The sequence below is a fragment of the Argopecten irradians genome, chromosome 5 (genome assembly GCF_041381155.1).
Source record: "Argopecten irradians isolate NY chromosome 5, Ai_NY, whole genome shotgun sequence".
Classification (NCBI taxonomy): Eukaryota; Metazoa; Mollusca; class Bivalvia; order Pectinida; family Pectinidae; genus Argopecten; species Argopecten irradians.
In genome coordinates, this window is record NC_091138.1 from 38,569,808 (window position 1) to 38,713,986 (window position 144,179).

The 144,179-nt window shown below is 35.4% G+C and overlaps 9 protein-coding genes across 15 annotated transcripts in view; 4 read left to right on the plus strand and 5 right to left on the minus strand.

Annotated features, from left to right (window-relative positions):
* The first annotated feature begins 9,315 nt into the window (after window positions 1-9,315).
* LOC138323782 (uncharacterized) lies at window positions 9,316-23,533 on the plus strand. The gene is made up of 6 exons (XM_069268625.1): window positions 9,316-9,558; window positions 17,166-17,206; window positions 17,331-17,932; window positions 18,801-18,825; window positions 19,695-19,728; window positions 20,911-23,533. The coding sequence occupies exons 1-6, from the start codon at window positions 9,556-9,558 to the stop codon at window positions 21,358-21,360; spliced, it is 1,155 nt and encodes a 384-aa protein (XP_069124726.1). The 5' UTR covers window positions 9,316-9,555; the 3' UTR covers window positions 21,361-23,533.
* Window positions 23,534-23,791: 258 nt separating this feature from the next.
* LOC138323783 (ribosome biogenesis regulatory protein homolog) lies at window positions 23,792-31,737 on the minus strand. Its single transcript, XM_069268626.1, has 10 exons — window positions 31,568-31,737; window positions 30,361-30,433; window positions 29,798-29,836; window positions 29,516-29,554; window positions 29,133-29,234; window positions 26,865-26,943; window positions 26,526-26,633; window positions 26,118-26,272; window positions 25,452-25,588; window positions 23,792-24,014 (listed from the first exon to the last, which is right to left on the minus strand). Exons 1-10 carry the CDS (start codon window positions 31,717-31,719, stop codon window positions 23,831-23,833), a joined length of 1,068 nt encoding a protein of 355 aa, XP_069124727.1. The 5' UTR covers window positions 31,720-31,737; the 3' UTR covers window positions 23,792-23,830.
* Window positions 31,738-31,793: 56 nt separating this feature from the next.
* LOC138323781 (rho GTPase-activating protein 44-like) lies at window positions 31,794-77,363 on the plus strand. 6 transcript variants are annotated; one of them, XM_069268620.1, is made up of 19 exons: window positions 31,794-32,015; window positions 49,886-50,030; window positions 50,777-50,853; window positions 51,466-51,577; window positions 52,121-52,197; window positions 52,508-52,628; window positions 53,132-53,200; window positions 53,624-53,705; window positions 54,032-54,159; window positions 54,447-54,494; window positions 54,823-54,886; window positions 57,173-57,257; window positions 57,536-57,610; window positions 57,982-58,098; window positions 58,710-58,789; window positions 61,001-61,708; window positions 66,860-67,100; window positions 67,857-68,323; window positions 73,559-77,363. In XM_069268620.1, the coding sequence occupies exons 1-19, from the start codon at window positions 31,945-31,947 to the stop codon at window positions 73,585-73,587; spliced, it is 2,796 nt and encodes a 931-aa protein (XP_069124721.1). In that variant the 5' UTR covers window positions 31,794-31,944; the 3' UTR covers window positions 73,588-77,363. The 6 variants fall into 6 exon arrangements, with proteins under 6 accessions (XP_069124721.1, XP_069124722.1, XP_069124724.1 ...); XM_069268621.1 differs by having other exon boundaries at window positions 67,857-68,278; XM_069268623.1 differs by lacking the exon at window positions 67,857-68,323.
* A 6,264-nt stretch (window positions 77,364-83,627) lies between these two features.
* LOC138323784 (exosome complex component RRP46-like) lies at window positions 83,628-85,422 on the minus strand. Of its 2 annotated transcripts, none has more exons than XM_069268628.1 (2): window positions 85,289-85,422; window positions 83,628-84,315 (listed from the first exon to the last, which is right to left on the minus strand). In XM_069268628.1, exon 2 carries the CDS (start codon window positions 84,306-84,308, stop codon window positions 83,649-83,651), a length of 660 nt encoding a protein of 219 aa, XP_069124729.1. In that variant the 5' UTR covers window positions 84,309-84,315; window positions 85,289-85,422; the 3' UTR covers window positions 83,628-83,648. The 2 variants fall into 2 exon arrangements, with proteins under 2 accessions (XP_069124729.1, XP_069124730.1); XM_069268629.1 differs by having other exon boundaries at window positions 85,278-85,352.
* A 5,106-nt stretch (window positions 85,423-90,528) lies between these two features.
* On the plus strand, window positions 90,529-100,549 carry LOC138323785 (uncharacterized). The gene is made up of 13 exons (XM_069268630.1): window positions 90,529-90,726; window positions 91,457-91,718; window positions 91,997-92,093; window positions 92,497-92,630; window positions 92,859-92,924; window positions 93,078-93,219; window positions 93,410-93,570; window positions 93,704-93,876; window positions 95,848-95,958; window positions 96,105-96,166; window positions 96,910-96,969; window positions 98,852-99,085; window positions 99,325-100,549. Exons 1-13 carry the CDS (start codon window positions 90,662-90,664, stop codon window positions 99,870-99,872), a joined length of 2,115 nt encoding a protein of 704 aa, XP_069124731.1. The 5' UTR covers window positions 90,529-90,661; the 3' UTR covers window positions 99,873-100,549.
* Window positions 100,550-106,072: 5,523 nt separating this feature from the next.
* On the minus strand, window positions 106,073-112,354 carry LOC138323786 (uncharacterized). Its single transcript, XM_069268631.1, has 4 exons — window positions 112,198-112,354; window positions 111,169-111,302; window positions 109,796-109,939; window positions 106,073-108,395 (listed from the first exon to the last, which is right to left on the minus strand). The coding sequence occupies exons 2-4, from the start codon at window positions 111,293-111,295 to the stop codon at window positions 108,331-108,333; spliced, it is 336 nt and encodes a 111-aa protein (XP_069124732.1). The 5' UTR covers window positions 111,296-111,302; window positions 112,198-112,354; the 3' UTR covers window positions 106,073-108,330.
* Window positions 112,355-116,015: 3,661 nt separating this feature from the next.
* On the minus strand, window positions 116,016-123,066 carry LOC138323787 (tRNA methyltransferase 10 homolog A-like). The gene is made up of 6 exons (XM_069268632.1): window positions 122,607-123,066; window positions 122,086-122,248; window positions 121,483-121,626; window positions 119,144-119,290; window positions 117,177-117,282; window positions 116,016-116,915 (listed from the first exon to the last, which is right to left on the minus strand). Exons 1-6 carry the CDS (start codon window positions 122,825-122,827, stop codon window positions 116,578-116,580), a joined length of 1,119 nt encoding a protein of 372 aa, XP_069124733.1. The 5' UTR covers window positions 122,828-123,066; the 3' UTR covers window positions 116,016-116,577.
* A 161-nt stretch (window positions 123,067-123,227) lies between these two features.
* Window positions 123,228-141,386, plus strand: LOC138323788 (microsomal triglyceride transfer protein large subunit-like). The gene is given in 20 exon segments (XM_069268633.1): window positions 123,228-123,630; window positions 125,405-125,589; window positions 126,109-126,324; window positions 126,662-126,778; window positions 126,983-127,122; window positions 127,582-127,670; window positions 127,901-127,986; window positions 128,242-128,402; window positions 129,299-129,467; window positions 129,960-130,074; window positions 130,322-130,430; window positions 130,432-130,531; window positions 130,860-131,077; window positions 131,328-131,425; window positions 131,838-131,959; window positions 132,406-132,600; window positions 132,813-132,967; window positions 134,067-134,237; window positions 136,664-136,812; window positions 141,221-141,386. Coding segments are annotated over 19 exon segments (2,658 nt in total). The 5' UTR covers window positions 123,228-123,563; the 3' UTR covers window positions 136,809-136,812; window positions 141,221-141,386.
* Window positions 141,387-143,190: 1,804 nt separating this feature from the next.
* LOC138324413 (zinc finger CCHC domain-containing protein 24-like) overlaps window positions 143,191-144,179 on the minus strand; it is a 22,621-nt gene continuing 21,632 nt past the window's right edge. Inside the window, exon 3 of the mRNA XM_069269478.1 lies at window positions 143,191-144,179. This exon is cut by the window's right edge and continues 3,685 nt beyond it. The gene's annotated coding sequence lies outside the window, so the exon portion shown is untranslated.

Genomic DNA, 144,179 nt, shown 5'->3' on the forward strand with positions numbered 1-144,179 from the left:
ACAATAATTGGTGTATATATCTAATTAACACAAAAAAATATAAAATAATCTTTTTTGCCTTTGGTGCATGCGCAATCAGTACTTCATTTCATATAGGATATAGTGCCACGGATTATTTTCGGGATGCAATTTCATCATTTTTTTTTTATATTTTTAACTAAAAGTAAAATAAGAAGCTCAAACTTCTCAATGGTGGTAATGGTGTAAAGTAAGTAACTTTTGTAACTGAGGAAAAATATTAAATCGTATGCTCCTGTTTTTGATAGTGAAAAAATACCTTTTGTCAGCGGTGGAGCATCTTTAAACAGTGCTTACTAAAAGGAAAACTAGTGCCAAACTAATAGGAGAACTAGATCTTAATATATACCTATGGTTAGGTCGTTTTGTTTTGTATACATAAATGAGCATCCACCATTTTTGTTTGTTTGATAAATAAACGTCCAATTAATAGTCAAAGTCATGTAAGGAGCATCCACCAACAGCCGTAAGTCTACCATCATACATTTTACAATCAAAGAACCACCATTTCCCGCCGTGACCCCAGCTCTGCCTGGTACAAATAATGACTATTACAATACCTAATTAGTATGTAAATGATGCAAGACTATGTGTATAACATCAGGAGATGAGAAGCAATGATGGGAACACATTTGGTGACGCCTCCTTTGACTGTCTTACTAGAATCTTCCTTATCTAAACGCCAAGTATTATACAACGATGTGGTTTGGGTGGTATTTAATAAACTTATCATGATTGATGGGCAAACCGGATTTAGTCATGCGAAGTTAATTCAAGAGATACACCTATATACAAAATATAGCTATATTTGAAGCTACTCGGACTGTACTTAGCGTTGGATATAAAGGCGAGTGTCTGTTCCATTTCTGAAACAATTACTATATTTTAACGTATTTTCAAAAGTATATGTCATATTTTAGGACGGTCTCACATGTGTGTGACAAGTGTTTGGTGAATGCGTTTCTGATGACATAGTATAGTGTAACGTTTTATAGTGCAATCTTACTGAAAACGGCTTGCTGGTTGACTATTGTTTTCATTTCAGTATAATATCACCCGCGTGGTTTTTTTCAGGAGGATTCAATTGATCATGTTGTGTTCCTTGTAATAGCGGAACCCTTGACTTTTTCAGAGTATTTTTTTATTGAAGCACACTGTGAAAGAGGCCAAACAGTGCATCTCTCCTTCAACGAGCAAAGATATCGTTTATCACCGTTATGTTGAACATTATAAAATGGTATATTCTTCGGGACACAGCCCAGAACCTTTCTTACAGGGACGAATGCCAAAACAAAGGCAGTGTAACGGGTGAAGATAGAGATAATCATGTAAGGAGAAGAGAAAATATCAAATTCTATTTAGTTGACAGTAGGAACACCTCAACGGGTCTCTTTACACGTATGGTGTAAAATTGTGTTCGATGATGTATTTTCCTGGATAGACGACACAACCATAAACCTCTTGGGGCAGCAGGTACCATTCTAATTTCTTTCATACTTCACAGGGATATCCCGTGTTTGCTAGGGAAAAGATATCTCTATCTTACACAGGGGGGTGTAAGACAGCTCACACGCGCCAGACAATACCGTGACGTCATCAATACATGCGGTGGAACTGCGGCGCGCATTGTAGATGACGCGATCAATTTTGACACATAACGACGTTCCTGCGATCATGGCGCGATGAAAAAGCTGGAAACCAAGTGGAATTTCATCATTTTTTCTACTAAGTATGGAAGAAAAAGAATCTTACATGGGTCTGTGAAGTGGACATTGATATCTCAACCCTCGTGAAAGATTTTGGCCGTCAACCCTCGGCAAGCCTCGGGTTGACCGGCCAAAATCTTTCACTCGGGTTGAGATATCCCTGTCCACTTCACAGAACCATGTAAGATTCTATTAGTCTTACATGCAGGGGCTCAGGCCGGGTACGTTTGACAGCAGGCTTCAGTGAGATAGCACTATAAAAGGACAAGAATACATCATGATCAATTCACATGTTTGACCTCCTTTATTTTTGTGTTTGTCCATTGCTAATACCGTATACCATCCATCCATATTTCAGTTCGAAACAACCGACCCATCATCTTGGTACAAAACAACACACGTCACCGACAGGCTGGGCCAACAGGAACGTATCTGTAGGTAGACAATAATTCTATTTTAATATCAAGATGAGGCCATTGATGAACACTCAACACTCATTTGAGTTTTTTGTCCCATTACGTTTGTTTTGTCTAAGGAATATGGACATACTCATTCAGGCCCCATTGTTGCATTAGAAAACTTTTCAAAGGTAGGGAGGATGTTGAAGGCGACAATTACAAAAGTAAATTTCATAAATCCTTTCAGACTTCATTGTTGGGTCGATTGCGTTATCGGTAAGGGATAATGGTTACATTTTAGGTACAGTTTACCAACCCAAGTGATTGCGGAGGGAGAGGTTTTTTCTGTGTAAACTTCGAAAACAATAAACGTACTTGATATAGCAGGGCTGAAAAGGAAAATAATAAGTTAATTTTTTTTTAATTTAGTTCAATTTTCACATGCCGGAATCCACAAGCGATAATGACTTCTGAATATAAGCAAAGTAACAATATACACTTGTGTAACCACAACAGCCAATTTGCATCACTGAGGTGCCGTACCTGGATTTTTCCATTTTACAGAAGGATATATTTATCTTGGGGCGAACCGTAGAATGGGCATCTATATTTTTTCAGAATTATGCATTATGTTTATGTTTTTCGTTATTGCCTTTGTTTCTTATACATTTGTTTGGAATATGCTACAGTTTCCCAAAACACATACGCCACATACTCGTGACGCCGTTCTCAAATGACCCTTGGTGTGAAGGAAGACATTAATTTATTGAAAACATTTTATCACGCCATGTCCTTGGTGTGAAGGAAGACATTAATTTATTGAAAACATCTTATCACGCCATGTCGAGCAACACCCACTGAGGGAGAGGAACCCAGGATATCCTCGTCCAAGCTTTATGACAAATTATACCAGAATATGAGAGCGAGCTACACATTGCGGAGATTTCAATTGTTGTGCTCAACATCGGGCGGTATTTTTTGTTCTTCTGCGACGAGTTGTATAACCCCTCTCTATAGTGCAACGATCGCTTATCTAGTTAACATTAGACGCAGATGACATGGCCTTGACAGGGTTCTTCACAAGAGTCGTAAGAAGGGCAAAGCAAGGAAACACCTTCTGAATCTTTCCAGTGTCTTGTGGCTATTGTTACAGACCATAGCTTACGTAATCGATGACCATTATGCAGAAATACTTAGACCAAGTGTGTTTGTTTTTTTCACTAGTGTTGAATTTTGAGGTTTTCCAACACTCATTTGAATCTATGACATTGGTATGTCTTTGTAGGGGACAGAATCAAACGCCCCCCACTCTAGAGCAAATTCTGAGTGCCACTTTATTACTCCCACTCTAGACGCTCTGCAACTTTGGAGTGGCACAATAATTGCTTAAGCTAGCTAGGTAGCGCAACAAATGGTCAAACAAAAAAACCAAACAGTGTTCTACCATTTTATTTCACATATTTACATTGATTATAAATGTTTTTTTGTCAAAACAAACACACGGCATAAAGCATGAACTACTGAAAGTACATAAATTATATGTTGCAGATACTTATAATGTATCATACATGTTTGCCTGTGCATTTGAATAATATTTTCAGCTTAATTCACCAAAACTTTGTGATTTTCAATAGACTACTAAAGGAAAAATAACATATCAAATTTTCGCCAGATTATGACACATATAACTTGAACTAAAGTTTCCAGAAACAGAAAAGCAAAATAAAGACAAATGTGCAGTATATGTACAGAAAAGCATACCTAGCAAAATGGAAGGTAATTTAATTTTTAACATTAAATACATTAGTTATGCACCAAATTCATAGACGAACATTAAAAGTGCATGTAATATGGAAATTTTAAAACAATTTTGGTGTCTTGTCACAAAGACATAATGAACACATATGCCATTGTCTGATACTAACAAAAATTAAAACTGTCATTACAGTAATATCTTATAAATCATGTGGTGCATTTTTATTATAATTTAATTAAATAGAAGATTTTTCTTCGCAAATAGTCAAGCTTTGCAAATTTAAAGTAATATCACTTCATCAATTTGAATGTAAATCACATTTTATCATGAATTTAGTTAATTCATTTATGTAGTCTTATGAGGCTAGATGTAAACGGTGGTAGATGACAATAAATATTGTCAGTGATGCTATAGTGATGTCAATCTAATCCAAATGAAGCTGTATTTTAAACTGGCTTAAGTGTTACTGAGGTGGGTCAGCTAACTATTTGTTTAACTTTAACGTTATAGCTAACAAAGGTAAGTCTTGCCTTGTCTATTCGTTCGTTTGTATGATTTTTAGACGACTGTTATTAGGTGATCTAAAATTCCACACATTTTTATAATGATGATGGAGATCATATGTCCCTTTCCTATCCTGTGTCATATAATCCAATTACATACTTACCCCGTTGACAGTTTTATATATTAAACATGCACGTACAATAATTTTATATTATTCCGTAACGTTAAATACCAGCTTAATGGTTGACGCCGAATGTGTATGGTATAACTTGTGTTTAATTAACCTCGTCTGCATATAATTTACATATTAATAAGCTAACGTACAATAGCGTATAAACACAGAATCCATTACGTTATCCCGGAAACATAAAAAATTCAATAATCTACAGCATTTATTGGCAAACATAGGCACAAAGTACGTAATAACATCATGGCTGGCTGGTAACTTTGATTTACAGATCAGCGTGGTACGTAATCTAACTTTAAACTGTTTCGAATTAAACATTCATTAATCAAATGATATCAGTGGATCATTAATCAACGTTAATGACACCACTTATACTGACATGTGGGTCTTCAAATACCAGGTGATTTTTTATTTTAATTTAATATATATACATCCTATCGATAACGATAAACGGGAGTGAAAGACAATCGTTCCCGACAGGTTGTTATTGAAAACGGTTAAAATCATTGTATATATTAATTGTAATATTTCGGCTAATGAGAATCTATTTCGCGAAAAGTTTGTGTTCGACCCTTAGCTTCCCGCACTTTGTTTCTTCGGCTTCGTCTGGGATGTGTTGTTGGTATCTTTGGCACATGCTACAGCTTTAGTGATTTAAGTTTGGGATCTTGCTAACTTGACACAGCCTCACTTTTGACCTTGAGTTGAGCGCTCGCGCCTTTGTGGAAGCAAAGACTTTGTTATGTCCCCCTGTAGAAAACGCACGTTAGTGCTTAAAATTTGATAGTGGAATTCCTGCTTAACGCTCAGCATAACTGGAGTGGGATAACTGATTCATCCGTTGTCGGTACACTGTGATCGGCTGGGGTGTGGTATTCGGTGTCTCCGGAAGCATGCTTCAATAAGATAGCACTATAAAACGAGAAGATACCGCAGCTGTCCCAAATCTGTGTTAAGAAAAGAGAATTGACATAGTAGTAGAGGTTATAACTTAAAAATATAAACTATAAATACCCATCAATCAAAATCAGCGAATATACCGCAGTCTGAAGAGAAAAATCTCGCCATCTGCATTTATCGCCCATCCACAGTCAATACACAGATGTAGTCTACCTAAGTAATAGTACAACTGCACCTGGGACCGAGGATGATGTTGGTTGGTTTATTTGTGTCATTTAAGGACGGTCTCATATTATGTAATGTGCTGTGTGGTTTTATATACATTGGGAGGCTCTAGTATGTTCGTGTTGTCTCTTTACATTAATGGAAACTCTTACCCAGTTTGTAGTGCTATATCACTGAAGCATTCCGCTAGACACTGGACAACACATCCCACCCGGTCACATCATACTGACAACGTGCAAACCAGTCGCCACACTTCGTATATGCTGAACGCTTAACAGGGACAGAAATTACCACTTGTATAGACATAACCTAGAGCCTTCTTCACAAAGGCGAGCACCATGTCAAGTTCGGACCAAAAGTGAGTCGATGTCGAGGAAAGCGTTAGGCTGAAGAAAGTAAGAAAAAAGAAGAAAAAAAATCTTAAATTTAGTCGCCTTTTACGATCAACGTTATAGACAGAGGCATGAGACAGTTATCACGTCCTAGCTACAGGAAGACTTTAATTACAAATGTTTATCAAACTGTCCTAGAAGAAACAGTTGTAATAAAGCGACAACATTTAGCATGGTGGAACATTTGGAACATTTTTGAAACATTCGGTATCGTACTGGGGAAAAAACCATTCAAAACACATCAGATACAAAACGGAAATATCAGTTACAACTGGAACTGTGGTGTAAATGTATTACTAAATGTTCATTACAAATGTGTACAAAGGGAAGTTACTCTTATCAACGAAATAACATCTAAATAACATCTTTGATTCAATAAACTATATCATCCGCCTGCAGGACGTCATTTGTACCTGCTGCCCCTATTGCATGATCGTAAAAGGCAACTAAATTTTGGATCTTATCTTTTCTCTTCCTCCTAACCTACTTTCTTCTTACTAATGTCTCCATTTACGCCACCTCGCTTTTTGCCTTCGGTTGAGCGCTCGCACCTGAAGAAGGCTTTGTCCCGTAGCCGAGATAAACCATAGTCTATAAAAAAGGTTTCTGCTTCTGCTGGGCGCTCAGTATAAAAGGAGGGAGACGACTGGTTTGCCCGTTGCTAGTATAATGTGACCAGGTGAGGTGTACTTTTGTTGTCTTCGGCGTCATGCTTCTGTGATCAAACACTATGAAAAGGAAAAGAGTTTCAGTATACAGGAATACACAACACGAATCTACCTTAAATAACCCTGGCTGTTAACAGGACATAAATATATTAATATAATAATGTGTTCCGAAAATGAAATCAGAAAAAGAGACATTGAACATGGTCTGAAGCTTTTCAGAAAACATTACTGGCGATCTATAGTGAAACCTGGGCCGTTTTCGTTTATTCGTTTTGTTTGTTTGATTGTTTGATTGATTAATTAACGTCCTATTAACAACTATGGTCATGTAAGGACGGCCTCCCATGTATGCAGTGTGTTGCCTGTATGTTGTGCGAGGTGAGTGTTTTAGGAGACTACGGTTTATTCATGTTGTCTTCACCATCAGGGCCCAGTTTCATGATCATTCCTTAACTTAAAGTTCCGTATCGAAAAACATTACAAAATTTAAGGAAAAAGTTAAGGGAATCCTTAAATTTAAGGAATATTCGTGATATTGGGCCCAGATAACATGTAAAAAAATATGTCTATATAATGTTAAATACCAGTTTTAAACAAGATCATTTTGTTAGTTTGTTTGTTTAATTATTTAAACGTCCTATTAACAGACAGGGTAATGTAAGGACGAACTCCCATGTATGCAGTGTGTATCGTGTGTGAAGTGCGAGGTGCGTGTTTTGGGAGACTGCGGTATGTTTGTGTCTTCTTGTATAGTGGAACTGTTGCCCTTTTTATAGTGCTATATCACTGAAGCATGCCGCCGAACAAACCAAGCAACACACCCCACCCGGTCACATTATACTGACAACGGGCGAACCAGTCATCCCACTCCCTGTATGCTGAGCGCTAAGCGGGAGCAGAAACTACCACTTTTAAAGACTTTGGTGTGTCTCGGCCAGGGGACAGAACCCAGAGCCTTCCTCACAGGGGCGAACGCTCAACTTAAGGCCAAAAGTGAGGCGGTGCCAAGGGAGGCATTAGGAAAGATAAAGTCAGTTAAGAAGAATAGAAAAAATAAGGTCCTAAATTAAGTCGCCTTTTACGATCATGCAATATGGGCAGCAGTTACAAATTAACGCCCTGCCTGCATGGTCATCGTTTATTCGGAACAACTGGTTCTACCGTTGCTCTAAGTCATTATTTCAAGTATACATTATGACGGACCTGCAGTTTTTGATACTATTAGGTCCAACCAGTCAAACCGTATAATCGAAAACGGCCCATGTCGATACTGGTTTAAAGCTTCGATGTTGGTAGTTTTGAAATAGACCCATGAGATGAACGTGACGAACAAGAATGCTGTGGTGAATGAAAGTCGAATAAAGTACTCGGCAAATTGAAATGGAAATGGTTTATCGTCTTTAGTCGACAATAATTGTTCAGAAGTGTCCAACACAAGCAATCAGAGAAATAAATTAAAGATAAAACTTTCCGGTGCGACACTTGAACTCGATTTCAATGAAAACCAATTAACAACGAGATAGCTCAAGCAGAACGGCACATTTAAACAGTTATCGCAGGAGATTAAAGGTTGTCACCTCGTAGATACATTACATAATGCATATAAATTACTAGGGGAGAAAATATTAGAGTAAGTTACTTGAAACAAAGCAGCATTTAAGGATATTATCTTTTCTCCTTTTCTTTACTAAATTTCTTCCCTTGTTAATTGGTAGTTTCTGCTCCTGCTTAGCGCTCATCATACAGGGAGTGGTAGGACTGGTTCACCTGTTGTCAGTATAATGTGACCGGGTGGGGTGTTGCTCTGTGTCTTTGGTCGCATGCTCCAGTGATAAAGCACTATTAAAAGGGCAAGATTTCCACTATACAAGATAAAGTATAGATACAACACGAATATATCGCAGTCTCCCAAACCACGCATCACGCACTTCATACCCACTACACACCACATACATGAGAGGCCGTCCTTACAAATTTAATCAAGTACATGGGAGATAATCCCTAAATGACCCTGGCTGTTAATGGGACGTTAATCCAAATCAAACCAAACTTCGGTGTCTTGCTTCACTGAGATAGCACTGTAAAGTGGACAAGAGCTCCATGTTCACAAGGAGACACAACATCAATTTACCGCAGCCTCCCAAAACATAGATATTCACACACCACAATATAATGCACGTATTGGAGGCCGTCCTTAAATGACCTTGGCTGTTCATAGGACATTGATCTAAACCATTCCAAACTGTTATTATTTAGTGATAAGTAAGATTTGTTTAGCTAATTATTTAATTAACGTTATGTTCATTCTCAAGGCCAACCATATCATTTTACTCATAACTAACCCCTTTCACTACACACATGGCTGATGAATAATTTGTTTGACGCATCTTTGACCAGCATGTAGTTCCTTTAAGTGGCGAACACTATATATGAATGTACCACTGGGGTCCATGTCACGCAGGTTTATAGGCACAGAGCCTGTAAACATCTGTACGAACTGTGATCAACAACAATACAATGGGGAATTCCTGTGTGAAACTTATTTGTATATTAAAGCTGATGGTTTGTTGTTAATCTCTCTCCATTGGACGGTGACTGTGTGTGTATAGACAGTCGTGGTTGCCGAAGTGAAGCAATACGGGTATTGGAGGGTACAGCGCAGTGGACGGCTACCCGAGCAGGTGTTTACAGGGACCTGTATCGATTGATCCCCAGGGTAAAGGTTGCCCGTGTGTATCGATTCCTCGACCCCCGGGCTATCCTAGCCCATTAAAGTGAGAAATACGCCATGTTACGCTAATATGGTAAGTAAAATGTGTGTGCATGTAGCATTACGTTATGTCATGGTTGGGGGATGAATGCAGCTGGCAGTGATAGCCGGAATTCTTATTGCGAAATCGTTAATATAACGATAAATCAGTGAAATAACATGTTCCGGAAAATAATATCAATTAAGCCAGTGCCCATATGTATATCTTTACCTGTTGGATTTTTAACACATACATACTTAGTAAAATATACTATCCTATACATACATTGTGTGAGACGACCTGTTAACACAAAAGCTATATATACGGATACAACGATACCCATTCATGACGAGTACGTAAGTGTGTCGGAGGAACTCGTTAGACCAGTTTTATGTCCCCGATCTTCCAAAACAATATATTACATACAGGGTCTACAGGTGAAACACCGCAATATATCGCTCCATTTATCATGTCTATTGTAAATGAGAAACCTAAATTCACTTTAATACATTGCCAACGAAGTTTTTTCCAAGCGATTTGGATTAATTTATGGAGAAATGCATCCCAAAAGAGTTAGCTATATAATCCTACACTATGATATAAGGGACTGTATACTATAGAATAACGTAAGTATCTTCTAAACTTACTGTGCTGGGAATTACGGTACTTGTTAGTATAATGTGACCGGGTGAAGTGTTTTACTTGATGTCTCCGCCGGCATGCTTCAGTGATATAGCACTATAAAAAGGGTTCCACTCAACAAGAGGACACAATACCGCAGCATACAAGCATATGGGAGGTCGTCCTTACATAACCCTTGCTGTTAATAGGACGTTAGATAATGAAAGAAAGAAACAAAACGTACAATATAAAATAATGTAATTATCTTCTAAACTTACCGTCACGTATGGGAATTACGGTATGATACAGATTACCATAGGGAAATTACGGTACGACACAGATCATCATAGGGAATTACGGTACAATACATATCATCATAGGGAATTACGGTACAATACAGATTACCATAGGGAAATTCCGATATAATACAGATACAGATTACCATAGGGAATTACGGTACAATACAGGTTACCATAGGGAAATTACGGTACGACACAGATCACCATAGGGAATTACGGTACAATACAGATTACCACAGGGAAATTACGGTACAATACAGATTACCATAGGGAAATTACTGTACGATACAGATTACCATAGGGAAATTACGGTACGACACAGATCATCATAGGGAATTACGGTACAATACATATCATCATAGTTAATTACGGTACAATACAGATAACCATAGGGAAATTACGGTACGATACAGATTAGATTACCTTAGGGAAATTACGATATAATACAGATAACCATAGGGAAATTACGGTACGATACAGATTATTATAAGTATCTGTTGAAGGCACTGTGACAAAGGGGAAATACGGTACAATACAGATTACCATCAGTGTCTTTAAAAAGGACAGCATGACATGGGGAAATTACAGCACGGTAAAAACTTCTATGACCGCTTTTTACTTTATCACGGAAACTGGAAATTACGGTACAGAATACTTATGGTAATCTAAATGTAACAGAAATATACAAAACTAGAGAATAATTGCACATAACATATTTATTGTATCAGGAAAATAAGACGAGAGGACGGAATGTACCCATCATTATTATCATTTTAATCAAAGTGCAATGGAGAGACGAGTTATTTACACTTGAGAATGGAAATGGCGGTATAAAGGGATATTGTAGGATCGTTTTAAGAGGTCATAGTGACATAGGGGATTTACGGTACACTAGGGGTAAATAACAACATAAGGTACAACATGACATATGGGGAACAGTATAATGGGATACCGTCAAGACCCGTGTACAGGACACTGGCATAGGGGGCACATGGCATAGAGGAATTACGGTACAATAGGATATTGTAGCTGTTTTTAATGATACATTACTGTACAACGGCCGAGATACAGTTTCTTTTTACATCATCATAAGATTAAGTCATTACGATCAGTATACCAAAATTCTCCCACAATTCTCCTTTAAAATTCTGTGTGCCATAATTTTCATACTCACGAATCAAGATGAGCTTTTGATGTGTTATTTACAAACCAAAAGTTACCAGAATTTTGATAATTACAATACTTACAGTGTACAGGTTTTAATATTACATGTACAAATAAAAGCTCAAAATGAATTTTAGCAGTACTGTCAAATAAAGCATATGTTACGCCTATGGTGCGATAACATGAGTGCGTACACTCAAACAATGAGGTCAAGTTGTGGTTAACAATTTCATTTAACATTTTTGCAGTGTTATCAGTAATTGTAAATTGTGTTTCCATTTAAACATGCATAAGGCATGATACCATAACCATATTACAGTGCACATAATACACCATACATGTTTGTCTGTCCATCTGAATGATTTCCACTGCAATTCATCAAAACTTATTATTTTTAATAGATTACCGAAGAAAACATAACATTTCCCCCAGATATGGCACATATAACTTAGACACCTATGAATTGCGACAAGAAATGCTCCAAAAGGGTACTAGCACTTTCCTGTAAAGGACTTAATGATATTATTTGGAACCTGAAATAACATAAATGACTCTGATAAGGGAATTACGTTACACCATGATGTCATCGAGTACCACCAAAGCTGTCTTTTAGGTTAAACCAGTAATCTTTAGACACGAGCCAAGAAGAACAAATACATGTACATTGGGACGAGATATCGAATGTAGTATCGAAACAACTAATTCCGATATTAGTCAGCTCCTAGTGCATTCAGAAAAAAGACTGGGGGACACTGTCATTAGATTGAATTGTAAGATAGAAACGTAGTTTGTTTGTTTGTTTGATTAATTAACGTCCTATATATAGAATAACTAGCAATATTCAATAATTCCTGATTACGAATAGTTCGGGTACATGTATTAACGAAATATGAGTTCTAATGCAGATACATATGGCACGGTTCCAGTGCATCGTGATATGGGATAGTCCTTGGTCAGTTATGGGTTCGGTCGTTGTCAGTATAATGCGACCTGTTGGGGTTTGTTGCTTGGTGTCTTCGGCTGCATGCTTCAGTCATAGCACTATAAAAAAGGAAAGAGATCCACTATACAAAATACACAACACGAATATATGGCAGTCTTCCAAAACACGCACCACACATCGCATACATGGGAGGCTGTCCTTAGATGACCCTGGCTGTTAATTGGACGTAAATATTAATAAACCAAGCCAAACCATATCATGTAATGCAACAACGTGTTGGACAGTTTGACACACAAGATAAAGCAACATACAACTTCAATAAAGGAACACGAGACAGTTCCACTACAACTAGATTTGGGAGTTCCAATTACGGTAAAATACATTTATAGCAAACACACTAGCTACGAACTCATGGTTACAACCTTATTTCGGACGAAATTTGGTTTAGTTTTAGTACAGTAGATTGGAAAATTTCAGTACAATGACATTTTGCATATATTCCAGTACAACTAGATTTGGGACAAATTCAGTGCATAACGAGATTTGGTATTGTTCTAATACGACGATATTTGGGTCATTCATAGTATAACGAAATAGCGAGATTTTTAAGCGACATTTTCTGTTGTACGACAATTCTAGTGCAGAGTGATTTGGAACATATCTGGTATACAGAACAATGAATATGGTGTACATTTATATCTTAAAGGAAAATAAAGAGCATCAATGATGGAGCTTTGTTGTAAGCCTACACGATGATAAACGACGGGTAAAAAATAATCATTGACATTAACGGTTCATATTCGTGAAAAAAATGAACATAGACAATGACATGAATATTCAGACAATATAAATATTCAAACATTATCATGAATATGCAGCGGAAATTAGTATGTCGTGGGCATACCGACAATTGATATATCCTGTTAGCTATAAAAATCACAAGCGAGTTGTCCTGTCGAATTTGCTTCTGCTTGACTGCATTAACGAAAAGTAATGTATCAAATTAGATCGAATGTCTACACGTAGATACTCTATCAGTGTAACGTGACTACGTGCAAGACCTGTTTGTCAACTCAGACATACGATCGCTAGATAGGTTTAAATGCACAGAGGTGTCCTGTCACCTATACAGTCCTAATATAATATTCAAAATATTTTAAGTGTCTGGTTTATTGACAAATATCTACAGTGCATATTGAATTGATCTAAAATGCTATATCTATTGTTCAACAACCAAATCAATAATAGAGAATACACAATGGTCCTTCATACACTACATGGTTACTGCACGTGTATGTGCGTATAGTGTTGAAATAATTAAAGCAGAATTGCTCTTCCATTTCTCAGAAGGTATATATTTGGAAATAAACCCGTAAATTAAAGGATTTTAAATGTGACACGCTTCTTGAACACATTTTATCCGTGTAAAAGAAATTATGACTAAGTGATACCCGGTCTAAAATGTCACAATACACCTATGGCATTGAAATCAGACGTCACCAGGTCAACGGACGTATAGTATATGTTATTTCATTTTGTATAATTTCGATTTGATGTCTCTTTTGAGTCTTTTCCTTCATAACGTTCTTTATTGCATCTCTCTTCACTTCGCCTCACGTTTGGCTTTAAGTTGAGCGTTCGTTTTAACTAATTGGTATTTTCAAAAACTTTGGTTGGTTGAATAGATTAACTCTTTACTTCGCCTCACGTTTTTGGCTTTAAGTTGAGCGTTCGTCCAATATGATTAAAATACAGATCCTTATAACCACTCCGTTAAATAGAGGATCTGACATCCCATTACGGGTCATGTTCGGATGAACTTTATAGATAATACCACGTGTACTTCAGATCAAATGTATTCTCTACACCTTGCTACATCAATTGAAAACGGTATTTCGTTCCAGTATACATATACAATTAGCTTGCACTGCTTTGGGAAAGATGACTACGTAGACAAAAAATAATTATGACAGATTTTTTCAAACTTAATTCACAGTCAAGATTCTGCAGGCAGCGATTCGATTGGCCATTTCCTAAGGTCACCTGAACATGACCTCTAATGAGATTTTACTCAGATCCTCTTATAAAACGTAGTGTTTATAAGGATCTGTGTTTTACAATCAGATTGAGCGTTCGTCCGTGATTGTTTTTCTGTGTTATATCAAGTTGGTAGTTTCAAACTCAACTTTGGTTGGTTGAACTATGCATGTTTCACAATGAAAAACCATGTGATAAATTCCATAGTAGTTGGTTATCGTTTATGTTTACACACACTCCAGTGTGTAAACACCTACGGCGCTTCTGAATAGTCAACAACCGATTGGCTCTCAACTTCGGGCTACTTTTCACAGCGCATTTTCCTTTAAATATCATAGTATTTGCTGTTTAACAGGTAGTTACTTATTCAAACTATTAAATAATAGAATATTGACTCTCTATTTATGCACTATATTTTATGGCGGGAAGTTATCACTATACACATTGTACAGTGGTAAGTTTCCCGGAATGAAAACGAGAAAATGGTCACCACGGTATAAATACGTTCCCCAACGCGTGACTGTTGTTTATCATGTTTATCTAGACTCTCGTTAGTAAATTTTCATTTTTTTTTTCAAAAGACACTCGCTAAAGCACGTGACTTTTGAAAATTTGATAATTAACTAACTCAAGTTTGAGAAACAGGATAAACAACAGTCACTTGTTGAAAAACCTCTATATAGAGAATACACGGTTAGTATCTTACAATACAAGGTTATTTTGGTGCGAGACTTAGGAAAGCCGAGATGACGAGGCTTTGCCGAGCTTTGCCGAGTCATCTCGGCTTTCCGTGTCGAGCACCAAAATAAAACTTTGTATTGTAAGATACTAACCGTGTATTCTGTTTATCCTGCAACCATTATGGCATTCAAAACGAAAGCATATTGACAGTTCCTTACTTTGTTTCGCTCGAAGCGAGAAGCTTCTTTGATGCGGAGGTAAAGATTCATTCACTTAACCAAATGAGAGTGCACTCCTTTTTACTGCCGTGGGAAATAAATAAGCGCATTCACTAACAGTCACCGTAATTCTATTCAGTGTGATATATCACTGAAAGGAAATGAAAATATTCAAATAACAATAAATACCCATTGAATATTTACTAAAACAATACATAACCTTTGTCATGAGCCAAGAAAAAGACGGCACCGCCATACGAGATTTTCGATATCGTAAAAATGACGTCATTTCGGTGAATGTGACGTCACGTTTTAGCGGGACTGAATGACGTTTCATACACCGGAAGGTTCAAGTTCTGGGTCAAGTTAGAAAAAGTGCCGTCAGATATGGAACAAATTCACGTGATCGTATTGACAGATAAAGCATATCGTATTGACGGATAAAGCAAAAGTTTATCCGGCATTACATTTGTAGTTATCGGTCAGTATGTGGGACAGTTGCAGGATAAATAGTTTTATAACAACCAGAGTCATTGAAGGAAGAGGTCATGAAGACAAAATTCAGTAAGCAAAGAGTTGAGAAGACGAGAAAAGATAAAATTCCAAATTTAGTCGCCTTTTACGATCATATAATGGGGGCAGCAAGTGCATTTTGATGCAATGCCCAACCGACAGGACAGCGTACACAGGCAAAATGGCATATGTTAAAAAATTCTTTTTTAAATAATTCGTATGAAAATTGTTTCTGTCCTACAGGGAGCAAATATCAAATCAAAGTAAAGCATATGACCTATATTAGACCAAACATTGACTTGAAATATTCATGTGAAATTCGACATCATTGTCATTGTCAAGCTGTCCGACGACCATTGATGACACTTTTTCCGTTGTAAAGGAATTAAGATGACTAGGTTGTCCCGGGCGTTAGAATTGTACCTGCTGTCCCTATTGCATGGTCGTAAAAGGCGACTGAATTTAGGGTCTTACCTTATCTTTTCGTCTTCTTCTTAACTGACTTCATGTTTCCTAATGCCTCCCTTGGCACCGCCTCACTTTTGACCTTGAATTGAGCGTTCGCCCATGTGAGGAAGGCTCTAGGTTCTGTCGGCCGAGACACACCAATGTTTATAATAGGGATAGTTTCCGCTCCTGCTTAGCGCTCAGCAAACAGGAAGTGGGACGACTGGTTCGCCCGTTGTCATTTAATGTGACCGGGTGGTGTGTGTTGCTTGGCATGCTTCAGTGATATAGCACTATAAAAATGGCAACAGTTCCACTATGCAAGAAGACACAACACAAACATACCGCAGTCTCCCAAAACACGCACCTCCCACTTCACACATGCTACACACTGCATACATGAGAGGCCGTCCTTACATGACCCCGGCTGTTAAAAGTCGTTTAGATAATCAAACAAACAAACAAACAAAATTATCTTGATGATAACTAGTATTTAACATTATATAGACATAAAGTTTTTATGTTTCACATGTTATCTGGGCCCAATTTCAAGAACATTACTTAAATTTACAGCTTCCCTTAACTTAAAATTCGCCATAGGAAGCATTGCAGATTTTAAGTAAGGCTCCTTAACTTAATATTTTTCCTTAAATTTTGTAATGTTTTTCGATAGGGAACTTTAATTTAAGGAATGATCATGACACTGGGCCCTGATGGTGCGTTTCTTACCTTTTACAGGAAACGAAAATGGCATCAAAGAAGAGCTTACGTGTCCACTGGTAAGTTATTTGTCATAATATATCATGCTGATCTTTTGAAAAAAGTTGCATAATTTCGCTTTAATTGTGTGTTTGTTTGTTATAACATAACATATATGAAGTAATACATTGTTTATTTGTACAGGAGGGGCGAGGACGACAAGACAGAAACCAACGGCCCAGGACAACAGGGGTTAAATGGCATCCTCAAAAACAGCACCGTCAATGTTAAAAACGAGATTATTCCAGAAAAGCAGCCACCTCTTCAAAACCAACAGAATAACAAGCGTGTACAGAACTTTATAGACCCCAATGATCCTAAACGACAGAGACAAGAATTCCAAAATGTTCCACAGATACGACAGAAGCAAAGAGCACCTCTACCGCCAAATATACGGACATACGGTCCAGCCCCCGTACCAATGACCGCAAACAGGAAGATAGTTGGTGGCCCACCACCACAGCAGTTTGTTTACCTACAACAGCCCGGTGGTAGTACCCGAAGAATCCCCCCGGGGTATCGTTCTTCCCGTCCCCAGTCGGCGCACCACCAGATGCACTCTTCGAGGACTCTGCCCCCGTATAGGATCGCGCCTCCTCAACTCGATTTGTTGGACGACAATTCACCGCAAATACGTCTGGGCCGATACCGACCGAAAGTCATACAGGAGCACTTCAGTCCGAACAACGTACGAGACACTGAATTCCTCAACAAACGACGGGAAAAATCAGCGCCTCCTGAAAAACGTAAGAAAGATGGAACATAACTATTATATTAGAGTAAAGTAAAGACGAGGAAAGTTATACAAAAACTCCGATTATATTCCCAATTTTCGAATTTGCAGTGATTCTCCAATCGATAACATTAAGGCCTACTCCTTTACTTGGTTCTAAACTTATGGGAAACATGCATTGTCTGTTGAAATTGTTCATGTTGTATCATGTAAGCATAAAGTGCTGTGTTCGTTATTGTCCGCGGTCCATAGTCGTGAGCTTGGATAGCTGAACTTAGCTACAGTTCACCTACTCTAAATGTTACCCTTGAATTGTTCTCACCAATCTATTCACTGGCGAAATCATTGAGTATAACATATGATTAAGGGAGAACAGCATACTGAATGGCGGGCATGGTGACGAATGGTGACCGCTTCGTATCATTATTACAAAAATCAGGTTTTCTTTACAGTTTCATCGGTGCCCGCTTCAAATTCCTCAACAGGTCTAGACTTTAACAATCGATAGTTTCCCACATTTTCTACTAACTTGTCGAACTGACCGCCCGTGCACATTTTGTTTTTTTTTTAAACCAATACTGATTAACGTTTCAATAATTGTTTCGTAATAAACTTTCACATATGTCCGAGTATCATAGATTCAAAGTAGTGTTTTTAACTTCACTAATGTCGCAATTATGTTTCTATTAATTTCTGCTACCATAAGCGGCCGCCGTTCACGATCGTTGATACCAATCATGATTGTATATGGTTTGACCAATCAGGTATTATATAGTGTGAACAACCGTGTAAGCTTATATCAGAAACATATATACATATATGTATATATGTTTCTGCTTATATACATGTGTGAATAAAAATATTTTACTTTTCCATTGTAGGTAAATCGGTACAGACACACACCTGGTAAGTACTAGAGGGGAAAGGTGAACACGTACATCGCCGGTCTGTCAGAAAAAGTATACTAGAATATAAAAATGTACTTACAAGAACAGTAAAAAATAGATTTAGCAGTACTGCCAAAAATCGTCATATTTACGTCTACAATGCAGTGAAATGAGTGCAGTCAAACGAAGAAGCAAAGTCGTGGTCTACCATTTTACACTTGTACAGAGATATCAGTAATTATGAAGTGATGAAGATAAATGTATGTTATCATCTAAACATACATAAAGCAAGAACAACTTCAGAGCACGAATTCCGCGTCGTTACAAATGCATATCAACCATCATGCATGTTTATCCGTGTCTTTGAATGATTTCACAGCTTACTTCATCAACACTTACAGTTTTTCAATGTATTACTGGATTAAGAAAGAGTAGCATGGTAGAATTTTCGCCCAGTTATGGCACATAGAGCTTTAAAGCGTTCAATAAAACGGAGGTAAATGTATCGTGCCCTCGAGGGCCAATTTGTCAACAATGCAGCCACTGCCAAATTGCAGTGTTGTCCAATTCTACACGAAGTCGGTGACATTTCTCCAGTTAGTCAGTATGTTGTCCTCCTCAAAAACTTAGTATCTCCTCCGAAGGTGCGAAGGGATGGAGTGCAAAAAAGGATAAATCTTAAAACTAGTACATGTACATTGTATTTACATACATACACCATACGTAAGAATAAAATGATAGTGCTTGTCCGGACGCGAAGAGGAAGAGAAACCAGGAGAAATTATCAGAAGATTTTAATGGGAAACCTGGTTTGTTATATAAGATTTGATATTGTTCTTGAAATGTTTTGTTCGTTTTGCAATAAATTTTATAACATATCTGTTACAGGGAGAGACAGAAGTCGCCAGAGGTCAAAGTAAATGTACGTATTGAATTCCTTTAATCAGGGATGTTTTAAAGAAATAATTAAATTTCAAGAAAGAAAAGCATCAATATAGCTGAGTATTAGAAACGTCTGCAAACTCTTAACTTTGGATATGATGAAATGAATGCCACTGTGATTTTGAAATCAGTTTCAGTCTGCATATATTTGGGCCTATTGCATTAGCATCTGTAGAACATTTCAATGTGTTCAGGATGATTATTACTGATTCTATGGCCACGCCATGAGGAAGAATGTGGAGTCGAGAGTTAAACATGTCCGTGCCGTTGCTCCCCGTTCCAGTGCCATATTCGAACAACATCCCGAAAACGCCTGGAAAGTTGATGTTCAATAGATATAGACACCATATTTATAGCAATAGTGTTTTCTATATCGTATTAATTATGGCCCCGCATCTCAGGTTGTCCGTTTGTCTGTCCATTTTTCTTGTTACCACTATTTCTCGTAAAGTATTTAAAGGATCTGTCTCAAATTTCATATGCAGGTTCCCTATGACCCTAGTTGTGCATAATGCATTTTGGGACTGATCGGTCAACAAGATGGCCTACAGGCAGACATCTTGAATTTTAATAGTTGAAGTTTGTAACTTCTATTTCTCAGTGAGTACTGAAGGGATCCATCTCAAATTTGATAGGTAACTTTTTCTAGAGCCGTAGTTGTGCATATTGCATTGTGGGACCGATTGGTCGACAGGCAGCTATCTTGGATTTTGATAGATAAATTTTGTTACCGCTATTTCTCACAAAGTAATAAAGGGATCTTTCTCAAATTTCATACAATGTATGTAGGTTCCCCTAGGACCCTAGTTGTGCATATGGCATTTTCGGACAGATCCACCATCAAGATGGTCAACCGGCAGCCATCTTGGATTTTAATATTTAAAGTTTTAAAGCTAGAGAAAAGATCCCTCTTTCCATTGTCAATTATAGATCATTCTTTAGTAGGTGCCAAGATCCGTCTGGGATCTCTTGTACTATACTATCATCAGTCATTTTAAAGTTATGCCTTCAAGTTCAATTGTACATCTTCAACTTCATTGTCAAGATATTACTTTTCTAATTGTAAGGCAGGTTGAGCGGGGCCCTTTCTGGCGTGTCAGTGTTCTAGTTTAATCCTATAATAATGTAAACTTTACTTACCAGTCTTTTTTTTGTATTTTAGGTTACTCGACAGGATACAGACCCGAAGAAACTGAGGACCAAGACCATTGTACGTCTAAAGGCTTCCCCAATCCAACCCCATAATCCGCAATGGGAACAACAAAATTCCAAACTGGTATCCACCGTCACCATCCCATCCAAATCTTCATCAACGAAAGATGACAAAAATGGTAATTTTGTGATCGTCGACTATGTGGTGGACAACCTGGGTCCTCAAATGTTACAAATGAAACTGACTGAAAATGGAGACTCTAACGGGCAGACGACAGGTTCCACTGATAACCAGGTGAACAGAAATGGTCCCGCCTCCATACATCCCCATATAAACTCTAACCACACGACAGTGGGTACTGAGGGTGTGGAAAACGGGGTGGAAATGATAGAAATACAGAAACAGATCCTTCAAAAGAGACAGTCAGAGGCATCGTTAGCACAGCTGCCAATCAAATAAACGGTAGTGTATATCTGCTGACTTGTCTGGAAATACTTTGTGGCATGTGTAACAACGGAGTATCTCATAAAAACACCTATTACAATATGGTACTTTTTGGCTAAATGTAGAAGCATAGTATTACCTTTGGAATGTACCATCTACAACAATACGTGTTTAAAAAGTGTAACTTGTACATAATTCAGTGTTCAGTGTCTCTAATACAGTATCATATGTACGTGTTGAGTGTAATTACACCTACTCCAATATGTGTTGCCAGTGTACCTGTTTAAACATGTATTAAGTGTACCTGATACTACATGTGTTTATTGTACCTTTTACAACATGTGTAAAATGTACCTGGTACAATATCATCTGTTTATTGTACCAAGTACAACATATGTTGGGTGTACCTGGTACGACATGTGATGGTGTACATGGTACAACATGTTAGGGGTACCTGGTACAACATGAGTTGAGTGTACCTGGTACAACATGTGTTAGGTGTACCTGGTACAACATGAGTTGAGTGTACCTGGTACAACATGAGTTGAGTGTACCTGGTACAACATGTGTTGGGTGTACCTTGTACAACATGTGTTGGTGTACCTGGTACGACATGTGTTGGTGTACCTCGTACAACATGTGTTGGTGTACCTGGTACGACATATGTTGGTGTACCTGGTACGACATGTGTTAAGTGTACCTGGTACGACATGTGTTGGTGTATCTGGTACAACATGTGTTGGTGTACCTCGTCTGGTACAACATGTGTTGGGTGTACCTGGTACAACATATGTTGGTGTACCAGGTACAACATGTGTTGGTGTACCTGGCACAACAGATGTTAAGTGTACCTGGTACAACAGGTGTTAAGTGTACCTTGTACATCTGTTATAACATCTATGAATTCATTGTATCGTACACCTTTACAACATTTTATTTAGAATAACAAGTGTGTCTTACCTGGTTCCTCTCTCTAAGGTGGAACCTGATCCAACTATCTGAGGGTGTATTATGTACCTTGTATCGTATCATACTTTGTTGTGTAGTGTATACCAGAACAAACCCTTTGTGAAGAATGTAATTAGTATAATTTCGTATTTTTTCTATGAACCTGTTACAACTTCCTCTGTAGGGGTTACAGTATAGGTACTTGGTTGTATTTCATGTACACAATATACCTAATTATGTGGGACTTTTCTGTACATCTTTCTGTGTACATGTTACATGCAATAGCATTCTTCACCAGCATATATGTTACGGATATGTGATATATCAGCAGTCCTCTACTACGATATTGTTTTGTCCATATGCTCCTACATAGAGAGATAAGGTGTTCATACATAATATCACAATACATAAAACATATACATATTTTGATGTGATTGTAAATATAATGACATTATTCTACTTGGTCTCTAAGTGTTGAGAAAATTACACCTATCATAGGTTGTGATGATTTAAGTGCTTTATCTATTTCAAACAAGGGCAAACTTGATTACAGGTATTACAATATTTGTTTTATATATTAATGCAATATGATACGGTTATCACCAGTTATAATATAGCATAGATTATATGTAAATAGCAATACATGCTATACTTGGTAAAGGATTCACTCTAATTGAACGTCTTAAGCAGGGAAATGCTGAGGCTGTTCTATAATATACAAGATATCGGACATACCTCGATATGGGACTTTTATCTCCTCAGTTATAAATACAAAATTTTAAAAAAGAATGGTTATGTACACAACAAATTAATATTGAATTAAGCAAAATGGATTTGACTACACTTTAAATATATTTTAAGTCAATGCAATTCTTTTTCTATTGGTGTATACATTATGTATGTATATGGAATACACTGAAGTCCAGACATATTAGGGGTAACTGGTTACTGTTCACTCTCCTGTGGGTACTTTATTCTATATTTTACATGTTAGAGTAATCTGCTCTTGTAGGTAGAAATTGATTGTTACATCATGTGTTTGTGAGTAATTTTTGTTCACAAGTCTACTGAACAATCAATACCTACACTCAAGAGGAGATAACTCAGTAATATAAAAAGACAGAATTTTTAAAGTATTAGAGGGCCAAGACGACTTTTTTTGTACATGCAACATGACTGAAGGTGGCTGCCACTTTCCTTGTTAATTAATGTAAATGGATTAAACTTGTATTAAACATGAGTATTTGTTCTGAGTTATCTGTACTTCCTGCCATATATATATATATATATACATACTGTACATTAGCTGTGATGATGCAGTTCAAAATAACGATTAGACAATTGAAAGTGCTTATTAATCAAAATAACCACAAAGTTTATAATTTTGATTGAAATAGAAAAACAATTTGAAATTTCTGCATACAAAGATAGCTAAGCTTGTCGCCAAATAGAAACACTTAAGAACAAATACAAAACTACTTTCAATTTTTTTCTCATTTTTTATTTATCATAATACATTAACCTTTAACAATAATTATTATTTTCGTTTTCCTCCACCACCCTTTCCTCCCTTAAATGAGCCCTTCCCTCCTTTAAATGATCCCTTTCCTCCCTTAAATGACCCTTTTCCACCCTTAAACGAGCCCTTTCCTCCTCCTCCTTTTCCCTTCTTTCCTCCTCGAGATCCTTTAGATTTTCCTTTGAAAGGTTTCTTCGCAGGACTACAACAATGAGAAAACCATTCAAATTACCATGCGTTGATACAATACATACAAGAACTTTACATTCAGAATTTTGAATTTGTTTTTTATATTGCAAGGTCATTTGTTTCTGTAAGACAGTTAACAAATCTTCATATTCATAACAACATTTATGAATTTTTGAAGTGGTTAAGATAAGCAATTATCATAGTATTACACCACTGTCCTTTAGGCTTCTTGGTATTGAACTGAAGGGAAAAAAAATTCTGACATGTTCCTAAAATCTTCTCTTAGATCACAGAAACCTAACAAAGTTCCATAAAGCTTTACGGCGATTTTGTGACGTTAATTGTTTTATGTTTCTATTCATTTGGACTAGTAAACCCCACAATTTTACTAGTCTGGCTATTTAATCACTTGTCAAAATTAAATATTTAACAGTTTTGTTTCGGCACTTCAGTTATGATCAGTTTTAATTTTTGACCCATATTACAGTCTGGATGCAAATTCTCACAAAATGATGGATCCAGACAGAAATTATTGCAAAAAAAAAAAAAAATAACAAGAGCTGTTGGAGAACAGCAAAGCTCGCCTATTCAGAAGAAGTTGATATTCAAGTATTTACTATTTAAACATGGAAATATGAAAAATTAACAGACTCAAAAAACCCCTAAAGGGCCCCCAATTGGTTGTATTATCACGTTCAGCATCCATACACATTAGGAAAATAAAATCATAAACATTAATGATGACTTATGCTTCAACAATTGACAAAATATAAACTTGCTCAAAAACTTTAACATGGAAATATGACAAATTAACAGACTCAAAAACCCCCTAAAGGGCCCCAAATTGGTTGTATTATCACGTTCAGCATCCATACACATTAGGAAAATAAAATCATAAACATTTATGATGACTTAAGCTTAAACAATAGACAAAATATAAACTTGCTCAAAAACTTTAACATGGAAATATGACAAATTAACAGACTCAAAAAAAACCTAAAGGGCCCCAAATTGGTTGTATTATCACGTTCAGCATCCATACACATTAGGAAAATAAAATCATAAACATTTATGATAACTTAAGCTTAAACAATTGACGAAACAGAAACTTGCTCAAAAACTTTAACATGAAATGGGACGCCGACGCCGGGGTGACAACATTAGCTCCCCCTATTCTTCGAATAGCCGAGCTAAAAATTTATATTTACCAACGCTAATTGGGGGGGGGGGGAGCCATTAGTCCAATTGGACTAGTTCATTATAATTGGCACTAGTCCAGCGATAAAATTACTAGTCGTGGACATCAGACTAACTATCTCATGAGTCCCATGAATACACAGAAACCCTTCAAGTAAACCCACTCATTATTAAAACCTCAGTCAGACCTATAACCCTTTAATATAATATTCTATCTTACCCTATGCCTTCACAGTATTAAAGTAAATATTACCTTTCACTATTTTCTTCCATCATCTGTGTGTTGACAGCTCTCGTCACATCTATAACAGGTTCCTTGTTTTTAAGTTTCTGCAGAATGTCCAGCTGTTTTGTTGTCTCATTTTTCACATTTCCATAATTTTCCTCAAACTGAAAAGATCCAATCAACTTTAGGTTAATATTTTCTAATTTCAACAATAATGATATTGGGTTTTTTTTCAACTTCCATTCCAATGAATTTAAATAGCCTACATTTTCTCAGATATGTTGCTTTCTATTTGATTTTTACACAGAGTACACAGGCCAATATTATTTGCTTCTACAAAAGTGATGTGCTATTCCCTGACTATTATTTTGCCTAACCTAAATATTAGCTTTCTAATTAATGAGTTTGACTGTACAAGCACTCTGTGTGGATAAAAGGAAGCTAGGACAGGGTCCTGTATATGATTGGGTCAAAATTTCAGCTATTTTGACTTAAACACGAAAATTAAATTTTAATACATTGATATCCCTTTGTATGGTTATAAGAGTACATAATTATGATTTATATATCATCCAGCAAAAATTGCCTGCTATATGAAACTTATTTTTTATGCTGCAATGTACTAATGAACAACCATAACTATTTCCTTCCAGTTACAAAAGGATAACATACATGTAAACACAGAGGGCTTACCTTGCGTTTCTTGCCTGTGTATTTTGAGGGTTTCTCCTTAGGAAGAGATTCTGTAAATTTTCCTATAGATGCTGTTGACCTCTTGGCTACAGCTAGAGCCTTACTAACGTGGTCCTTGGAGGGAGCCTCCGTAGGGGTCAACCCAACACCAGGAACTGTACAAACATGGAATAAACCGTTAACACTAGGGGAAACTGCAAGGTCACTTTAATATATTATGTCTATACTAATAAATAAATTATGCAAATATAAATGAAAAGAAAAAAAATTGTGCCACTAAGCCTAAGAAGCCCTGTTGTACTCTCCATTCCCTTCGCTATCTCTGGTTTGGCTGTATTAATAACCTGATGAAGGGAGGTAATCCTGTGAAAAATGAGGTGAACCTGATATTTGATCTAGTGAACATACCTTTAGTTTTCTGTGATCTTGCTATGTTTCTCAGCCTCTGTAGCTCGTTCTTGGCTGTCCTTTCTGATTTGGCTTTTAGTCTCTTCTCAAATTGGTCTTCATATGGATCTATGAAAAACAACAATGGTAACTTAAAAAGAATTCATTTACGATCAGGAATCTTTTTTTAATATTGGATGTTGGATTTGACTTGCATTTTATAATTTATCACTAAAGAACTTAAAAGTTGTTTATTTCTTTAGAGTTTATTATTACTCTCCACAGCCAGTATTATTGTCATGCTACTCTTTAGTGGAGGAGGAAATCAGGCCTTAATGACTTGATCGTACTACACCCTACCAGCATTATCTGGAACCTCGATGCACCAGTCTTTAGTGTCGTCACCAGCTCTGTTGTAGCCCCATCTTGGTTTCCATTCCTGTTATACAAACAGAGGCAGTGTTATAGGAAAATAGTCTTCAAGTCAGTAAATATTAGGACTAGTAAATAGTATGAAACGGTGTTGGGATAGTGTTATAGGAAACTAGTCTTCAAGTCAGTAAATATTAAGACTAGTAAATAGTATGAAACAGTGTTGGGACAGTGTTATAGGAAAATAGTCTTCAAGTCAGTAAATAATAGGACTAGTAAATAGTATGAAACAGTGTTGGGACAGTGTTATAGGAAACTAGTCTTCAAGTCGGTAAATATTAGGACTAGTAAATACCATGAATCAGTGTTGAGAATAACTTGAAAAAATTGAGATTATTCATCCTTCCCAGGTGACGTGAATTTAATTTATCTAATGATTCAAAACTTGACATTACAAAATGAACCAAAAATTATATAAAAAGATTTTAGCGAAAGATTGACCAGGATAATTATTTTGATATGCCTGAATTTTTTTTCTCAGTAAATTTTAGAAATGACAGCAATTGGATTGCCTTTTTAACTCTTCAAGTACTAGGAGGATAATTAGGATATGTAGTTAGGTAGGAAACATCTATCATTCTGGTGTGTTTACTTGGCTTACATTCACTAGAAATAGTAATAGCTGTATTATTATCACATCCAATATTACAATCCTCTGAGCGTGGTGATACGCCACTATATCGGCATAGATCTTGGAAGGAGAATGAGCGCAGGTCTAGGAAGAACGTGAAAAAGGCTTCGTGGTTTCGACCAGCTGACACCGTAATTTTCGTACCATCAACTCCTGGTGCAGAACTTGCCAGACGTGTACGAGGGGTGACAGCGGTACAGGGGCCCAGACTTGACGTGAATATCAGGGTGGTTGAAACTGGTGATGGGCAGACGATCAAGCAGCAACTTGTTCGTACCAACACTAAATTTGGTGATGAGTGTCAACGAGAGGAGAGTGTGTGTTGTGTCAGAGCAACCCTGGTTCTGGTGGTGGGTCATTACATTTCCGTCCGGTGCGCTGTACAAAGCCACATGCAAAATCTGTGCCAAGCACAACACAGTGGCCGAGTACATTGGTGAAACCGGCCGAAATGCCTATACCCGGTTCCAGGAACACAGGCGCCAAGTAGAGAGTGTGTAATCTCTCTAATGCTCTGGCTAAGCACTTGCTCAAAGAACACCCAGGAGACGAAGGTGACATTAGAAACTTCAACTCAAGTGTGAAGTCCTCAAGACCTTCTCCAAAAGCCACTCGATACGACAAGTTTCAGAGGCGGTCGCTAATACACGGATCAAGTTGCTGACAAGCTCCTCTAATTCTAAGTCAGAATGGGAGCAACTTGCCGTAGAGAGATTGGTGGTCAACAAGGGAACCACGACTGTGAATAGCAATCTGTGATAGGAAATCTGATTAAAATACAGATCTTTATGACCACTCCAGCTCGTGATTAGAGGATCTGACAAGCGTCCCAGGGGGGGTCACATGTCATGTTCAGGTGACCTGTATACCATCAGTTGTACTCACGACCAACGTGTAGGTTCTGCACCTTGCTGCATCAAGTATAAACAACATTTCGTCCCAAGTATACATATACAGTAAACCCTATGTTGTTCTCTTGGGGCCGAGAGTCCTTAGGTGTGAAAGTTTTTGGGGGCAGCAATATTGGAATGGTCTTTATCAAGGATCACGTGGGACGATGGCCCATAGTGGGATACTTTTCATCTGATCCTTTTTATCAAACGTAAATGATAATGGGAATCTATGTTTTATTTTATTATATTTTGATATAATAGGCACTATGTCTACAGAATAGTGTGAGGTACGAGCTTGTCTCAAAACAATAAACATACCGCTTAGTCGATTGTCAAAAACTTTTCTTTCGATTGCCACCTCGAAAAGCTGGTATGGTCTGACGTTTTCAACCGTGCATGTGATTGCATATAATATCCCCTTTTCGTACGTCCAGTGTTTATGTTTTATGGCTACACAAGTCTATCTGATAAAGTATCTTGCGGTTATAACCATCGTTTAAAACACCGTTTTTCCTCATTATGACTCTGATTTGGAAGTTGGAGTATTGTAAAGAGAGGCTAATTTCCAACACTGAAATCCACTGTGTGCTAATTTTATTATAACAGCAAACCCCATGTGGTCACATATTACACTGATAAAGAGCAAACCAGTCTACACTGTGGTATACTGACCTTAGACTGCTCATCCCACACCATCTTGCTTCTTTTCCTGTTCTGTATACCCTTCATCCGGGCATATTCCTCCCATTTTGTTGTAGCCTTGGCCTTTGGAACCTACAAAATAGAAGTGTCTAGTCGGCTGACAAAGTACAAACTTGATAAACATCATAAACTACATTTATAAACTACATTTACATTCTAAATTAGAAGTACCCGATGCCATAAATTTTAACGCTTAGTTTTTCAATATTTTAACTTTTGGCAAACTATTTTCACAACCAATATAAAAGTAAAACAAATGTAAAATATGAATGAATTGGCAAAGTCATGTAATTTCTAGATCTTTATGTAAGACTATTTATGAGAAGGTTAAGAAGGCAGATTGAACCACTTACTGGCTTTCCTCTTGGAATCAGAACCTTAGGATCTGGTAACTGCAAGAATAAATATGTACACATCACTATTACAAGATTCACATCAAAAGAATATACCGAACATATTGATATAGAGTCACAGGCGCCGGGTTTGAAAATTTGAGTTTCCATTCACTTATATTTTCCATAATAATGTAAAAGGTACCCTCAGTAACACATCTAGTAAATATATAAGTACTCTTGTTTCAGACAATCACAGACATCAACAGGTTTTAACTTCAAAAACAAAATTACAGTTCTCACCTTTACTACTACCACTCCATCTTCTTTTTCTGTTGGCAACTAAAACAATATCAAAATAAAAATTTCAATTATTCTGCAAGTAAAACAATCAATAAAATTCAATTAATTTAAAGAATGTTTTATGTATTAGTTCACATTATATTGGACAAATATATTCATGTAACCCTGATGAGTACTAGCTCTAGTATAGACATCTCTTCTCTTTAGCTTGGTTGAGCATTAAGCTAGGAAGCCATAGGTGCCGAGTTCAATCTTGGTGGAGGCAGTGATTAAATTTACAGCATTTAAAACCATGCATTCTTTTACATACATGTATTGTATATGTAATATTTATTTCTACATGAGCATGATCCTTCAGCTCCTACATGCAGTGTTTCTACTAGCACCAAAATACATTATAACAAATAAATAAAGTGACAGCAAATAAGATAGCCAGATAACATTTATTTCAATACAGGTGCAATGTATCAAACCTAATACATCTGGACAGCTCGCTTCTAGTTCTACAGTGAAACCAGTCGTTTACATTTTTTTGCTGTATTGACACATAATATAAAACTTACCTGAAATATTCTGTTAATTAGCAGCTGGGCATTATCTCTTGCTAACGCTTTCAAATATTCATCTTTCTTTGACCTGAAATTCAGAAACAATAATTCCAATGCTAATTTGGTACAAAAATGCTATGTTATATAGTTACATGTATTTGCCATCACTTTTGTACAGCAATATCTTATGTGGTTATGTTGTTAAAAAAAATGCCACAATATGAATCAATGATTGGACACTGTTTTCATGGTTACACTTTATACCCAATGCAGTATCATGAGGCCTTTATGTATAACATACTGTCAATTCAGTGAACATCTTAACCACTTAGCCTCTATCACAATCAACCAGCATTCATGAGGTAAGAAATAAAGTGAACATACTATATCAGCTAAACAATAGTGAAATAATTTATCTCTCAACCAGTTCTAAAGCAAACTGTAGGCACATGTACACCATATAGGACTATCTTGTAATTTGCTAATGTATAAATTGTGTAACAAAATTGTTATATTTCATTGATTTGTCATAAAATCATCCCAAAGTTAATGGCAATTTTTTGTGCTATCCTTGTTATAACAGTTTCTGGGATGTTGACATCCTCAATACTCCAGGGGTTCCGATCACCTAGTAGGCTACGATGTCTGTACCCCTGGACTAATAAAAATATCTCATAGTAAAACTGGAGGCAACAGGAGAGAACACATAATTTAGTCCTTTGATGTACATCAAAACCAAAACAGCCGTTATCGTATAACCGTACACTGTGGTTGACTATTAGGCTTTGAAGTTGGGTGTTGCTCCCACTGTAGTCTTCAACGGAAGGCTTGCAGGCTTGTGATTGGTTCAGATTTTTTCCTCTGAGTTGTCTTCAGTTTTACTATGAGATAGTCCAGGGGTGTAGAGATCGTAGGTGATCGGAACCCCTGAAGTATCGAGGATGGCCTGTCGATTACTGATAATGTTATGATTGTAAATTATTTCATACAACTTAAAATATTATTAAATAAATGCTTATTTAAATTAAAATGGTTTTTCAATCGAGCTCAACTGGTGTATTGTTTATGGATACTGAAATAATTCATCATATTAAATACGACGGACGGGACTTCTAGCTAGATATTTCTAGTTAGGAATTCCCTTTGCCATCCTATGCTGATAGTGTTATTCGTCGATGATCACGTGTGGTAAATAGAATATTTGCCGAAAACCAAATCTCACTTGTATCGTCTTGTGTCGAACGGATTTGTATCAACAGCAAGCAAATTTCCTTCATCGATTTCAAGGTCGATATCTTTCGTAACTTCGATTGTTTTATAACTTGCTTGTTTTTCTATCTCTTTCTGTAACACTTGCTCCACGAGGTCTGCCATGTTCCAATAATCCACTTCCTACAACACAAGAGAAACGTTATTTGATTGGATGATAATTTTACAACGAACCAATGAAAACCGCTTTGTCAATCGTCGAAAGAACATGTCTGTCGCCTGTGGTCTAAAGTGAAAATGACACTCAAACAGAAATTGCAGATGAAATACTGAAACCCATGGTTTTAAGTTAACTTTATTCGTTGGAGGTGGACAGGATAAAACAACACAATGTTGAAGCGGGAGAATCTGAGGAAGAATTTCCTCCGTGTGAAGCAAATGGCGGATCAGAATCTGGGAAGGTGGGGCATTTCAGAGAGTAATAATTCTGCTGTCAAAATGCTGTCTGATTACGTATATAACACAAGCATATATAAATCCACTTATACTTAATAGCATGGTCTCCACTTCAGTCTTTTATTGAACCAATGATATTTTTTGAACCCCTGATTGCTATCAATTGATGGAATAGCATCATACATATTAGCATGGCATGTTTATTTTAATACTGTAATTTCATGAAGCTTGCCAAATTTTACATGACAACTTAGTATAATCAATACTATAACACTGAATTGCATTTACAATGTTATCTATGAATGCTTTCTGACAATCCGACATCATAATGTTCATCCATTTATATATAATTATAAAACTCTACACTAGTTAGAGGCAAATGATGATCCAATTCCTGCAACACAAATGACAGATGTTAACCAGCAAACAGGTGTATCTGTCTCTCCACCAAGTCTATAGACTAGTTAAAAAACCTCTTTTAGCTTTGTTGCACTATCTAGAACCAATTTCCCTATTTTCCCATATAATGTGTAGAACCAATACATTTTAGAATATGTTTAAAAAGTTGTTTATTTTTACCGAATGATGACACATGTAAATCATGCAATTGTATATGTACTTGACTTATGAACTTCCTAGGCCTGCAGCTATTGTGTGATCAGCTGTAGAGTGAGGATCAGGTTCTTGCTGTCTGTATGCAAGATGGTCATACATATTTCTTATACACAGTGGTGGTCAAAATGTGAAGCATTGATCATGATTGATCAACCTAAAACTGTGTAAAAAATATCATTTTCCTGTGTCAATATTATCTTCATTAAGTCTAGATCTGGGGTTAATGGATGACCTTATTGTTTTATGACATCCCTATCTCTTCCACACATCCCTCACCATCCATTTCTTTTTTCACCATTCATGACAATTTCAATCTCCTGCCATATCCCAGCTTAAGCTTCCTCCCATCATCTAATCAAGTTCCAACATTTCCTCTCTCCCCTCCATCTTACCATATGTTACCATTGCTATGTACCCCTTCAAAGTTCCATCCACACATGACCATCTGATCCCCAACATCCCATCATGATGATAATCTATATTAGGATCCCTATCCCTATTCCCTCTCACAAATCCATCCTTGGCCTTTCCCATCATCCCCTCATCTTCAACCTCACCACTTAACCACCTCCTACAATGTTATTCTGTACCATTAAACCTTAAACCACAACTCACGGCCGTCTTCGCTCTTTGCCATCACACATCTGATGTCATTCTTATACTTTTTTTCAATTTCACAATCCATCACCACCCCAACCTCATTCAATGCTACTCCAACTTCTTTTATTATTCACTGCTATCGCCATTCTCTTCCGACCAATTTCTGATTCTTATCATCATCCCTTTCCTATCTTGCTTGCTACACTATCCCCAGTTCCCACCTCCATCAGTCACCCATATTTCCATCATCACCCGACAAACCTGCTCCTATGGCCATGGTGTCAAAGTGGAAAAGATGTCCCAATTTCAACTGTTTTACCACAAGCTCTCCACCTCTGGGTCACAAATTTGAATCCTATGTGTAGCAGTTGCCAGGAACTGACTGTTGATTGATGGTTTTTATCTGGATACTCCTGCTTTCTTCCACCCCCTATACCTGTAACTTCCTCAAATGACACTGTCAAATGTTAATAGGATGTTAAAACAAACAAACAAAAATCTATATTATTATTTCATATATATCTTAAAGTTGCTTTACCCATCATCATATCCATGATATCTATTCAAACCTCATCTTTGACCATATCTCTGCCTACCTTTCTAGTGATTTTACCTCGCACTTTCTCTAGCAATCTTTCAACTTATCACCAACTCCACTATTTTCACTATTAAATAAGCTATTTTTCTATTTATTGTGTTTCAATTTATAAATATTTGTATAGTTTATACCTGTCAATGAATTACATGATCCTTACGTGCAGTTATCCTTGTTTATATTTGAAATATAATTTTGTATAAAATTATACATTTTGTATTTATAAAGCTTTAATTTCAAGATAAAATCTAGAGGAAAATGCCTTCTATCTGAATATACTTTCATGATTTTCTATCACAATTTTCTATTGATAAAATAATTTGAAAGTTGAAATTTAATGGTGAATGTCATAAACTGAACTAACATTTACTGTCAGTAAAATGTTCAACCTAGTGATGAATGAATGATTTCCAGTTCAATATTATCTTTGTATTATGTATTTGGTGCATAATTTACCCAGGTATTTCAGAGTTGTTTCCATATGCAAATTTTGTTCCAAATACAGTCTATAGGCCTAATTTTGGATTAATTCACTGTTCCTATATGTATCTGATATCTTCACTTTCTCCCTTTGCTAATGTAGCTAAGCGTCATAAGCTACGTATACCTGGTAGTTTTTAATGAAAAAATGCCAAACATTCCATACATTAATTATTTGTCTCACAGTTTTATTTTGGGCAAAGGAGTGACTGACTTTTTCCATCTCTATAGGTAAGATACAAAGTAAAGAATATACAAACAACAGTAATCTATGCACCGTACATGATATACATTTACATGTATTTCCTGCCTTCGGTAAAGCTGATAAAATGCCAATATTTAATCCAAGGACATGTAGTTCTATCTGAATGAGTTATTTGTTTATAATCTACTGTTTTGATATGTGGTGTATACAAACCATTTTGTACCTCGCCAGTTTAATGTTTTTATACATTATGTTCAGTTTGAAAGCAATTAAATTCAAGCATATCTCTGTGTATTTAAAAATTCACAATTTACCGTTCATGATATTTTAATGAGTTTTTTCTTCCAACTGTATTATTATGTTTGTTATGGCAGCATACTAGTTTTCCAAGGAAACATGTTTTCACAAAGTCTTTTAACTAATTAGTATTTTAATAATTTAAGGCAAAATATAAAAATCTATTTGTTCTTTTATTCTCACAATGAAAATGTATTGTAGAAGTTAGAATGCATCTGCTCTTCATAGAATATTGATAACTAATTCTTTGGTATTTGAATTATGAGATATTTGCCTATGAGTTTAAAAACTTATTTTCAGCATATATATTTGATAAGATCATGAGGTACTTCTGGCATTAAACATCTATCTTCCTGAGTGTTATACAACATGCATGCATATGAGATGTTATTGTTTTATAAATCAGTAATTGTCTTTATGTACAGTTCCGGTATTTGTATTGCAAAATATGGTAGAATAAGAATGAATACTGATTAACTATATACAGAGATCAATTGCATGATATTATCAAATTGCATATGTTTCATCAATCTATAATTAGACCTTCTATGTCACTCCCCACATTTCTACGAGTGGGCGGTCTACGGGGAGCTCGAGTGACAGAGAAGGTCTAATTTTCATTAGATTGCATCTTTTATATAGTCTGCACTTATACTAATCATATATTATAATAAATTCTTGATGTGCTGATGATAGAATATTAGTCTATGAGAATGTATCAAAAATGCCTCTAATGTTACATACAGTAATATATAGTTATTTACTGCAGAATAGATTATGCAATATTGCAATCTTACAATTCTTATTATAAAACCAGACCTACAGAATGTATATAAAATGCAGATACGACTCAACTCATCGCCCTATGGTGTTGTTATTGTTGGATCGTTAGAGAGCAGGTTTCATGATTATAAAGCAATGTGTATTGGATGAGGTTGTTCATGGGCTTGATATAATTTCCATCATGCTAATGTATATTGCTGGAGTTATAGCCCTTGACACAAACATTTCTTTACAATAACAACCATGTCAACAGTACTAAGCATGGATCCTGCACAGTGCTACGTATACCGGTAGTGTTTCATTATAACCTGCTGGGTATTCACTTGGTACAGCATTTGTCTACATACACTTTGTATGTAGTGTACTTTGTATGTAGTGTTTCGGGTTTGAACCCTGGTCTCGCTGCTGCTATTTTTCCTCTCCTGTTATAGGATCAGCCTCCAGCTAAACACCAATAAAGGTGATATGGTATTTAAGGGTTTATAACATTTAGTCTTTGTGAAAGTTGGAGTGTAGCAGGACTGGACTGGGCCGACCATCAGTGACATGGTAGCTAATTGATGATATGCTTTCAGCTAGTGCTCTGAGCCAAAGATACTGGTTTTGATCCCTAACCTTACCTCTACATCAATATTGCAAAGAATTTTATTTTTAAGTTAGATCACTACTGCTTTCTTTTTTCTGTTGTTGAAACTTAGCATGTGTGATAGCTAGTCTGATCACTCAGCTGATGGAGCAGGTTCAGAAGATATACAACTTAGCATGTGTGATAGTTAGTCTGATCACTCAGCTGATGGAGCAGGTTCAGAAGATATACAACTTAGCATGTATGATAGCTAGTCTGCTCACCCAGCTGATGGAGCAGGTTCAGAAGATACATGCATGTATATATACCGAGTATATACCTATATACCTGTATTAGAGCTGGATCAGCACCCTAGTGCCACAGTTTCAGTTATGATAGGACATCTTTGACTCAGCAGGACTGCATTTAATGTTTTCCCTTAACTTCTATTTATACATATATATTTACTAGGTATCTTCAAAGTCTACACACAAAATGATGATGTTATAATAACAGTTAACACAACATATGGTAGCTCCATGAAGGATGGTTTATTTTCAGACGTAACTGGTTATAGGAATGTGTAGCAACATTGCCAATGAAAACAATACAGACCCAGGAAATGGCTGTATATAATTTGGGTAATAATTAGGAAGATAGCCGGACAAACCGTGTCCAGGTGGGTAGGGTGTGATGGATGTGTGTATCACAAACTGTATTGTGGTCCAACCATGAGTCAGTGTTGGTGACTCAGGCTCATGCTGGTGGCCTTCAATCAGGACATTCACGAGTGTGTACTACAATACATTCGGTAAAATAAACAATTTCAGAATATAAAAAAGTTTTAAAAATTCAAAGTCCAAATTTTGAAAATGCTGACATGTTCATAATGAGGAAGTTTTAACTTTGAGACATTAATAACAGTCCTAAACCTGTTCAATTGTGATGTCAATATATCAATTGTCAATCATTAGGAGAAAAACAAAAAAGGAAATGAAATGTCTGACTATTAAATGTCTTGTGATACAGGAAATTATTTTTTCACCAACATCATATCCTGCCTTTTAAAACAATGGCAAATTTCCCCGTGTCAAGCTACAGTTTCCTTATGATTAGAGATCTATGTGAACACTATCTCTGTGTGTATCCTTGTCGATGTCCTTGTAATCTTACAAGATGAAGCCAGCTGGATTGTACCAGAAGTATTGTATAGGGTTATATGTATAGTGAATAAGTCTATAGTTGAATCCTCTGTCAAGTGTTGTTGATGGGCCATCAGCCTGAATGACTGTGTACAAGATGTATGAACTCTCATGGTAGTGTACAAGGAAGTTAATATATATGTCTAGGTTACCCACATTCCATATATATATATTGTTTACATTCTCTTTGAGTTCAAGGTTCACGTGAACTGTGGAAAAAAATGCTGAAATGTTTTCTTTTTAGTCTGGAAAATGGCAAAAGCTATCACATTTAGAATTTTAGAGACCATTTGCTAATGTTTAATAGTTCCCAGGTGTCCTTGGATTAGTATGACTTAATTGTTACATAAAAAGAACCTCTTAAAATACAATTAATTCTAACAACAGATTATTAAACTGAAGGAAACACGTATGTTTAAATTATTTTGTTTTCTAAGAGATCTTTTTTCACTTATATTGCTTCACTATAAGCATCAACCTGTTAACCCTATAGGTACTATGTAATTTTAGGTCAAAAATAAATGTTATGCCCTCAAAGAAAAAAAAACCTGAGGGTAGTGATGATGGGGCCCTATCCCAAATAATGATTTGATATTAAGTTGTAGCTTTGCCTCTTTACTACTGTGTCAGGTTATTTTAATTATATTAACTGTTTGCATTTAGAGCTAAAAACACCTAATTTTAAAGTCACTTAAACATGCTGGTATATATATATAGGTACACACTTTTTGTCATTTGAATGCATGTACTCTAAAAATTTTCAGTAGTTTTCGTTGACATTCAAGAAATAATTTATACTGACGTCTACCCAATCTATAAGATGGTGTTAGGCCCCTAGTTGGTGAAATGTCAGATGTATTATATATGAGTATATATACATGTATTATATAGTATACTGGTGTTAGATTTTACAGGATCTGGCAGTTATGGCTGAGAGAGTGTTGGTACCAGGTGTGATCACAGCCATATTGGAGTCTGGCCATTATAACTCCCTCATAGCTTACATTACTTACATCAGAGACCTATTGTGTAAGATAATTACTAGGTCAGCGGCCATGTATTTGGCATCAAATCGGTGGTTACATACACCCACACACACATTTCCTGATGAACAATTGGTAGGATGTAGTTTATAAACAGTTTTGTAGAGCAGATCTTTGTCATGTTTGTGGATAATATGGATGATCATTAGCTGTAGTTGTGTAGTGTATAATTGGACTCTTTAATGGGGGCTGATTGTGTCCCATTCCCAGTTTCAAATTATTTCAAATTTCATCTAATTACAGAAATGCATTTTTAGCCCACCATCATCAGATGGTGGGCTATTCAAATCGCCTTTCGTCCGTGGTCCGTCGTCCGTCCGTCCTTCCGTCCGTCCGTCCGTCCGTCCTTCCGTCCGTCCGTCCGTCCGTCCGTTAACAATTCTTGTTACCGCTATTTCTCAGAAAGTACAGAAGGGAGCTTTCTCAAATTTCACATGTAGGTTCCCCTAGGGCCCTAGTTGTGCATATTGCATTTTGGGACCAATCGGTCAACAAGATGGCCGACTGGCAGCCATCTTGGATTTTGATAGTTAAAGTTTGTTACCGCTATTTCTCAGAAAGTTTTGAAGGGATCTTTCTCAAATTTCACATGTAGGTTCCCCTAGGGCCCTAGTTGTGCATATTGCATTTTGGGACCAATCGGTCAACAAGATGGCCGACTGGCGGCCATCTTGGATTTTGATAGTTAAAGTTTGTTAACGCTATTTCTCAGAAAGTACTGAAGGGATCTGTCTCAAATTTCACATGTAGGTTCCCCTAGGGCCCTAGTTGTGCATATTGCATTTTGGGACCAATCGGTCAACAAGATGGCCGACTGGCGGCCATCTTGGATTTTGATAGTTAAAGTTTTGTTACCGCTATTTCTCAGAAAGTTTTGAAGGGATCTTTCTCAAATTTCATATGTTGGTTCTCCTAGGGCCCTAGTTGTGCATATTGCATTTTGGGACCAATCGGTCAACAAGATGGCCGACTGGCGGCCATCTTGGATTTTGATAGTTAAAGTTTGTTACCGCTATTTCTCAGAAAGTTTTGAAGGGATCTTTCTCAAATTTCATATGTTGGTTCTCCTAGGGCCCTAGTTGTGCATATTGCATTTTGGGACCAATCGGTCAACAAAATGGTCGACTGGCGGCCATCTTGGATTTTGATAGTTAAAGTTTGTTACCGCTATTTCTCAGAAAGTTTTGAAGGGATCTTTCTCAAATTTCATATGTTGGTTCTCCTAGGGCCCTAGTTGTGCATATTGCATTTTGGGACAGATCGGTCAACAAGATGGCCGACTGGCGGCCATCTTGGATTTTGATAGTGAAAGTTTGTTACCGCTATTTCTCAGAAAGTACTTAAGGGATCTTTCTCAAATATCATATGTTGGTTCTCCTAGGGCCCTAGTTGTGCATATTGCATTTTGGGACCAATCGGTCAACAATGATGGCCGACCGGCGGCCATCTTGGATTTTGATAGTTAAAGTTTGTTACCGCTATTTCCCAGAAAGTACTGAAGGGATCTTTCTCAAATTTCATATATAGGTTCCCCTAGGGCCCTAGTTGTGCATATTGCATTTTGGGACCAATCAGTCAACAAGATGGCCGACCGACTGACGGCCATCTTGGATTTTGATAGTTAAAGTTTGTTACCGCTATTTCTCAGAAAGTACTGAAGGGATCTCTCTCAAATTTCATATGCATGTTCCCCTTGAACCCTAGTTGTGCATATTGCATTTTGGGAGTGATCGGTCAACAAGATAGCCGACTGGCGGCCATCTTGGATTTTGATAGTTAAAGTTTGTTAACACTATTTCCCAGAAAGTACTGAAGGAATCTTTCTCAAATTTTATATGTAGGTTCCCCTACGACCCTAGTTGTGCATATTGCATTTTGGGACAGATCGGTCAGCAAGATGATCGACAGGTAGCCATCTTGAATTTTGATAATTGAAGTTTGTTACTGCTACATATCTCAGAAAGTACTGAAAAGATCTTTCTCAAGGTTCATATATAGTATGTAGTAAAAGTTTGAAAAGCAGGGAAAAGATCCCTCTTTCTGTTGTCAGACATAGATCATTCTTTGGTGGGCGCCAAGATCCCTCTGGGATCTCTTGTACTTTTAAAAATTTGTTTTCATTATCTCTGAATCCCCTCCCACTCCCCACTATGAGGTCAAAATACTAATTCCCAAATAAGCAAGAAAAAAACAAGGGACTAGAATAGATAAATTATTTGGGTTAGGTAACATATAGACTGTCCTTATCCAAAAATATCTGATAAGGGTGTGTATGTAATTCCAGTGGATCTTCTAGGCTTATTCCCTGATTTCTGGAATATCCCAATTGATATGATATAGACAGATACCTTGGCGTACTAATGGGGATAAATTGGTGGGTATATAATACACTGTATGGCAGGGTGGTAGCTACCTATGTGTATGTACCAGTACTAGCTTTCGTTTTCTCTATCAACTAAAGAACTCTAATCTGCTAGATAGGGTTCATGTGGTACTAGCTTTTACTTATACTTGATTGAAAATTCTCCAACCTTGCAGCTCCAAAAAGTATGTAGATGATTACTTGTAGGAAAGTGGTTTGTACCGATAAAATCTTTTTTTTGAAGAAAAACAACAGCTGATAGTGTTAACCTGTTACAAGGAACTTTAACCTGGAGGTCCGTGGTTTGGTCTGGGAAATCTTTCTCTCATGTACTGTTCAGTAAGACAGCTACCAATTCAGGAGGGAATATACACCTGTATCATTTCTGGTTATACATCAGGATGCTGTATAATTCTGAAAATAGCACCACTTATATAGAATGTACAGATGGTGGTCAAAAGAAACCATACCGATAATTTAATCACTACACTTTAAGTTACGATGCCACGAACTGATAGCAAAATTTTTGTCAAGCAACTGACACCAATAACTAGGTTAGCATTCAGCTATGTGGCACAAATAACTTTGTTAGCTTTAATCTTTGTATCACCAATAACTAGATTAGCTGTAATTTGTGTGGCACCAAAAACTAGTTTAATTGTAATCTATGTGGCATTTCAATAACTTGATTAGCTGTAATTTGTGTGGCACCAAAAACTAGTTTAATTGTAATCTATGTGGCATTTCAATAACTTGATTAGCTGTAATTTGTGTGGCACCAAAAACTTTGTTAGCTTTAATCTTTGTAGCACCAATAACTTTGTTTATGTGCTACCAATAACTAGGTTAGCAGTCAGCTATGTGGCACCAATAACTAGTTTAGTTGTAATTTATGTGGTTCCAACAACTTGGTCATCGATCACATATAATCTTTGTTGTACCAATAACTTGGTTAGCTGTAATCTATGTTGCACCAATAACTTGCATTGGTTAGCTGTAATCTATATGGCACCAATAACTTGGTTAGCTGTAATCTATGTGGCACCAATAACTTGGTTAGCTGTAATCTTTGTGGCACCAATAACTTGGTTAGCTGTAATCTTTGTGGCACCAATAACTTTGTTAGCTGCACTGTAATCTATGTGGCACCAATAACTTGGTTAGCTGTAATCTATGTGGCACCAATAACTTGGTTAGCTGTAATCTTTGTGGCACCAATAACTTGGTTAGCTGTAATCTTTGTGGCACCAATAACTTGGTTAGCTGTAATCTATGTGGCACCAATAACTTGGTTAGCTGTAATCTTTGTGGCACCAATAACTTGGTTAGCTGTAATCTATGTGGCACCAATAACTTGGTAAGCTATAATCTTTGTGGCACCAATTACTAGGTTAGCTGTAATCTTTTTATGGCACCAATAACTTTGTTAGCTGTACTGTAATCTATGTGGCATCAATAACTTGGTTAGCTGTAATCTATGTGGCACCAATAATTTTGTTAGTTGTAATCTTTGTGGCACCAATAACTTTGTTAGCTGTAATCTTTGTGGCACCAATAACTTGGTAAGCTGTAATCTATGTGTCATCAATAACTTGGTTAGCTGTAATCTTTGTGGCACCAATAACTTGGTTAGCTGTAATCTATGTGGCACCAATAACTTGGTTAGCTGTAATCTTTGTGGCACCAATAACTTTGTTAGCTGTTATCAATGTGGCACCAATAATTTGGTTAGCTGTAATCTTTGTGGCACCAATAACTTGGTTAGCTGTAATCTTTGTGGCACCAATAACTTGGTTAGCTGTAATCTTTGTGGCACCAATAACTTGGTTAGCTGTAATCTTTGTGGCACCAATAACTTTGTTAGCTGTAATCTTTGTGGCACCAATAACTTGGTTAGCTGTAATCTTTGTGGCACCAATAACTTGGTTAGCTGTAATCTATGTGGCATCAATAACTTGGTTAGCTGTAATCTTTGTGGCACCAATAACTTGGTTAGCTGTAATCTTTGTGGCACCAATAACTTGGTTAGCTGTAATCTTTTATGGCACCAATTACTAGGTTAGCTGTAATCTATGTGGCACCAATAACTTGGTTAGCTGTAATCTTTGTGGCACCAATAACTTTGTTAGCTGTTATCAATGTGGCATCAATAACTTGGTAAGCTGTAATCTTTGTGGCACCAATAACTTGGTTAGCTGTAATCTTTGTGGCACCAATAACTTGGTTAGCTGTAATCTTTGTGGCACCAATAACTTGGTTAGCTGTAATCTTTGTGGCATCAATAACTTGGTTAGCTGTAATCTTTGTGGCACCAATAACTTGGTTAGCTGTAATCTTTGTGGCAAATACTGGTTAGCTGTAATCTTTGTGGCACCAATAACTTGGTTAGCTGTAATCTTTGTGGCACCAATAACTTGGTTAGCTGTAATCTTTGTGGCACCAATAACTTGGTTAGCTGTAATCTTTTATGGCACCAATTACTAGGTTAGCTGTAATCTTTGTGGCACCAATAACTTGGTTAGCTGTAATCTATGTGGCACCAATAACTTGGTTAGCTGTAATCTTTGTGGTACCAATACTGGTTAGCTGTATGAACCTAACTTGGTTAGCTGTAATCTTTCTGTGGTACCAATAACTTGGTTAGCTGTAATCTTGTTGTGAGACCAATAACTTGGTTGGTTAGCTATTGGTAATAACTCTGTGGACCAATAACTTGGTTAGCTGTAATCTTTGTGGCGCCAATAACTTGATTCTTAGGTTGACCTGTTACTTTACCACGTACATGGCTTTGTCTGTTGTGGGTTTACCATGTACATGACTTTGCCCGTTGTGGGTTTACCACGTACATGACTTTGTCTATTGTGGGTTTACCTGTTACTTTACCACGTACATGACTTTGCCTGTTGTTGGTTTACCACCTACATGACTTTGTCTGTTGTGGGTTTATCATGTACATGACTTTGCCTTTTGTGGGTTTACCATGTACATGACTTTGTCTGTTGTTGGGTTTTCATGTATATGACTTTGTCTGTTGTGGGTTTATCATGTACATGACTTTGCCTTTTGTGGGTTTTACCATGTACATGACTTTGTCTATTGTGGGTTTACCATGTACATGACTTTGTCTGTTGTGGGTTTTCATGTATATGACTTTGTCTGTTGTGGTTTACCATGTACATGACTTTGTCTGTTGTGGGTTTTCATGTATATGACTTTGTCTGTTGTAGGTTTACCTGTTACTTTACCACGTACATGACTTTGTCTGTTGTGGGTTTACCATGTACATGACTTTGTCTGTTGTGGGTTTTGATGTATATGACTTTGTCTGTTGTGGATTTATCATGTACATGACTTTGCCTGTTGTGGGTTTACCAAGTACATGAATTTGTCTGCTGTGGGTTTACCACGTACATGACTTTGTCTGCTGTGGGTTTACCAAGTACATGACTTTGTCTGTTGTGGGTTTACCAAGTACATGACTTTGTCTGTTGTGGGTTTACCATGTACATGACTTTGCCTGTTGTGGGTTTACCATGTACATGACTTTGCCTGTTGTGGGTTTACCATGTACATGACTTTGCCTGTTGTGGGTTTACCATGTACATGACTTTGCCTGTTGTGGGTTTACCATGTACATGACTTTGCCTGTTGTGGGTTTACCACGTACATGACTTTGTCTGTTGTGGGTTTACCTGTTACTTTACCACGTACATGACTTTGTCTGTTGTTGGTTTACCACCTACATGACTTTGTCTGTTGTGGGTTTACCACGTACATGACTTTGCCTGTTGTGGGTTTACCACGTACATGACTTTGTCTGCTGTGGGTTTACCACGTACATGACTTTGTCTGTTGTGGGTTTACCATGTACATGACTTTGTCTGTTGTGGGTTTACCATGTACATGACTTTGCCTGTTGTGGGTTTACCATGTACATGACTTTGTCTGCTGTGGGTTTACCACTTACATGACTTTGCCTGTTGTGGGTTTACCTGTTACTTTACCATGTACATGACTTTGTCTGCTGTTGGTTTACCATGTACATGACTTTGCCTGTTGTGGGTTTACCATGTACATGGTTTACCATGTACATGACTTTGTCTGTGTGGTTTTGCTTTGTCTGTTGTGGGTTTACCATGTACATGACTTTGTCTGTTGTGGGTTTACCATGTACATGACTTTGCCTGTTGTGGGTTTACCATGTACATGACTTTGCCTGTTGTGGGTTTACCACGTACATGACTTTGTCTGTTGTGGGTTTACCACGTACATGACTTTGCCTATCACTAGATTATTGTATTTTGCATAATAGCCTATTACCATATCGTGAGAAAATAAATCATATTGTGTTCAAAAGTGTCAAGCCCCAAATTCTTGAAATAAATTTACTTAATTAAAGGGCTCAATTACTTTTACTTCATGTATATATGTTACTGCAATTAATGAATAAAACTTGAGTTTTAACTTTTTTTTGAGAAATCCAAGCAAAACATGTCAAAATATTTGTTTAAATACAATGTTGAATAGAACTTGATTTTTTTTTCTGATATTGGGTGTTGGCTACATGGCTCTTTGTAAGATTCCATAGGATCATTTCTACAAGTATTACCCATTAGTATGTACAGTAACAGTGATATAAAAAGGGCTCACTTTTCTTGATATCTGATATTATTACAAGTTCCTTTATCATACAATTTCAGCATGTTTAAAATGTAGCTATGAGTCAGCAACTAAAGAAAAAAACTTGATGAATGTAAATTCCATTGAACCTCGGGAGATTGTAGAGTTTCTAGAGATAGACGTCACATTCTTACTGACATTGATTCCAAAACTTTCTTATATTACATGTAAAAGACACTGCACATTTTATAAAAACAACTTAAAAAACAATTTCCGGTGGCAAATTCCACAAAATTGGAAGGTTAAAATTGATGGGATAAAGTTAAAAAAAAAAAAAAAAATCTTTTTGAACCTCAGCAATATAATGATAATATTGAAGTGAGTTATATCCTAATATCTGAATTTCTAGAAAACTGAATATCATGGCCAACATTGATATACTTTGTTAAACAAGGAAATAGAAATCGTTAATAAGTTGTGACAGTGTTATTATGATATTGAGACACATAAATACTAATTACCATATCATGTTCTGTCATTCTATAACCTGTTTTGTGACTGGTAAACATAAAACAGCAGGTATATCCTTGGAAATCTGATATCATTTCAAATCATAGAATATAAAGTATTTATATATGGTACACATAAAGATATCAATGTCACTATTTTCATATCTTAACTAGTTTTAACAAAAGGGACATGCACTATTTTACTTTGAAGATGTGCATATATATTTGTATATGCTGCAGGTGCCATTGACACTGATTTGTTATTTAATACTTATATTTGTATAAAATATATTGCTGATACCATATAGGGTTACATATTCATATAGTGATTATATAATATGCTTCCCTGAAATAGGATGACACCATCTGCTAGTATTCATATGTACTTATATAGTAAAATCTGCAGGGAAATGGAATTTATAATAACTTTCTGTATTATATACTAGTTCCTGACTAATCAAGAAGGCTCTTTTAATATGATGCATCAATATAATGTACAAGTACCTTACCGTGGTAGATACCATATGATATTTCTCAAAACTAGAAAATGGATATATATTGTTAAGATTAATGTGTGAATGCATGTCCTTATGATATTGTGATTTTTCTCCGTGCTTAATTTAAGTGACAAAATCAGTCATTCTTCCTTCTAAATACATTACAATCATATATTTACTTTACACTGTATACACTTTCTGGTGTCTATACAGTATCTACTTAGAATGGAGTAAATGTATTGATATCTTTGTTTTAAAATGGTATAATAGCCATAATATTTTGGGGAAACAACCAATACTGAGATTTTCATTGTTTTCATGGTAACGGATATTGAACCACAAATATAACAACAATGAATAATGTTTTATATAATAAAGTGATTGAGAAGTCTGAAACTACAAAAGAAAGTGCCCATAAATAAATTTCCTGTTATACAGTATTTAATACCAGTTAGTACCTAGAGGAAGTACATGTTATTTGTTTCCAGCTGTGTACATGTAAATACATGTATTAGATGTGAAACACTATCATTTACAAGTCCTTACACAGGCTAGTCCATATCTCTAACCTTTTAATCAAGTCTTTTTAGTGCAGTATGTTAGAGATAAGTTAAAAATGAAGATAGAATTATCGTTTATGATGAGACCCTGACTGAGTTGATTGGCTTTAGTATCCTGTACACTACCCACCCAGCCTGTTGTGATTATCTCCCCTCTGTCCAGTTGTCTTCTGATGTAGTATAGGATGTTGGTCATCATGACTTACCAGATATGCAAATTACATCTATAATTCATGTTAAATAGGGCATGTGAATTCAATAATATTGAAATTGATAAAATTTAATGTGTTAAACTCCAAAACATAATATAAGCATTGCTCTGAAGTTATTTCACATAACGAACAAGCGAGGCTGTACTACTACTAGAAAAATATTTCCTGTACAATAAGCACAACTCTGAAGTTATTTCACATTAACAACAAGCTAGGCTGTACTAGAAAAATATTTCCTGTACAGCTTAGTAAGATTGATGTTATCATGTTAGTCACGTTACTTTAAAAATAATTCAATCTTTTTATCCTTATGTGTTGGTGCATTTTAGTCATAGCTTCAAACCCAAAGTATACTGCACTTATATGCTACTACCGGTATGAACTACTGCAGAAAACAGAGAATGGCTTATAATAAACAATCTACCAGTTCATGAACTGCAATGTACTGTAGATATGTTTAACATTTTCCTGTTGGGAGGTTTTGATCTAGAATCATTTGAGCTAACAATTGTTTTGGAGTCCACAGATGTGTGCACGTGGTTGATACAGGGTTATGAGTTAACATATATGACCCTGATAGAAGGTTGATATACACTGGTATACAGCTGTAGGACCAGTTAAGCTAACAAGGTTTAGATGTATACCCTGGTATAAATCTGTAGGACCAGTTAAGCTAACAAGGTTTAGATATATACCTTGGCATAAATCTGTAGAACCAGTTAAGCTAACAAGGTTTAGACATATACCTTGACATAAATCTGTAGGACCAGTTAAGCTAATAAGGTTTAGATATATACCTTGGCATAAATCAGTAGAACCAGTTAAGCTAACAAGGTTTAGATATATACCTTGGCATAAATCTGTAGAACCAGTTAAGCTAACAAGGTTTAGATATATACCTTGGCATAAATCTGTAGGACCAGTTAAGCTAACAAGGTTTAGATGTATACCCTGGTATAAATCAGTAGAACCAGTTAAGCTAACAAGGTTTAGATGTATACCCTGGTATAAATCTGTAGGACCAGTTAAGCTAACAAGGTTTAGATATAAACCTTGGCATAAATCTGTAGGACCAGTTAAGCTAACAAGGTTTAGATATATACCTTGGCATAAATCTGTAGGACCAGTTAAGCTAACAAGGTTTAGATATATACCTTGGTATAAATCAGTAGAACCAGTTAAGCTAACAAGGTTTAGATATATACCTTGGCATAAATCTGTAGGACCAGTTAAGCTAACAAGGTTTAGATATATACCTTGGTATAAATCAGTAGAACCAGTTAAGCTAACAAGGTTTAGATCTATACCTTGGTATAAATCTGTAGGACCAGTTACAGTAAGCTAACAAGCCAAGGCTGGAAATGTATAGTTTGATGGATGATGTGTCTGCTTAAGCTAACAAGGCTTTCAGAAATGAGATACATAAAGCATTTTTGGTACGTTTGATTAGCCCAGGTTGATATACATTGTATTGTGCATTGGTTAGCTAACAATACCATTGGAGATGAGACATTATAAACTCTTGGTTGATCTATACATTTGGCATAAGATATTTTAAAGCCTTGGGTAAGCTAACAGTACTTTGGAGAATGTGAGATTATAAGCCATCTCCTGAGATGGGAGGAGACACATGTCACTTCCTGTTGTAGCTGAGAAGGTATCTCCCCATCATCAGGGAATATCCCGTCAAGCAAAAACAGAAAAAAACAGAAATAAGTAAGAGGAATCTGAGTACACGCTAAAGGAGCCATCAGATAACAGGACTGTGAGGAATCTCAGGTGGTTTGAAAATCCTCCTCAATACACACTGTAAAGATAATATACAGAAGTTTACAAGTTTAAGCTGTTTACACCTTCTAGCCTTCAAATGTAAATCAGTGCTGGTCAGGTGGAGTTAAGAAATTAAACATCTAGTCAAAGTTGTATGGCTTTTTGCTTAACACCCTATCAACAGCTAAAGTTATTTAGGGGGGCCTGTAAGGGCTGTCTGTCTACTTTTTGCGGAATCTTCCTACTAATTTTGCCTGGAATAACAGTACATGTAATCAATTCCATATTAAAATATTTATATAGTTAAGTTGAACTTCACAGAAGTTGAATGGAGTCTGCTTGGTGTGGCAGTGCGCCTGTTCAATTTTAAAACTTGTTTAATCTCCCTTATATGTAGATGATATGCATGTAGTGAATATTTTGGGAGACTGTGGTATGTTTGTGTGGTCCTCTTGACCATAGATCTGAAGTGTACTTAATTTTGTTATCTCACCAAAGCATATTATCAAAGATATCGAAAATACTAGTCATAGACCAGATGCTCATATTGGATGAACCAGTTGTCCCATCCCCAAATTCTTTAAGTGCTTATTATGATTATAAACAGAAAACTGGGTTATTTTATGATGACGAAAACATTTTACAAGAATTCGAAGCTTATCTTCGTAGAATGATCAAAATGGATGTAGTGTTAAGTCACAGTTATATAATAAAATCCTGGCTATGATGGATACTACCAGTCAAATCACCTCCAAACAGAAACAAATAGGGTTTATCAAGAAGCTTGCAAATATTTTTCCTTTAAAACTTTGGTCGTTTTAGTTGCATATTTGATTTTCAAAACTAAATGTAATAATAAAAGTTGTTGATCATTTCATTTTAACCAAGGTTTCAGGAAGGATTCCTCTTCTCGTAATAGCTGTTTGTTTTATGTAATAGTATATATTTTGTGACTTTCAGGGCTGAGAAATCTGAAGTCCTCTCAGAAGATCTGCAGACAATAGAAAAGAGAGTGGAGCTGGTCAAGACTGTTGTACAGATTACGTCCAAAAAAGTGGCGGGCAGTTTACAGTCGTCAGCTGGCATGGACGTAGAGAAACGCCTTGTAAGTTTTCAGTCAGTACCTCCTGTAACTTAAGTGTGTCATGTGACATACCTGACATCCTATTTCCTGCACCTATAGCTTTTTATCACCCCAATGGGTCAATATGTGCAAATTTGGTTTCCTTGAAAAATGTGACACTAAAATACAACTACCGTATTTGACCCAATAAACGCCCATGTACCTATAAGCGCCCCTCCCCTTTTTGGGGCCTCATTTCAATAAAACCAAAACTATCAAAACTGCATAGGTTTACAATAAATTCATCTTATCATTTTGTCAATTTTTTAAACACCCAGGATGCTTATTGGGTTGAATACGGTAATTGACGTTTTAATTACTACCTAATTGCAAAAAGCATAAACTTAGCAATATGTAAATATTCTGTATTTGCTTATTACAGAGTTATCTGCCTTTGCGGTTAGATTTTGATTGTGACGTCATGTGATTAGGAGAATAACATCATACTTTTCAAAGAAAAATATGTGAGTTTCGTTTACAAAACAATGAAGTCACAATGGATTCCTACCTGCAAGGGAGGTAACTTTGTAATATGCATTGACCAAATTGATAAAATATGGCACAAAATGGAATGTGAGTGTATCAACTTCACTTCATAATAGTTTGTATAATGTCCATGATTCCCTGTATTGTATAATGGAGGCAGAGACATGTCTCCTACTTTTGATTGAATATGACTGTAACATTTGCTTTCACTAAGTAATCATCTGTTATCTTTTTTAATGCAGAGAAAATTACCGGAAACAAATTTGGCACATAGTTTAATTGAAAATGCTAATCTACTTGGAAAAGACTCGGTCATGGGGTAAGTAGAATTCATATGTACATTTTGTCCTTAGAATTTTCATCTTTATAATACAATTTAGTCCAAAATGGACAGGACCCCTGTTATCAAAGGGGAGGGCTATATGATGTTATCCGTTGCACTATGTCACTTTCAATCTTGCCCCTTTATTATATGAAGGCAAGGACATTCATGTCTTGTAAACCAGGGTTCTCACTAAGTTTTTTAATAGATGGTTGAAAATTAATAATATGTGATTGGGGTCCGCAGACCCCCGTGGTGGCCAATATTTATTTCTGACAAAAATAGCCGGTTGTAAACAAGGAAATAGACAGCTGTTTTTCCTGGCAAGCGGCTTTTGAAGAGAACCCTGTAAACATTTCTACATTAGAATACATTTAATTAAAAAAAGAAATTAGTAAATTCCTGTTTCTTATTGTTTTGAAGGACCATTGATGAGCGCAAAATGTAACAATATTTAGTGATAGCACATCTCGTAATAAGTTATGATTTTATGGAATATAATACCAATATATTTGTACATATACAGTTCTTGTTTCCTTGCACATGAACTCTTAAAATGCTTTATTTACACCTATTTGCATTAACATACCTGTATGTTTGTATTTCCAGGAACATGTTCCAGATGTGCGGTGAATGTGAGAGTAACCTGGCGTCTAACGCCCTTCAGTATGAAATAGATGTGGAAGCAAAAGTGTTGGGACCATTACAAGATATGTTTGATGTAAGCTCGAATGAAACATGTCTGATAATTATATTTACATCAAATAATTAGCCTCTTCAATATTTTATGTAGCCACTCATGACATATTTGTACCTCTGCTTAAGTCAGAAAATCTTCAATTCTATATTAATTTCAAATTTAAATTCAAATGGAATATTCTGATATTCTTTGGTGTTCTTTCTTTGAGCTCCACTGAATTTGTACATGGACATGAATGAAAATACTGCCACATGTATTGTCAGTTCTACGATGACAGTCAAACCACATTACATGTACTTCGAAATCAGCTGGACCTTGATATGTTCATGTGTTTGAGATCAGTTTACTTGAATCTGTTATAAAACCTTTGGTCAGGGCTATGATAGTATTTTGATTTTTACTTGTCCGTCAAGTGTAATGAGTTAAATTTAATGAGGTTCAACTTACAAGATTGTTATAGAAGGGGCTTATCTTTACGGCAAGTTTATAATTGAAAGTTTGACTTAACTTTTCTACGTCCATGACATCCTGATATTGCCATAAAACGTGATGTTTCTGTTTCAGAATGATCTGCCTGGTATCGCAAAATGCAAGAAACAGCTGAGTAAACTTACACTAGATATGGATTCTGCCAGGAGCAGGTATGTGTTCTGTGGGTACCGAAGGGTTACAGTTTATTAAAAGCATGTTTATACATGTATTACCGAAGAGATCCTTATTTCTTCAAACAACATTTATTGGAAATTGTTTCTCATTGCCATGTCCTGCCAAACTCCTTGACGATAGATGATAGTGTTGTACAACTAGCTATTGAAGATAGAGCTGGACCTGATTAAGTTAAATTTTGACTGAAGTCTGCAGTTTTGTTTCAAGAAATCGAAGACTGATATGTAGTAAATGCTGTAAATGTATGCTGTATTTTTTGTTTCTCATTTATCAAAATATTTTCAGATGGAATACAGCTTTGAAATCAACTCAAGTGCACGGAACAAATATGGCGTCTGCCTCTGCCAAAGCTGATACAATCAGAGAGGAATACGAGGACTCTGTGACAAGGATGGGCCAAGCCAGGGTAATCTCCCTTGTATTAATTTTAGTTAAAAAAAAACTGTTAGTTATGCAACCATGTTTAGATAAGAAATAAAGCTATTCTGTAAATTTCATTTATTTTGCATAATAAACAATTTATATAATTTATACAAATCAGTATCAGTTTCGATAAGCACGCTTAAATACTACACCATCAGATCCCCCAAAATGAAGCTCTCATTTAACACACTTACTAGATAGAGATAACTTCAAAACCTAATTTTCAGATCTTATTATGATGATAGTAGGACAAACAATGTCCGAATTAAAAAAAAACACCCATATATTTGTTGATTAAGACATACAGTCAAGCCTTGAAACTCTGAACTATCTGAGTATCCAAGTTAAATGACTTTGATGTACTTCAATATATCGTGAAAAGATTGTGGAAAGAATCACTTTAACATTTCGACTTTCAGACTCGAGAAGCAAATTATGAAAACTTTTAAGAGATTTCTTTAATCATGTAATTTCTGTGTCTTTCAGGACAACCTGGCTACAGAAATGTATAACTTTATCTCCAAGGAAGCAGAGCATAGTCAAAAGCTTTTAGTGGTAAGTCATGTTATCTGCTACTCACTTGATCAGTTACAGGGTTACCACCTACTGTACTCTTTTTATTGCTAGATTTTATCCCATTGCCATTGATGATGAAAAATCACCATTGAGGGAGCACTTTCAATCTCTCTATATGTAGTCTTCATTGTGTATCAGTCTATGAATAGATAATGAAGCAACAAGAAAGATAACTAATTTAGATAAAGAATAAAATTGTTTAAATTGATTCAAATCTTCATTTATTGGGTGATAACATTTCATAGAAATAATTTAAATTGCTATGATTCTGATTCAAGTATAAACTGCATTAAGTTAGTGGTTCTGCACATGTCAACTCTCAAAATTTGGAAATGAATAAAGGAACTGTTAGATAATCACAAAGATGGAGGCACTGTAACTTAGCTTTAATTTCTGTCCTAGTTAATGGAGACCCAGGCAGAGTACCACAGACGAGCCCTGGAGATTGTAAAGAAGATGTTACCAAAGATGAGAGAGGCTTTAGGTAGCTTTCTGTCTATTAATGTGTTACCCAGTATCATAAATCTTGTACTAAAAAAATGAAGAAAATCTCAAAGCATAAAGGACATACATACAAATAGGTTGTGCTTCATAGCTGATCACTGGATTATTATATTTTGTACATGCATGATGATTTTCAAGTTTAAAATCTTATCTAATGAGTTTTGCATTCTACTTTCTGAATATCTTGAATTTTCTTTAGAATATTCGCCTCTCATTATTGTGATATGTGTATGGTGACTGCTGTTTAGCCTGGATTGTTTGTCTTGTGAAGTTTATGAATATTTATGCATTGTTCCTCCACTTCAGAATGTAATCCACATAAGCCAGTGTTTGGGACAACACTAGATGAACATTTACGAGTGACGGGACGAGATATTGCTCTGCCCTTAGAGGCATGTGTACTCACACTGTTGGAAACAGGAGTTGATGAAGAGGTAACATATATGCTTTAGATCAAATATAATGGTGTGTAGTATCATTGTCATGAAGAGTTCAGCATTTTCCAAAATTGAATCCAAAGAAAATTTCATTGGAATCATGTGACGTTGATTATGAATGAAAAACTATTTATATCCTGCATTAACTTTGAAATTGGAATCATGTGACGTTGATTATGAATGAAAAACCATTTATATCCTGCATTAATTTTGAAATTGGAATCATTAAAAAGAAATATAAAATGAATAAAAACCGTGAATGCTGAATATTGATTTTATTTCAGGGATTATTTAGAATAGCTGGAATGGCTTCTCGAGTGAAAAAATTAAAAGTAAGTATCACATTTCAGTATCAGTGTATATAACTATGTTGATGGATATTTAAAAGCTGACTTATTTCACTATTTACTCCGACAATTCTGACATACATGTACTAAAGTTCAAGCTAGACTATGACAAGTTCAAATAATTTTAATAATAATTATCTTGAAATATCTTTCAATACTGACCATTACAACTTCATCTTGTGTATAATGCAGGTGTGTAAACCTCCCAATATCTCACCATTTGTGGTTTGGTGTCAACTTTGAGTTAAAGATTCAACAATCTAATTGTATAGTGATAGATGATCTGTATCATTTGATGTTTGTGATTTTACAGAAATCCTTCGATGCTGGGGTGATTGATATGGAGGAGTACAGTTTGGATCCTCATTCTGTGGCAGGTAGGTGGCTAGTAAAATCTGCTCTGACACAGTTTTATCAGTAAGCATTGATCTACTTGTACTGACAGATGTTTACGAAAGACTGATTTACTTACCCATCTCAACAGTGAATGCCAGAAATGTTTTAAAATGTCACTATAATTGAATTGTTCATTCTGTTCAAAATCCAAATTATAGGTTACAAATAGTGGTAGAACTAGTTTAATAGTAGAAACAAATGAATAATATTAGATATTCAAAATTATCCAAGAATGCATGAAAATAAGCAGATACAAATGTATTGTTTCCAAATTATTCAAGGAGTCATATATTATAAAATGTAATGTATCTGAACAACAGTATATCATTACAGCACTACAATTTTATACATAATAGGTTTACATTATGTACTCTGACACTGAAGTTGTAACTGTTTAGGTGTACTGAAGCAGTACTTCAGAGGTTTACATTATGTACTCTGACACTGAAGTTGTAAATGTTTAGGTGTACTGAAGCAGTACTTCAGAGGTTTACATTTTGTACTCTGACACTGAAGTTGTAACTGTTTAGGTGTACTGAAGCAGTACCTCAGAGGTTTCCATTATGTACTCTGACACTGAAGTTGTAAATGTTTAGGTGTACTGAAGCAGTACCTCAGAGGTTTACATTATGTACTCTGACATTGAAGTTGTAAATGTTTAGGTGTACTGAAGCAGTACTTCAGAGGTTTACATTATGTACTCTGACACTGAAGTTGTAAATGTTTAGGTGTACTGAAGCAGTACTTCAGAGGTTTACATTATGTACTCTGACACTGAAGTTGTTGATGTTTAGGTGTACTGAAGCAGTACCTCAGAGGTTTACATTATGTACTCTGACACTGAAGTTGTAAATGTTTAGGTGTACTGAAGCAGTACCTCAGAGGTTTACATTTTGTACTCTGACACTGAAGTTGTAAATGTTTAGGTGTACTGAAGCAGTACTTCAGAGGTTTACATTATGTACTCTGACACTGAAGTTGTAAATGTTTAGGTGTACTGAAGCAGTACCTCAGAGGTTTACATTATGTACTCTGACACTGAAGTTGTAAAATGTTTAGGTGTGACATGAATTAAAGTTAGTGTACTGAAGCAGTACTCAGAGGTTTACATTATGTACTCTGACACTGAAGTTGTAAATGTTTAGGTGTACTGAAGCAGTACTTCAGAGGTTTACATTATGTACTCTGACACTGAAGTTGTAAATGTTTAGGTGTACTGAAGCAGTACCTCAGAGGTTTACATTATGTACTCTGACACTGAAGTTGTAAATGTTTAGGTGTACTGAAGCAGTACTTCAGAGGTTTACATTATGTACTCTGACACTGAAGTTGTTAATGTTTAGGTGTACTGAAGCAGTACCTCAGAGGTTTACATTATGTACTCTGACACTGAAGTTGTAAATGTTTAGGTGTACTGAAGCAGTACTTCAGAGGTTTACATTATGTACTCTGACACTGAAGTTGTAAATGTTTAGGTGTACTGAAGCAGTACCTCAGAGGTTTACATTATGTACTCTGACACTGAAGTTGTAAATGTTTAGGTGTACTGAAGCAGTACCTCAGAGGTTTACATTATGTACTCTGACACTGAAGTTGTAAATGTTTAGGTGTACTGAAGCAGTACCTCAGAGGTTTACATTATGTACTCTGACACTGAAGTTGTAAATGTTTAGGTGTACTGAAGCAGTACCTCAGAGGTTTACATTATGTACTCTGACACTGAAGTTGTAAATGTTTAGGTGTACTGAAGCAGTACCTCAGAGGTTTACATTATGTACTCTGACACTGAAGTTGTAAATGTTTAGGTGTACTGAAGCAGTACCACAGAGGTTTACATTATGTACTCTGACACTGAAGTTGTAAATGTTTAGGTGTACTGAAGCAGTACCACAGAGGTTTACATTATGTACTCTGACACTGAAGTTGTAAATGTTTAGGTGTACTGAAGCAGTACCTCAGAGGTTTACATTATGTACTCTGACACTGAAGTTGTAAATGTTTAGGTGTACTGAAGCAGTACCACAGAGGTTTACATTATGTACTCTGACACTGAAGTTGTAAATGTTTAGGTGTACTGAAACAGTACTTCAGAGGTTTACATTATGTACTCTGACACTGAAGTTGTAAATGTTTAGGTGTACTGAAGCAGTACCTCAGAGGTTTACATTATGTACTCTGACACTGAAGTTGTAAATGTTTAGGTGTACTGAAGCAGTACCTCAGAGGTTTACATTATATACTCTGACACTGAACTTGTAAATGTTTAGGTGTACTGAAGCAGTACCTCAGAGAGATGGCTGAACCCCTGCTGACGTATCAGTTGTACCAGGAATTCCTCAATGCAGCACAGCTGTAAGTTATCTTGCTTTACATATTTATTTAAGATATACTTTGCTCCAAGAAAAGTCAATGTAAAGTTATAAATGATCAAAACTAAATTACCATATCTTAAATTATCATAATGCATAGATACTTAAAGCTGACTAGACTCAAAAATTTGTAAAAAGGAAGACAACCTTTCCCTTGTTCTAGATAGCTGTGTTCAACTTTGTTAACTTGATTTATGTCTTATTAAAAAAATCCAAAAAAATCTAGACCTTTAGATGTACATATGACCACTATATTTGCAGGCCCCAGGACCAGAGACTACAAGCTTTGTGGACCTCCATACACAACTTACCAGAGCACAACTATAACAATTTTAGGTTTGTTGTGTACTCATGACAGTTAATGGTTCTGACGTAATTTATTGAACTGTTCTCTTAATGAAAAACAGTTGTAACAAATTCATTTCAGCTAAATACACATTTGTGGGTTGATTTGCCATATTTACATTATGGTGCATTTAGTAAATGGAGAATTGTTCTACATAATCTACGAATATAGACAGTAATTCAAGTGATAAATTGAAATGGTAGAATAACTTTATTCCAAATTCTGAACAAAATTTCATTCAAATATGTTTTGAATAAATTATATGGTATGTAATAACATGTACTGCTGAACTAGAAATGTAGATATAATGTGATTAGTTCCAATAATGATGTCTTTAAGACACGTTTGTTCTTTGTTGTAGGTATCTTATTAAATTTCTAGCCCTTTTAGCTTCCAAAAGTGATGTGAACAAAATGACTGCTAGTAATATAGCTATTGTGATAGGACCAAACCTTCTGTGGTCGGAGGGTGACAATGGGTGAGTAGAACAGGACCAATGGTGTAATACAAAGGTCGCATAATAGTGACAATACGTTTTTGCTCTCAATGTGACTCAATTGACAAGATCAAAGTATTTGTAGAATGTGATATTCAACAATGAAGAATATAGCTCCTTTTCTTGTTGTATTAAAATTTTATGAGAAATTTGCATTAAACATATGTTTTTCATGTATTCATAATGTATTTGATGTGATTTACCTTTACCATAAAATCATTGTGATTTACAATTTTATGCTGCGAGTTATGATGTCATATTTATGATTGACAATGTCATGTTTTGACATTTATGATGTCATATTGCAGTATTTAGGATGTAATGTTAAAATAGTGACCTAATATGTCATGTTTTGACATTTATTATGTCATATTTGAGGATTTAGGATGTAATGTTAAAATAGTGACCTAATATGTCATGTTTTGACATTTATGATGTCATATTGCAGGATTTAGGATGTAATGTTAAAATAGTGACCTAATATGTCATGTTTTGACATTTGTTATGTCATATTGCAGGATTTAGGATGTAATGTTAAAATAGTGACTTATTATGTCATGTTTTACATTTTGATTTACGACGTCATGTTTCAGGCCCAACATGCTGACCAGTGGGACAATTAGCAATTTGATTGAGTCCATTATTTCTCATGCCAGCTGGTTTTTCCCAGAAGGTAGGTCAAGGTCACTTTATCTATCCTTACTGAACTTTCCATTATTTTCCAGTGCTTTTCTTCTTCTAATGAAAAGTAAATTCTGATTTTGTAAAAGTAGTGCTTTATTCTTTTTATTATTTGTTTATTTTATGTATTATTTTTGTATTATTTTATTATTTGCCTTTTAATATACATATGTTTTTAGAGCTAGATCAGATGGATCAATTGAAGGTATGAGGATTATATTATAATCAAATGGTATTATTTTGTCACTAAACACGGTTTGTTTATTTTTGAGACCAGATGATATTGTTTTAAGACAAGAGGCTATTTGTTGATGAAGACAATCTTAGTAATTAATATTAATTGATAAAATAGAAGATTTTATAAAGAATTTTTGTGCTTTATTTGATAACATCATCCTTTTTTAAACAGATATAGATTTGATATGGAACACTTGAGTTGTTTCCTGTTTCCTGTGATAAACTTTCTCATAGTAAATTCATTATGGAGATTTCAGCAACTTTGATGTTTTTGAGGCCAATTATGTTACTTTGATAATAACAACAGTAACTGATCATCACTTGAATACAGATCTGTTGCAAATATGGATAGTAACAAAATTTTCTACTGTCCATATTTTGTAACAGATTATATGGTATTTGTATTGATTTACTGAGATCCTGAGTCTGTTATATTCATTGAATAATTTTGGTAACTTCTCTTTCTTTTGTTAATCCTTTTGTTTAAACATTAATTTCAACTCAATACATACTTTAAGTGTCATCTTCCTGGTTTTAATGCAATTTTTAGCTTAATTGAAAACGCCTCCATGCATATGCCAATAACTTAACTTTGACTAAATCATGTTACCCATAGAATCATTCATTCCGAAAATAAAATGTATTCATCAACCATGCATGGTTGCCTCCCTTTCCAACATGCCATGCCACTCCCCCCCCCCCCCCCTTTAATGTTCCCCCTCCTCCCTCCATGGCCAATTGATGGCTTTATCTGCTAAATGCAGTTTGACATGTCCGCGTTCCTATATATAAGATTGTGCTAATAAAGATAGCACTCTAAAATGATGTCATATACATACATGTATGTCGAAACAAAGATTGGGATGTTTTGTTAGCCTAGCATTTAGATAGAAGAGTTGTCCCATAGACCAACAGTATTACCCTCAGCTGTAGATATTTTCCTGTCCATATACTATCAGTAATTATATTTCCTTGTTATTTTAAGCCAATACCATATATATTTTATAAAACCTATATTGTAGTGTATTAGTAGTAGACTACAGATCCCGTCCATTAGCAATGATCCCTCTTCTTACTTTTGTTGATTTTGCTTTTAATTTTTGTTTTATGTAGTTTGATTTTCTGTAGATTTTATTTTGAATGTGATACCTAGCTTGGTATGTATTATTTATTTTTTTCTTTGATCAATAGAAGAAAAAAAACTTCCTTTCTTAAATATATTTTTCCTTGATTTACATACTGATGAATCGTAAAAATTTAATGATTTTTTTTTCTATTTTAAATATTTATTACGATATTTCATTTTGAATGGCAACCCTGCACACTAATATAATTTAATGCACATTGATCATCTAAGGAGCTTTCATTCATTTTAATTACTGGTAACTGTATGAGGAACCTCATCTGACAAGGAGCTTGTCAAAAATGTCAGTAATGTATATTGTTTCTGTGACGACTATAAATTCATATCAATGAAACCTTATTACTGAAAAGGCAGAGCTGAAAAAATAATATTGATATCACAAAATACTTTTTTTTAAATATTGGTATTACCGTTCATATTTTTTAAAGAGATTTTCATCATTAATTAGATAGTTGATAATAGTTAAGGGATGTGTTAGGTATTGTAAATGTGTGTGGTGAAAGGTCCTTTAACTTGCTGTTGTTGACCTTGTGCCAGTCCTCACCTCCAGTGCTATACGTGTTGGGTATCAGGCATGAACATTGTCATCAATTAACTTGTAATGCTCGCAATATTAACACCAATTAGTAGTGCACATGCGGTCACCCATGTCTGTTTTAACGGAGTACCCGCTGCATGTGAACATCCCAAAATATGACTAAAAACGTTGACGTATGGACTTTTTTAACAGTGACACTAAAAGACCTAGTAACCTAATACAATTATGTCAATGTTCGTGCCAGCATTTTTACGCCACTTATTTTTTGTCACCTTTTATAACAGCTATAGATTTTCAACAAACTACAAGGGGAACAGCTCCTCCCAGAAAACAGAAGAATTCAGACGAGACGAGCAGTGAGCCTGTACCTCAGCAGTCGACGACACCCTCCTCTGGGAGGGCTTGTGACACGGCGTACATGACAGCATCCGCGGGGATTTCGTCCCGCGGCTCAGACACTTCCTCACAGGACCGCCTGTCCAGTGTGGATAGTAACGAGGTGATAGCAGAGAGCACCTCCCCTTCATTTCACTCGGTGTCAAGTACGGAGGATGACATTACACATAGCAACGACATGACATGTCAGGGTCAAGGTGAAGGTTATCAGACCGTGTATGCTAGTGGTCGTAGAGTGCCATCACAGAGTAGCTTCTCCTCTGTTCGTTTGTATACTAACCCACCAGCATTACGATTTAACCCACAGGATATAGCCAAGTCATCGCCACGTTCTGATTCTAGTCGTTCTTCCACTCCCCCGACCCCTAAGTCGGGGGGAAGTGTCCACTCCGATGTGTACAGCACTGTGTTCGCTTTACATTCCTTGGGTGATGGGAACAGTAATAAGGGGCCATCCGAGTACCTCAACAAAGTGCGGGCATTATGGGATGGCCACATGCAGTACAACAAGCGCCCTCTATCCACTGGTGGCATAACTAACCCTATCGGAGGTGGCAGCCGGGTAACCGATTACCAGAGGCGTTCCCTTGGGCAAGGTCAGACCAAGCATAACAATTAGTTTCGTTCTTTACTGTTCAAAGTTACAGCTTGTTATTGCTAATTCTTCATTCAGTCTTTTTTCTGTATTGGCCCATGTTCTTTGAATTTCAGTTGCAAAACTTTTTTCAGATATTTTGTTTTCTTTTAATAACTTTGCTAAGTAAAATTTCCTGTGAAATGTTGTGTGAACATCTTATGCTAAACTGTTAACCATTTCATGCTCTCTAACCCGCATAACAAGTAACATTTCACAAGAGGTTCCTACTTAACAAACAAATTGATTTTCTGTCTAATATTTGTGAATGGCCCCTTTATGCTGTCCTTATTTGGTAAGATAAGCCTGTGTGGGGGCCGCCCTGGCCTCCCTATGCCCCTCTGCCACCCCTGTACTGCTTGGACCACTAACAACGTGTGTAGTGTCACTGACCACCTCACAGGAACCTTCAGGGAGGGCATGGCCTTCTCCCAACCGCCCCATGTTGTCTCTATATCAACCACATAGGTATGCAATGATGCATGGGCAACAAGATTCAATTTTCTTTAAAAAAAAAATGGAAATTGTTTTGCTATTTATTTTGATTTTTAATTTTATTTTTACTGCACAATGCATGGGCGTCAGTTTTTGGTTATATTTTTTTTAATTTATAAATTTGGCATGTTATTGCTGTGAATGGACAAAAATAAATATGTCATCAATAAAAGGAAAAGTAACTTAAGATGACTTGATTATTTTGTTTTGATTGGTAGATTAGAGGAAACTATGATATTTTTGTTTTGATTGGTACATTAGAGGACATTATATGTATGAGTGTTGTATTTGCCTGGCCTTCAGTCTATATCACTTAGTTAGTGTTGTTTTTAAAAGAACCAAACAAGTGCTCCGACCTACAAAAAAATTTTTATTACTACAATTTAGGTAGAAAATTTTCCCATATAAATCCTATATCCTATTTTATCCCAATATTTTACAACAATAATTACTTTGTTGGTTTAATCGTTTCTGTATTTTCAAAACATTCCATGGTGGCTGATATTGTTTTGTACTTTACGGTCATTTGTAAGGAGATAAATATAATGATTTCTATAAGTGATATGTTCATGATAAGTATCTCTGTCAATATTGAGCTGATCCTCAATGTCAAACTAAACCCTGGTTTTCTGTCCTGACTCATGCCCCTCATCTCCACAAGTCTCTTCCTTTATTTCATTCCTCTATCTTTATCAACCTGTGCTCATGTTACAAATAGTGATCATTGTCTACATTATCCTGCCCCATTGTTTATCCAAAACCATGTCCTCTTCTCCATTGACCTGTCGCTTTGTCCCAAATCATGCCTCCTCTTCCATTGTCCCTTTGAACCAAATCACACACCTCCTGTCCACATTGACTTGTCTCTTTGACCCAAATCACGCCTCCTGTTCTCATTGACTTGTCCCTTTGACCCAAATCACGCCTCCTGTTCTCATTGACTTGTCCCTTTGACCCAAATCACGCCTCCTGTTCTCATTGACTTGTCCCTTTGACCCAAATCACGCCTCCTGTTCTCATTGACTTGTCCCTTTGACCCAAATCACGCCTCCTGTTCTCATTGACTTGTCCCTTTGACCCAAATCACGCCTCCTGTTCTCATTGACTTGTCCCTTTGACCCAAATCACGCCTCCTGTCCTCATTGACTTATCCATATATCCCAAACCGTTCTTGCTGTTTCCATCGGTCCATCCCTTTATCCAAAACCAGGTCTGTTTCTCCGATTAACTGTCCCTTTGTCCAAAACCATTTCTTTTTTCAATTCGTCTATCCCTTTGTTGCAAACCTTGCCCCTTCTCCATTGCCATGCCTCTTTGTCTCATACAATGCCATTTTTCTCCATTATCTTGCTCATTTGTCTCCAATCATTTCCTCTGTCTTCATTCTCCTTTCTATGTATGTTGATTTTTGCCAGTTGCCACGATATTGAAACATTGCCCTTTGAATGCATGTATGATTCTGATGCTTTCGACGGTCCTGAATGCTATGTACATCATTGGTTCATTAATCCTGTTATATATCTATATTGTATTGTATTACAATATGTACTTGTTATATAGATGTTACCATATCATATATTCTGTATCATACATTTTGTATTTTTGTAATTTGCAATATCATATATTAATGTAAAACATCCTAAGCAGTGATCATACAAAACAAACCTTTATCTTTATTTGTAGCTATACATTATGTACTGTAAACCATAGCCTACAATGTGTGATCACTGGGGTCTATCTTTACATATTTATCTGATGACTACTCTGTGTGACTATTTCTAGTGATATAACAAGTAGCTGTTTCTAAGATATCACTTTCAATACCGCACCACTAAGATACATGGACCATAGTTATAGTTTTAAAGGTAGCATATTTGTCAAAATTAATTGCCCTGGACAACTTTCCATACCAAAGGAGGTTTTGTCATGGTATTAACTTACATACCAATGATAAAGAAATTTTTGACAAATCCAAACTCTGATATAAAATGAAAGTATAGGAATTTAATTGCATTTATCATTTGAAAAGGTGACATCTTGAAACTGGATTTTTCACTTATTATCAAAGGGGCACTAATCACAACAAATGTGTTATCTTAATTTATATGCTATTAAATATTATGTTGATGTTATACCAATTACTTAATTTCAGTAATTTTTCCTAATGTTGCTTACTGGTTCCAATGTTAACATAACATGTACAAGTCACTATTTAGCAATAGTTATAAGTTGTCGGATACAATGTGACAAAGTTGATTTACTGAATATATTGTGTAAATTGATAAAAAAAAATATAAACGAGATATGCCAACACAACTGATGCAGTAATTTGAGGTTACATAGGTATTAAAGTAAGTGACCAAAGAGGCAGCAGTTGTCGGCCAGCCATTGTGTCTGGTTTTCTCCCACTAACCATCCACCATTAACATCTTCACCCATGGAATCTCATAATGGACTGTTCTTGTCTTTTATTTAAAGGCGTTTTATTCAGGGGTGACTAAGATCACGTACCCAGAAACGAATATGTTACAGTACGTTAAACCCCGCAACCCCCCAGGGGTGACTTAGTTCAATTGGGTGGCTGAATGGTTAAGGTGCCTTACTGTCTCCGCCTATGTTGCTGTGGCCAAATGGTTCAAGATGTTTGATATGTTTACCATTAGGCCTCCAAGGGTTGTGGTTGCCAAGTGGCTCAAGGTGTCTGATATTCTACCACTAGCCCTCCACCTCAGGGTTCTGGTGGCTGAAAATTGGCTCAAGGTATCTGATATGCTACCATTAGACCTCTATCTTACTTCAGTTGGAGATGTTTTCGAGGTACTGGCTCTATATGTCTGCCATTTATACCCAGGATACTCAATTTTCATTCAACACTAAAAATGATCACGATGTGAAGCTAACTCAATGTCACCTAATACCAGACTTATGGAACACCACCATATCAAATAACACATCTACCTTATATAATGATAGATTCTCCGAATACTGTGATAGAGTCATTGATTGATAAACAACTGAATATAATAATTGAACAACTGAGCATGATTATTGATTGACACTATAAAATAATGATCAAACACATCAGGTATGGCCTAATGTACTTAGGTGTGTGTCATCATTTAGTAGAGATAGGATTTCCATTTTGAATGAGAAGACTTGAATAAGGTATAGAATTATCATACAGACATACTGGGTACATTAGATAAATTGATTAGTTATCATCTGCTATATTAATTTACAATATCTAATGATGAAGTAAGTCTATTACATGTTCTTTTCTTTTAAAGCCTATTGAGAATTCATCTTAAGAATGGATGTTGTTTTTACACCATGAGATCTATAATTTGTGATGTAATCACAAAAAGAACAATTTACAGGTTCTTTCGTTTCCTCTGGGATGGTTTACAAAGTAGGCTTCTGAAAAGCACAAATACTTTTCACTGCAGCTTGTGTTTATAGCCTACATTGTTTACCGGGTACACCAAAAACATAAAGCTATATAAATCTATAATTCACAGCTTGCATGAACTACCGCCTGTTATTTTATCTGTCAACAAAGGTGATTGTCGCACACAATATCTCCTCAAAAATTGTATTCGATTTATTTAGACTTTCACAATATTCCTTTTTTATTCTGATAGTGTAAAAGTCACTGACCTCTCATAGCTTAATACAAAGTTGAAGTTAAATGCTGATATTTGAATTGGTATTTTAGTTAAGCTGAAGAAGCATGACTGCGCATTAGTGTTGAGCACTGAACAGCTTGACTTGCATTTTAGCAGTACAATATAGTAGTTTGTTATCTTCTTCTGGTGTTGGCCGATTGCAGTCTTTTGATTTTTAGCCAACCATCATCAGATGGTAGGCTTTTTGTATTAACTTTTTCTGGTGGTTTTTCCTTGCATATTGGTAATTCTTTCATTGAAACAACTGGGTTCATGTTTTCATTATTTAAATTGTGCAACAATATTGCGTTGGTAATTGGTGTTGAATTAATTATATATCAGGTAATATGACCCATGTGGTCACTTTTATTAGTCAGGGTAAAATGTAAAACATTTTTGTTTATTATTGAAAGAAAATCAATTCTGTGGTCAAAGATGAAGGTCACAATCAAAAACAAACTGGTTATTAAATGGGAACGATCTGATCATAGGTTATATTAAAACAGTTTTATTATGCCAATATAGGCGATGCCTTGTTTGTGTTAGTAAAGGGAATTAGCAACGTCAGTAAAACAAAAATTGTCATCTTTTATTTTTTGGTGTAAAATAGTAATGATGTATATATTTTAACAAGTAATACTATAGGGGGATAATTTGGCCTTACCAAACACAATTAGTCACAAGAATCTGATAATTTGAACAACAGGTTTGTTTATTGACCAGATTTACGTATAAATATGTACATCAATGGTTGTTTAGTAAATAAATAGGTCATAGAGTATTTTTCTCATAGCTTTATCTGGTAGAACTGGACAGGAATTTGAAAGCATGCAATGTACATCAATAATCAGTAGTACAATACACACTTGTTTTCTTTCCAGAAAATTGTGATGATCAATCAACAGAAGTAAAGTGATTGGATATAGAAATAACTTGTACCTTTCCCTTTACAGAGGTGGACTTTGGTAACTATGCACTGTACGCCTCCAGCGGTGACAGTCCACTGGACGGAGGGGAACCTTCATCAGACCAGGAGGGCTCTTTCTCGTCCGGGAACCAGGCGTCAAGTACAACTGGGAGTCCGCGAGTCAGTCTGACTTCACCTCACTCTCCGAACATGAACACCAGCACATCACCCTCCAGTAGTACAGAGGAAACTAATACTGTGGGCCTAGCTGCTCCCCTAGCAGAGAGGTAACTAGTGTAACTTGTCACTAATGTTGTCAGGAAAACCAACTTACTTCAGATTTATTCATTAATTAGATTGTATTAAATAGAGGACAGCAATTTTATGCTGGATAACACTTTTGGGATATTCAGGGGCTCTAACATTAACAAGCGCCGATATAGAGTAAGGGTATCCTGCCCGCCCTCCTCCGTCTCCCTTTTTTTGAGGACTTGATATTTAAGGTCTAGTAATTTGCTTCATTAATTAGCAATTTGCACAGGATAAGTCATTTTCAGTTTCCTTTCCAACTTCTTCTTGATTTACTCCAAAGTATTTTAAAGTTTTTAAATGGGTACTAACTGATGAAATGCAGAAAGGTACTTTGGGCAGTAGAGCACTTATCGCATGAGTAAAGGAAGGATGGAAAATTGGTATCAGAAAAAATATTTAATCTTATCGGTATCTCAGACACTAACATTTCTATACAAGATTTTGTGCATGATTTTGATGATATATGACCATTTTTACTAACGTTTCTCCTCTGAGCTACTCGGCCTAGTTGTTCAGATAATATATGGCTTGGAACTAAACTCAATTTGAATGATCAATTTTGAAATCTTAATACATGTATGTATTTTTTTTGTGTGAATCAAATATTTTCTATGCAGATCTTTTAGTAACCTTCTCAAAATATACTCTTTGCTTAAGTGTTTTGTTTACTCGATATTATAATCATTCACTTCACAGTTTTATTTGAGAAAATTTCTGCCAATTTTCCTCAGTGAACAAACCAGTCCTAAAATCCTGCGACGTGGAACAAGGAAGCCAGCGCCTCCTCCCCCACCTAACAGACCATTCTCTGTAGCAGTGACAGCCTCTGTTACCAAACCAGTCCAGTACCAAACCTGGCCTAGACAGGGTGGAGGCCTGGAGCCAGAGAGTCCTGGTGCGGAGGAGCCAACTGACAGAGTGAAGGCCCCTCCAGAGAGGCCATCTTGTCCTCCAGAGAAACCAAGTCATGCCCCACATCGGGCATCCACCATATCCCATAGTCATGCGGAGAGGCCTACAATGCCACCACCAGATCGACCAAAGATACCACCGCCTGTGACTCCCATGCACCAGCGGTCAGCCTCCACAGGAAGTCCCAACTCAATATTAGCATCGTCTTTAGGGGACAGTCCGTCCCCACAGAATGGACAAGGTAGTCTGTCGTCCTCTAAAGCTGCACAAGACTTGACATCCATAGGTGATCATCCACAGACATCACAGGGGCCTGGTCCCGTACTAACTTCCCAGTATAACCAGCTTCAGCAGCCTGTAGAGCCTGCCTCTAATCGCTTGAGTTACCAAGGTCCTGCGCGCCATGTGCCTGCCCGCCCTTCTCCACCCCCACCCATGGCTTCCAATGAAAAGACTGAAGACACAAAACTCTAAACATTTGCCTGTTTTACTTATGAATCTTGCCCTCTGTCAGATCAAAGGGCAGTGTCATTTGATATTTAATAGCATGACAAAACTAATTGAATGTTGCTTTGGTCTTAATTTTTAAACGAAAACAATTTTGGCATGTTTGAATTAATATTGATGCATGTGGGAAGCATGGTAAGGAAGTGAAGATGTGTTAAGTCTGGTTATATATTGGCAACCTGACCCCTGTGTCTGTTAATCTCGTTATATAAGGCCAACACACACAAATCAGGCACTCAGATCCACATAACCAGAGTAGGAATTGATAAGTTGTGGAATAACAATGCTGTATCTATTATTCCTTCTTTGCACATTGCAGAGTTATTTCCACAAGTATTCCCCTTGTGGGATGGTATCGATTGTGACGTCATTATTTTGTGAGCAAAACTCCGAAAAATATTACGCTATGCTCTTAAAACACATGACGCCACAATTAATAGGTACTTACCTGCATTAGCAGATAACTCTTTAATATGCAAAGACAGAATAATCTGCTCTTTCTTTCCATGCCTCATTAGGTCCCCCTGATTTGTCTACATTGGTGACATGCACCCTACAATTGATTTATTACACAGTAACCTCCCTTTACTATATCCATGTTGTGAAAGCAAATAATAACACTTAAAGCGAAATGTGATATAATTAGGATATAAATCACTAGTGCTTACTGTTATGTAAGGTGCTTATAGTGAGATGTTGTAGCTCCTTGAATCATTTACACTTGTAAATTCATCTTATACATGTTATGTATAGCAGAGAACGACTAGTTCTGCAGTGTCGTCATATAAACTATATTGAATTATAGTGCTTTTCTGTATGTCCCTGTCTCAGTCCGTAATTTTTGTTTATCAGAAATCAAATTATCATTTCCGTAGCATTGCAACTGTTATAAACAGTTTATGTAAATATAATTTATGTGATATTTTTCCTAGTTGTAGTGTATACATTTTTGAGTTGTTTTAGATGTTTTCTTTCATTTCATCATCTTGTTACTGATTCTAGTTATTGCTTATTCCTCAGGACATAGTTTTGTTATATGAAATGAAAATTGTTCCGTGGAATTCTTGTAATTATTGCTTCTGACTTGTGAATGTTGCTCACACATTGACTGACTGCTACAGCTGAGCACCTGTTTTAGCTATAGACGAGAGTTAGTAGGTTAATCCTATAGCCATCAGACTGATATTAATGTTTTCAGGTTAAATGTGATCTTACTAGATATATTTTGATTACTTAATCACAGAAATCAAAAGTATAGTATATTAAACATATCTATAGACTTTACGATGTAGTTAATATAGATAATAGTGATATCTATCTACAATGTACCTTGTATAGTACATGTAAGGACTATCACTGCAGACCCATGTCCCATGGTTGGTCCCTGTGCCTAAGGTTGCTGACAGCAACATGATGGTCATCGTCGGAGACCCACGGGTGATCGCACTACACTACGCTACACTTATCAACCCGTGGGCGTACTCGATCTCATAGCTTCGTTTCAATGACGTCATTCTATAAATAGAAACCAATCAACATAACTTTCTCAAAATTTTTCAAACTCTTCAGGCTTGGAGGGAAAATATTTATGGATATCAATGGCTGCGCCCATGAAGACATGCCGCTTCTGTGGCAACTTTGTGAAATGTCATTATCTTCCGACGAGTCCTTCCCAATTTGAATCTCCGTCATTCTTTTCTGTCCATAATTGTTGAAAGGCCTGATAGCACAGACTCTTACCCCCACCTGTCTTCACCGACAGATAAACATCTTTTCCTTCCAATAAAGCCTCAAAACTTTTCTTTTGAAATTCTTTTAGTATCGGAATGGCAAATCGTTCCAATACACTCGAAAACTGAAAGGGCGACACCATCTTTATTTCTAGACTACCTATTCGGTTTTGTTAAGTCTAATGTGATTGGCCAATTTATGCGATGGGTGTGCATGACGGAACCAATGAAAATGCCTCATTAATTATTCAGGAGTTCGAGATGAAGGTCGCGATTGCTCCCAGGGGATATTAACGTTAGTGTATATATCGCCTGGGTTACCGAGGATGCATGATGGTCTACTTATACATATTTACCATACCTTAAAATAGAGATACATGGGCCCAGTTTGATCTTAAAATTCTCCATAGGAAAGCATTAGAGAAGTTCCGGAAAGTTCCTTAAGTGAAGTTTTTCTCCTTTGTAACTTCTAGGAGAGAATTTTAAGTTTAGGAATTTAAGGAGTGTTTATGAAAGTAGCTTACGGCAGAATATCTTTTTACTTTTTGTGATGCTTATGCATGTACACTGTACATGTGTTAGATTTATAAATTGTGTAGAAGAATCTTTGTAACTTTTAGGGACTTAAGTGGGAAATAACAGCTAATGATAAACAGAAATGCATAAGGCACTGCACGTTCAAGTATAATCTATAATAACACTTCATTGCTCACTAGTGATCTCATGCTCAGTCCAACAAGTGATATTTTGTAGTTCACTAGGGGTACTAGCCACATATGGCATTTTATAGTAGTGGTCTCCAAGACTTTCAAACACTTGACACATTACTGTTTACTGGGTGTCCATAATACATTCAGATGCTTGACACCACATAATTCATTAGGAGCCTCTGCTACAATATACTTTTTATAGCTTACAGTAAGACACATGCAAGAAACTTCACAGTTCACTGAATATCTGTGCCACATTTAGACAAGTCTTGGTTCACTAGAGACATATGACACTCCACAGCTCATTGGGTGTCTGTGACACATTTAGACATGTGACACTCCACAGCTCATTGGGTGTCTGTGACACATTTAGACATGTGACACTACACCAGCTCACTGGGTGTCTGTGACACATTTAGACATGTGACACTACACCAGCTCACTAGGTGTCTGTGACACATTTAGACATGTGACACTACACCAGCTCACTAGGTGTCTGTGACACATTTAGACATGTGACACTACACCAGCTCACTAGGTGTCTGTGACACATTTAGACATGTGACACTACACCAGCTCACTAGGTGTCTGTGACACATTTACATGTGACACTACACCAGCTCACTAGGTGTCTGTGACACATTTAACATGTGCAACACTATGTGAGACACCAGCTCACTAGGTTCTGTGACACATTTTTTACACATGTCTGTGACACACATACACCAGCTCACTAGGTGTCTGTGACACATTTAGACATGTGACACTACACCAGCTCACTAGGTGTCTGTGACACATTTAGACATGTGACACTACACCAGCTCACTAGGTGTCTGTGACACATTTAGACATGTGACACTACACCAGCTCACTGGGTTTCTGTGACACATTTAGACATGTGACACTACACCAGCTCACTGGATGTCTGTGATACATTTAGACTTCTTAGTTCACTAGAGATCTATTTCACATTCAGACATATGGCAATACTTGCTACTTGTAAGGAAATCAATCTAAAGCTGATATATCTTCAGTCTCTCAAGCCTTACAGTTACACTAGCCTGACTGACTAAGCAGAAAAAAATGATTTCATATTTTAAAATAATATTGCTTAAATTTTTTTTAAATTATTCTAAATGGAAAAATTGCCAATATCTGTATAAAATGTGTGGCTAGAAGTGTGTGTGCTTGTCTGCTATTTCTTATTTTACTGCAAAAATGCTTTCTTGCCCTGAGCATGTTTATTTCAATCACAACATTGTTATTTTATTAATTGCATGAACGTGTCATTATTACATTTCAGTCTGTACTGTATTAACTGATATATTTAATGTGCATTATGTATTCCTGGTCAAGGTTTAGGGGTTAATCAGTTATAGGAAATGGGGAATAAAATAATATATTTACATATTTATATTTGATATTTGATCTTTGCATATTAGAGTTACCTCCCTTTTGAGTAGGTTTTCATTATTACATCATTATTTTGTGAACGCAATTTATGTCTTTTTCTCCTAAAAGTATGGTGTTATGCTGGCAAACACATGACGTCACAATCAATACCTACCTGCAAGAGCAGATAACTCTGTAATATGCAAATACAGAAATTGTAGGCTGAAGGAAAAAATATTACTGAAAGCTTTTAAAGTGCCAATATATTAAAGGATTGTTTTAAGGTTGAGCGGTTAAGACCCCATAATTATGATTTTAAATAGCATGTGGAGCAATAGCAAAGTATTATTATTACCAAAGCATGATGGTTTTTCCCCTGGTACTTTAGTGTTTTTTATCTCCAAAACTGACCATGTTCTACAGTTAATAGAATTTAAAATCAATGTAATGTTAAACGATCATAAAATAATCTAGTTGACAATATGAAATTTAATGTATGCATACAGTAATAAAAGATGAATACTAGGTAGGACTTCTTTCATTGCAATATGATAAAAAGTGCCATACAAATATATAGATCAAAGCGTGGAAACATGAATGGTGGAAATAGTCAAACTTGTATCTATATACATACGTGAAGTTAACATCAGCAATATAATTTATTGTATAATAACTTGTAATAACTCATTGCTCATTTAAATTATATATTTCCATAGCTTATTACACCACATAATTAAAATGATAACCATCATATCTTATATCTTAGAAATATAATCATATTTATATAATCTAACATAAAAAACCTATATTATAAGTTATTATAAATGGAAGTTTATTTATCATTACATTTCATGTATAAATAGCATGTTCGTTTAATCCTTGAGTCAATATATCCTCTGTATTTCACTTATGAAAACATCACAATAGCTGTACTTAAATAATGAAATAAATATTAAAAGAATATGTATGTATATCCTCTGTAGTAACGTAATAAAAATAAGGCAGTAAATTAAGTAAATTAATATAGGCATAAAATTTAACGTTTACGAAAAACCATAGATTGTAAAATACACGTTCAAATATATTATGATAGAAAGATTTTTTTCGTTTATTCATTGCAATAATTTCATCGACATTCTATTTAATTGAACCTATTCTTATTGAGTTGGGCTTATTTTTCAGGAAATTCTTTCAAAAATGAGTCTCCATAGCTTCCCTCTGCCTTACATGGAGATAAGATCTGTGATCTTGGCCGCTGGTAGCCGCCATTTTGTTTGGCATGTGATAACCATGTGACTGAAACCATGTGATCAGATTTTAGTGAGCAATGAACTGTTTGTGGGCAGAAATTGTTTGTGATGTGCAATATCTGTGATGTCATGTTTGTAACATTGGTTAGAGTAGTATATTTGCACAAGGACTTGACAAGGAAGCTGAATTAGGGTTTCGGTTTCAATATTCATATTTTGATTCAATATTTCAATTCATCACCATTACATGATTTTGTAACGTCTGTGTAATATATAAATCATCTTACCCAGACAAGCTTCTCAGACAGCATGCTTACAGTAAACTTTATCCATCATGATAAAGTCTTTTGAAAAAAAAATATAATTACTTATTATTGTTGAACTGGACCCAGAAGTATATTCTGAATTTCAGATTCTAAAGTCAGAATTTTACTGTGATCTATTGAGCTACTCATTGTGTATATGTAGACTGCACTGTAGTGAATGATTTTGTTTTGTATTTGACACGTATATTTTTTGTGTCTCATCACCAATTTGATATTGTCTGTATGGCATGCATAAACCAAAACAAGTAAATCATCAAACATAAATAATGGGACAAAACTGGTACAGAATAAAAATAATCCTACAACCCTACAATTATCACCCTAAAGCTAATGATTTACCCAAGTGATGGTTTTCTAGCATAGCTTTATAGAGCTGTGAGTAAGACATCTAATGATCAGTGTGTTATAGACTGTAAGATTGAATTGGTATGAATCTTAGGGTACATTGTCAAGACAATAGTGTGCATAGGATTAAAACCTCTTAATATTCATATTTATTTGTAAAACTAGGTTTCTATATGGCAACAATTTTCAAATCTAATGCTTTATACATCAATTTTGATACATAAATTTCTCATATAAATTTAAGTCGATAAGCATGCATATATATAAAGTCAGAAGGAAATCTTAGTTTCCACTGAAACAGCCTCATCGTGAGAATCGAGCCATGGTGAGGCTTGATCCATGTGGTGAAAGATGATGTACATTCTGTCTTACCTTTAGGTATAGTAGACTTATCTTTTGTTATTTGCATAGGGTTGTAGGGTTAGACTTGTAGGTCTTTTGTTACAGGGTCGTCGGAAACCCACAAGTCACTACTGTCACAAACGATAGAGCAGTGACTCGTGGGATTCTGATGATGATGCCAATGGTTGTTAACGTTGAATTAGATGAAATACCAGTGTACAACCGTGTCACTTACGAATTGTGTTATGTCCATGTGTAATTACGAACTTATATTTAATGATTTAAGTGCTAAAGATTATGTGTCAATGTTGTTTGTAACAGAGGTAATAACATGTATGCCAATCTCACTGATACTCCTGAACACACACACTCTCCAACTGGTAGCTGGGGCTTTACTCTAACGGTAGCGGACCCAACAAACTGCATGTAACACATTAGGACATACCGGGTCATTGGGACCTTTGACTGACGTAAAATCATTGAAACGTGTACTTACATAGACCAGTACTTATATAATATATAATGTTTAATGTAATATTGTTTTTCAGTTACATGTATTCTAGCTTCATGGGCAAAACCCATAAAACCTTGTTACAGTGATCAGGAGACCAAACTTACCAATATCATGTTACTTAGTAAATATACAGTACTTATTGCAGCATTATTAATTTTATGTTTTGTCTTTTAGGGGTAATAAGAACCATTTTTAATTCACAGGCAATAATCATTTGCATTCACAATTTGTGAGCACTTTACATAATGTAGGTATTTTATTCAAATTCAAATTTAAGCTTTCTTTTGTAATATGTTTATAATTGAAACTTTGATGCCTGATAATCTCACACTTCATTAAGTTTTACCGAGATACAACAATGATCAAGGGAATAATTTAATGGACAACACGATCCATAATTCTGATCAATCAATGTTACTTCCCTTTATTTCACTACATCAGTACTGACATAGTTAAACAAAGGGAAGTAACTGGTAACAGAATGACGACCCATTTACTCAATGGTTGATCCAACAAAGGAATATCATAAGTGACAATATATATTACTGTTATGTGAATGTTTTGTCCATATATAATATACTCTTTATCTATAACGTGTGTAAGCATTTTTTGTGTGTCGTGAAATACCGGTATGAAGTTGTCATGACACTAATATTTTAAAATATTTATCATTTCCAAAATTAAATTCATTGTGTAGATCATGGTACTTTTCCTGGTTATTTATTCTGGTACAATGAGAAATATTGAATCGCTTTTGGAATCCATGCAATATTTTTTCATATGAAGTTTCGGCATGTAATGTGGAACTTGCACAAGTAATAGTTATGTCATGTTTTCTAATGCAGTTCATATGTTTTGAATAATTCTAATGTACAAGTCTTGCCATCCTCAATACTCCAGGGGTTCGGATCACTTACGATCTCTACACCCCTGGACTTTCTCATAGTGAAATTGAAGGCAGCTCAGCGGAAAACATTTGACCAATCACAGGTCAGCAAAGATTTCCTTTGAAGACTATAGAGAGATCAACGCCTAACATCAAAGCCACACAGTCAACTACAGTGTACTGTTATACAGATCTTTTGATGTACATCAAATGACTAAATTACCTGTTCTGTTGCCTCCAGTTTTACTATGAGATAGTTCAGGGGTGTAGAGATCGTAAGTGATCAGAACCCCTGGAATATCGAGGATGAAATGTTGCCTACTAAATGCTCTGAATTCACCAGTATTCATTACATAATATAAATATGTTTTTTGATAATGAAAAATGCAAATATGATATCAAAATATTTTGGATGATCTGATCCAATAAATATTGACAGACTGACCTTTCACCAACCCCAATATTAAATGGATCACATGGTCAGAAACATCAGAACAGGCAAATCAACAGAAGGCACTTTCATTTAGGTGATTATTTCAGGCATAATGTAAATTACAAGAGGTTGCAGTGTTAATAACCTGTATAATAAAGGGGAACTAACTCAATCCTCTAAATTTAACATGGTTAATTATTTGCAATATTAATTGGTAGTAATTTCTTGTAAAATCAATCAATATTGCTCTGTCAAGAACACAAACTGAGTCACTTTGTGTCCAATAGATTATTGAAAATATTTTCTATGGATGTTTATTTGTTTTTCTCTGAAGATGTGAAAATTAGATTTTATATCTGACACTGTTATTACATTGTATTTGTTATACAGATCATTATAGATCCGAGGGATAAATTATTAGGGTTATAATGTTGTTTTTATTCATTCCTGTTACACTCAAAACTGCTGGCTACAAAAAATGCTGTCAATCATTATATATGAATGTTGAATCCATATAAAAAATATTGTCAAATTTTGCAATTGAAACTATATTACGTTTAGTTTTCTTTTTGTTATTTGTTTTCATCCATACATGTCAATTTCAGCATCTGTTTCCATTGTAACAATTATCATGTACTGTTCATCCGCTATTGCGATTCATATTTCATTCTTGATTTATTTGGATTCAGTTTGAGACTTGTTCATTACTGGAGTTTAGATTAGTTTGGGTTTCATCTGGCCTTTACATCACATTTCGGACTTTTAACTGAGTTACAAATGTCGTGGGTTGAGGCCAGTGGAAACTAATTCATGTATGGTTGACTTTGAATATAAAGTGATTTTATTTTTTTTAAGCCTGGCTTACCTTATTACCAGTGCTACACTATTATTGTTAAACATAAATATATTTTGTAAAGCTGTCTGTGCCTTTGATCTTACATGTAATTGTGTAACCAGTAACCTACAGTTGATATGTGTTATGTTGATAACTCATTCACCCCTGAAAACGTATCTGAACTCTTCCAATTCAAACATGGGAATAGTTCACTATAGATTTTCAGGAGTGAATGATTTACCAGGGTAATTATACGTACACATCACTGTTACTTAACAGTAAAATATTTACAACAAAAGCAAAAGTTACTCAAACTTTACTTTATTTGATTGAAATGGTTATATAAGCCTGCTCTAGGAGGAATAGGGAAGGATGCTAATTCAGCAAAAGCAATGTGGTCAAGCAATTGACCAATAGATATTCTTGTCCCGTAGATACCCGGGAATCGAATCTGTACTTTATAAATTAAGGTCTTATAAACATGCTGCCATTTAGAACAATCTCAAATACTGATTATTTCATGCTTTTCTTTGAACAGTTGCAATACTTGGTAATCCATTTGGAAAGAGTGGTTGCTTGGTTATTGGGGCAGTGACTAACCAGGTACTGATCATAGGTTGGTGCACAGGTCTTTGGCTCTATGAATATGGATACCTTTATATATGTGTTACACAGTATTTGTATATATGTATAGAGTCAAAGACCTGTGGTTGGTGGTTTACCTCCACTTCCAAAACCTAACTCACACATTCATAAATGATCCCTTGCTATTAGGACAACATGAACTGTAAAACATTGTTAAAAAGAAGCTCAAAGAATGTCCTGTTTGATGTACTTCTCTGTATTCATTGATACATCTTGTCTAAAAATCTGTTTAAAAATTTGAATGTTCGCAGTATGTAATATTACAGAAAGAAATCCAATCTTTTTTTTTTCTAGGGTAGAGTGAGGCTTATTGGCACTAGAATACAGTAATTTGGTAAGCAGCATTTAATTTCCAATCCATGCATAATTCAACACTTCCATTACTTGTGTCTAATTTTTAATATTTAAAACCAACATTTCTACAGTGACATATGTAGCATCGTCAATGGGATGGTATCATCCAGGTTACTGGGGACACTTAAATTTTGTCAGCAGCTTAACTTACAAATAATGATAAAAATGCATGCATTTTTCTAGAAGCATTGTTGATGTGTTTTGTAATCTTATGTCAATAGACAATTTATTATTGTACAATTTGTTATTTTTATGCATTTTATAAAGTATGCTTTCATCATTCTTCATAAGTCTCCAACTACAAGCTTGTCATGTTGATATATGTATTATTATCAATCAATAATATTATTGAACAAATCACTTATAGTACATTTTCCAAAGTAAAAAATTAAAAAATGTTTTAGAATTATATACAATAGTTTGTCTTTTACTTTGTGTTGAGTTTCTATTAAAATACTGATACAGTGGAAGTCACTTGATGTAATAAAATACTGATACAGTGGAAGTCACTTGATGTCATAAAATACTGATACAGTGGAAGTCACTTGATGTCATAAAATACTGATACAGTGGAAGTCACTTGATGTCATAAAATACTGATACAGTGGAAGTCACTTGATGTCATAAAATACTGATACAGTGGAAGTCACTTGATGTCATAAAATACTGATACAGTGGAAGTCACTTGATGTCATAAAATACGTGATACAGTGGCAGTCACTTGATGTCATAAATAAAATACTGATACAGTGGCAGTCACTTGATGTCATAAATAAAATACTGATACAGTGGAAGTCACTTGATGTCATAAAATACTGATACAGTGGAAGTCACTTGATGTCATAAAATACTGATACAGTGGAAGTCACTTGATGTCATAAAATACTGATACAGTGGAAGTCACTTGATGTCATAAAATACTGATACAGTGGAAGTCACTTGATGTCATAAATAAAATACTGATACAGTGGAAGTCACTTGATGTCATAAAATACTGATACAGTGGAAGTCACTTGATGTCATAAAATACTGATACAGTGGAAGTCACTTGATGTCATAAAATACTGTACAGTGGAAGTCACTTGATGTCATAAATAAAATACTGATACAGTGGAAGTCACTTGATGTCATAAAATGTCATGAATAAAATACTGATACAGTGGAAGTCACTTGATGTCATAAATAAAATACTGATACAGTGGAAGTCACTTGATGTCATAAATAAAATACTGATACAGTGGAAGTCACTTGATGTCATAAAATACTGATACAGTGGAAGTCACTTGATGTCATAAATAAAATACTGATACAGTGGAAGTCACTTGATGTCATAAAATACTGATACAGTGGAAGTCACTTGATGTCATAAAATACTGATACAGTGGAAGTCACTTGATGTCATAAAATACTGATACAGTGGAAGTCACAGTGGTCACTTGATGTCATAAAATACTGATACAGTGGAAGTCACTTGATGTCATAAAATACTGTACAGTGGAAGTCATTGATGTCATAAAATACTGATACAGTGGAAGTCACTTGATGTCATAAAATACTGATACAGTGGAAGTCACTTGATGTCATAAATAAAATACTGATACAGTGGAAGTCACTTGATGTCATCATAAAATACTGATACAGTGGAAGTCACTTGATGTCATTAAAATACTGTACAGTGGAAGTCACTTGATGTCATAAATAAAATACTGATACAGTGGAAGTCACTTGATGTCATAAATAAAATACTGATACAGTGGAAGTCACTTGATGTCATAAATAAAATACTGATACAGTGGAAGTCACTTGATGTCATAAAATACTGATACAGTGGAAGTCACTTGATGTCATAAAAAAAAACTGACACAGTGGAAAGTCACTTGATGTCATAAAATACTGATACAGTGGAAGTCACTTGATGTCATAAAATACTGATACAGTGGAAGTCACTTGATGTCATAAAATACTGATACAGTGGAAGTCACTTGATGTCATAAAATACTGATACAGTGGAAGTCACTTGATGTCATAAATAAAATACTGATACAGTGGAAGTCACTTGATGTCATAAATAAAATACTGATACAGTGGAAGTCACTTGATGTCATAAAATACTGATACAGTGGAAGTCACTTGATGTCATAAATAAAATACTGATACAGTGGAAGTCACTTGATGTCATAAAATACTGATACAGTGGAAGTCACTTGATGTCATAAATAAAATACTGACACAGTGGAAGTCACTTGATGTCATAAAATACTGATACAGTGGAAGTCACTTGATGTCATAAATAAAATACTGATACAGTGGAAGTCACTTGATGTCATAAAATACTGATACAGTGGAAGTCACTTGATGTCATAAAATACTGATACAGGGGAAGTCACTTGATGTCATGTTGGTTAATATCACTTTCTGTTTACTTAAAGATGCTCCACCGCTGACAAATGGTATTTTTTCACTATCAAAACAGCAGCAGACAATTTAATATTTTTCTTCAGTTACAAAAGTTACTTACTTTACACCATTACTATCGTTGAAATGTTGAGTTTCTAATTTTTCTTCAAGTTTAAAATATCGAAAATAATTAATTCCATCCCGAAAAAAATCCTTTGAACTATATCCTGTATGGAATGATATACTGATTGCGCATGCACCAAAGGCAAAATAAATTATTTAATATCATATTTTGTGTGAACTAGACATATATACACACGATTAAACACCAATTTGTTCAAATTATGAATATCATTTATGCTCTGTCGGCAATGGAGCATCTTTATAATATCTCAATTTCTAGATGTATCATTTTGTTCTCGATAACTTTGTATTGTTACAACTTGATAATATCACTTACTTCTGTCCTAAAAACGCTTTATAACATTCTATCTTACCCACAATCATGTTTAAAACACAGGTAAGTCCCCAAGATTATCCCCAGGTGTCATTTGATAAGTCTGATTGCTTTATGTAAACAACATGTCACCTAATTAACACTTTCTGCTGCTCTGAGATTTTGTTCAAACAATAAGTCAAAGCTGAAATAATTTAACGACTACTGAGAAAATGTTTCCAGGATATGTTTCTGGTTAATGGTTACCAGGTATTGTCTAACAATTACATTCAATTCACTATGTATGGGGCTGTACATTACATCTATTGTCTAAAATATTTAGTTTTCTGTTAACTAATTTAGTGGGAAGAGTACATAGCAAAATTTCCAAAGTTTTTCTTATTCATAACAACCTTTATTTACCTTTCCATGAATTATGAAATGCTTTGACTTTATCATCAACATTGACGGCATAGAAAACAAGAGATCCCAGAGGGATCTTGGCGCCCACCAAAGAAAGATCTATGTCTGACAATGGAAAGAGGGATCTTTTCCCTGCTTTTCAAACTTTTTTCAAACACATGACATATAAAATTTGAGACAGATCGCTATAGTACTTTCTAAGAAATAGTGGTAACAAACTTCAACAATGAAATCTAAGATAGCGGCCGGTTGGCCATCTTGTTTACCGATCAGTCCCGAAAGGCATTATTCATCAGTCCTAAAAGGTACAATGCACAACTAGGATACAAGGGGAACCTACATATAAAATTTGAGAAAGATCCCTTCAGTACTTTCTGAGAAATAGCGGTAACAAACTTTAACTATCAAAATCCAATATGGCTGTCGGTCGGCCATCTTGTAGAACCGATCGGTCCCAAAATAGCAATATGCACAACAAGGGTCCTAGGGGAACCTGTATATGAAATTTGAGAAAGATCCCTTCAGTACTTTCTGAGAAATAGCGGTAACAAACTTTAACTATCAAAATCCAAGATGGCCGCCTGTTGGCCATCTTGTTTACTGATCGGTCTCAAAATGCAATATGCACAACTAGGGCCCTAGGGGAACCTATATATGAAATTTGAGAAAGATCCTTCAGTAACTTTTTTGAGAAATAGCGGTAACAAACTTTAACTATCAAAATCCAAGATGGCCGCCTGTCAGCCATCTTGTTGACCGATCGGTCCCAAAATGCAACATGCACAACAAGGGTCCTTAGGGGAACCTATACTATGAAATTTGAGAGAGGATCCCTTCAGTACTTTTCTGAGAAATAGTGGGATAACTGTACTTTAACATACCAAAATCCAAAATTTCTTGTTAAAATATTAAGTTTTTCTGTATATCCCAATCCTTCAATGCAATTTAGTGGGAAGACAACAAAATTTCCAAAGTTTTTCTTATTCATAGACAACCTTTTAATTTACCTTTCCAGATGAATTATGAAATGCTTTGACTTTATCATCAACATTGACGGCATAGAAAAAAAAGCCAAAGACAATTCATAAAAATGTCACATTTCCCTTAATAGAGACGACCGCACTCAAAGAGACGGAGACAAAATGTTTGAATGACAGCGCTGATGACCACTTTCAAAGCAAACCAAAATCGGCAACAATTATGATAATTTAACAGAAAAAGGGCCATGACAAGGCATTCGACTCTTTAATGAGGTGAAAATTGTTTTAAGTTATGAGTCATTTTGGTTTCCATACTCAGTACATAATGCATTTTGCAGTTAATTCATTGAAAGGGTCTTTGACGGGATAAATTCGTTACACAGTTTGTTAGTGACCTAATACGAAAAAATATGAGGTCTAAAATAAACATGTATCAGGCTCGGCTTCGCCTTGCCCAATACAAGTTTATTTTAGACCCCATATTTTTTCGTATTAGGTCACTAACAAACTGTGTAACTAATATTGCCTGACAAATGGAACATGATATTACTGTCAAAATACAACAGGTGTTGGGGGTGTCACTGACGAAATCGCTCTCTGGCTCAGTCGGTCACACATTTTTAAATGACAATTAGTTAGTATATGATGGCATGGTTCATAGGTTTAATAATGTAACAGATTTTCCAAACGAAACTCCTTACATGGGGAATTGAAGAATAGGACAGATGACAACTTGATTAAAATACAGATCCTTATAACCACTCTATTCAATAGAGGATCTGACAAGTTGAGTGACAACATCCTAGAATTAAAGGGATCATGCTCAAGATGACCTTTATACCACCTGACTGTACTTCAGAAGTTCAGATTAAAAGCAATTTCTACACATTAAAATTTTAATTGTAAACACTTTTTCGTCCCAGTATATAATATATATACATTTATATAAGGCACAGATTTTAAATCCTAGGCCTGTTATAGTCAAATTCTAGTGACTACAGTAAAATATTGTAAAACATGTACCATGATTTGAAAATTCATATCAAACCTTTGTGTAGGTTAATTGTGAAACAAAAACAAACAGATTATAATGGGATTACTTTTAATTACGCAGCTTTTGAGAGTTTCTTTTCTATAGATGATTTGTAAAAGTCAAACACCGATTTGCTGGCCTCTCTGCAAGCTTGAGAACATTTCTGGAATTGTTGTACAGTGTAACTTCCCGTTGTGTATACTGTGAGTATAGAATTGTCTTTGTTCTCAAACACAAAAGTCAGTACAGCAGAGCTGTCTTTTTCCTGCTTAGCTGTAGGGTCTAGGACGACACAGTCTTCGCTGTCAATAGCACACGTCACCGCTGCCACCAGGAACTTCATAGCAACACTAGCATCTAACAGTGCTAAACAACAAGAGTTAACACTACATGACAGTAACGAACCAGAGTCCTGAATTTCCTGCACAATGATATTGATAGATGATCTGGGATGCAATGATGCCAAAAGGAAAGTCTCACAAGTGTTTCTTAGAGTTCTTTCAAACATCTTTTCAGCACAGCCAGGTAGTCCTGATTTGGGTTTATACACCGTCTCCACTGTGGCTTTATTGAGAATTTCTTTATTCATACGCACTTCCCCTGGTCCATAAACAGCAGTTGTAACTGATGTGTCCCCTTGAAACATGGTCACATCACCATCAGGACGCGACAGCTGGCCCAATTCACACACCATGTTGCGTAACTGGAGTCCATCACCATTGGTAACCTCCATGCTGTTCCTGCAGAATATAGGATACAAGTCTCATATTGGATATTAGGATGTTCAGTGACTTTTAGAGTTTAGTATGTGATAAAACTGATATAGGTACATGAATACATTACTCGATTACTGACATGTATTATTTTTGAATATTTATATACACAATATCAAACTCCTTTATCATGATCTAAAATTTTTTCTCTGTTAAAGATCCCTCTTGATCAATTGATCTAGATGGAAAAGGTCACATTTAAGCCCCCACCCCCGGTTTGTGTGATGATGTGTAAGTTATTTACATGTTAACAATCCATCAAAAGTACGAAAAGAAACATTACTGTCTTGAATTTTGAAAAGCTTGAACACGGGAGCTTGACGTTCTGTCAATAATAGTTTAGCTTATTGTTTTCTACCTATGACTTCAATATCTATTTTTTAATTCACACTATGTTAGTGTATATTCTGTAAATTTTTACATTTTGCTACATTAGCATTTATTTACATTACACTTCAGTGTCTTAACCTATTTCGTGTAACATTTGTGTGACATACAAGTGTAATTATTAATTAATTACCTTTAAATTAAATTTTCTTATTTCTGCTAAACTGTGATAACGGTTTCCAACTAAATATCATGTATCTATTGCATGCTTGTTATAGTTAAATTGTTGTCTGTCTATATATATATATTACCTGTTTATACTGTGATATTCTTACATATGTTTGTCGCAAGAATAGCACTACAGTGTTAATGTTATTATGTTCCTCATGTATGAGACTAAATAAAACTTCTTGACTCTTGAGCATAAAAAGGAAAGAAAATGAAGCTGACAATGCTTTGATAAAATGACGATCTCGATATTTCTGCTACAATTAAATCTTCATGGTGAAGTGTGCCTTGCTAAAGGTAATGAATTTCCTCAAAGTTAAAAGATTCGCTATTCTGGTAAACAGTATAGATCGAAAAAAGAAATTGGGCATTACGTTAATCTTACCGGAAACAGCTTCGGGCACGTGTTCAAAGAATGGTGTAGGTGGCGCAATACTCGCAGTGAGTGAAGAGAAAAACCGGAAATATATACCAATAAAATAGTCCATAATTTGTCTAAATATTATCACCAAAGAAGTGCAAAAAAACTTGTCGTTTCTTCAATATTTCTCGCATGAATAAATGTATACTCTAAAATATAATTAAAAATGTTATAATCAACTAAGCTTATATTAAATATTCAGACAGTGACGTAATTGCGCATGAATATCACCATCCGGTCTGGTCGTACGAGAAGGATAGATGGCAGGGTGTTTTTAACTTAGAAGAACGAAAAGAGACGACAAAAGAACATCGCAGCTACATATTCCTGAGCTTTGATAAAACTGATATAGGGCACATGAATACATTACTCGATTACTGACATGTATTATTTTTGAATATTTATATACACAATATCAAACTCCTTTATCATGATCTGAAAAATTTTTCTCCTGTTAAAGATCCCTCTTGATCAATTGATCTAGAAGGAAAAGGCCACATTTAAGCCCCCACCCCCGGTTTGTGTGATGATGTGTAAGTTATTTACATGTTAACAATCCATCAAAAGTACGAAAAGAAACATTACTGTCTTGAATTTTGAAAAGCTTGAACACGGGAGCTTGGCGTTCTGTCAATAATAGTTTAGCTTATTGTTTTCTACCTATGACTTCAATATCTATTTTCTGTAAATTTTTACAATTTGCTACATTAGCATTTATTTACATTACACTTCAGTGTCTTAACCTATTTCGTGTAACATTTGTGTGACATACAAGTATAATTATTAATTAATTACCTTTAGATTAAATTTTCTTATTTCTGCTAAAACTGTGATAACGGTTTCCAACTAAATATCATGTATCTATTGCAATGTTGTTGTTATAGTTAAATTGTTGTCTGTCTATATATATTTATTACCTGTTATATACTGTGATATTCTTACATATGTTTGTCGCAAGAATAGCACTACAGTGTTAATGTTATTATGTTCCTCATTTACGAGGACTAAATAAAACTTTCTTGACTTTGAGCATAAAAACGGATAGAAAATTGAAAGCTGACAATGCTTTAAGGATGTACTCCTCTGAGAAGTCAAAATTTTCTTGTATTAAACTTTTTTTCTCATATAGATTTTTGGAAATAGGAGTTCATACCATAAAAGAAAATAGGAGAAAAAAACATATGTCCGTGTGCTCTTTTTTAAGCTATTGTCACTCAAAGATACCTAATTGACAAAATATTGGATTTAATGGGAATTTTGCCGTTTTGACCATATACACAAAAGATTAAAGCCATAATTTCCGAATGAGGTGTTTGATATGTATGGTTGTTTGTAGAATTTATTTTCTAGTGGTCTTCTTTAAAAATATACCAGTTTTTATCAATAAAACTTACATTTTTTCTCAGAATAACAACATATGCTACCCCTACCCCATAATTTTGAGCTTCAAAATGCACCATTTTCAGCCATTTTTGCCAAATTTAGCCCTTTATAGAAAAAGTCCTGGTATTAAACTTTTGTTAATATTTTTCATATCAACAGGGAAAGGGTTGTTCTTTCTAAATCAGGCAGAAAAATGGGGGGGTCCGTGTGCTTACTTTTTTGCCCCATTTGAATATTTGTTATTTTTCAGTATTTTCGAGTAAAAAAATAATTGTGCTCAAATTACCATTAAATGTAAAAATAAAGAGACAAAAGTGTATCATATCACACATTAATGCTAAATATTTTTAATTACCATGAACCCAGGAAAGATTTACAGCAAAAATTAGCTCGATACAGCTAAAAATACTGGCGCAGTGATGATTTAAGTAAAAACAATTTCAGTAAAAAATGGTAAAACTGTGGCTCTACTCAAAGCGAAAAAAAGACACAATTTCAAAATGGCCGCCAAATGGGCCATTTCTTAAAATCCCCATATAAATTTTTTTCCTAAAACTAGAAATGTAATTTTTTGACAAAATTTGCAACTGGTAACTTCCTACAGATATTGATAGATTTTATTTGAAAATCTCATAACTTCTTTGATCTATGTCGAAACGAGACTTCAACGGGACTGAAACCGGTGGGGGCTAAACCATGTAGCCCGCCCCGAGCCCGAGCTTTAAAACCCGAGCCCGAGCTTTGGTTATTTTCGTTTTTCTCCTCCAAAATAGCACGTATTAAAACAATTTTTGGCACAAAGAATCTTTGAGGTATTTGTTATCTATACATATAATTCATATTTCATGAAATTATTGTGAATTTCATAAATCGACCTTTATCACTTTTCAGGGGGCTAAACCATGTAGCCCGCAATGGAGCGTGACATTTTACGATTTTCCGAAATTATTTTAAATCTATGCTTTTTTGTGAAGAATTGTTTTAATCCAAACAACAAGTAATCATAGCTGGTCATAAAGGTATAAATTTCAACATCAATATCAAATTATTTCATAACGAATTCTGCTTTTTGTAACCTCGTTGACCTGTCTCGCCGATCTCACTGTTTACCCGAGCCGAGCCCGAGCTAAGGGCAGACAACTCTCCGACCCGAGCTTTTTTAATGACTGTACGTGTAGAATGCGCACGTTATTATTACAATATTGTATAATGTTATTAATGTAATAGCAGTTTATATGTTATATTAATATTTGAATTTTAATTAAATGACATTAAGTACAAAACTTGACTAAATTCAAATGAAAAATAATTAGATAATTAACTTTGTCCGTGTATGAAATAAACATCAGTTATTCATGATATTGTTTATTTGTAATTTCAATATAATGTTGCGTATTTATTTGGAAGATATTCTACAATTATTAAGGTTTGATATATAGTGAAAGCAATTTTTTTTTTAAATTATGTTAGATGCATTAAATGATGTAAGGTCTCTGAGAAGTGGAGTGAACCATTTGTAGATTATTTCAATTCTAATATCAATGGAGATGTCATAAATAGACCTTTGTAACTTCTCAGGGGGCTAAAACATGTAGCCCGCAATGGAGCGTGACATTTTACGATTTTCTCAAATTATTTTAAATTTATGCTTTTTTGAGAAGAATTGTTTTAATCCAAACAGCAAGTAAACATAGCTTGTCTGATAACTATAAATTTCAACATTAATATCAAATTATTTCATAACGAATTCTGCTTTTTGTAACCTCGTTGACCTGTCTCGCCGATCTCACTGTTTACCCGAGCCGAGCCCGAGCTAAGAGTAGACAACTCTCCGTTCCCGAGCTTTTTTCTAGTACATGTAGAACAGTTTCCGAGCTCTGCGACGGTGACGCAGTTCTACAAAGAGTCAATATATTAAAGTGTTTTTTGTTCAACTTCATCTTTGGAAATTTAATTAAAAAATCCATAGATGCGGTCTCATACAATCTATGTCGAATTTTAACTCTTCATAACCTTTAAAACGAAACTCTAGTAAATTAGCGATTGCAAAAACCCCACAGTTGACCCCGTTTTTCTGTTGCTGTACATTAGGTAAAATTGCCTGTAACATTGCCAGAGCATAACCCGTATCCTGCCTGCATACCATTGATATTAGAAAATTGCTTCTTTAAAATGTCCTGAACATAACACATTGTATTTCCACAAGGTTTCTCATCCATTGAAATATTATTTTTTTTCCTTAAAACTAATTGTACTTTACCATTATTCATCTGAAAATCAGCAATTTAACACTTTTATGTATAGCCTTCAGCTGGTATGTACCTACTCCTATTAATACCCTTTTGATATCATTGCTATATAGTAATTTGGAAGATAATAAAATGACAAAACTGACTATTTAACGGTATCTCTTTCCAAGTATTTAAAGATTTTATCAAACTATTCGTACCTTCAACTATATTATTTTTTATACCCATGTACTTTCCTATACCTAATTCAGTTAGTACCCACCAACCTGTATATTTCACTATATTTCCCTTGATATTAGAATTGAAATTATCTACAAATGGTTCACTCCACTTCTCAGAGACCTTATCTAACATAGTTTTAAAAAATCGCTTTCACTACCAAACCTCAATAATTGTAGAATATCTTCCAAATAAATACGCAACATTATATTGAAATTACAAATAAACAATATCATGAATAACTGATGTTTATTTCATACACGGACAAAGTTAATTATCTAATTATTTTTCATTTGAATTTAGTCAAGTTTTGTACTTAATGTCATTTAATTAAAATTCAAATATTAATATAACATATAAACTGCTATTACATTAATTACATTATACAATATTGTAATAATAACGTGTCCATTCTACATGTACAGTCATTAAAAAAGCTCGGGTCGGAGAGTTGTCTGCCCTTAGCTCGGGGCTCGGCTCGGGTAAACAGTAGAGATCGGCGAGAGACAGGTCAACGAGGTTACAAAAAATGCAGAATTCGTTATGAAATCATTTGATATTGATGTTGAAATTTATACCTTTATGACCAGCTATGTTTACTTAGTGTTTGGGTTACGGCAATTATTGTCAAAAAGGCATAATATTTTAATAATTTGGAAAAATCTTAAAATGTCACGCTCCATTGCGGGCTACATGGTTTAGCCCCTTGAAAAGTGATAAAGGTCGATTTATGAAATTCAAATTAATTTGATTAAATATAACTTACATAGAAAGATCAAACATAACACAAAGAAATGTTGTGTCAAAAATCGTTATAATATGTGCTGTCGTTGTGTAGAAAAACGAAAATAACCAAAGCTCGGGCTCGGGTTTTAAAGCTCGGGCTCGGGGCGGGCTACATGGTTTAGCCCCCACCACTGAAACCTCAGAAGAATACAACCTTAATAAAATGACGATCTCGATATTTCTGCTACAATTAAATCTTCATGGTGAAGTGTGCCTTGCTAAAGGTAATGAATTTCCTCAAAGTTAAAAGATTCGCTATTCTGGTAAACAGTATAGATCGAAAAAAGAAATTAGGCATTACGTTAATCTTACCGGAAACAGCTTCGGGCACGTGTTCAAAGAATGGTGTAGGTGGCGCAATACTCGCAGTGAGTGAAGAGAAAAACCGGAAATATATACCAATAAAATAGTCCATAATTTGTCTAAATATTATCACCAAAGAAGTGCAAAAAAACTTGTCGTTTCTTCAATATTTCTCGAATGAATAAATGTATATTCTAAAATATAATTAAAAATGTTATAATCAACTAAGCTTATATTAAATATTCAGACAGTGACGTAATTGCGCATGAATATCACCATCCGGTCTGGTCGTACGAGAAGCAGGGTGTTTTTAACTTAGAAGAACGAAAAGAGACGACAAAAGAACATCGCAGCTACATATTCCTGAGCTTTTATTGAATCACAAACAAAATTCAAAATGTCATACAGAGACAGAATGTTCGATTCTTCCAGTCGTTCGGGGGGGGGGGGGGGATTCTTCCAGTCGTTCAATAGAAAAGGTTAACTATTGTTGAATTTAAAGATGTAAACATAGGGGGGGGGGGGGGGGGGTTTTAGATCAACTCTGAGTCTGTCGGTATGACGCCATGTTGAATATTTCTATATATACGACCAAATTTTCTGATGTTTAAGAAAGCAATATAGAAACAAAATCTATGACTTGCATCAAATCGTCTAAGGTTGTTTCCACCTTATATTATATGTTTACATGTTCATATGTTTAGTAGTTAAATTTCATTATAAATTCGATCATGAAATTTCCTGACCTTGCGCTTGGGAGAGAGAAACCTCGTGACATGTGAACGACCATTCATTGGATATATTCGTTCCTTTGATGCGTAGATCTACGGAGACATTTTATTAAGTCAGGAAATATTCTTAAAGTGGAAATGTCATAATAACAATTTAAAAAATATTAACAATATTTCATTTAATGGACTGGACAGAAATGTTTCCATTCTCAATGTTGTACACTATTGATGTGGATGAAAATTGACATTATATGCAATTAGATGTTTATATTAAAAGCCTGTATTTTGACCTATACCTTAATTTGAAGTGGTAAAGCTTTCTCATTGGGCCATTTAGCGAAGGAAATATATTCATTTAAAATAAATATTGGCCATGGGGGAGTCTTTGACTTAAATTCTTTCAGATGAACTTGTTCCTCTGCATTTTTCACTTATATCTTAATGCTTTCTCTATTGTATAGATTTGGAGGAAATAATGGAAAGTTGCCTGGTGGGTTTCCGTCACGCTTTGGACAGGGAGGAGGAAGTGGAGGCGGTCGCTTTGGAAGTGGAGGTAGAGGAGGTGGTGGTGGCGGGGGTTTTGGTGGAGGAATGCGAGGAAAGCTTGACAAGAACAGTCAACCAGGTCAAAACCTTAGAAAGCCAAGATGGGAGTCTGAACGATTGATACCATTTGAGAAGAATTTTTATCGTGAACACCCAAAAGCTGCTAACAGAGATCCTGTAAGTTTATTAGATCCATATATCCAATACAAGAGACAGTGTTTAGGAGTATTGAAAGATTTGTTATCAAACATTACACAGAAAATAACTTTTAGTTATAAATGAAATATTGACTTACATTTAATAGTAATTCATTCCTAAATCCAAACAGATGCCCTGGCATGATAATTTATTTTCCCTTGTGTAAAATGGAGATACGTGATGATTTTATTTTTATTTTTTTTGTAGTTTGATATGTTACTGAGTAAGTTTTATTTTTATATATTTTTTATTTACAGAATGAAATTGCTGCATTTTTTGATTCCAACAAGATAACTTTCAAAGGAAGCAATCCTCCAAAACCTGTTCTAACATTTGAAGAAGCAGGACTTCCAGGTAAGTTTTATTTTTTAAATATCTTAAATACCAACAAATTGTTCAATCTTATTTGGTTGCCAAGTAAACTGTTATAATGTACCAGCATATTTCCATGGAAGTTCCATCTTAGAGTCAAGGTAAAAACCCTCATTGGATCGGTAAAAGGTACTTACAAAAACATCTAGATTCAGTGAGTCAGATGGGGCCATTTTGCCAATAGTCTTCGAGATTTCCGGAAGTTTTTGGAAATCCTTAATCCTTTTATTAAAACCCCATAATGTCCTTAAAAATTGAAATCAATCTGAATCACTGAAAACATATGATTTATATCATAAATAGTAAAAATTTCCTTGGTTCTTGACCAATAACAGCTATATTTCACTCTGAAAAACGTAATCAAATTAATTTGGTTTCTTTACAGAATACGTCATGGCTTCATTCAGACGTCAGGCTTGGACTGCTCCAACAGCCATTCAAGCTGCTGGTTGGCCTATTGCTTTGTCTGGAAGAGATTTTGTAGGAATTGCACAAACTGGCTCAGGCAAAACTGCTGGTGTGAGTATTTGTTTTATGTCAAAGGGTGAATAGGTGGTGGTTCATTATGAATTTATTTTGATATTTTTAAGAATTTATAATAATATTTTTTCACTTTAAAGAGAAAATAATTATATTAACTAATTCTTATTTTCAATGACAAATAAATAATATGTCAAGTAATCTGATAACATGTTGATTCCTTTAATCATATTAACAAGATTCAATATTATCTGCTTTTAATTGCAGTTCATCTGCCCAGCTACCGTACATATCATGGCCCAACCCAACCTGCAACCACGTGATGGACCTATTGTAAGTATTGTATATATATGGTTTTGCTGTATGTTAAATAACATCATTCCTTGTAAAGCATAATAGAGGTTAATTGTAAAGAATCCTGATTCAGTTTCCTTCTGACACCATTTACTTTCCACTAATGACTCATACATTTCCCTTAATATGCAGGTGTTGGTATTAGTTCCAACTCGAGAGCTAGCTCAACAGGTACAGGAAGTTGCAATTGAGTTTGGTCAGAGTTCAAGGATAAGAAGTGTATGTGTTTATGGTGGATCTCCCAAAGGCCCTCAAATCAGAGACTTGGAGAGAGGTAAGACAAAGAAATATTTGGGGGGGGGGGGGATATTGAACTACAGTGGTTACAAAGATTTGACAAAAAGTGCTGAAATTCTGATGCTAAAATTGATTATGCGTTAATCATAAATGTTAGTTGAGATAGTACCATACAAGTCCTAAGGTTCGTAAACCTGAAACTTATTTTATCTGCTATGATTTTTCAGGAGCTGAAATATGTATTGCCACACCTGGAAGACTCATAGATCTTCTTGAAGCTGGAAAGACTACACTGAAAAGAACAACTTACTTGGTGCTGGATGAAGCAGATAGAATGTTGGACATGGGATTTGAGCCCCAGATCCGTAAAATTTTGGAACAAATTCGTGTAAGTAAAAAGATTTGTTTTTCATGGATAATATTATATTAAACTGCTTGGTCAATAATATCTGTGTTAATTATTTCATACTATTGATGAAAAAAAATTATTTGTATATTATTTTGTTTGCAATCTGTTTTAGCCTGATCGCCAGACACTCATGTGGAGTGCGACATGGCCCAAAGAAGTAAGAAAACTTGCTGAAGATTTTCTGAAAGAGTATGTACAACTCAACATTGGAGCCCTGCAATTGAGTGCAAACCACAATATCCTTCAGATTATAGATGTGTGCAATGACTCAGAAAAGGATTACAAGTAAGTAAAAAATAAATCCTTTTAAATTCTCTCGGTAACCAACTGTTTTGGAATACATTTCTTTTTAACTTCAGTAAACTTATACATTGTATCATTCAAATAATGAAAACTGCATGCATGCAGGGCAAGAAATATCCCAGGTCCGATGGGCCGAGACCATTAAAATATGCTCCCGGGCAAGTGTAAATTGGTGTAAACTTGCCCGGTTTTAATGTTAATTACCCTGTTTTGAGTAAAATCAGACTGAAATCTTAAATTCAGGCAAGTGGTTTTCAAAGTAAGTTTCTTGCCCTGGCATGTATACATTACCTGAATATATTGAACCATGATAGAGGGCAGATGATCAGTTAAGTTTGTTCATTTTTAATTAAAATTGCTTAGAATGAACTTGTGTACATTTCTTTGTGGATTCTTTCAATATTTTAACTTGCACAATTATACTAGCTGTGGTTATTTCATGAATTATTTGTTCTGTTACCGTACATATCATGGCCCAACCCAACCTGCAACCACGTGATGGACCTCGTTGTAAGTATTGTATATATATGATTTTGCTGTATGTTAAATAATATCATTCCTTGTAAAGCATAATAGAGGTTAATTGTAAAGAATCCTGATTCAGTTTCCTTCTGACACCATTTACTTTCCACTAATGACTCATACATTTCCCTTAATATGCAGGTGTTGGTATTAGTTCCAACTCGAGAGCTAGCTCAACAGGTACAGGAAGTTGCAATTGAGTTTGGTCAGAGTTCAAGGATAAGAAGTGTATGTGTTTATGGTGGATCTCCCAAAGGCCCTCAAATCAGAGACTTGGAGAGAGGTAAGACAAAGAAATATTGGGGGGGGGGGGGGGGGTATTGAACTACAGTGGTTACAAAGATTTGACAAAAAGTGCTGAAATTCTGATGCTAAAATTGATTATGCGTTAGTTTTAATCCTAAATGTTAGTTGAGATAGTACCATACAAGTCCTAAGGTTCGTAAACCTGAAACTTATTTTATCTGCTATGATTTTTCAGGAGCTGAAATATGTATTGCCACACCTGGAAGACTCATAGATCTTCTTGAAGCTGGAAAGACTACACTGAAAAGAACAACTTACTTGGTGCTGGATGAAGCAGATAGAATGTTGGACATGGGATTTGAGCCCCAGATCCGTAAAATTTTGGAACAAATTCGTGTAAGTAAAAAGATTTGTTTTTCATGGATGATATTATATTAAACTGCTTGGTCAATAATATCTGTGTTAATTATTTCATACTATTGATGAAAAAAAATTATTTGTATGTTATTTTGTTTGCAATCTGTTTTAGCCTGATCGCCAGACACTCATGTGGAGTGCAACATGGCCCAAAGAAGTAAGAAAACTTGCTGAAGATTTTCTGAAAGAGTATGTACAACTCAACATTGGAGCCCTGCAATTGAGTGCAAACCACAATATCCTTCAGATTATAGATGTGTGCAATGACTCAGAAAAGGATTACAAGTAAGTAAAAAATAAATCCTTTTAAATTCTCTCGGTAACCAACTGTTTTGGAATACATTTCTTTTTAACTTCAGTAAACTTATACATTGTATCATTCAAATAATGAAAACTGCATGCATGCAGGGCAAGAAATATCCCAGGTCCCGATGGGCCGAGACCATTAAAATATGCTCCCGGGCAAGTGTAAATTGGTGTAAAACTTGCCCGGTTTTAATGTTAATTACCCTGTTTTGAGTAAAATCAGACTGAAATCTTAAAATTCAGGCAAGTGGTTTTCAAAGTAAGTTTCTTGCCCTGGCATGTATACATTACCTGAATATATTGAACCATGATAGAGGGCAGATGATCAGTTAAGTTTGTTCATTTTTAATTAAAATTGCTTAGAATGAACTTGTGTACATTTCTTTGTGGATTCTTTCAATATTTTAACTTGCACAATTATACTAGCTGTGGTTATTTCATGAATTATTTGTCTGTTTACAGGTTGTTGAAATTGCTCGAGGAAATCATGCAAGAGAAGGAAAATAAAACACTGGTGTTCACAGAGACAAAGAGGAGAGCTGATGAATTGTCTCGTAAAATGAGGAGAGAAGGGTTAGTTTGTTTTAGTGACAGCAGTTATTCATACAATAGTAAAATGATCTTTATACTTTTGTTTGGAAAACTATTTAATTCAATATATAATTATCATTTGATAATTATTGTGGTTACCTTATTATATCATTATTTTTTTCTTATAGGTGGCCAGTTATGTGTATTCATGGTGACAAGTCCCAACCAGAGAGAGACTGGGTACTCAGTGGTAAGTACAGTTTGAAAAGTTTCTGTTAATCAAAATAACATTGAATTAACAACTGTCAGTCCATGCAAAATATGCTGGTCCGACGGACATGTCCGGTTAAAATCAGTTGTGGTCCGGCAAGTCATCACGTTTTTCTGGACCAAATGACCGGCATATGTTTTCTACCTAGTCACGTGAAGAGTCAACGTCACTTGACCATTTGAAACTATGGTGTTAGAATCACTGTAGTCAAGTGCTTTGGCAACCGGTACTGACCTTTGTCGTCATTGATTTTGCGTGATATTTTAGCAACATGCTTCGGTATGTTACTGGGGCAAAGCCTGGCAAACACTACCAAATGTCAGTAGAATGTGTCTTAGTGGTTTATTTTTAGTTATTGAACAGTAAGTACATATCAGTTTGGTTTTTTATTGACTGGTAAGTATTTGAAGTTGTCTTAAACAAAATGTCCTGTAAAAGTTGTTTCGGTCCGGCATGCTTAGGATAGTTACCTGACCGAATGCCCTGTTAGAAATTCTGTATTTTGCATGGACTGAACTGTTTCAACAAAAAAATAAATCAAAGCATAACAAATGTGACATTCCGCGCCAACACCAGATATACATAGGTTTACAATATTGTGCTTAAATCCAACTGTCTGCTATAAATATAACTTCTATTTTCATACTTAGATCCAAAGTCTTTTACTAATGACATACTATTTGTGCACATTGTGAAAAAATCCTTTTATTTTTGCATTGCAGAGTTCAGAAATGGACGTACACCAATTCTTATTGCAACAGATGTAGCTTCCCGTGGTCTAGGTTTGTATTCATGCAAAATCCATCTTCTCCTAATATATGTTTCGTTTTATCACATCATTCATTTTGTTTGTTCAAATGCATACAAAAATTCTCTAGCTCTAAATGCTTCCATAATTATCTTTCATGGCTTCCTCCCAAATAATTGCTGTTGTCATCAAAAAAACATTCTCTATATGCTATATTAATTTATCAAATTTCATTTGTGCAGTAATTCATTAATGTTGTTCAAGATTTGTTTTATAGCAACTTGAACACGGAAGCTGGACCGGCATGACAGATGTATGTAGAGGCAAGGAGGGGGAGTAGCTAATATCTATGTAAGGTAGTCTCTCTTGGGCCTGGTTTTCAACGGAAAACATTAGGCTATGTGTATGAATGTGACCTTGAACGTTTATAGAACTTGAGACTGCCAGGATTTGGTAGCAACCAATTTTTTTGGCTAATGAATTTTTAAAACAAAATTTAATCAATGCTGCAAGAGCCAAGCCGGTTTGTACTTTGTTCATGATGGCAATCTGACATGTACGAAAGGGTCAGCTGCTCGGCAGTTTCAACACCAGAGATTTTTGCTATATGGACAGATAAAGAACGAGAGTCAAATGCCTCGCTGATGGAAAGCCCTCTTGTCTCTCCCTCACTGCATCAGAATTTTGTCATGTCGGATTTCAGCTGCGATAACAAGTATGTACGTAAATTACGAGTTGAAATGGAACTTTGCTTGGCATCCGAACTGACTACAGACTGCTTACCGTGGAATTGTGCCTGAATTATTTCGGGGAATAAGTGGATTCTGGTTGATTGAGAAAATTGTATGTAGATTCGGGAAAAACAAATTGCATACAAGTGAACAGGCCAAGGTATTTGTAGATGAATTATGCACTCCAGTGCGAGCTTGAATCATGAACTGTCTGCACAACATGTCTTCTTAATGGCTCCTAACTTTTCAAGAAAAAAAAGTTCTGTAAGTAACGTTGGCAAAGGGTTGACATACTATAAATGCAATTCAATTGTTCGAAATTGAGCTTAAGCTATAATTGGTGTAAAATATTATATTATATTATAAATATTAACTGTTTATAGGTATTGCAGTGCAATCATGTATTTGCTTTCCTTTTACTATCAAGTGTTTTTATTGTTATGGTATTTCAATCGCGCACAAAATTAGCGTTTAGAAACTATTTAAAAGTCATTACAACATACATTTAACTGTGGATGTGCAATGTATTAATTTGTGCAGTTATCAATATTTCAAGTTTTCAACAATCTTGCGCGTAGAAAATGTCTAGTAGTTAATTTCTTTTGAGTTCGTGATAAATATATAATGTGGAGCTAAAGTGGGGATGTGTAGACATGAAAACTCATGAGGAGATATCTCACCAAACTTCTGGAGTGCATTGGTTTAGAAGTCAGTCTCGGAGCAAAGTACCAGCAAAGCCATCAGTTACTCTAACAAAGAGAGATGCATGCTCCCTCATGTGTGCACCTGATGATAGGATTGTGATTACCCTGGGGTTACAGGTAGAAGTTCAGCTGGGTGATACTTTAAGGTAAGTCAAGTCAAGGTAAGTGAGCTTTATAGAAAAGGTGACCCAGGGTTAATTATGCATTATTTATTATAAGACTTGTCAAAACATGAAGGCTATTGGGAGTATGCATTTGATGGTTTTCAACTTTTATAGTACGAATAGTGATCTGATTGAAGGTTGTGTAGATTTTCAGAAAGATGGGATTCTGATCCTGCAGCTTTGGAAATTGTTTTGTTTTCAGATGTTTGGTGAAGTAAGTTAAGTTTTCAAGGTTTCTGCTATTTCTTATACGTTGTTCTGTTCTTTTCCTTGGTTGCTTTTGTGTGTTGATTACGACACATTGCAACTTTCAACAGATGTGGAAGACATTAAGTTTGTCATAAACTTTGACTACCCCTCAAGCTCTGAGGACTATGTACATAGAATTGGGCGTACTGCCAGGGCAGGCAACACTGGAACTGCTTACACATTCTTCACCCCTGACAATGTCAAACAAGCTAATGATCTAGTCAATGTTCTGCGAGAGGCCAACCAAGTCATCAATCCAAAACTCCTTCAGTTGGCAGAGAACTCCAGATTTGGATTCAAAGGTAAGTTGTGTTTAAGTTAAATAATTCATCTAGGCTACGAGTGTTCAATATAACAATGATTTTATTTCTTTCGAAAGTTTACTGTCCCTATGAATATTAAGTAAGGTCTGAAAAAGAAAAGCTGTGGCCATATGTTGCTGTTTTATTGAAAAATATTTTTACATTTATAAAAATTAGATTTACAGATGTACAGATTCTATAATAATAGTAATGGTTGATTTCCCCCTTCCCCTTTTCAGGTCGCAGCAGGGCACGAGGACGTGATGATAGAGGCAGTCGGTTTGGAGGTCGCGATTCATTTGGTTCTAGAGATAGAGGATCTTCTCGCGGGGGACGTGGTGGATTCGGAGGGAGCAGGGGTGGATTTAGTGATGGTGGTGGTTCCAACTTCAACAGAGACAGATCAGGTGGAGGTTCTGTAGGTGGAGGTAACAGGTTCTCTGGTCAGGGGGCTTCAAGATTTGGTGGGGCCAGCAACAACTCAACAAATAACTCATATGGCAACAATGCCAACAAAAGCTATGGACAAGGTGGTGCCAACAACTATGGCGGTCAAAACATGAATGGAAACTATGGAGGACATCAACAGTCACAACAGAATGGCTATGGTAATAGTGGAGCGAACAACAGTGCCGGCAAACCCAAGGACTTGTCAAATATGGCTTATATGTACAGCCAATGGATGCAGCAATCTCAAAAACCAAACCAAGCCCCAATCTCTAATGGCAATCCACCACCACCACCAGCGCCGCCCAAGTTCCCTCCCCCACCACCACCATCTATGTGATGATATATAGTTTTTAGAGTTCACAAAATTTCGGTGCAAGTGGAATTTTATTTATTATTGAACTTTACTTTTAGTTCCACTATTTGTCGACGTCGTATTCCATGGTGATGTCAGTTGGTTGATGTTGTCTGTATGAATGGTTGTGAGTGTGTGAGATTTGGTAAGTGTGTGGAGCGAGTGTAAAGGAATGGGATAGTTGAGCAAGAGGACATATCATCTGTCAACATTTTTGTGGTTACCGGGCCTTTCATGGCTGAAGGAATTCCTGAACAAAGGTAGATAGACATTTTTACTGTGATGCATTCTCTTTTGTTGTCCAATGTTGTCATTAATTGGGCAGGAAAGCATCAGGGAACAATGTTATTTTTTGCAAATAAGGTACTGTCTCTTTAGGAAATATTGAAAAGAAATCCAAAATATGGGGACGAGGAAGTTGATATTTGGAGTTTTACAAGATTAATGCACAATTTATTTCAGGGAACAATTTTTTAAACATCTTTGATAATGTTGCACTATCTCGTTCATCATTTGAGAGCAGAAGGGTAGGGCATCATTTTTTGGGAGCTATCATGATCATTTTAAAGTCATTCAAAAATATTTTACACATTCTGTTCTCATCAGGTATGAGTAAATGTTTAATACTTGATATTTTTTGGAAATTAAAAATGTCAATAATATTTTGTCTTTGTTATTGTTACTAGCCAGTTGCTTGAGAGCTTAAGCTGTGGTACAATGTCTGTCGAATATTATTACCAGTTCATGCTTGAAGTTATATGTGCCATAATTTTCGTGTACAAATCAAGAAGAGCTAACGTCAACAGTGCAGTAAAAACGGTATACACTGTCAAACATAGAAGCCATGCCATCTTCCATTTCATATAACATATTTACAGTGATGTTACCGGGTAGTAACTGAAAATTTTATTCAATAGATATGTTTCCAAATTTAATGTTGTTGCAAATGCTTATCCATGTCTTTGAATGAATTTCATAGCTTAATTAATTACAACAAAGATTTTCAAAAGCATGTCAAATTTTCATCAAATTATGGCACATATAACTTTTAACATGTCTCTGACAATTAAAAGCTTGCTGTTAAACTTGGAGTCGTTATTGTCCAGTGGGAGAAAGTTTTGATAGTTGTATAATTGCTAACTGGAAAATGAAATTCACTGCTATAGATTCATTGATGATCCAATGTGTATGCAGGATCTTTTACAAATTTTGAGAGTAAAGATATACTTTGACTGGAACCTTGTTATATTATTGTCCTTGAGACATGGGAAATTTACTCTTATAAGTTTTCAATATACATGTAGCAAGAAGAAATTGTATATTTGTGAATAGGGATTTAAATTAAACAGTATTTCATTAACCAATTTCGTATAAGGTGGGTTAGACTAGAAAACTTCATTTATGGACATCCAATACAGTTGATGAGAATAAGTATGGCCAAATACTAGTCACAGGGACTTGTAAGTAGGTTGTGAGAAAGTCTGTGTATACAATGTAAAAGGACCAGGGAACCAACGGCTCGCTTGGAAGAGGTAGACTTGTCTCTACAAAAGTAATCCATATTCCATTGACCATAAATAAATATATACATAATTAATACCAATATATTCTTAAATTACTAGTCCCTTGCCCATGACGGTGCAATGTATAGATGGACTTCAGCATGGTAGAGAATTGTTGATTTTCATTAAAGTGTTGCAAATGCATAAAAAAAACATGACCAAAATTCTCATTCTATTTCTGTAACATCTGTTCTGTTGAAAGTAAAAACCTGGCTCTGATATTCTGTCCAAATGATAATGAAGTCATTTCTAGGTCATTTTGAATTGTATAAGTGATAATTCTGAAAACGTTTCATAAAATGAGTATCATTCTTACTTGATGGTAACAATCCTTGGTTTACATACAACAGGTTGTGATCTCTCAGGACTGAGTTTCACAGGTGTTGGTAGAATGGTACAAATGCTATGTAAACTACTCCAATTCTAATACCCAGTACAAATGTATATTGCTCACATTCACTTGTAAGCATTCCAAAAAGAATAACCAGAGGGATCTTGGGGCCCACCAAAGAATGATCTACGTCGGACAATGGAAAGAGGGATCAAACTTTATGCAAACTGCTTTTCAAACTTTTACTACATATTACTTCATATGAAATTTGAGAAAGATCATTTCAGTACTTTCTTGAATACCGAATATAACAGTAACAAACTTAATTATCAAAATCCAAGCTGGCTGGCTGTCTGGCAGTAAGCATAACTAAGGACTTAGAGGAACCAGCACATGAAATTTGAGACAGATCCCTTCAGTACTTTCTAAGACAAGAGGCCCAGAGGGCCTGTATCGCTCACCTGGTTTGTAATGCCAAGTAATGTTCTGAATACAGGTTCATTGTTTCTTTTCTGAAGGAATCTTAATATTAACCTCTAAATCCCCTATTGGGCCCCACCCCTCCCGCCCCCAGGAGGTCAGAGCCAAAATTTATACAAGTTCTGTTCCCCTTCCCCCAAGGATGTTTATGGCCAAATTTGGTCACAATCCAAGCAAAACTCTAGGACAAGAAATGATTTATAGGATTTACCTCTATTTCCCCTAATGGGCCCCACCCGTCCTGTCCTCGGGGGGGCCAGAGTCAAAATTTACACAAGTTCTGTTCCCCTTCCCCCAAGGATGTTTGTGGCCAAATTTGGTTACAATTCATGTAGAACTCTATGACTAGTAGCGATTTAAAGGATTTACCTCTATTTCCCCTATTGGGCCCCGCCCCTCCTGCCCCCGGGGGACCAGAGCCAAAATTTAAACAAGTTCTGTTCCCCTTCCCCAAAGGATGCTTGTGGCCAAATTTGGTTACATTCCATTCAGAACTCTATGACTAGTAGCGATTTAAAGGATTTACCTCTATTACCCCTATTGGGCCCCGCCCCTCCTGCCCCCGGGGGACTAGAGCCAAAATTTATACAAGTTCTCTTCCCCTTCCCCAAAGGATGTTGATGGCCAAATTTGGTTACATTCCATTCAGAACTCTATGACAAGTAGCGATTTAAAGGATTTACCTCTATTTCCCCTATTGGGCCCCACCCCTCCTGCCCCTGGGGGATCAGAGCCAAATTTATACAAGTTCTGTTCCCCTTCCCCCAAGGATGTTTGTGGCCAAATTTGATTACAATTCATGTAGAGCTCTAGGACAAGTAGAGATTTAAAGGATTTACCTCTATTTCCCCTATTGGGCCCCGCCCCTTCTGCCCCCGGGGGGTCAGAGCCAAAATTTATACAAGGTCTGTTCCCCCTCCCCCAAGGATGTTTGTGGCCAAATTTGGTTACATTCCATTCAGAACTCTATGACTAGTAGCGATTTAAAGGATTTACCTCTATTACCCCTATTGGGCCCCGCCCCTCCTGCCCCGGGGGACCAGAGCCAAAATTTATACAAGTTCTGTTCCCCTTCCCCCAAGGATGTTTGTGGCTAATTTTGGTTACAATCCATGCAGAACTCTAGGACGAGTAGCGATTTAAAGGATTTACCTCTATTTCCCCTATTGGGCCCCGCCCCTCCTGCCCCTGGGGGACCAGAGCCAAAATTTATACAAGTTCTGTTTCCCCTCCCCCAAGGATGTTTGTGGTCAAATTTGGTTACAATTCATGTAGAACTCTATGACTAGTAGCGATTTAAAGGATTTACCTCTATTTCCCCTATTTGGGCCCCGCCCCTCCTGCCCCCGGGGGACCAGGGCCAAAATTTTATACAAGTTCTGTTTCCCCTCCCCCAAGGATGTTTGTGGTCAAATTTGGTTACAATCCATGCAGAACTCTAGGACAAGTAGCGATTTATAGGATTTACCTCTATTACCCATATTGGGCCCCGCCCCTTCTGCCCCCGGGGGGTCAGAGCCAAAATTTATACAAGGTCTGTTCCCCCTCCCCCAAGGATGTTTTGTGGCCAAATTTGGTTATATTCCATTCAGAACTCTATGACTAGTAGCGATTTAAAGGATTTACCTCTATTACCCCTATTGGGCCCCGCCCCCTCCTGCCCCCGGGGGACCAGGGCCAAAATTTATACAAGTTCTGTTCCCCTTCCCCCAAGGATGTTTGTAGCTAATTTTGGTTACAATCCATGCAGAACTCTAGGACGAGTAGCGATTTAAAGGATTTACCTCTATTTCCCCTATTGGGCCCCGCCCCTCCTGCCCCTGGGGGACCAGAGCCAAAATTTATACAAGTTCTGTTCCCCCTCCCCCAAGGATGTTTGTGGCCAAATTTGGTTACAATCCATGCAGAACTCTATGACTAGTAGCGATTTAAAGGAAATGTTGACGGACGGACCAGGGGCCAGGTGAGCTAAAAAGTACTTAAGGGGTCATTCTCAAATTTCATATGTAGGTTCACGTAGGGCCCTAGTTGTGCATTTTGTGTTTTGGGACTGATCACTTAACAAGATGGCCACCAGGCAGCTATCTTGGATTTTGATAGTTAAAGTTTGTTGCCGGTTTTTTAGCTCACCTGGCCCGAAGGGCCGGTGAGCTTATGTCATGGCGCGGCGTCCGTCGTCCGTCCGTCCGTCTGTCCGTCAACATTTCCTTTAAACCGCTACTAGTCATAGAGTTCTGCATGGATTGTAACCAAATTTGGCCACAAACATCCTTGGGGGAGGGGGAACAGAACTTGTATAAATTTTGGCTCTGACCCCCCAGGGGCAGGAGGGGCGGGGCCCAATAGGGGAAATAGAGGTAAATCCTTTAAATCGCTACTAGTCATAGAGTTCTGCATGGATTGTAACCAAAATTAGCCACAAACATCCTTGGGGGAGGGGGAACAGAACTTGTATAAATTTCGGCTCTGACCCCCCAGGGGCAGGAGGGGCGGGGCCCAATAGGGGAAATAGAGGTAAATCCTTTAAATCGCTACTAGTCATAGAGTTCTGCATGGATTGTAACCAAAATTAGCCACAAACATCCTTGGGGGAGGGGGAACAGAACTTGTATAAATTTTGGCTCTGACCCCCCAGGGGCAGGAGGGGCGGGGCCCAATAGGGGAAATAGAGGTAAATCCTTTAAATCGCTACTAGTCATAGAGTTCTGCATGGATTGTAACCAAAATTAGCCACAAACATCCTTGGGGGAGGGGGAACAGAACTTGTATAAATTTCGGCTCTGACCCCCCAGGGGCAGGAGGGGCGGGGCCCAATAGGGGAAATAGAGGTAAATCCTTTAAATCGCTACTAGTCATAGAGTTCTACATGGATTGTAACCAAATTTGGCCACAAACATCCTTGGGGGAAGGGGAACAGAACTTGTATAAATTTTGGCTCTGACCCCCCAGGGGCAGGAGGGGCGGGGCCCAATAGGGGAAATAGAGGTAAATCCTTTAAATCGCTACTTGTCATAGAGTTCTGCCTGGAATGTAACCAAATTCGGCCACAAACATCCTTGGGGGAAGGGGAACAGAACTTGTGTAAATTTTGGCTCTGGCCCCTGGGGCCAGGAGGGGTGGGGCCCAATAGGGGATTTAGAGGTTAATATTAAAATTCCTTCAGAAAAGAAACAATGAACCTGTATTCAGAACATTACTTGGCATTACAAACCAGGTGAGCGATACAGGCCCTCTGGGCCTCTTGTTGAGAAATAGCAATAACAAACTTTAACTATCAAAATCCAAGATGGCTGCCTGGCGGCCATCTTGTTGATCGATTGGTCCCAAAACGCAATAAGCACAACTAGGACCAAGGGGAACCTACATATGAAATATGATCCATTCAGTACTTTCTGAGAAATAGCCATAACAAGAATTGTTAACGGACCACGGACAAAAAGTGATTTGAATAGCCCACCATCAGATGGGCTAAAAATTAAACAAATGGATCCTATTTTGAAGAAAACTTACCATCTTTTCTCCTATTTGAACATGATGCATTGTACTGTGGACACAGATTCCTGTCTGGGAGAGTAATAGAACTCAAATAGTTCTCCAGCATCCTTAAAGATATTTTCAGGATACCATAGAACATGACGGTAACTGAATTTTCTACAGAAACAATGGTTTATGTCACCAGGAATAATTACATGTAATAACAAGATCAAACTTCCATTGTTTCATGATAAATATTACATATAAAGCAGTCATTATGCATCAAGTTGTTAAAAGAATGTTTACATGTTGTTGAGTAAAAATTGGCACAAGAAAACTATAAAAAAAAGACAATTTTATTTTAAAAAATACTTTGTCAATTACAAAATATACCAGGAACACGCCTTACACACAACTGATGCATGGAAACTTGTAGGAGTAACTAGATTTTTTTTAAATTTTATGAATAACCATGCTTTTAGTAATGAATTGGAAAAAGCTTTTACTGATTATTAACTTTCTACCAGTATATCGATAAAAAACCAAATAAATACCGCCCGGTAGTTACATAATGACTGAAATTGTATTTTGTCAAGTACATATTCAATCATTTCCCCTTGCATTTCCATACTGGAATTATTTAGTAACAGACACACATTTATATTGTCCACTTTCCACAATATCATAGGTTTGATTAAATTATGAAATTATTGCAAGTAGAGAGAAATTACGTTTATGTTTCACAAAAAAAACCATAAAGGCATGGTTTTTCAGAAAAAAAAATGTAGCAAATAATAGTATTATCTGTTCTCGACACATGTATAACATAGTTTGCTCACAAACGGCACAACTGTACACTCAAGTGCAACATGAGCCTTCCCAAGTAGGCCTAGTACAACAGAAATAATTTTGGGTTAACTGAGGAAGTGTTCCCAGAACCTTGCATGTTGAAGGAACCCCTTTATTCTACAAGGAATCAAAGAGCATTTTATAAGTAAGTTGCACTCCGTCAGATGACAGAATTAAAAGAAAGATACTAATCCTGTTGTACTTTAGTTGGTCCTATGTGGAACTAAAACTTATAGTTTAAAGCCACATATGTCAAATAATATTTTAACATAATTTTTCAGTTAAAAACATTTACTGTACAACTGATGTGTACATTACAAAGACAATGATGTACATATATTCCCAAATAAATTTTCTGGAGGTAAAAATAATGCTTGAAGAAAAACAACATTTTCATTTTTAGCCATCATCATGAATTTCAATGAACTTCAGTAATCTTTCTTTGGGATGTAGCATCATTAAGAAATATAATAAAAACAACTTAATTTATTTCACATTGATTAGGTGACCTCTAACCTATTCACGTTCATGCCAGGGATCAAACCCCAGCCTGCTAGGTGAAATTAAAGGGAAGCGCCCTTACCACTACAGCACACGATCACTAGAAATATAATTAAGACAAAATTTGAATATTCATAAATATCTTTAGTATATATATATATATATTGCTGCTATGTACATAGCAAATAAAATTGAGGGTTTTTTTGTACATTGTTCACATTAATCATTAGTTTTGTTAGGCACATATAAAATTCATAGAGGATAAAAATATAAAATAATGCATCATCACATGCAAGTTTTCAAGTACATGTACGTCAACTGAGAACAACATCAATATCAATATTTAGGTAATTTGAGTAATTTGTAGCAAGCTTAAAGCTTTATTATTATTTAGATTTTGAGTACTAGACTTTTATGCGATTCCAACTAATTTCAGCATTACACATCCTGTAAGATCAACTAAATAAAGTTATGAAAATTCACTGTTCTTGTGTTCTGGACCCATCTGGATAAAAAGCATTGTAACTTCGACTGTACAAGTCAATTTTTGTCAAAATGACCACATGTAAACATAGAATGTAAACAAATTTTTTTAAATGAGAACAAAAGCAGACAAAAAATAACTATACTGGTAATCAAAATGTAAATAATGTTGCCATTTAAAAATAATACCAGAAAGGAATTAAGTAAATTCAACAATATACAATACAAAATGTTGTTTCAATTACAGAAAATCAAACCATATAGAAAATCACTTCTTAATGAATAATTGCAGATAAATCTCTATAAATGATATGTCAAAATAAATGGACAGCAACAAACACAAGTAATCACTCAAGTAAAAAGTTTTGGATCATAACGTCTTCTCAAACAAATTTGTTGTACCGTATTCGACCCAATAAGCGCCCCGGGCGTTTAAAAAACTGAAAATGTGCTAACAAGACATAATTATTGCAAATCTAGACAGTTTTGTGGGCAATTGAAAGGCCTCAAAAAGCGAGAGGGGCGTTTATAGGGACATGGGCGCTAATTGGGTCGAATACGGTAATTAAAATGCTGTCAAAGCTGTCTTAGTAACCACTTACTTGTCATTACAATATTGTTTCCAAACACTCACAAAAACGGTTTTCTATAAATACTAAATAGTTTCAAAACACTAGTATGCCACTAACAGCATGTAGATTTTAAAATATCACAATATGACACAAGAATTGCATGTCTTAAAACAAAGGTATAGTGTGTTCTGTCAGGGTAGGTTCACTCTGTACATATTGTCTTTATCTTTAGGATTTCCAAAGTCATAGTGTAAACCTGAAAAATAAACACACAATTGAAATAATGTTTCAAGGTAATAGAAAACTATTTATAATTTTATTCAGTTTAAAGTCAAGATGCTATACAGTAAAAAAATGGGCAAAAGAATAATTAAACACAATGCTCACCTCCTACCTAGTCACCATTGTGATATTAAAGGTATTAAAAAGTAAATTCAAGATTTTTTCATGATTTACTAAAATAACTTTAAATGAAGGTCAATGTAATTCATTTTCACAAACTTTGCCGTTCTTCACCGCAGTATGCCACCTTGAATGCAGGAAAAAGTAAATCATTTGAAAAACCTTGGTAACCCTTCATCCAAGCATGCCACCAATCTGATTAAATAAAACTTCTAATTCAGCTCCACTACGATACTCCAAAAAAGATCTAAAAACTCCCTATTCTAGGTCACCTCAGCATGAACCCTAGCCTAGAATTGAAACATCTCAGGACATACTATACATAGGTAATAGCCGCTTATACTTACAAATGAATCAACCACACCAAAGACTCTGTAAGTGACACACTGATTGACTAACCATAGGGGTCCTGTTGAGATGATCCAGAACGGCCAGTTGCTAGATCTTGTATTGGAGCAGAAGTACAAGTCTAATTAGACTGGCATGCCACAAGCCCAATATCAGGTTATTAACATGAATTGTTTAAGAGATATAGGCTTATTAGTGGTTATAATAGCCCTTGTGTTCTTTTGAATGAATTTTAAGGTCATACATTATAACAAATTTTGAAGGCCTGTTTGTTATTGACAAGAAATTGTTCAAATATTTTAGCCTATTTATTCCCTGTGACTTTGAATGAAGTGACCCCGGGAATGGAGTCCATATAATTCAAATATAAGTCGAAAATGTAAATTGTTTACGGACGCACAATAGACAAAGGTCACTTGAGACTCTGTCTCAGGTGATCTAGAAAGGGAGAATCAAATTATAAAGTTATCAAATTAATAATAATACTTCAGTCTATGCCAAAATTTATGCAAATGCAGTTCCCCTTCCTCCAAGAATGTTTCTGGCAAAATTTGGTAAAAATCCATGCAGAACTCAATGACTTGTAGCGATTCAAAGGATTTACCTCTTTTTTCCCCCTATTGGTTCTCCCCTCCTGCCCCAAAGGGGTCAGATCCAAAATTGCGATTCAAAGGATTTACCTCTTTTTTCCCCCTATTGGTTCTCCCCTCCTGCCCCAAAGGGGTCAGATCCAAAATTTATACAAACTCTATTCCCATCCTCAGAGGATATTTCAGGCCAAATTTGGATATAATCCATGTAGAACTCTATGACTAGATTTTAAGTAAATGAATGGACGACAGACGTCGTGCCATGACATAACTTAAGCCCACCAGCCTTTCGGGCCAGGTGAGTGAAAATCCTCACGTTTTGTTTTATTTCTGTGCGTAGATAAATTCCTCATATTCAACTCCAGGTCTTGAATATCTCGACGATGTTGTGGGTCTTTAGGAATGTAATTATTGCCAATCACTGCAGCCAAAGAATCGTCTTTCTTGGAAGTGTTCATTGCTAGAAAAAAGAATAATATTCATCAGATATTTATATATCATAGATAACTTGTCACTGACCAAATATATATAGGCCATACTCAATCACATTGAAAGGAATAAGAGGCCCAACAGCCTTACTAATGGTCATCTGGCTACCTTGGCAACAGTTGTAGAAGAAATAAATCAGATATGGTGCAATGGTGGCCATCTTTGATTTGTAATCAACTCAAAATGTAACAATACTTTGTTGAGACCATGTCAGAATCATTTCATGCACGTTTCAGCCAAATTGCACTGGTGGAACTTGAAAAGTTCAAAATATGTTTCAAGATTGCTGCTGTGGCAGAACAGTCTGGGGTCGCATGTTCGATTCCTGACTGGAGGCATACTACACTCACCCTATTACACATGTATTACCTTTTCAACCATATCATCCATCTGCATTGAAAGCAGAAGAATGACATTGTTTTCTAGCTCTAGCAGGAGAATCAATGTTTTGACAATGATAGAACTTTTACATTAGTCTTATGCTAACCAGGAGTCTAATGTCAATGATCATTTATTAGTTCTAAGAATTGTACCAATTGATTAATATGAGGTAATTAAGGGCAGAAATTATATATGGTATAATTCGAAAGTATTACTATAACATGAAAGAGTGAACACCAAGGTTAAGCACTACTTGATAAGGATTTTCACTCAAAGGATTTATTGTTTCACTTCCTGTCAAACTACCTCGGCACATCATATGACTGACATTTTACCTTGTATGCCACAACAATCGCTCTGACATTAAATGGATTTCCATGTCAGGTAGGTGCATGGCTAAATACAGTTGTATGGCAATTGAGCAACTAAAGAAGTGGAGGTAAGACACTTCAAAGATGGAATGAAGATCATCAATAATAAGTAGAATTAACATTTTACAATAAAAGACATTAAACTTTTAATTTTCATTTGTTGTTTGATTAAATCTACATCTTATTAACAGACAAGGTAATGTAAGGGTGGTCTCCCATGTATGCTGTGTTGTGTGTATGAAGTGTGCGGCGTATGTTTTGGAAGACTGCAGTATATTCGTGTTGTGCATTCTTGCATAGTGGATTGCCCTTTTTATAGTGCTATATCACTGAAGCATGCCACCAAAGACACCAAGCAACACATCCCACCTAGTCACATTATACGTAAGTTGTAAATATTGATTTCTTATTATTCTAAGAATTTAATAATATCTTTTGTTATACTTACAAGAGTAAATAATGATGGTGACGTGAAGTATAAAAAAAAATGCCGCTGCCTTGGGAAAAATTCGAATGAACTTGGACACAGTGTTAGGTGAACAGCAGAACTCAAGACATGGCCGCAGTGAAGACATGGTTTACCTGTTAACAAGGAACAATAGATAATATAGAGTGACAATGGAAGTAATCAAGGCGAAGAGTTGTATATCTTAATTTATGAGATGATAACTAATTAATATAAAGAGATAGAAAAGAACAGAGAAAATACACATTCCTGTCAAGTGCCCCGACCACAAATCAACTTGGGTCAATGTGCCTTGTGCATATTGCTAAATAGGTCTCCATCACTCAGCTGTCTGCGCATCCTTTTTTGGCTCAGTTGGTGGTAAGTTTGTTGAGTTGGAGACCCTGGTTTGATTCAGTTGATAGAGTCTTTGACAGTAATTATATTTCTGTCCTTTATCACTAGTGCACAACTACCTTACCCAGAGAAGGCAGGGCTCTTACTCACTTGTATGTGAATGAGGCCGGGGCCTTTAAATTTGTGAAAATTACTGCAGTACAGGCAAAAATTGTGAAATTTGTGAAAAAGTCAAATATCACAAACAAAGCTTAAACTCTTTTCTCATTCTCAGCTCTCCACACGAAATCGGGCAACTTGTTTGTTTTGTTAATGCATTGACATTTGTGTAAAAGACTTCATTTGTTTTCTTATATTTTTCGTGAAATTCTTGGCTTTTTCTATTGATTTTTCATTTTACTCAAAAGCAATTATGAAAATTAACTTGATCAATTGGGGAAAAAATCATAGCATTTTGCATCAGGAAAACAACTTCATGCATTTTTTACAAATAATTCCTAATTTTGGTAACTTATTGATACAACAAACAGGTAACTGTTACTCAAATGGGTAGGCTAGCTGTTACCGATATGCAGGGTTGTGCCAAAGAGGTGAATGCCACAGAAAACTAATCGTGTTGGTCCGACCGGTCGCTTCGCTCGGTGAACACTCAATTTCATACTTTAAAGTGACTACCTGTTTAGCAAGCTATCCAACGTGTCAGGAAAAGGATTTGTCCACACTAGGGTTTTGGAATATGCAAGCATCTACAGCGAGCCTCCTACAGCATTACGGTTCTGTGGACACCTATCTTCAGCACCAACAACACACAACTGTTGATGACGTATTACACATGCCTCAGTTACTTCCCTTTCATCACAATTAAAAAAGAGCATATAAGGCCTGTATTGACAATCTCTATAGGGTTCAATACTACACTAACTAGCATTGATAGAATTTCAGAAATGAGTACCAACATTTAATACAAAATCGATTACTGTACCTTCATTGTCTGGTGGCTTATGTAATTCCGTGGTTTTTCACAAAGAAGGTTGACAACACAAAATGTTCAGTACAAGGATTTATAAGTGAGAAGGATTCGTGTCTGTCTCTTTACATTACTAAACACCACGCGAGACGCCAATGAACCGGGAATAAAAACCGTTTTTCTCAACAAATACTTGTCTTATCGAGTCAAACGAAACACCATTGTAAAGTTTATTAAATTTCACGACGTTTATAACTTGCTTTAAAGACGGAATATTTAGGGGATATGTCTTAAATTTTCGTTAAAAAAATTGACAGCCCATGAAATGACAGCACCACTTCAGAAAGTAAGACGGTAACCCTCGCACCCGCAAGCTACATCGTCAAGGCTGCGCCGGCGGATATCAAAGGAAAATCAGTCGTCGCCCAACGTCACGGTCAGTGCACAAACACAAAAGCGCCTGCCTCGGACTTCCCCAAAACCCAGTGTGACTTATCCTTCTCATATACATCCTTGGTTCAGTAGCTAGGCCACCCTCTTTCATTTTTTTTTTATCATGTAGAGGGGTCAAGATCAAAGTGGTTTATTAGTTGAAAAACGACTAAAAAATTATGGGAGTGAGATTGTATTTTGAATTTCAGAGGACCTAACTTGATTTTTTTCTTCTTGATATATACATGTATGTCATAAATCTAACTTATTCACAAAAGATTTTTTTTATGTCCATAATAGGAATTTTTTTGGAAAAGGTCAGATGGAGTTAAGGTCAAAAGTCATACTGGCTACTGATATATATGAAGATACTGAAGTAAAAAACAAAATGATGGCTTATATACATAATTTTTCTTGATTGTTCATTAAGTCATACTGTTCGGATAAAATATAGTGTCTTTTTTTTGCCATGCGGTGGGGTCAACGTAAGTGGTCAAAGGTAAAAAAAAAATGCCTTAAGATGTTGGGAAATCAAAATTGTTATTTGAGTGCCCTAAGACAATCTTCATACTGTACATTGTACTATATATGTATATAGTACAAAGCAGAGTATGATTGTTATCGATTTTTATCTTGACCTCTAAAACGTCTAAAATGGTCTTTTAGTGCACTCTGGTGGGTCCATACTTATATAAACTGTAACCAAATCTTAGATCCCTGTGCAATGACACACACTTTCAAATGTCGCCACACATAATTACACATATCTGATGATGTCACCACACATTATACACCTGTTTGCCATCACACTTTACACACTTGTTTGCCACAAAACATTACACACTTGCTTGTCACCACACATTAAAAACCTGTTTGTCATCACACAGGGCGCTTAAAAAAATTGATAAAAATGAAAAGGTGCTAATAAGTCGAAAGTATTGCAAATCTATACTGTTTTATGTAATTTTGGTTCTTATTTATGCATGGAGGCCTCAAAAAGGGGGAGGGGCGCTTATAGGGACATGGGCGCTTATTGGGTCGAATGCCATCACACACTACACACCTATTTGACACCACACATTAAACACCTGTTTGCCATCACACATTAAACACTTGTTTGCCACCACACATTACAAACATGTTTACAACCACACATTACAAACCTGTTTACTACCACACATTACACACCTGTTTGCCACAACACATCACACATTTAACTGCTTCCACACATAATACACCTGCTTGTGATCACACATTACACCTATTTGCTATCACACCTTACACATCTGTTTACAATCACACTTAACACACCTATTTGCTATCACACATTACACATCTGTTTATCATCACACTTAACACACCTGTTTGTCACAACAACTTACACATGTGTCTGCCATCACACATAACACACCTGTTTGCAACCACACATTACACACCTTTTTGCAATCACACATTACACACTTGTTTGCCACCACACATTACACATTTAACTGCTTCCACACATAACACACCTGCTGGTGATCACACATTACACCTATTTGCTATCACACATTACACATCTGTTTACCATCAAACATAACACACAACTGTTTGCAACAACACAGTACACCTATTTGTCACCACATATTATACACCTGTTTGCCATAACACCCACTTGCCTTCACACCTGTTTGCCATCACACCTGCTTGCCACCACACATTACACATCTGTTTGCCATCACAAACCTGTTTGCCACCACATATTTCATATCTGTTTGCCATCACACATCACACACCTGTTTGCCACCACATATTACACATCTGTTTGACATCATAGATCACACACCTGTTGGCCACCACATATTACACACCTGTTTGCCATCATACATCACACACCTGTTGGCCACCATATATTACACACCTGTTTGCTGTCACACATCACACACCTGTTTGCCATCACATATTACACACACCTGTTTACCACCACACATCACACATCATGCAATCACATACAAGTTTGCACCACACATTACATATCTGTTTGCCACCACACATTACACATCTGTTTGCCATCACATACCTCTGTTTGCCACACATATTACAAACCTATTTGCCATCCACATTTCACATTTGTTTGCCATCACACATTTCATATTTTTGTGCCACAAATTTCACATCTGTTTGCCATCACACACGTTTGTCACCACAAATTTCACATCCGTTTGCCATCACACATCACACCTATTTGCCACCACACATTACAACATTACACATCTGTTTGCCATTACACATTTACATAACCTGTTTGCCACCACAATCACACATTTGTCACAAATTTACCTGTTTGCCACCACACTTTACACATCTGTTTGCCATACATATTACAAACCTGTTTGCAATCACACATTACCCACCTGTTTGCCACCACACCTCACACACCTGTTAGCCACCATACATCAAACACCTGTTAGCCACCACATATTACACACCTGTCTACCAACATCACAAATGTGTCAACAAATTTTAAAACTGTCAACACATTACACACCTCAGTGATTTTTTAGGGGCCAAATAAAGGTCCCTTTCCCTAAAGAAATTTTTCTGTATTTTCCTAATTTTATCTAAATATTTTTCCCAAATAAATAAACACTAAAATATCCCCAGGGACCTAGCACAAATTTCTAATCAACAGTATATATATACATGTGTATAAATACTGTTGGTTAGAAATTTATGCCAGGTTCATGTGGAAATATATATGTTTCAAGAAAGATGAAATATAGCATGTGTATCAAAAAGTACAGGCCCCTAAAAAATATTGTATAAGAAAATCACTACACCTGTCAATATCAACACACTTATTACATCTGTCTGTAATGTCATTTGACATAGCACAACCTGCTGAGAAAAAGAATTATGAAATTATGACAGTTATTATATCACAATATTAAGGGGATGTGGATGTGGCGCAGTGGTAGAAGGGGCAGGTATGTTGGGCTAGGCGATTGGGTGCCGTAGATCGTGAGTTCGAGGCTCGGATAGGGCACGAGGTCAATAAATTGTCATGCTTTGTTAAATTATGTTTCTTTGATATTTAATTATAACACAATACATATTCTCAGTTTATAATTTTCTTTTATTAATTGTTCAGGTTTTAATAAATTCATTTTAAAGTTGAGGAGTCATTTAATAAAAACAAAAACCTCCTCCCCAATATCAGTAGTACTAGAACTAAGCTAGACAGTGGCGACTAGACCCAAATTTAAGGATAAGATTTTCTCAGCTAGAATCAGACATGTTATAGAGACACAGATTATCAAGTCAAATTTAAGTGAATTATTTTAACATTCTAGAGACTGTCGGCCAGTCTAGTACTAAGCCAGCAATCAATGAATCAACAGAAGCTATTTGCACAAAACATTACTTTTTTTTGTAAAAACCAAACTCAGTTATTCAACATTAGTTTGATATCCTGAATAATGATCAATTACCAGGATATAATCATTTTTTATTTATATTCTAAAGCATAAATGAATCAGAATAAATACAAACTTGTAGAAAAAAATTACTACAGATATATAGTTTAGGATATTATCTTCATTACTTATTTTACCGGTAATTGAAAACTTCATTTATAACAGTTGCTGTATTTTGCATCTTTATATTATATTCTTCCATCAGGTGAGCTGTGTTTCTCGTTCACTATTATTAGGCTGACACACTTTATGATCACTATCTGTCCTTTCTGTCATGTGATGACCTTCACCTTTAGGATGACCTTCATCAGTATTTCCTTGACCTTCAGAGTCCCTACTCTCACAAGCACTAGATATCTGGTCGTCATTAGACAGGTCTGATCCGTCGTCCTCCTCATCACTTGAGTTTTCATTAAGAGATTCCTTCTCTTCACGATCAGGTAAGTCCTTTAGTTCAACGCCCTTTCTCTGTGGTAGTATAGTATAAAACGCTTTTTGCCAGTCTTTTGTTTCCGTATAACTTAATAGAATTTCAAAAACTGCAAAAAAGGAAAGACAGAAGCTATAACTCTAGTCTCAAACATTCTAAAAATCATCTACAAGTAATAAAATACAGACCTTGACTACTGTATGTTATACATTACATTACACTACGTAACTACATTATAAGTGTAGTGTAATACAGTGTATCTCTAGTGAAGATCTGTTTTTAATCAAATTTCTCTAACCCTAACATACATCTTCACATACTAAAGGCATGTGGTCTATTTCCTGAATTTCTTGCTTTTATAGAGACATACCATGATTAATGGTGAGCACTTTGCGAGACTTGAGTTGTATGTATTCTGATATAGGAAGCTGTGCGTGTGCTAACCCTTTGTCTACTGCCATCTGGTGGCAAAGCCCCTGAAACAAGAGAATGTAATCAATACTAATCATACAAGTTAAGTATCATTTCATAAAGGTAACTGAAGACATTCAAGGCCAAAGTATAGGGCAGATGATTTATATATATACACAACAACAAACATTTCAAGGGAGATAATTTATATTTAGAGCATTGACAGATATTCAGGGAAGATATAATATAATGTACAGTAGTGACAGGCAAATATAGTTAAAGACAGGTAATCTACATGTACAACTGCAGACGTTTTAATGGACAATACAGTCTAATAGTTAATTAATAGTTGCCTATATAATGAAAACAAACCAGTTGTAATGAAAGTGAGATTAGTTGGTTTTACAGTGATGTGCCAACAAAAGCTCAAAAAGGTGAAAAGTGTGTGAAATATTCAAACTTGCTCGCTGTCAGACATTACACATTGTGGTCGGACGCCTTGTATGCCAAACTCTGACCTTGTTAGTGGAGTTTAGCAAGTTTTGTCAAGAACTACTCAAATCGCTCTTACAGTAGTGTGTTTATCGCATATGTGCATGCTCCTGTCTAAGAAAAAATTTCATCAACTCCTCGGTGGTTATGTATTGCATTTGTTTAACTTAGTGACAATGGCCCAGGTATGAGTACAGTGTACATATTGTACCTGGTGAATGGTATTGCTATATGATTTGGAATTTCAATGGTTTCCATAAAAATACTTCACAGTGTCAAGGATTTTTTCAGTATCTTGTTTTTTTCATTAGAAACGTAGAACAATATATTTATGCCATGTTTTACTTTGTGGTTATGTAACAGAATCAGCTTCACCTCAGTATCCCTTTAAGGAGAGATAATCTATATAAAAAGTATTGACAAACAGTCAAAGGTGTGAGACATCTATATGTAAAGTATTGAAAGTCAACGGGGAGATAATCTATATGTAAAGTATTGACAGTCAAAGGGGAGATAATCTATATGTAAAGTATTGACAGTCAAAGGAGAGATAATCTATATGTACAGTATTGATAAACAGTCAAAGGGGAGATAATCTATATGTAAAGTATTGACAGTCAAAGGGGAGATAATCTATATGTAAAGTATTGATAAACAGTCAAAGGTGAGACAATCTATATGTAAAGTATTGACAGTCAACGGGAGACAATCTATATGTAAAGTATTGACAGTCAAAGGGGAGACAATCTATATGTAAAGTATTGACAGTCAAAGGGGAGATAATCTATATGTAAGTATGAAAGTCAACGGGGGACAATCTATATGTAAGTATTGACAGTCAAAGGGGAGATAATCTATATGTAAAGTATTGAAACAGTCAAAGGGGAGACAATCTATATGTAAAGTATTGACAGTCAAAGGGGAGATAATCTATATGTAAAGTATTGATAAACAGTCAAAGGGGAGACAATCTATATGTAAAGTATTGACAGTCAAAGGGAGATAATCTATATGTAAAGTTGATAAACAGTCAAAGGGGAGATAATCTATATGTAAAGTATTGATAAACAGTCAACGGGGAGACAATCTATATGTAAAGTATTGACAGTCAAAGGGGAGACAATCTATATGTAAAGTATTGACAGTCAAAGGAGAGATAATCTATATGTACAGTATTGATAAACAGTCAAAGGGGAGATAATCTATATGTAAAGTATTATAAACAGTCAAAGGGGAGATAATCTATATGTAAAGTATTGACAAACAGTCAAAGGGTAGATAATTTACATGTTAAGTATTGCCAGTGAAAGGGGAGATAATCTATATGTAAAGTATTGACAAACAGTCAAAGGGAAATAATCTATCTGAACAAGAATGGCAGATATCTAATGGGATGGGGAAGAGGTGTTATAAACAGGTAGGAGACATTCTCACCTTGTAGTGGTTATGGTCTACAAGTCCACCAATGATGTACACTTTGTCTGGTTCAAGGTCAGTGAGAATGTTAGGAGAATCACTAGACAGATACACTATAGAGTCTTTGTTAAACAGTTCCTCGTAACCCTTCTCGGAGCTGTGAATCTTTTAAAAAAAAAGTGCAAGAATTTAGAATCTTTGTTAAAATAAATAATTCCTCATTTCATTTTGATTTGCGTGTGAAAAAGTATTCCAGTACTTAAACTACTGGGTTTTTTTTAGTTTGTTGAAATGCATCAAAAGCAATCTGAAACTTTGATAAAAGAACTGATTAAGAATGATGCAACATTAGATAAATAAAATGCATATTTGATATTTAATATATTCACCCTTAAAATTTCATTATAAACTTTTCTGGTCTTGAGCTTGGAAAAGTTCAAATAGTAAATGAGTTATGACAATTCCATTAAAATGTCTAACAAGGACATAGTCATTCAGATCCCCCGCCAATGGAGATATCAAAGCTGAAGTAAGTTTGATTGTGAAGACTTATGTGTATGATTTTTGGTTTGATTAGTTTAACGTCCTATTAAAGCCAAAGGACGTGTCAGGTTGTTGGTGGAGGAAAGCCGAGTACCCGGAGAAAAACCACCGACCAGCGGTCAGTACCTGACAAACATAGGATTCGAACTCGCGACCCAGAGGTGGAGGCATGTGGTTAATGTCGGTACATCTTAACCACTCGGCCACCGCGCGTATGAAAAAAAAAACAGAAAAAGGAAGTTGAGCTAAAGAAAGATGGAGTATAATTCAAGTAGAGCGGGGCTGCAATTGTTGAATCAGGTATACAGCCTTGACATTTATATTAGACTATATACACAAAGATGGGTGGAGTTTTGCAAAGTAACATTTACCATTTACCATGATATTTTTCAGCAATGTTTCCATGGTAACGGAAAAAGTGCAAAAAATGAAAACCTAAAAATAGCAAAAGGTACTACTAGACCATAAAAAGAATGTGTCTATGAAGTTTCGTGGAAATATCTCTGCTGGTTTTAGAGTTATGCTCCGGTAATGAACCTGCTACAAAAATATGATATTTTCAGCAATGTTTCTATGGTTACAGAAAAAAGCACAAAAAGTGAAAACCTATAAATAGCAAAAGGCACTACTAGACCATAAGAACAATGTGTCTATGAAGTTTCATAGAAATATCTCCTCTGGTTTTAGAGTTGTGCTCCGGAAACGATTCTTACACAAAAATCTGCCATTTTCAGCAATGTTTCCATGGTTACAGAAAAAAAGCACAAAAAGTGAAAACCTTAAAATAGCAAAAGGCACTACTAGACCACAAGATTAATGTGCCTATGGAGTTCCGTGCATATATCTCAACCAGTTTTCCAGTTATGCTGCGGAAACGAACCTGCTACAAAAATATGATATTTTCAGCAATGTTTCCATGGTTACGGAAAAAATACAAAAAATGAAAACCTAAAAATAGCAAAAGGCACTACTAGACCATAAGAACAATGTGTCTATGAAGTTTCATGGAAATATCTCTGCTGGTTTTAGAGTTGTGCTCCGGAAACGATTCTTACACAAAAATCTGCCATTTTCAGCAATGTTTCCATGGTTACAGAAAAAAGTACAAAAAGTGATAACCTTAAAATAGCAAAAGGCACTACTAGACCATAAGACCAATGTGTCTATGAAGTTTCGTGGAAATGTCTCTTCTGGTTTTAGAGTTATGCTCCGGAAACGAACCTGGTACAAAAATATGATATTTTCAGCAATGTTTCCATGGTTACGGAAAAAATGCAAAAAATGAAAACCTAAAAATAGCAAAAGGCACTACTAGACCATAAGACCAATGTGTGTATGAAGTTTCGTGGAAATATCTCTACTGGTTTTAGAGTTATGCTCCGGAAACCATTCGTACGGACGGACGGACGGACAGACGGACGGAACCCGGACGGACGGACGGACGGACGGACGGAACCCATTTGTATATCCCCCGCCAACTTCGTTGGGCGGGGGATAATTAATATATGGAAATCTATGCTTGAATTTCTTTTGAGGTAATCATTTTCTATATACATGTTATCTGTCATATTGATAAGAATTTTCAGGAAATGTATACCAGATCTATATATTCATTCTGAAACCAAACATAATTCATCTTATGCTTTGTATCATGATGGTTTTTTTGATACATTAATTACATGTTGTGAAAATGTATAGGTATGCAGAATTGCCATTCCTAAATATCATACCAAATATCCCACATTTTAAGGTAATGGTAAAAACTGAAATATTATCAATGATATGTATTTATTCTGAGGCAACACACTACTTACATCCCAGTTTTTGTAGTCCCCTACACTATCCAATCGATCCTTGATCTGGCCCTCGATACCAACCACGTGGAGTTGAACAGGATTGGCAGCTCTCCTGTTGGCAGAATAGCACCATCGGATTTGTTTTCCCAATTTTAGAATGTCCTGTCAACATTGATACATGACCATATTACATAGTTATCATTTTGGGTATTTTTTCATTACTTTTAAATTCCTATTAAATACAGTATCAGAATAAATTAAAAAGAAGCTTTTTTAAAATACTTTGGCCTTTGGAACACCTACCATTAACTGCTTCAATGCAAACTATGCAATGCTTGGTAATGATTCTTATTGCAATGATCCATCAATTGAAAAACAAACAGTAAAGCCATGGTATTTTCCCTTTAATTGCTATACTTTTGTAAACCTGAGCAATAACATCTTGGTGGATTTTAACCAAACATTTTATGATCTTGGCTTCCTCGTTATAGCTCTTATGGCCAGGATGACATTTTTTTTCCCATAAATGCTCTACAAAAGTTTTCATGCTTTAATTTCTTTTACAGTCATCCCCAAAATTATGTTATCATACGGGTAATCACTGATAGACAAATGACATACTCTCTCCTGCATGTACTTGTCAAAGGAGCAATCGATCGCCAAGGATACTCGACATTCAGATTTTGCCATGGTATTCAGCTTTAGTCTTTTTCTACTTGGTAGAGGCTCTCCTTTTTCTTTTGCTTCAATCCGTCTTTGTTTCTTTTTCTCTTTATCTTTGGCTCTGTAAATTGACCAGTAGTAATGCAATACAAAAACATTTACGTGTATAATCTTAAAATAGTTTGAACTCTTTTTGTATATCTTTATTGAGAATGCTTTTTATACATACAAAGCATCTTGATGTTTGTTAATTGCTTAGCAGGAGTATTTATTATTTAGTTGTCAAATATAGACTTATAACACATAACAATTCATATACCAGTATAGGTTTATTCAAATGTAACATGTTAGAATCTATTGGAGAAAATGTAGCTACCAGACTGGGATTCAAACCAGGGATCTCTGAACACTAGTTATATAGTATATGTTCTACCGACTGAACTTGCTTGTAACAGATGATCTTGACTCTGAAAATTCACCTTTTTATGGGTTTGTATTTCAGCCAATCCTCGTGCTTTTTCAGTTTACGTAACTGCCTTTTTGATAGTGATTTGGTCTCTGTAGAAACTTCTTCTGATTCGGTTGCTGCCGAATTACCGCTAGCTCCGGCTGTAACGTTATTTTCGTTTTCATCACTGTTGTCATTTTTTATGGCAGATTCACAAACATCGTGTCCTAAGTCACAAGTTTCCTCATCCATATCTGACAATATTGAAAATAGTTTCGCTTTAAGTGTCTTTAACTCGATAACTGTCTTGCAAACAAAAACTTCCTATAAGAACAGGTTAGCTTTCGATAACTGAACCTTGATTTCTGACGGCTCAAGTCTCACGTTCTTGCGATGAGCGCTGACATATTGGATAACGCGAGATCTCGCGAGATTTTACAGCAGGAAAATCGTCTGCTTAAAAGTAAGTCACTGAAGCTGGAAGCAGCCATAGTCTATGTAACTGTTCCCAGTCCAGACCTGCTAAAATTTACATGGTAATCTGGTTGAATGTTATCTATTCTTATTGATTAACACGTTGTTTATTTATGCATATTTCCTGCATTAAGATTAGAATAATAATCTTCTAAAATCTAGGCCTATTAGGCATTGCCCTTATCAACTCCCTTTGTACAAATCATCAAGTGCCCAGTATGGGGTTCAACGCCAAATCTGGTTACAGGATATTAGCCCGATGTCCGTCTTATTATCTCTTGTCAAAACAGAAAGAGGTATAAACCCAGATAAGGGTTGACGCATTAGAGTATACGTGGCTTATAGATGCACAAGCCTTCATCAATGAGCCAGCCACTCATCAAATGACAGCTCTGTACTTGCACAGTATATTTTGAACTTTGCTCTCCCAATGTGTGGACTTTGGGGTCATACATACAGCCTCTTGCCGGCTAAATTTCCCTAGTGTATAGAGAAGTTTTATATCATCAGAATCATGGTGATGTGGGGAACAACAGTTGATGTAAAGTTACTTTTGGTTCTGGTGTTGTTGGCTAATCAAAGTAAGTGTTGTATTAATATGATTTTAATTAGTTTCTACTATAACCAGGATTTAGATAAGGGTAGAGAACACTGAGGCCGATGTGCAGCATGTTCTACTTCCACCGGATGGTGACGTGGAATGCACCTCCCCACACTATCAAAACAACAGATGTATACCACCATTAACTGGTGGGTTCTGGCTGTCTCCACATTACAGAAATACAAAATGTAAATTACTTAAAAGATGATAATATTTAGATATACATGTACATGTATTTGAAGAAGTATAAGATAGCTTTCATACAGCATATATTTTTAGTACTAATAAATAAAAGTGTTGTAAAAGAAGTATTTTACGTATGCTTACAATCACATATTTTTTTCTACATTCAAGTTATTTCCGTATTATATTCATTGCCATATTAAAATTAACTAGATATTACAAATTGAGCTTAATATAAAGTTTCAGAGACTTACATTACATTGTAAGCCTAATTAATTAATTTTTTAGTTAGGTTTTTATCCTTTTACTCACAATTATTTGACCTTTATTTTTATTAAAATGAACAGTCGGGCAAGAATGGCTAAAGTCGGTAAAAATGGTGTGAATGTATCCAGTATAATTTCTTATGAAATGAAAAAATAAAATCTCTCATCAAAATCTGTCTGCGTACGAAGAAATTAATTTAAAGTATGGGAATTCTAAAACGTCCTCCCGGCTCACTATGTCCGAGGTTACATTTCCACACAGCCTCGCTTTCGATGCTTTCAACTTTTCTTTACTTTAATGGTCAGAACTGGGAAACTAAGCAGAACTTGACCGTTGTATTAATATGTGAGAACTTTTGGAAGGCCAATGAACGCATAAAATTAGACTGGTTTTCTTTGCCCGACTATTCACTTTAATTAAATTAACTTAAATTTAGTTTTAATTTTTTTATTCATTGAAAGCTGATTAGGAACCAAACATAATGGCAATAATTTAAAATATTATATCATAAAAATGTGATACCTAATATGGGAATTTATCCTTTTTACAGGGCTTATTAGATATATATTTGAAAAGTAGACCTGGTATTATTGGCATATTAATAATTATAGCCATGACAAAGTAATCATAATGACATCATTAAGTTCTTTAATGATATAAATTTAGTATGAAACAGACATAAAACTACTTTGGAAAAATGACCATGCATGGTTTACAATACATGTGTATATATATATCTCATATCCTAATTCCCACTAAATCAGGATATCATTTCAGACTTTTGTTTTCATTATCCATTAATTTCCTTTTCCATATAATTAGATCATCTAATATGTTTTTTATTTTCCATGTGAATATTTCTTCCTTATATATAACAGTGGGAATGTATTGATTGCTTTGAAATTATATCATTGGTTTGTATTATATGTAGAAATAAGTTATTTGAATATTTCATGGTTTTCTCTCAAATATGATGATATTATAACTACGCCTGCAAATAAATGATGTAATTCGTACCCACAAGAGGAGATAACTGTAATTTGCTAATTATAGAATACTCCTTAACCTTATTTATTAGTCATTAGTGGGGTTTTGAGTCTAGTTGTTTTGATTAAACTGACGAAACTGACATATAGAGAATCTATTCCTTATAATTCTATCTTTATTGATTGTTGTCCTTGGTATTAATAGTTACATTTCATTTTTTGACTTATTGTCAATGGACTTACTTTAATTTTAAATAATTCACCAAGTCTTTAAATTTAGAGTTTTAGTATTGTAAAGTTATGATATTGTCTTTGCAGGTTTTTCCTTATCACTTGAGAATGGAAAGACTTACAAGTATTCCTATGAAACAACTATATACTTCAATGAGTTGAATACGCCTAAGGTGAAGCAGACACAGAAAGATGTTGGATTTCGGTTGACTGCAGAGCTAGAAGTTACTCCTATATTTCACGCCAGTGAAACTCAGCTCCTGAGGCTTCAGGTATTGTGATCTCATCCACATAAATAGATATGAGAAACACACACTTTCAAACATGTATTGAATATTCAAATGTGTAATAAAAGAGTATTGATATTGCAAAAGATTGATTATTGAGGTACCAACAGTGATTAGGAAACACAAATGGTAGTTAATAAGCATCTGACTAGTGTTCAGATGTCCGATGGTCTGACTACAACATTTTCTCCTCATCTGTTATTCCGTCTTTGCATATTACAGAATTAGCTCCCTTGCTGGTATATCGATTGTTACATCATTATTTTGTGAGCCAAAATCACATTGTTTTCTCCGAAAAACTATGACGTTATGCTAGCATACACATGGCATCACATTAATACTCATTAATACCTACCCACAAGGGCAGATAACTCAGTAATATGCGAATACAGAATAGACATAAAATTAAATTTAAAAAAATTATAGCACATCTTACAGAAAACTCTCATACTTGTTCATGTATTTATAAATATTTTGTTTAAAATCAAAAACCTCTATTTACAGATCACAAAGGCATCTGTATCTAGTGCATCAAGGTCAGGACTAGAGAGGAACTTGGTGGTTCTCTTGAGGTATCCTGTCTACTTTGAACTGAACACAGGGACAGGTGTCGTAGGAACTATCTATGGAGCAGATTCTGACTCGATCTTCTGTTCTAACCTGAAAAAGGGCGTCATATCCCTGTTCCAACTTAGAGATGCAGATGAGGAAAGAGAGGAGGTAAGAATTTTCTGAAGTTTTATTTAAATTTCCGAAAGATATACAATACAATTAAGTCTGATAACATACCGTTGTAGTCAACAACTTAGATATTTGTTTGTGTGTGAAACATTCATGAATGGAAAGAGTAAAGTGTATAAAATCTTTCAAAAGTTATCTCCCTTCCTGAAATGAAAAAAAATGTATCCTTAGGCTGAAGTAATAAATGTCCAACATTTATTTTTTCAATTGACAATGATCTTGAATGCAATGTTTACTTTTATTGTGTCTTTTTGGAAAAAGTGTTATTTTGTATTAAACCGATTGGTAGTGATACAGGTTGCTTTGTATTGTACAGGTTGATGTGTCTGGTGTTTGTGATACCACCTATATGGTGTCTGGGAATTCTGTCACAAAGACAAAAAACAACTGTAAAAATCTGGAGATTGCTGGGCAGTTTAGTAATCCCAGCAAGGTAAGATGGCATTTCAGTTCATAGTTTATCAAATAAAAATGTACAACACATGTTTTCAGGTAAAAGTTGCACTTGTGAGCTAATATTGTTAAAATCAAATATTAAAGATAATGTAAAGATCAACTTATATCTTTTTCATGACTTGCATCTTATTATTTTTTTTGTGAATTACACCTCATTTAAATATTGTCTTCTCCACTGCAGATGTTTGGTGTGACTGTAACATCGTCATCAGTAGCCAAGTATCAGCTTGGAGACGGTGTTATTGGCAGTGTGTCGGGGACAGAGAGACATATTGTAGTTCTCAATGCCAAACCAGGTGTTTCTACAGTGGTTACTGCCACGTAAGTATTTAACACTGTATATTATCAAGCCATTATTAAACTAGTGAAAGTTCTTTTGAATAAATGATATTCACTATACTGTAAACTGACTTTCTTTCATGGCTATTTAATTTCACGATTTTCAGTTTCAAATAAAGTTCACTGAGATTAATTTCACAGCTTTTAAAAACTAAATTAAAATTTCTATCAGTATTATCAAAGTAAAAATTGTTATAGTTTATGAAGAAAATCACGAAAGTAAATCACACACAAAAGAAAGTTGGATTACAGTATTTGTTTGACAAAATAATATATTCTGTTTTATACAAAGGTTTGAAAAATATGACAGATGATTTTTTGCTCCTGTACTTATGTTTATTTACTACTGATACTTTTTTGTAACACATCATGGAGGAGATATTTTAGATAAAAGTGAATTGAATGTCATGGCTTTTCATTCATCTTTAACATTACTTTCAGACAAAAGTTGAATCTGTTGAGTAGTACTGGAGGATCAAAGACAATGTCAGGCAATACTGTAGAGGAGGCAATTGAGGGCATTAATAAAGGTAGTGCTTAGCAGCAATAACTAAAGCAAATTTTATATCAGTATGATAATAAATGAACATTTTGATAAATGAGGAAAAAGTCAATTTTTATTATAAATTGATCTTATTAGTATATGAAAAGGAACAAAGAAAAGACAGGCTTTGGATAAGATGTGATAATTACTGAAATCAAATATATGTAGACAAAATGCCTCTGTTTCTTTCATCCTTAAAGTTTCTTTTATTTTTAGCTGCAGCTGGTACAAGACAAAAATTTACCCCAATGCTGATTGGGAGTGGCTCCGAAATACAGAGTTGTGTTGAAAATTGTGAAAAGGTAAGTAACAATGACTTATCACTCTAATACCAAGCTTCTGCTACAACTGGAATTAATAAGATTTCATTTATAATTTTCCTAAATATTGTGTATCTGTACCTACACCCATCTACGTCCTGGAGGCATAATGTTATTGATGCAAGTGAAATAAATTGATTATAAGCTACGATTGTCCAGGACTGGTGATGATTTTACAAAAAAAAACTAATATGAATGAATTTACAAAATGACAATGCAGACTTTTATCCATTTCAGCCAATTGATGTCCTACAGAAGGCTAAAGATTCAATTACCAGTGAAAAGTTATCGACAGCTGAGTCAGGCCGAGCGTTTCTCAGGTTACTGCGATCCTTTAGAGGGATTGGGAAGCATACCATTGAAGAAGTACTCACCAGTAGTGACAGCTACTATGTGGTGTAAGGTTTTGTTCATTTTCTATGAGATATACATGTTGTAAATGACATATAACATATATATATTTTTTTATTCATTGAAACAGTATTCAGCATATCAATATATTGAAGTTTGCTTTGTCAAATTGCTGCTTCCATGACAGTCTTGAATGATATATGAATTCCTTTCCTCATGCAATGTCATTGAAGATCATGAAATGGTTCAAGGAGTAGTTCTTTCTTAGTGTATTCTATCCATGACAACAAGGATTTCTAAGGCAGTTTAGAAATTAACTTGTCTGTGTTGTTTTGGTCATCACTGATGAGTATGCTGTTTTACCCTATTCTCAAAATAAAATACCTCCACTATATTGTGCTCCAGTTAAGAACATGTGTAAAATACCATCAAAATTGTATGAACGTGTAATAATTACCTCTAACAATAGTTGCATTACGCCATTTATGCAATCCAATTGTTGTGAGCGCTAACATCCAGTAATAAAATCAGAAGAAGTTTTGTAAAATCATAAGAATTCAAGTCCTGATCAAGAGTATGCATTAACTGTGTTCTTGTTTCGGAAAGATATTTGCACAATTGCTAGCTTGTCATCAATTACTTTATACTGTAACCACTAACTTTTTCCCCGACATATTTATGTTAACTTTTAGGTTCAAACTAAACTCAGAGTTGTACCCCTCCCTTTTCAAAAGTGCAAGTACAATTACCCACCCCTCCAAAAATTATCTGAAGCACTCACTATATTCATTGTTGTAAATGAAGGTAGCTACAACAAAGAGACTTGCCTCTAAGTCACCTGTGATTGGATAAAAACCAAATCCAAATTCTCCCAGATTTGCTTAAAACATAAGTCAGATGATATGGTATTAATTTGTGTTAATGGTATATTGTTTGGTTATAGTCCTCAGCTTATTGATGTTGCCGTTGCCGCTCAGACCCCAGACTCTTTCAAGGCCTTGATGGATTTAGTGTCCTTCTCTACAGAGGGTGCCACAGAGTATCAGGAAAGAGTACTGTTAGCTCTGGCATACACCACACACCCCGACATTGATGTCCTACAGTACTTCTTGGTAGGCGATTCAATCAGACCATTGCACAAAAACGATACAGTGTATTGGTCTTTGCAAAAAAAATCAGATTTCGAAAAATTGTCTCTTGTTGCATTGATCATATTTATGAAGCCAAAAGTTTAAATGCAAAATGTTTTAGACAAGCTGACAGTTTTTTCCTCATCTGGTCTCTAATTACTGGTATAATTGTAATTTTGTTCTCTGCTATACAACATTTTGTTTTTCTGTGCTGTTCCCCTCAACTATGTAATGTTACAACTTCTAAGACCCACTTTAGTGGCTGACAGCTTTTTACCAGTAGGTGCAATAAAGCATGGTTATAACGAACATACTTATAACAAATATGTTCATATCATAGTACATTTGCTTCCCTGGCAAGGATGCTACATGTATAACAAATTACACTTATAACAAAGTAGTTTTCTTGTTCCCCGAGGCATTTGTAATAAATGTTTTACTGTTAAAGGTTTTGATTTTGTCTTTCCTTTGTAGAACCTGATGGCCCAGCCCCTTCCCACTGAGAGATTACAGGAGTCTATTGTACTAGCCCTCGGTGCAATGGTACATACATACTGTCAGGATACTGTCAGCTGTGGCAACCAGGTAAATAAAAAAAGTTACAATGTTTTAACTGTCCAAGAAGACCAGTGATATCTTTAAGCAAACCTTAGATATGTAAGTAGACGGTTTTGGTTCAAAGAAAATTATTACCAAGCAGTGAACCTCATATGATCATGTACAATGTCAAAATTTAAGTTCTACTTATTTTTTCTGTTATCATATTTATATTAATCATAAAACTTGTGACAAATATTGTAATTATCTTTCTTTAAACTGTTTATTTTACAGGTTGTTTGCAGATTATGTAAAAGCTGTTAGAGACAACCTTAAGTCTTGTGAAAATGATAACTGCAAGCTGAGATATGTGAGATCAATGGGGAATTCAGGACTCAGTGATTTTGGCTGGATTGATTGCTGTTGCAGAGTCTTCCAGTAATCCTATGATTTCCATCAGTGCTATACAGGCTTTAAGGAGATTTTCACCTGGCTCTCTTACCAGTAATGTAAGATTTCTTCATTATCTAATAATTACCTATTTCTATCTGTATTTTCACTGTTAAGGCTGAAAACAAATTCAAATTGTTTATTGCATTAAGTTTTCAACTTATTTGCACAAATATTGGAATATTACATAATATGTAGAATGGGCACTTTGTTTTCTATGCATACTCTCTCCTCAGAACAATCTTCCTAGTCCAAATTCTGTATTTCCTAATCCTGTGAACCCTCCTATTTTCAAACCTTAAGTATCAATGTCCTACTTTTGAGTTCTTTATGCTTGAAGTTATCTATGAATAGATTTAACAGGTTGAAACCTTGTGTGTTTTACAGCATAAGGCAGCTCTAAGTCGGATATTTCACCAAAACGTCAAGCCATTTGACAGCAGTGTACGTATAGCTGCTGCTGAGGCTCTACTGAAAAACCAGCCATCCATTGGTGACGTGAGGAACATCATGTTGTCTGCTGTTGGCGATCAGAAGAATCATGAGACGTCCACATACATCATCAAGAGACTTCTGGATCTAGCAGAAAGTGACAGTGAAATAAGGCAAGTATCCAGACTAAGGTACTACATCTCTCAAAAGCTTGTAAAACTGGAAAATTATGTAATTTACATCGATTGTGAAACAAGTTATACTTCTTGTATTTTTTTAAATCACTTTATGAAGCGCCCAACTGTATCCATCCAATTTGTCTAGTAAATGTGAGGAAATCAATGAATTACAGTAAAGAATCAGTGAAATCAAAGTGATTTTCAGTATCTAGATTATTAACATTAGTATCCTCTTCTGTTTCAGGACAATGTATAAACAAATCCTTTCAGATTCTCGTATGAACAATTATATGTTATTTGCACAAAAAGGAAAATCAAGTGCGTTTAGCAGCTATCTCATGGGTAAGTATTCTCGTGATGTTTTCATGGCAAATTTTGTCAACCATTTATTTACATTTTCTTGGTAACATCATTAATTTTTAGAAGAATACATAAACAGTCACACTAGAAGTCATTGGGATAATGGTAACTCTTCAATTATTGGAGATAGGTTACTCGAATATAAAGTAAACATTTTATTTGGAACCATCAAATACTTCAACTGGAACAGGGTCTTTGAGTTAAACAAATTTCAATTATATAGGTATAGGTAGAAAATTTGATACATCTCAATTTGAAGATCTTCAACAAGTGCTAAAATAAGCCAGATTTGAACTATTTCTCAGTATTATCCAGTGAAAGATCTTTCCAATTTTCTTAAATTTAAAATCATTTGTATATTCTTCATCTATATTTTAACATGTGTTGTATGTAGCCACAAGAGAGATGAACAGTTCCTATGGTCTGTACCAGGAGAACAACTTGGCTGGAGTAATGAAGAGAAGTGCTATGGTGGTGGATATGGCCAGTAAATACACCAAACAACCTCTCCTCACTGTAAGTCTTAACTTACATAGCCAGGATGTTTTAAAGTGAAAGTATTTGTCTTTGTTATTTTTGCTTTTTCAAAGATCTTGATAATGTAAAACTTTAAAGCATTACCTATTAAGTGTAGTTTTCTGTTATGACTGTTGTGGCCAGTTTGATTACCGTATTCGACCCAATAAACGCCCAGGGTGTTTAAAAATTTGAAAAAACTAAATTGTGGTAGTAATAAGACGAAGTAAAATGTGGTAGTAATAAGACGAAATTTTATATTTTAAAAATCTATACAGTTTTGTGTAGTTTGATTTAAGCCTGGGCATTGAAATCGAGGCTTCAAAAAGGGGGAGGGGTGCTTATAGGGACATGGGCGCTTATGGGATCGAATACGGTATTGTGTATTTGCCATTAATATTGTCTTGTGTCCTGATTGATGATATTTCTGTATTTGTTGTGTATAGTTTGGACTCTATGCCGAGGGCCTAGCTGCCCTGATTGGAGAAGCTGAAGAGGGAGCTGAGGATGCAGAAGCTACAGCAGGAATGACACTAACACTAATGGATGTATTACTGCCTTCTGTAGAATTCTTTAGAGGGTCTGGTGAACTCATGTCTGCTGTGTGGAATGCACCTTCTGATCCTGTGTCTGCTTTACAAGTGAGACAGCTTTTCTTAAGATGTACATTAATGAAAAATATTAAATATAACTTAAATTATTTAAAGGTACCTGTATTTTTTGTCAATGTGCAAAGTACCATACCATATCATTTTGTCTTACATAATGCTTATAAAAGGAAAGTCACACAATTATGCAATTTCATTTACATCCAGGTTGCTGATTCTTTATTTTTTGTCTTTTCATTGTCAAGGCAAATCTTTTGTTACAAGACCATGCTCAGAAGTTCCATCTATCCAACGGCCTGGTAGTGGACCTGGAGATTCTAGGTGTGGCCTCCATAGATATGTCTGGCAGTGTCAGTATCAGTCTATGGTACAAAACCTCCAACTCTTTAATCAAAAACAGGTAAGATTTCTTCATAGACCTGAGACCATGAGACAACACACACTATACACTCCTTGTAGCTACAGTGTTTAACATTCTACTACTAATCTTTCAATTTAAGTTGAAAGATAGATATATTTTCTTCAGAAAAATGGTATATCTTTTAATTACCATATTTAACTTCTTATAGAAGATAAACTTATACAAATTAAATTAGTTTTCCTCACAAAACCTCAATTGCAATAACTCCTTAGCTCTTGCCACCTTATACACAGGTTCAGAACACGAGAATCTAGACCAAAACATTGTTCTATCTTGATATCCAAACTTGTCATAGGTGGTCAAAAAGATATTTTATATAACCATTATTAACTCTTCTATAATTTCCCATTATTCACATTGCCAATTACTTGGTCACATGCAGGTCAATATTTTGTTTATGAACTCTGTGTGTGCATTTTTAGAAACATTGATTCAAAATTAATATTGTTATAACCTCACTATCACAATTGTACAAACATTGAGTTTGTCAGGGTGATGTCCTAAGGTCATTGTTCTGCTTGGGTCTATTTGATGCACTTTTTTTTTTTAAATGCAAAATTTGTGTTTTATAATGTTGCTGTCAGTCATCCTGACAAACAAAAATAACTGTTGAGAAAAATATTTAATTTCTGACAATATTAATGTGCTGTTCATCTTCAATAAAAAAAAAAATATTTTCTGGGTGTTTTAATATAATAATGACAGAATATTTGTCTAAAACATATTATATTCATTCAAACTTGTCAGTGGTGCAGAGAAAACATGGATTAGTTTTGGCAAAACTGGTATTAAGTTGAGGAAAAAGTGGCAATTCACAAGCTTAAGTATGAATGTCCAGATGTCTACTCTTGCATTGCGCTTGTGAAACACATTGGAATCTTTAGTAGAATTTTCGCTGGTTCTACGGGGATTGTACCTTTATACAAATTTAGGAATAGATTCGTCACATCAAACAATAGTTCACTGCATCATATTTTACCATAATTGTTAAATATTTTCAATCTCTCTGTTTTGAGATAAGGACATATATTTGCCCTGTTGGAATGTTTTGATTGATAACAATAATTTTCTTTTTCAGTGGTGCACTTGTAGTAGAAGGATCTATGAAGTTAGATTCCAAAGTTCTAAAGGCAGGAATTAATATGCAAGCTGAATCTGAGGCCAGCATTGACTTTAATACTGATGTGGACTTTGCTAATATGCCATTTAAAATGTGTTTACGTATGTCACGACCCAACGTATCATTTCGGTAAGATATTCAACACTTAAAAATATAATTTTGAGTATTTAAGAGATGAAAAATTGGCAATGCATTCCTGATTCTTTTGTAGGAAATAATATTTATAGAATTTTTGGATGTTCAATGAATTCATATCATAAAGCGGGAAACTTCGTGGTTGTAACATTTGGCGGTTTTGCAGGAACACTGAAAGTTAATATTATGGAAGTTCAAATTTGGCGATCTGATTGTAAGTCTAAGGTTTTAATTTGGCATGCAGTAAACCAGCATATAAATTGTTCTGTTAACAATTTCCATGTATCAATCAATGTCATGAGAACCAGAAGTGAATTATGTATTTATATAAATTCTGCCGGAGACTGAAAAGGAGAAACAACCACCGACATCTGCTGTAAAGAGAACATAATCTGAATTTGAATCAAGATATTTCACTTTTTAGGTCACCTGAGACAAAGTCTCCAGTGACCTATTCTATCGCCTTTTGTCCGTCGTCGTGCGTCATCCGTCATGCGTCGTATGTCTGTAAACTATTTACTTTTTCGACTTCTTCTCCAAAACTGCAGAAAAACCTTCTAAGGCATAAGGCCAATCAAAATTGTGAATTATATGGTCCCCACCCCCAAGGGGGCTGTTGGAGGGGCCAAAAGGGGTAAAATTGAGTAAAATTTCAAAAATCTTCTTCTTTACTCACAGATGTGGTAGAATCAAATACTCTTCATAGATAGAATGGTCTTAAGGTCCTTTACAAAAATTGTGAATTATATGACCCTGGGGTATCTAGTTTCCCCTTGGGGAGGGGGTTAAGTTTACTATAGTTTATATTGAGAAAACACATTTTTGCGCATTATTTGGTCATTTGTAATAGGAAATGAGTCAAATGTAGTCAGAATTATCAGATTAAGATGGCCATTTAATCCTATTAACAAATATTCTATGACTGACCCCCCAGGGGCCTTAGGGCGGGGTCAAAAGGGGTCAAATAGGCTAAAACTTCAAAAATCTTCTTCTGAAATTCGGGAAATGGTAGAATCAAATACTTTTCATAAATAGAAAGGTCTTTAGGTCCTTTACAAAAATTGTGAATTATATGACCCTGGGGTCTCACATTTCCCCTTGGGGAGGGCTCAAGTTTACTCTAGTTTATATAAGGAAAACACATTTATGAGCATTTTTTGCTCAATTTTCATTGGAAACGAGTCAAACTTGGTTAGAATTATTAGCCTGGGATAGCATTTTAATATCATAATATCATATCCACATTGGTCCTGGCCGACCCCCTGGGGGCAGAGGGGCGGGGCTAAAAAAAGGTCAAATAGGCTAAAACTTCAAAAATCTTCTTCTGAAATTCTGGAAATGGTAGAATCAAATACTTTTCATAAATAGAAAGGTCTTAAGGTCCTTTACAAAAATTGTGAATTATATGACCCTGGGGTCTCGCGTTTCCCCCTGGGGAGGGGGTCAATTTTACTATAGTTTATATAGGGAAAACACATTTATGAGCATTTTTTGCTCAATTTTCATTGGAAAGGAGTCAAACTTGTTTAGAATTATTAGCCAGAGATAGCATTTTAACATCATATCCATATTGGTCCAGGCCGACCCCCTGGGGGCAGAGGGGCAGGGCCAAAAAAGGTCAAATAGGCTAAAACTTTAAAAATCTTCTAAAATTCTGGATATAGTAGAATCAAATAATTATAGATGGAAAGGTCTTAAGGTGTTAAAATTGTGAATTATATCACTTTGGGGTCTCACGTTACCCCCTGGGGAGGGGTCAAGTTTACTTTAGTTTATATAGGAAAAACATATTTGTGAACATTATTTGCCCAATTTTCGTAGGAAATTAGTCAAACTTGATTAGAATTATTAGCCTAAGATATAGCATTTTAACATCCATATCTGTCCTCGAAGACCCCCTGGGGGACCAGAGGGGCAGGACCAAACAGGGTCAAAATGATTAAAATTTTAAAAAAATACCTCTAAGTTCACAGGTGTGATGGAAGCAAATACTCTTCATAGTCTAAAAAGTCAAATTTATAAATAACTGACCAACTTCAAGACCTAGCATATAGTGTTTATATGTCTTTAATTTGTTTCCTTATTTGTTTCATTATATATTATATAACTCAGGTGACCGTTAAGGCCCTTGGGCCTCTTGTACGTAAATATATATTGAGTAAAATTTTGGCGATCTACATACCAACCCGCCAAATCTTCAAATTAAAGCCCCGCTAAAATATCGCACTATACAGTATAGCTTCTATGTGTATTCTGATATTCAAAAGTTTATTTTTATTTTAAAATCATATTTACCGGTATCAACATACCAAAAGAATATTTTTCATTATAAAATTTTTATTTTGACCAATGCATTCACAAGTAATACCTCGTTGGAACTGTGACCTTTTATTACTACTTGCTATTCTTTAATTTTCCAGTCAAACTGTTGAAAAATATGAAAGATCTAGAAAAATAAAGAAACGTTACAGAGCAAAACAGCGACGTACAACCTCCTCACCTGGAGTATCTTATCTCATTAACAAAAAGAACAGTATCCAGTGTACCCTGATAGCCATGGACTAACAAGGTAAGTGAGATCAATTTGGCTGTATGTGTAATTTAGCTGAAAAGGACTTAGTAGATATAGCTGTAAGAAGTTATATAATATTTCCTGAAATAACCTTAGTCTACATTAAAGGTCACAGGACAAATAATTAAAAAGAAAAATAGAAAAATTCAAAGTAAAAGAAATCATTGTACAGTGACTTTTAATGGGCATTTTGGACTAAAATGTTTTCTTTGAGAGAGAAATGTTGCTGTTGTTTCCACTATTTTATGTAAATCTTTTTCTAATGGAAGAAAAAAATATTTGAAAATGTATATGTATATCTCAAGGAAGAAAAAATGAGGTGTTTTTCCCAAGTCAAGGCCTCTGAAATTATTTAGTTTGAAAATCACTGTTGTACAACTTTCTGTGAGTAACAAGGAGACCACTTTTATTGTTAATATGTGAGTGACTTCATGTCAGTCAATGAAACTGTTTTATTAGATACCAAAAGTAGAATGTACTTCATATTTCATCTTAAATTATTTTATCATAAGGATGGGAAACTGTTTTATTTTAATGGTGAGTGATAATAGCATCTCCTACTTCTCATCTTGAAGATTTAAAATTATTTCTAATAATAGACTCCATTTTGATTTTAAAAAGTGGGACAAATAAAACTAGAATGCATTTTAAATAGGTTGACTTGTCTTGTTTATGCAGCAATATAGGCAAAGAAATTGTAGCAAAATACTTTTAACTTGATTGCAGTATTAATCTTATTGAAGCATGAATATAATTTTAATTATCTTTATTTCTATGCATTTTTTTTTAAATGAAAAGGTACATATGGTATAACTACTGCTTCTTCCACTTGTTTGCACACTATCGGCAACATAACTTCTGAATACAGGTATACAGAGTATACAGAGTATAATCAGTCCCACCTTCCAGTGATTGTGGCATCTAAAATGTCACATTAGAATATGATGCCACAATCACTGGAAGGTGGGACGAATCAATAGTAATTTTACTTTATCTAGGTTCGACTTATAAACAGTAATTTTACTTTATTAACATTATATAGTTTTGGTATCCCCAAACTAAAAATTGTTCAGGATATCAAAGAAAATCTTCATTAAAAATATATTTCATTGTATTGTTAAAACTTGAAGGCTACTTTCATCATCTCAAATTGATTTGCATTGTACTGTAGAGTGTAGATAGGTCACTGTGACCCTTACCTTAAGGTCAATAGTCAAGTAATTTTATGAGAAATGTTTTACTTTTGTCAAAGTCATAATTTCTAAACCATCAAAAATATTTTAATGAAAATTGTAGATAATTATTAAGATTCAAGTAATAAGGCAAATAATCTATGGACAAAGTTACCAAAGACCATTCCTTCTCCTTTATATCCTTTCACATTTGGTAGGAAGTTTTTCATTATATATTATTAAAATTGTTGTTTTTATTAGAATATTTCACTGCATTTTAGAGTGAAAATGTAAACTGTATGGAGATTTAATGTTAACTTGATTCCATATCATTTCAAATGCAATCTAGATTTAAGTGGGGTTGACATACGCGAGTTATGCTACTATATTATAAAGTAAGTTGTCAGTTGACAGATATCCAGGAATGTGGACCATGTTACCTGTCAGAGTTATCTTTCTTAGTAGGCTTTCTTAATTAGATGCAGTCGATACATAGGCCTACCTATACATTGACTCGAGGAGTTTACTCCCACCGTTATCTTTCTTAGTAGGCGTGTCATATTTAGATACAGCTGATGAATATTCATAGAGACAAGAAGGAGAAATGTGGTGTTGATTGACATAGAAGTTGTGTGTTGAGTGTTAGATTACTGGGTGTCAGATTTCACAGAGTAATTAGTCAGTTAGAGAGTACATTGGAGGCTCATTGATGCTGACATACCCTAGTGTATGAGTAGACTTGGCAGACAGCTGCACACAAGGCATGTCACTACAAGGGTCAGACTGGTCCACACAGCTTTGTCCTTGTAGCCATGGTTATTACTGTAGACTCCTAGGGTGTACCCCTGATAGCATTTATCCCCATCACTCTTGGCATTAGACTGGACACACGGTAGGGTCAACATATGTTCTGGTAGAGGGTGGGAGGCAGAGGGGGGGGAGTCATGACTCCTAACAGATGTCCTTGAGTGTTGTAGAGGTCATACTGACCACACAGCAGTTGTCCTTGTAATGTTGTATATCTTGTAAAAGTCAGACTATGACCACTCTGGTAGACTTGGATGTCCAACTGGTTCTTTCATAGTATGATTTATTAATTATGTTGTCAGGATGAAATTTGTCACACCATGTCCTTCAAGTCTGGATTGTAGTTTTCCACAAATTAGAACAGCTGGGTTTGAGAGGCTGAGTTCTATTTGAATGGGAGTCAGGAATGATACTGAATGAGCCATCCTCTGGGGAAATTCAAATTGATATATACAAACAAAGATAAACATTGGCCTCATTAAATAGTAACCCAGTCACTCCTTCACTTCTTATTGATCCCTCTGTCCATTAGAAATTATCTAAACTGTTAAATGGAACTTCAACAAAATTATTCATATCACAAAAGGACAAAAATAAATCTAAATGTATTTTGCGGAGACAGCCAGGTTGTTTACCGTATGTGTGTTACAGGATGGGGATGTGACATACCAATAGTAGCCAAGTCCTGGTTTCCTGTGAGAAGCTATTAGGTCTATAATATGTATTTTAGTACTTAGACTCGGCTTACATAACACTTGGACTGCATATGGCACTTATTTGAGATAAATCTGGAGTTTCTCTTTGGTAGCTTGTGTGTAGACCTATAATGGGGTAGTCTTTATTTAGATATGTACATTAGTTATAGTGCTAAGTGAAAAGGCTTTGAAGGCCAGTGGAAGGAGGGGGTAAGATACAGGGGGTGTCCCACAGCTGACTAGCTCTGTTAGCCATGTGGGGTCTTATCTGGGCTTAGCTGCTATAAGGTTATGTTGCTATGGTTACTGGTATTCACATCCATTTTCAGATCTATATGTAGGTACCTATGTCTCTTTCAATTTCCATCATCTCATGCAAAGTAAATAGTGAACTCCAGCATATTACCTACAATATCTTTCAACTGATATCAGCTAGATAACTGGACCTAAACTTTGATAATGATTAAAGGGCTCATTCAATGGCCTGTTTTATAAATTGTAGCCATACCAGAGAAATATTGTGTAGATGTATAATAGAATGGCATAGTGATATACAATATTAGTCTTTTGCAATAAGTGCCATCTGGGTAATAATTGTACATTCCATGTACAAGCATTGTCATTCCATATTTGTGTGAGGCATTGTGGGGCTAAATGTAATACACGTGCCTTGTCAGAGTATTTCAGACATGCTCTGTCATAATGTTTGATTGACATTAGTCATATTAGACAATCGCATGTCAACACACAAATGTAAAATGTAAATACATGTACATGTGTTCTCCTAGCATGTCCTTTATTCAGTGGGTGCTACACCACTACAGGATGGGAAACAGATCTGGAATTTAAACTTTTTGACACACTAGCAATACCGGTGGTGTTAATTAGATGAGGACTTGTTTATGGGAACTCCAGACTTGGCTGTGTAGGAGCCTGCTACAGAGACAACTGATTTATGGCTACACCTGACTGGACAGCCATGGAATGTAACTCCCACAAGTTCACCGTGGAATCCAATACCTGTTCTGATTATGATCCTTTGTAAAAATAATACACTCTAGATTACTATACACAAATTACTGACCTCTACATCTATAATGAATTTCAGCAATGGAATGTGTAGAAGATTTAGACATTAACAATGCTGGGCTGATTACAATGTATGACATCAGTCAAGTTGAATAAATAAAGGTCCCTTTCTGTGGCCTTGGGTGGCCCTGAATGCTCCTCATCCCTAATTCCTCACCTCTGGGGGGTCATCAGGACATCAGGACCGTTATGCTAAGGAAAACTCCTGCTCTCCAGGGTTTCAGCTTGACCCCATGGGGCCAGGCCCTTTCCTCTTCAGGGCAACGGTCAGGAATTTTCCTCCCAATTGACCCCCACAGGGTCAATCTCTGCAATACACTTCAGGGCCTTAGTTGGGGTCATTCTCTCTAGCCATGTGGAAGTCATTACAGATATCCTTTCAGATAAGGAGAATGATACATCTAACAGTCTCTGTTTGTTATTATAGCAGGCAGTTTATGGGACAAAACTACAACCCTGTTTCATCTTGTTTTTCCTTCTGAATATATAAGTAATCGACACTCAAACCCTAGCAGTCTTTTAAGTTTCTACTGTGCATGTTCATAAATTTTGAAATGTTATCTTCATTTCCAGGTGAATCAACTTTTAAGGGATAGGTATGACCTGACCTATGTTAACAAATAAACATTTGAATGTTTTCAGGGTGATGATGGATACCAGACAGCTGTTACCACAGATCCTGATAATACTCAACACTTTCCAAAGTCCCAACATCAGCAGTCTCTGGTGGCAGGACCAGCTATAACATATCAAAGTCTAAATCTAGAAACGTCAAAACTTTGTGTTTAATAAATCTATTTTGTTATTATTTGATGTTTCGACTGTTATTTTATTACATGTACTATAGAATCTTTGTTCTTCTTGTAATGAAGTGACACATGAATTGTATATTATGATGTAAACCTACTTACTTTTGCAATTCACGATCAATGTATATTTATACATGCGTAAAAGTTAATCTCTGCAAATCATTATTTATTTAAATAATGTTGAAAGATATCAGTGACCGGCAATCTCTGTAAAATTGATTTGAAACAAAAATTGTGAAAATTGGTAGCCTCAAAAGAAAATTGGTTTACAGTATCTAGATCCCAGTATTTAGAACGAGACTTCTCTGTTTCACTGCCAAGCTTTGTTATACTTCAACTTGAAATGTGTTCATGTCCCTATATATTCCATATTCACCCAAAGAAGCATCTAAGTGCTTATATATATCTAAATGTACATATACCAATACATTGTACATGCAAGTGCTCTCAAGGAAATATTTTTTTAAACCCTTGGTTCTCATTGGAACTAAAATATGGAGTATCTTATAGCCCTCGCTCCTTTCATGTGAATCAAGTTCTACACAAAAAAAACTACAAGTTCTTTCACAAAACGAAATTTTAATGAAGAGCATGTAAATTACAAATGAAGATACGGATTATATAAAACAAAAGAAAATAGAAATAAATGCACACTATTTTGTTCTTGCATACAACTTTTCATACATTAGCATGCTAAATAAAATTGAAACTCACAACGCTCAAACGATTATGAATAACAACACTGTAGTATGGCGACCCAAAGTATTGCACACGAATCAAACTGCCAAACTTTTTTGTTTTAATATATACAACTGGTTTTGGCACATATGGAACAAGTTACATTCGTCTGGAGAGACTAGAATGTTCACACATATTATATAGTTAAGGCACGCTAGAATATTATGTCATTTGGAACTAAAAAAGCTAAGGATATTGTATACACCAAACAACACTATAAAGTTGAACTACAAAAATGTATTACAGATTTTGTGTACACGACATGTATTTTCGAATGTTATACAGGACTAAAAAGCTTACATCACCAGATATAACTGTATACCGTACTTTAGATTAGGTTTGATGTATAAGTTCTTGTTTACAATGCTAAGAAGTCAGTGGTACGTAATAGTTACCCTAATTATTTTGGTAGCAATGAAATCTGCTTCTAGCATTGTATACAACAGTTCAAGAAAACTGGATATCTTTCCTGTTTTTAAACTTTGAGAAAAAAAAAACAAAAACAAAAACCATGATTATTTATCATAAATTATAAACAATACAGAAGAATTAAGAAACACTTCATTCCCAAAAGGATAAATTATTACTTCTACACTATTGTGATAATTTGTCCAAATAATGGATTTCCTAAAATCTTAAGGGTACTTAATAACAGATGACATCTCTCTTTATAATTATCGAGTAATGAATTAAGTATGCATTAATTGGTCTTTTGTCAACAAATATATACAAATCATCATTGAAAACAATATATAGAAATTAAACAATATCGGTTTACCTCTAGATAATTATATTTCAGCATATTGCCATGAAGTGAATTCCCAAACAATTATAAATCATCATTGATAACAATATATAGAAATTAAACAATATCAGTTTACCTCTAGATAATTATATTTCAGCATATTGCCATGAAGTGAATTCCCAAACAATACAACAATCATAATCTATATAAACAAATCAATTAATAAAATCATCATTGATAAACAATATATAACAATATATAGAAATTAAACAATATCGGTTTACCTCTAGATAATTATATTTCAGCATATTGCCATGAGCATATTGCCATGAAGTGAATTCCTAAACAATTACAACAATATGATATGGACGATTCTATAAACCTGAAACATTATCACCAACAAATCATCAACCATCTAATTTTCTATTGGACATAAAATATTGGTACCCAGTAAAATAAGAGTAATATTGAGTGTAATTAGGCAATATGGTATTACCAAATTTCACTTATTGAAAGTGAATATAGTGTACGTATAATTGGAAACTACCAAATTTGGACAATCCAGTGCATCTTTTCTGCATATACTATGACCATAAGTATGATTGAAATGATTATTATTACACTTGAAAATCCAGCGAAACAGTCAAATTATAATAATTTGTAATTCTAAGACATAAACAATTAATTACTGTTTTTTATAATTGTAAGTGATAGAGTAATTAGCTTTTGGTATTTAAATGTTGAATTTAATTTAGCACCGATAATCAAGATACCATTGGCATTGTCTTAATGTAATTAATCAAATCAATAGCATTGTAACAAGACATGATCAACTTACACTTATACAATGTTTAAGTTTTTAAATGTAACCATACATTGAAAGTAAAATTTCACAAACAAGAACACCTAGAAAATGAAGAAAAGTGACATATTGAGAAAGAAAGAAATTAACCAAAAATGAAAAATTAAAATCAGAAAATGACGATTGATACACTGTGGATATGAAAAGGACAATATTGCGGAATATTTTCACTAAGTTGACCATGCATTTATCCTTGCTTATTGATATCCAGAAAACAACAAGAAACCGTAATAGGTTATTTTGATATTGTTAAAGTTTTAATTTCATTATTCTTTATTATTGTACTATATATATATATAAATACATACTCAACAATTTTGTCCTTTTAAGATATGTTTACAAACATTTATCAACATAGTCTTTATATGTCTATAAATAACTAAAGCAAAATTCGAACTTATAAATAAAGAACAAAATCTACCAACGAAATTTCCACAATATCTACAT

Excerpts from the sequence above, each read along its gene's own strand:
- LOC138323782 (XM_069268625.1), top strand. Across the intron at positions 17,933-18,800 it reads ATCAGCGCCTCCTGAAAAAC|GTAAATCGGTACAGACACAC; the intron begins GTAAGAAAGATG and ends TTTCCATTGTAG. Across the intron at positions 18,826-19,694 it reads TCGGTACAGACACACACCTG|GGAGAGACAGAAGTCGCCAG; the intron begins GTAAGTACTAGA and ends TATCTGTTACAG.
- LOC138323783 (XM_069268626.1), bottom strand. The coding sequence starts at position 31,719 with ATGGCAGACCTCGTGGAGCAAGTGTTACAGAAAGAGATAGAAAAACAA. Across the intron at positions 29,555-29,797 it reads ATGGAGTGGTAGTAGTAAAG|TTACCAGATCCTAAGGTTCT; the intron begins GTGAGAACTGTA and ends TTATTCTTGCAG. Across the intron at positions 26,634-26,864 it reads CGAGGTTCCAGATAATGCTG|ATCCATATGAAGACCAATTT; the intron begins GTAGGGTGTAGT and ends TGTTTTTCATAG.
- LOC138323781 (XM_069268619.1), top strand. The coding sequence starts at position 31,945 with ATGTTGAAGCGGGAGAATCTGAGGAAGAATTTCCTCCGTGTGAAGCAA. Across the intron at positions 50,031-50,776 it reads TGGACGTAGAGAAACGCCTT|AGAAAATTACCGGAAACAAA; the intron begins GTAAGTTTTCAG and ends TTTTTAATGCAG. Across the intron at positions 53,201-53,623 it reads ATAGTCAAAAGCTTTTAGTG|TTAATGGAGACCCAGGCAGA; the intron begins GTAAGTCATGTT and ends TTTCTGTCCTAG.
- LOC138323784 (XM_069268628.1), bottom strand. The coding sequence starts at position 84,308 with ATGGAGGTTACCAATGGTGATGGACTCCAGTTACGCAACATGGTGTGT.
- LOC138323785 (XM_069268630.1), top strand. The coding sequence starts at position 90,662 with ATGTCATACAGAGACAGAATGTTCGATTCTTCCAGTCGTTCGGGGGGG. Across the intron at positions 93,571-93,703 it reads AAATTTTGGAACAAATTCGT|CCTGATCGCCAGACACTCAT; the intron begins GTAAGTAAAAAG and ends AATCTGTTTTAG. Across the intron at positions 93,877-95,847 it reads GACTCAGAAAAGGATTACAA|GTTGTTGAAATTGCTCGAGG; the intron begins GTAAGTAAAAAA and ends GTCTGTTTACAG.
- LOC138323786 (XM_069268631.1), bottom strand. The coding sequence starts at position 111,295 with ATGTCTTCACTGCGGCCATGTCTTGAGTTCTGCTGTTCACCTAACACT. Across the intron at positions 109,940-111,168 it reads CACCATCATTATTTACTCTT|CAATGAACACTTCCAAGAAA; the intron begins GTAAGTATAACA and ends TCTTTTTTCTAG. Across the intron at positions 108,396-109,795 it reads GCACAGAAATAAAACAAAAC|GTTTACACTATGACTTTGGA; the intron begins GTGAGGATTTTC and ends TTTATTTTTCAG.
- LOC138323787 (XM_069268632.1), bottom strand. The coding sequence starts at position 122,827 with ATGGATGAGGAAACTTGTGACTTAGGACACGATGTTTGTGAATCTGCC. Across the intron at positions 121,627-122,085 it reads ACAAGTACATGCAGGAGAGA|GACATTCTAAAATTGGGAAA; the intron begins GTATGTCATTTG and ends CAATGTTGACAG. Across the intron at positions 117,283-119,143 it reads TAGACCATAACCACTACAAG|GGGCTTTGCCACCAGATGGC; the intron begins GTGAGAATGTCT and ends CTCTTGTTTCAG.